Raw genomic sequence first — 144,179 nt, forward strand, 5'->3', positions numbered from 1 at the left:
ATTAGGCCCACGTTCCAATTCAACCCAAAGGTGTTCGATGGGGTTGAGGTCAGGGCTCTGTGCAGGCCAGTCAAGTTATTTCACACCGATCTCAACAAACCATTTCTGTATGGACCTTGCTTTGTGCACAGGGGGACTGTCATGCTGAAACAGGAAAAGGCCTTCCCAAACTGTTGCCACAAAGTTTGTCTAGAATGTAGAATCGTGTAGCTGCGGGGCTTACACAAGTCTGAATTTCTTATAGCCTAATTTTCTAGACATCAATGTACAGCAACATTTTTAGACAACACTGCAGAACACCCGCCACCTGCCATATACTCAGCTGTGGGGCTAACAAGTCCCGAATTTCATATCATTTTCAAGACATCAATGTAGCAGTAAAACAAATATCACAATATCGGAATATACTTCAAATAAAATACATCAATGTAGGCTACAGCAGAACACACATGGAATATATAGGCGTCCTATATAATATGAAGCACATATTCAGATTACCTTCACAGTACTGAATAAGTTTGTAAAGGAAAAACATTTCCTACTTTAGTTTTCAAAACCTCCCACAATGACACTGCCCATGTCAAGTCCATTTAACTCCTGAAAGTCAACTTCTTGCTCAAAGCCATATACAGGTGTCCTGTGGCTGTGACGTTTAACATCCTTCTAAGGCTGTTCTGAAGACTCTGGCTGTAGTGTCTATTTTTTCAATTTGAGTGTTAATTAACTATAACCTGGGTGTCCGCTTTAGCCTTCCTGCCACCAAATGTAACTTGTTTCGGGCATGTTCAAAAACCTTTTTTCTGAGAGCTCGTTGTTATTGTTTTTTTTTCTGAGGCATAGGATGTTAATTTACTGTACAACCCACCCACTCTTTTACTAGCGTAATCCCTCCAGTCGTTTCTAGACCCAAGCTCCCTACCTTTTTGCATGTTGTACAGCCCAACTTCAAATTCTGCATGACAAGCCAGGGGTTACACGTTTGCTTGTTCTTGAACAGGCTACGTACTGTAACAAGATTACGTAGGGACGTCTTCACTAACAAAGCACCACTACCTAGACCTGTGTCAAGATCAGTTACTTACCCCACCGGCCCTCCCCATAACCTCTATATAGAAATAAGAGAGCAGGTCTGGAATCAGTGTGGCAGGATAGGATGATTACACAAAAAGATCACCGTGCTTTTACATTATTGTCTTTCTGGGGGGCAGGAGAAATAACATGGAGGCAACTTGATTTAATGCTGATCAATTTTATTAAAATGTCTACAGTGCGAACAGTGAAACAATTAATAAATCATGCCGCAAGAGGTACTGGATCCGGGAAAATAGGTGCCGGAACAAACAAAGTCAAATCTGAGAAGTGCTGGATCCTGCTCAAATTAAGCACTGACCATAACAGCACTTACAGTTGACCAGGGACTGGTCCACCCTGGTCTTCCCCTTGGAACAAATTTGACAAACTGATAACTAGAAATAAAGTGACAGATAGTAAACAGTAGCAGTAGCATGCAGTATGTGATGAGTCAAAAAAGGTTAGTGCAAAAACGGTCAATGCAGATGGTCTGGGTAGCTATTTGGTAAAATTATTTAATTAACTATTTAGCAGTCTTATGGCTTGGGAATAGAAGCTGTTCAGTGTCCTGTTGGATCCAAACTTGCCGTGCGGTAGCAAAGAGGACAGTCTATGACTAAGGTTGCTGGAGTCTTTGACCATTTTTAGGGCCTTCCTCTGACACCGCCTGGTAGAGAGGTCCTGGGTGGCAGGAATCTTGGCCGAACGCACTACCCTCTTTAGTGCCTTGCGGTCGGAAGCCAAGCAGTTGCCATACCAGGCTGTGATGCAACCAGTCAGGATGCTCTCGATGGTGCAGCTGTAGAACCTTTTGAGAATCTGAGGACCCGTGCCAAATCTTTTCAGTCTCCTGAGGGGGAATAAGCTTTGTCGTGCCCACTTCACTACTGTGTGTTTGGACCATGATAGTTTTTTGGTGATGTGAACACCAAGGAACTTCAAGCTCTCAACCTGATCCACTACAGCCCAGTCGCCCCCGTGACAGTTTTTAGGGTCTTCCTCTGACACCATTCAGGATGATGTACAGATAAATGTGACATACAATGAGTATGGCTTGGCTGGCAACAATCCAATAGAATGAACAACCAGCCGGCTTCGGTGGCAACAATGCCAATTGACATTACGACCAGACGGCTTGGGTAGCAACCCTAGATTTGTGTTACGACTATATAAACTCAGCAAAAAAAGAAATGTCCTCTCACTGTCAACTGCGTTTATTTTCAGCAAACTTAACATGTGTAAATATTTGTATGAACAGAACAAGATTCAACAACTGAGACATAAACTGAACAAGTTCCACAGACATGTGACTAACAGAAATGTAATAATGTCTCCCTGACCAAAGGGGGGTGGGGGGACAAAATCAAAAGTAACAGTCAGTATCTGGTGTGGCCTCCAGCTGCATTAAGTACTGCAGTGCATCTCCTCCTCATGGACTGCACCAGATTTGCCAGTTCTTGCTGTGAGATGTTACCCCACTCTTCCACCAAGGCACCTGCAAGTTCCCGGACATTTCTGGGGAAGAATGGCCCTGGCCCTCACCCTCTGATCCAACAGGTCTCAGACGTGCTCAATGGGATTGAGATCCGGGCTCTTTGCTGGCCATGGCAGAACACTGACATTCCTGTCTTGCAGGAAATCACGCACAGAACGAGCAGTTTTGCTGGTGGCATTGTCATGCTGGAGGGTCATGTCAGGATGAGCCTAAAGGAAGGGTTCCACATGAAGGAGGAGGATGTCTTCCCTGTAACACACAGCGTTGAGATTGCCTGCAATGACAACAAGCTCAGTCCGACGATGCTGTGACACACCGCCCCAGACCATGACGGACCCTCCACCTCCAAATCGATCCTGCTCCAGAGTACAGGCCTCGGTGTAACGCTCATTCCTTCGACGATAAACGCAAATCCGACCATCACCCCTGGTGAAACAAAACCATGACTCGTCAGTAAAGAGCACTTTTTGCCAGTCCTGTCTGGTCCAGCGACAGTGGGTTTGTGCCCATAGGCGACATTGTTGCCGGTGATGTCTGGTGAGGACCTGCCTTACAACAGGCCTACAAGCCCTCAGTCCAGCCTCTCTCAGCCTATTGTGGACAGTCTGAGCACTGATGGAGGGATTGTGCATTCCTGCTGTAACTCGGGCAGTTGTTGTTGCCATCCTGTACCTGTCCCGCAGGTGCGATGTTCGGTTGTACCGATCCTGTGCAGGTGTTGTTACACGTAGTCTGCCACTGCGAGGACAATCAGCTGTCCGTCCTGTCTCCCTGTAGCGCTGTCTTAGGTGTCTCACAGTACTGACATTGCAATTTATTGCCCTGGCCATATCTGCAGTCCTCATGCCACCTTGCAGCATGCCTAAGGCACATTCACTTAGATGAGCAGGGACCCTGGGCATCTTTCATTTGGTGTTTTCAGAGTCAGTAGAAAGGCCTCTTTAGTGTCTTAAGTTTTCATAACTGTGACCTTAATTGCCTACCGTCTGTAAGCTGTTAGTGTCTTAACAACCGTTCCAAAGGTGCATGTTCATAAATTGTTTATGGTTCATTGAACATGCATGGGAAACAGTGTTTAAACCCTTTAAAATGAAGATCTGTGAAGTTATTTGAATTTGAAAGACAGGGTCCTGAAAAGGGGACGTTTCTTTTTTTTCCTGAGTTTATCTTGGAAGGATGAAATGGTATGAATAATTTCGTAAAAATAATCATTATTTCAATATGTTGGGAGCCATGGTTTGGAGGATTTGTTAATCAGTTTGGCTCATTGGACAGGTCAAAGTCTTTGTTTTAAGTTAAGTGGTGTGGTGTGGAGGTGTTTTGCAATACACTGTAGATGTATGTGTTCCAGAGTAGAGAGTAGAGAGTGTTCCAGAGTAGAGAGACCCACAGTAGCTACTGTAAATGAGCACTGCCAGTGTCTGCTCTGGCAGTTAGGAAGATGCAAGTTACCTGAAAATGTGTATCTTACAGTGCACCACATTCATGCATTTAGCTGTTGAAATAAAAATAATTGCCAGGGGATGATGTCCCCAGACCCCCCTACTGATTTTGAGCTAAGCCCCCAACATCTTAAAATCGCTCCTGAACAGGAGATGGTGAACACAAAAACAGGTTTGAATAGTGATGGGAAACCGAGGCTTTTTGAAGCCTTTGAGGCTTTCACCAAATTGTGCCGAACGATGGTTTATTACTCTGAGCTTTTAACACAATGCATTTTAGTGACATCTGCTGGTAAGCAATAAAAAGCAGTGTTTAAATTCATATATTCATTTTTTCCACAATATTCATCAAATCTCTGTGGCACAGTGGTTAGTCGTTGGTGTTAATAGCCTACAATCAACTCCCATTATAAGTTTGCACCTTACATAATGCTTCCCTTTTTCGCTGTGAATCTCATTTTTTAGGGGGTAAAAAAATGTATCTACAGTATGGCATTATTTAGGATGCTTAAAGAGATTCTCCGGTACTTTTGTATAGTTTTAGCCAGTAGTTCTGAAAGTATTGCTCACAAGCCAAAAGCGGTCCCCTAAAATTGCTTACTACGTCACATATGTGCAGATATGTGCACCACGCCATTGCTCTCACTCTCGCTTTGCTGTGTTTGCATCTTGCTAGCTGTCACTCAAATGGCGAGGAGCTGAAGCTCATTGGCTAGAACTCAAATTTCTAGCGGGCTGGTCAACATGGGGTGAAGATTTAGGGAAAATGGTGTAGTACAGCTTTCAGAAAAACAGTCACTTTCAAACTAGGGATTTTGTGGCTATTTGAGGTAAGACAGAAATTCTGCTCATAGATTATGCATGCAGAAAACTATTTTCAAAATAATATGCCTTGCCCCATTCCCTGTCTTCTGTGAGTGTCCTATTGTCCCGACTCTACCAGCTGAGCTACCATTCAGGTGACACTCCATTGTAGGCCTAAATATGGTGTCCAGTAGAGGTCAGTGTTTGAAAGCAACTTAGAATCTGAGAAAGCACCAGAACAAAGTTAAAATCAGTAGGATCTCATATTTTGCAATACATGGGCTGCATTCCAAACACTTAACAGACACACCCTCTCCCCTCAGCCCTCAAATTAAGTGGAAACTTCTGATGTCGTATCATGACGTCTGACGAGTTTACACTTGCAGGGAAAGGGGCGAGGGAGGAAGGAATTAATTTTAAATGGACCGCCCTTGCCCGGAAATGTGTCACTCATTCATCCCGCGACGATTGTGTTTTCAGTCACCGGTAGCTTGTGGGTGCTTTATATGCGCTACAGTCAATTATGATTGCATGTCTACTTATATTAACTATATAATTATTAATATACGCCTACTGTGTGATAGCTAGCAAATTAATTAGCTAACTAACGTTAGCCTGCCTAGCTGGAACTTCTGAAGAATAAAATGTTTTATTTCTACAATTTCCAAAAGCTAACCAAACAAAAACGTTTACGAGAAGTGTTTGTGTATTAGTAACACAATTTCTAACTTATTTGCATTCGTTTTTACATACACTTGTATGTTGACTCCATATTGATGTTGAGGTTTTACGTTTTGGCAGACTTTTCTTAGCGGATGTACAATCATCGCGAATTGAATTATTGGGCGTTTCAGGCCACGAAGTGAACATAATTGTACACTCGCAAAGTCGGCGGGGCTTACGTTGCAAACTTCCCTTGCTTGACTAATCTTTTGGACCACGACAATGCCCTCGGGGATTCCCCCAAGGGCATAAGGTGAGGGTAAGTGGACAAGGGTGTGTCTTTTATGAGTTTGAAACGCAGCCATGAAAGACCATGCAATCAAACGAATCTTCAGACTTCCTTGATCAGGTGATAATGTTACTTTTAAACTAGCATCCATTCTGTGTTAGATCTGTAGTGCATTTGTGTTTTGGAGCGGTGGAGAAAGAGTGGGCAAGCTCGATTCGACTTGAGGATGGTGCAGCACAGTTCACATAGCCACAGTTGTTGTAGTGTAGGATATCTACAAATGTGTAGCCTACCACAACATTAGGAGAGGGGAAAACATAAAAACAGGGGAGTTTGAGTAGCCTCTAACCCCTCCCCGAAATCATGCAATCTACTTTCACTGGTGGTTGGTAGGTTATAAACTATTTAAATCCTTTAAAAGTTTAAATTAATGAAGTAGGTATTTAATTACATAAATTACCTCCATGCTTAAAGGGACAATCTGCAGTTGCTACATACATTTACTTAGAAATGAATGGTATGTACCCATTGATTAGTGAAGAATATAACTTATTTAAATCCATCATGAACTTAGTTCCAGTGTCATACCCCATCAAAACCTCAAATATGAGCTTGTTTTACTCAAATGTTTGTAAACAAAGTAAATATAAACAAACACTATATAGACTCAAAACATGTTTTAAACTATACTTTTGATAGCATGTATTTCTCCAGCCCTGTCCCTCAGCTTTTTACCGAAACGGGCAGGGACTCCGCTTTGCTACTGTTATTGTAACCGCTGATTACCGCTTTAATAGGAACTGAGAGAAAAGAGACGTGAAAATATAATAGTCTATAGTATTACACATTCACACTACCCGCCAAGCTCCCGGGCACTATTTCGAAAGTGCGTGTGTGTGCCAAGCGTATGAGCGTGCTTCTACGAGAACGCGGAAAATAGTTTAATTCAATGGGATTAAATTCAATGGGCATAGACTTTGTTCTGATGATAATTAAGTAGAGAACGATTAAGATAACCTATAACGTGCACTTGGTAGCCTAATGCATTGCACACGCAACCGCTGAAACGCTCCACCTCTTCTTGCTTCTCTCTCCCACTCACTTCGGCTCGTGTGACATATCCTATTTCTATGTAGACTACAATTTACATGCATTGATGTTTATGTCCTTTACTCAATCGTCGGAAATGGTTTCCAAAGGAGATGGACTGAGTCATTTTTATACATTGCTGTTGTATTTTGTCAGTTAACGGTACCTAGGCTTTGTGCGATTATTATGTAGCTGTCTAATTAATGGAATTTCTTCACTGACGAGATTGAAAGTGCTGAGAGCTTGCTCTCGGTGACTCCGATGTCTTTGGACCATGTCCTATGTCTCTTCGCAAGGTAAGATACCCAGATATTTAACAGCTCTTACAATCACGCGCACTCTCGTTGCCTCATCACCCACAGAGAATGAGTAAGTGGTACAGTGCAGGTTGCGAGATTGTTTCGCGCTGTATCATTTCGTAAGGTATAAACTCATCGTGTTGCTTTGTCAACTGGACTATTTGATTTGCTGTTGATAGTGGTGGCCAAATGTTGTGCGTTTATGCACTGTAGCTGAATTGATACAGTATTTCTTTTTTTTAAATGATATGTCTTCTTAACTATTTCAGTTGATGGAAACACTGAATGTGTGACTAGTTGGTCCTGAAATACTCTGAGATTATTATACAGCATTAAATGTACTTGATGTTCTAATAGTGTGTATAAGTCGGTCATTATTCAATTATTGATTCGAAATGTGTTTTTTTGTCAATGCACAACCTGACCCTTTCGATAGTGCACTTCTCATTTGTATGGGGGAGCTGTTGGCCTCAGAGTATTTTACTAAAGCCTACGCCAGCCACTGCACTGCACACATAGTGTATTTTTAGATTTCAAAATAGCCCAACGGTGAAAAGTCGTGGAATTGAGGTGAGAATATTTGGAGCACGGGGTCATAGTATTACACCGATAAGCTGAGGGTCATTTAAGTTCGTGTTTTGCATAGCCCAAACAAATGAAATAATTTCATATTTCTTAAATATGGATATACATAGGATCAAGCTGATACAGGTTTGTGTTATAGCTTTGGAATTTAGTAGTCACAATGTTGGACTGTTAATCGGAACTGTGTATCTGCTTTGTATTAATTTCCTGTTGTAAATATATTGAGATCTTATTGTCACTGGACTAATTGCTTAATCACCCTAGGCATAATTAACAGACCTTGTATGAATCATTTTAAGGCTCTTCCTAATACTGTGATGTAGTCAGGGGTTAACCATACTCACAAGGACCATGAATATATGTTTGAGACAACTTAATTAAAGAAAAAAAAATCTCACTAATTGGTCTCTTGACCAATCAGATCAGGTCTTTTGCCAAAATTGGGCAACATATCAGAATTTGGCTGCCTGTGTAAATGCAGTCTTAAGGCTTATGTTAAAAAACTTTAATTCATAGCACAATAAGGAAATCAAAAGGCCTTGATCAGTAAGAACTAATTTGTTTAGTTCATAAAATATACCATTAATCATCTTAAAGTCCATATCAATCTTAGTCTGAGTACTCCCCTCCACAAAAAGAACCCCAGAATAAACATTTACCAATTTAACTTGATTGCGAATGGAGAACATTTGTTATTTGTAAACTGACAAATAATAGCTTGGTTCCTTAACACTTGAAAGAGCAAACATGCAACTTCACTCAGCTTTTCTTTCATGTTTTGTCATTCTGGAGACATTCATTTGAATATATAATGATCTCAGCTCATCAACCAAATTGTCAAACATGTTTGCCCCAAAATATTTTGACATTATATGGATTTTATAGATGACTGGAGACATCAACATTACTGTATGTGCTGTAACCCAATCATTGAGTTTGTTGCTGTAATGCACAGGTACTTCCTTGCAAGTTTGCTTAGCTTTGAGAAGTTCACTTTGACCCTTAAAGTGTCTCATTAGTGTATCAGAAAAGATGTTAGGAATCCTGATACAATTGTTTTTAGGACTAAAACCACTCCTAGTTTAGATTAGGGTGTTGAATTATGTTATGAAACTGTTAGGACAGTTCATTAGGTGTGATATTTAGATTTTGGTTAACACTTTATTTGAAGGGTACTTATTATAAGGACGTCCTAAAGCAGTGGTATACAAACTTTTTCAACTGGGACCCCTTTTTTTTTTGCCTGAATTTTTCTGGACCCCATTTTTTCACAAGAATTTCTCGTGACCCCACCCCAAATCTAATGACACAACCTTAAAATCATTAAATGTATATTTTTACATCAACAAATAACCTTCAATTCATGGCATTTTAATTTCTTATCAACATAAATACATTTACTCAATAAAATTGTATTTTTATTTGCAATTTTTGGTTCGGGGTGGGGTTGGCAAGCCTACTGCAGTTCCCCGAAACCCCAGTAGGGGTCGGTACCATGACTTTGAATACCACTGTCCAAGAGGGATACTTCACTCAAATGACAAAACTACTTACAGAATTTGTTTCCTTATACTTAAAAAAGAATGGTCAGAGATGGTTTTTTCTAAGACACATTTGCAATAAAACAATAATTCCTAAATTTGTTGTACAACATAATGAGTAAGGTTGTAGCATTGTTTTTTAACTTGACTGGGCCTTTACAAATTTATTTGTAATCGTCCATTTACCAAAATCCATTAGGCCTACTTGTAAAACCCTATCAGAGTACAAAATGTGTATGCTTAAGCACAGCAGAGTTCTACAATATTGGACCGTTAGCTTTCGTACTTTTCGAATTCTCGTCGCTGCTCAAGCAATTTCTCCACACATTCAAATGAATAGAGGCGTAAATGGGGCCGCGTTGGTTGGTAATATTGGGGAGGTGCGCAGTCGGGCTGTGTGGTCTCAAACGTCCCTGCGTCTGTGGACTCTGAATTACTCTTAATGAGTTACTCACCCTGTGAAACAAACCCAGTGTGTTCCATTTTAGCTAGAGAGAAAAGGGAATGTAGTTTTGGTCCTGTGAGATGCAGAAAATAGTAACCTGTCCTCGATTCATAGATTGACTGAAAGGAATGTAATAGCCCTTAGGAAATGCATCATCATTTCCCTGGCACACACCCCAACACACCCACCCCTTTACTGATACAGCATCATGCACACACAAAGAAACAGTTTCATGCATACACTAGACTGGAGTAAATATAAGATTGTCAGTTGAAACCCAGGGCTGACTGAGGGAATCTGAGGTGTGAGGCGGAAGGTTACTGGTTTTAGACACGGGTCCCCATGTAGGGTGACTACATTTAAAATACCCATCTCATTATAGAATATGTATAAAATGCATCTTCCAATTGCAACCTCTGCCTATGCCCACACATATTGTTTCAATAACATTGTCTATTTTTAATACCCTCAAACATCAAGTTAGGCAGAACTAATTTCAAAATAGGCCATCATCCCTGTCAATCGTGAACAATAATTATTATCACATTTTACCGGTGAAACGTCCAAACTAACTTCATCTGCATGCCAGTCATTTGATCTCAATCAGTTTCATGGGAATATGCATTTACATCGTCTTGACTTAATGTTTCATAAACAAATTAGAGCAGATGGTGTTAAACTATAGCTTAGCCTACAGCCTTCCTGTATTTTGTTCAAATACAAGCACATAATGCCTAGTGTGGCGCTCGGTTGTTTTGGCCGCATGCGAAAAAAAGTGACTATTCAGTTAACCATCCTAAAATCTCATGAGAAATTAGGTGTTGTTTTTGATGTAACAGTAACGTTATACTATTGTATTATATTTGTTTATGTTATGTAGAATACTGATGTGATATTCCAAGACATTGATTCCGCTTTGATCTAACTTTACTAAACGAGCACCATTGTTAGAAGTGGCGGAGAGACACTCCGGTGCTCTCCAGCAGCACAACAGTGGAAGTCAGTGTCGTTTAATTTGAGGGAGGACGATTTTCTTTCTCATGAGCATGGCCTTATTTCTATTACAACATATTGGATGACTGTCATTCACATTCCATTCACCTTGTTCAATGTAACATCAATAGGTTTAGGCTACTACATGATACTCTAATTTCCCCTATAACCATCATGAGGTTGCTACAAATGAATTAAAGTTTACAACATAGATGCACACAGGTTGAGAGAAAAATGTACTTTGAAATGGAAGAGTTCCAGTGTTGTGTTGGATAGGTAGCCAGCTAGCTAACATAATATCCCTCTGTTTGAGCTGGGTGTTTGAGTAGACTAAACTAGCTCGCTAGCCGCATTTGCTAGCTAAGTAAGTGAAAGCGAGAGTGAAAAAAATCATGAAATATAGCTATCTCTCTGGCTTCTCTTTCATTTTTGAATAAAATCATTTGTTCAAAACTGTTCAACTATTGTCATTCTCTCTCTTTGAGTCAACTTCTCACCACATTTTATGCACTGCAGTGCTGACTAGCCGTAGCTTATGGGTTCAGTACTAGATTCATTCTCTGATCCTTTGATTTGGTGGACAACATGTCAGTTCATGCTGCAAGAGCACTGATAGGTTGGAGGACGTCCTACGGAAGTTGTCATAATTACTGTGTAAGTCTTTGGAAGTGTGTGAGATCTTGAGCCTCCTAGGTTTTGTATTGAAGTCAATGTACACAGAGGAAGAAGGAAGCTTGCTGTCCTCTGGCTACACCATGGTGCTACCCTACAGAGTGCTGTTGAGGCTACTGTAGACATTCATTGCAAAACAGTCTGTTGTTGATCAATTATTCGGTGACGTGAATATATTTAGTATAGTTTTTTCTAAAAATGATATATTTTTTTGAAATTGTAAAACATTTAAAAAGTTAATTACTGAGGAGGATGGTCCTCCCCTTCCTCTGAGGAGCCTCCAATGCACTACACCCCTGCTCCCACTGCACCAAACGAGCTAATTGAAGCGCACCTAGCTTACTCTTTTGTCTTGCATACAATTTGGTGATGCAGCAATGAGAGACCACATGTGTCTGTTTAATGAAAATCTGGGAATACACTACATGACCAAAAGTATATGGACACCTGCTCGTCGAACATCTCATTCCAAAATCATGGACATTAATATGGAGTTGGTCCCCCCTTTGCTGCTATAACACCCTCCACTCTTCTGGAAAGGCTTTTCACTAGATGTTGGAACATTGCTGCGTGCCTTGCTACCATTCAGCCGCAATAGCATTAGTGAGATCTGGCACTGATGTTTGGCGATTAGGCCTGGCTCGCAGTCGGCTTTCCAATTCATCCAAAGTAGTTTGATGGGGTTGATGTCGGGGCTCTGTGCAGGCCAGTCAAGGTCTTCCACACCAATCTTAAAAAAATATTTCTGTATGGGCCTCGCTTTGTGCACAGAGGCATTGTCATGCTGAAACAGCCTTCCCCAAACTGTTGCCACAAAGTTGGAAGCACAGAATCATCTAGAACGTTTTATTTTATTTAACCTTTATTTAACTATGGAAGTCAGTTAAGAACAAATGCTTATTTACAATGACAGCTAGGAACAGCCTTGTTCAGGTGCAGAACAACAGATTTTTACATTGTCAGCTCAGGGATTTGAACTAGCAACCTTTCAGGTATTGGCCAAGCACTCTAACCACTAGGCTACCTGAATTTCATTATATGCTGTAGCATTATATAGACTTTTTCTACTGTATTATTAACTGTATGTTTGTTTAGTCCATGTGTAACTCTGTGTTGTTGTGTGTCGAACTGCTTTGCTTTATCTTGGCCAGGTCACTGTTGTAAATGAGAACTTGTTCTCAACTAGCCTACCTGGTTAAATAAAGGTGAAATAAAATAAAATAAAAAATTAAGATTTCCCTTCACTGGAACTCAGGGGCCGAGCACAAACCACGAAAAACAGCGCCAGACCATTATTCCTCTTCCACCAAACTTTTCAGTTGGCACTATGCATTGGGGCAAGTAGCGTTTTCCTGGAATCTGCCAAACCCAGATTCATCACTCCGAGTTGTCCTTATGTTAGGTCCTGATCTGGCTATGCCAACTGGTTGTGGGCTACACTAGTTCATTTAGCAGACAAGATTTGCTTTGGAATTCCGTGGCATTTTTTTATATTATTTTATTGTATGAAGAATACAATTGAACAAAGCTGAATAAAATATTAATATTTATGCGCACATGCAGCTATTCTGTGTTCAGCGGCCAATAAAGAAATAGGTACTCCTATATGCTTAATTTAGAGTTATTAATGTAACTTAGTTGATCTACAAATGTTGGGCTATGTCTTTTGATTTTTAATACATTGATGCGATTCTAATGATGATTGGAAAAAATCGCTTGAATGGCATGAGCTCTGCTTAGTTTTTTTGCGCAGGCTGTACACACTTCATTAGTTTCCCATTCACAATTTGACAAGCACTTGATAATTCCTCAAATTTCATGGCGGCATCCCCTTTGTGGCCATAATGCACCCTAAAAAAATCCATGCCTCTTGCGGCCGGTGGCTGCTGTGCCCTTGCCCCGGAGTGCTGCATTGTGCAATTCTCCCTGAGTGCCGCGCGCTCCTAACTCTCCATCGTGTGATCGGGTCATTCTCACAGGCTACAAGTGAAGACAGACACATCAGGACGCAACTGCGCGCGTCCTTATCAATTTACGAGGTGCATATTGAAGATATTGGAAGAACTGTCCACATTTACTTTTCGTCAAGTCTAACAAACAGCAAAACCACTAGCCTATATCAATCTACTATCCCCTATAGTAGTTGACTTATTCTATTCTGTGTGAGAAATGAAAATTCCAAACATTGTCTGGGACAGTTGTGGGATGCAATAGATCCCAAATTAATACAACCACTAGCATCAAAAACATGTTTTACTCAATTTACTCAGTACAACAGATCAGAACATTTAGCTTAAAATGTTGATCAACTATTACTTAACATTATAAGCTCATCAATGAGCACATGGCAGTAGGCTATAAGTGCAAGTGTTCCATTAACAGAAAACACCATTATCATAATCACAAATGCAATTATGCATGTAATGCTTTTCTTATGAAGGCGCATTTTTATGGTGAAAATTATCTTCCCCAAACATGAAACTCACGCGCTGCTTATATATGCCAGTTGTAAAGCGGATTAATGTGCTTCATTTTAAGAAGTTATTTGGCAACTTTAGTTGTGATACAAACCTTCAAAACATACAGTGCTTTCAGAAATTACTCAGATCCCTTGACTTTTTCCACATTTTGTTACATTACAGCCTTATTCTAAAATGGATTATATATATATTTTTAAATCTCATCAATCTACATACAATAATACCCCATAATAACAATGAGAGAGAAAAAAATAACATTTTGCAAATGTATTAAAAATAAAAAACAGAAATACCTTATTTACATAAATATCCAGACCCTTCGCTGTGACTCAAAATTGAGCTCAGGTGCATCCTGTTTCCATTGATAATCCTTGAGTTGTTTCTACAACTTGATTGGAGTCCACCTGTGGTAAATTCATTTCATTGGACATGATTTGGAAAGACACACACCTGTCTATTTAAGGTCCTACAATTGACAGTGCATGTAATAGTAAAAACCAAGCCGTGAGATTGAAGGAATTGTCCGTAGAACCCAGAGACATGATTGTGTCAAGGCACAGATCTGGGGCAGTGTACCAAAACATTTCTGCAGCATTGAAGAGCCCCAAGAACACAGTGGCCTCCATCATTCTTAAATGGAAGAAGTTTGGAAACACCAAGACTCTTCCTAGAGCTGTCCGTCCGGCTAAACTGAGCAATCGGGGAGAAGGGCCTGGGTCAGGGAGGTGACCAAGAACCCAATGGTCACTCGCACAGAGCTACAGAGTTCCTCTGTGGAGATGGGAGATCACTCCAGAAGGACAACCATCTCTGCAGCACTCCGCCGATCAGGCCTTTATGGTAGAGTGGCCAGGTGGAAGCCACTTTTCAGGAAAAGACACATGACAGCCTGCTTGGAGTTTGCCAAAAGGCCCATAAAGACTCTCAGACCATGAGAAACAAGATTCTCTGGTCTGATGAAACCAAGATTGAACTCTTTGGCCTGAATGCCAAGCATCACATCTGGAGGAAACCTGGCACCATCCCTACCGTGAAGCATGGTGTTGGCAGCATCAAGATGTGGGGATATTTTTTAGCGGCAAGGAGTGGGAGACTCGTCAGGATCAAGGGATAGATTAACGGAGCAAAGTACAGAGAGATCATTGATGAAAACTTATTCCAGAGTGCTCAGGACCTCAGACTGGGGCGAAGGTTCACCTTCCAACAGGGCAACAACCCTAAGCACACATCCAAGACAACGCAGGACTGGGTATGGGACAAGTCTCTGAATGTCCTTGAGTGGCCCAGCTAGAGCCCAGACTTGAACCCGATCAAACATCTCTGGAGAGACCTGAAAATAGCTGTGCAGCGGCACTCTTCATCCAAACTGACAGAGCTTTAGACGATCTGCAGAGAAGAATGGGAGAAACTCCCCAAATACAGGTGTGCCAAGCTTGTAGCTTCATATCCAATAAGACTCAAGTCTGTAATCGCTGCCAAAGGTGCTTCAACAAAGTACTGAGAAAAGGGTCTGAATACTTATGATAATGTGAAATTTCCATGTTTTATTTTTAATACGTTTGCTAAATTTTCTAGAAACCTGTTTTTGCTTGGTCATCATGGTGTATTGTGTGTAGATTTGATGAGGGAAAAAAACAATTTCATAAATTTTAGATGAGGCTGTAACGAAAGAAAATGTGGAAAACTTCCGAATGCACTGTATAGGCCTATGGGCTAGGCTACATGAGGTGTACAACTATAATTTTAAAAAAGGCGCAAAAAAAAGGCATCATTTACAAGTCATAATACATAATTCACAAGTGATAGGCTAATATTGTCACTCATCAGACTATTCTTGATTTAATCTTGTTTTTACATATACTAAATAATATATGTGTGAAATTTGTTTTGATTTAGAATGGACCATTATCATGCAACTGTATCGAAACAGGGGCAGCGGGGAAAAAAATACATGTCATCTATGCACTTAAATAGCGAATGGAGGATGGTTTTCCGGTGGTTCATTTTCATGCCAGCCAGGTAGGCTATACTCCTGTTGTAAATATAAACAATGTGCTTAATATTAGAAAAGTTGAGAAATACATATAGTATGCCATGCCTATAGAACGCTGATGGGATCCTCCTCTTTTTAATAGAGGCCATCACTGTTTTCTTGCGCAATTGCATAGCCTATAGAAATGTTGCACAACATGAGCTCATGGGCTCTCATGAAGTGTTTGATTCGATTTTCGAACACATTTGCATTGATGTCAGAGTGATTACAGGGACAATAGAATGCTGAGTACCAGGCAGTTAGCAAGTTTGGTAGTCTACTAACAACCAGCAGCAGCATCAGAGCTTGGAGAAGCCTAATTACCATGACTAAACGGTCACGTGGAATTTGACTGCCTTCATGACTCGTGACTGCCGGTGTGGCGGTAATACGGTCATCGCAACAGCCCTAGTTCAGAGTAGCTAGTGAGACAGTTGTATCGTGAGTACTGTGTGTCAGAGTAGTTTAGGTCTTGTGATGAAATGTCATCTGGCTAACTAGCAAAGCTAGCCTTCTGTTTCCCACCCCTGCACTGAATATGGACCGCTATCGCATGCATGTGTTACTCCCACTCCCAGAACTCACACACACCCACACACAGACACAGAGAAGAGCAAGGACCACTCTTGTTCTTGTTCATCTAGTCCCATTGAGGAACGAAGCCCAGGCCTGCAACGTAGTAAGATACTTTTTACATTTCAGAGCTCTCAATAGTAATAAGGGGTACCCCAGGTTTTTCAAGGTTGCAACCGGTTTTACTTAATTGAATGATTGTTTTTTCTGATGGTGAATTACTGAGTTTACTATGACTTCATAAATTCTAGTTCTTCTGCATGATACCATACCGATTGGTTCTGTTAATGATTGAAGCCTTTTCTCTTGCATGATCCCATACTGATTGCTTTTGTTTCTAAATTGTAGTGTTTTACAATATACCATTTGGGTTTATTAAGAGTTATATGCCTTGCATTTGATTCCATTCTAAATAGTTTTATTTCTGTATATACAGTGAGGGGGAAAAAGTTTTTCATCCCCTGCTGATTTTGTACGTTTGCCCACTGACAAAGAAATGATCAGTCTATCATTTTAATGGTAGGTTTATTTGAACAGTGAGACAGAATAACAACAACAAAAATCCAGAAAAGCGCATGTCAAAAATGTTATAAATTGATTTGCATTTTAATGAGGGAAGTAAGTATTTGACCCCCTCTCAATCAGAAAGATTTCTGGCTCCCAGGTGTCTTTTATACAAGTAAAGAGCTGAGATTAGGAGCACACTCTTAAAGGGAGTGCTCCTAATCTCAGTTTGTTACCTGTATAAAAGACACCTGTCCACAGAAGCAATCAATCAATCAGATTCCAAACTCTCCACCATGGCCAAGACCAAAGAGCTCTCCAAGGATGTCAGGGACAAGATTGTAGACCTACACAAGGCTGGAATGGGCTACAAGACCATCGCCAAACAGCTTGGTGAGAAGGTGACAACAGTTGGTGCGATTATTCGCAAATGGAAGAAACACAAAAGAACTGTCAATCTCCCTCGTCCTGGAGCTCTATGCAAGATCTCACCTCGTGGAGTTGCAATGATCATGAGAACGGTGAGGAATCAGCCCAGAACTACACGGGAGGATCTTGTCAATGATTTCAAGGCAGCTGGGACCATAGTCACCAAGAAAACAATTGGTAACACACTACGCTGTGAAGGACTGAAATCCTGCAGCGCCCGCAAGGTCCCCCTGCTCAAGAAAGCACATATACATGCCCGTCTGAAGTTTGCCAATGAACATCTGAATGATTCAGAGGACAACTGGGTGATAGTGTTGTGGTCAGATGAGACCAAAATGGAGCTCTTTGGCATCAACTCAACTCGCCATGTTTGGAGGAGGAGGAATGCTGCCTATGACCCCAAGAACACCATCCCCACCATCAAACATGGAGGTGGAAACATTATGCTTTGGGGGTGTTTTTCTGCTAAGGGGACAGGACAACTTCACCACATCAAAGGGACGATGGACGGGGCCATGTACCGTCAATTCTTGGGTGAGAACCTCCTTCCCTCAGCCAGGGCATTGAAAATGGGTCGTGGATGGGTATTCCAGCATGACAATGACGCAAAACACACCGACAAGGCAACAAAGGAGTGGCTCAAGAAGAAGCACATTAAGGTCCTGGAGTGGCCTTGCCAGTCTCCAGACCTTAATCCCATAGAAAATCTGTGGAGGGAGCTGAAGGTTCGAGTTGCCAAACGTCAGCCTCGAAACCTTAATGACTTGGAGAAGATCTGCAAAGAGGAGTGGGACAAAATCCCTCCTGAGATGTGTGCAAACCTGTTGGCCAACTACAAGAAATGTCTGACCTCTGTGATTGCCAACAAGGGTTTTGCCACCAAGTACTAAGTCATGTTTTGCAGAGGGATCAAATACATATTTCCCTCATTAAAATGCAAATTAATTTATAACATTTTTGATATGCGCTTTTCTGGATTTTTTTGTTGTTATTCTGTCTCTCACTGTTCAAATAAACCTACCATTAAAATGATAGACTGATCATTTCTTTGTCAGTGGGCAAACGTACAAAATCAGCAAGGGATTAAATACTTTTTTCCCTCACTGTACTGAATTAAACCCAAAGGTTATTTGTACTGTCCAAATAAGATCATGTATGCCAATTTCCTTCATTTGGTTATTTTTGAGTATACAGTTGAAGTCGGAAGTTTACATACACCTTAGCCAAATACATTTAAACTCAGTTTTTCAAAATTCCTGACATTTAATCCTAGTAAAAATTACCTGTTTTAGGTCAGTTAGGATCACCACTTTTTTTAAGAATGTGAAATGTCAGAATAATAGTAGAGGGAATACTTTATTTAAACTTTTATTTATTTCATCATATTCCCAGTGGGTCATAAGTTTACATACACTCAATTAATATTTGGTAGCATTGCCTTTAGATTGTTTAACTTGGGTCAAACGTTTCTGGTAGCCTTCCACAAGCTTCCCACAGTAGGTTGGGGGAATTCTGGCCCATTCCTCCTGACAGGGCTGGTGTAACTGAGTCAGGTTTGTAGGCCTCCTTGTTCGCACATGCTTTTTCAGTTCTGCCCAAAAATGTTCTATAGGATTGAGGTCAGGGCTTTGTGATGGCCACTCTAATACCTTGACTTTATTGTCCTTAAGCCATTTTGCCACAACTTTGGAAGAATGCTGTGTCTCATTGTGCTTTTGGAAGACCCATTTGCGACCAAGCTTTAACTTCCTGACTGATGTCTTGAGCTGTTGCTTCAATATATCCACATAATTTCCCTCCGTCATGATGCCATCTATTTTGTGAAGTGCACCAGTCCCTCCTGCAGCAAAGCACCCCCACAACATGATGCTGCCATCCCCGTGCTTCACAGTTGGGATAGTGTTCTTCGGCTTGCAAGCCTCCCCCTTTTCCTCCAAACATAACGATGGTCATTATGGCAAAACAGTTCTATTTTTGTTTCATCAGACCAGAGGACATTTCTCCAAAAAGTATGATCGTTGTCCCCATGTGCAGTTGCAAACCGTAATCTGGCTTTTTTTATGGTGGTTTTGGAGCAGTGGCTTCTTCCTTGCTGAGCGGCCTTTCAGATTATGTTGATATAGGACTCGTTTTACTGTGGATATAGATACTTTAATACCTGTTTCATCCAGCATCTTCACAAGGTCCTTGCTAGTGTTCTGGGATTGATTTGCACTTTTCACACCAAAGTACGATCATCTCTAGGAGACAGAACGTGTCACTTTCCTGAGCGGTATGACAGCTCAGTGGTCCCATGGTGTTTATACTTGCGTACTATTGTTTGTACAGATGAACGTAGAACCTTCAGGTGTTTGGAAATTGCTCCCAAGGATGAACCAAACTTGTGGAGGTCTACAATTTTTTTTCTAAGGTCTTGGCTGATTTCTTTAGATTTTCCCATGTTGGCAAGCAAAGAGGCACTGAGTTTGAAGGTAGGCCTTGAAATACATCCACAGCTACACCTCCAATTGACTGAAATGATGTCAATTAGCCTATCAGAAGCTCCTAAAGCCATGACATCATTTTCTGGAATTTTCCAAGCTGTTTAAAGGCACAGTCAATTTAGTGTATGTAAACTTCTGACCCACTGGAATTGTGATACAGTGAAATGTTCTGTCTGTAAACAATTATTGGAAAATGTATTTGTGTCATGAACAAAGTAGATGTCCTAACCGACTTGCCAAAGCTATAGTTTGTTAACAATAAATGTGTGGAGTGGTTGAAAAACAAGTTTTAATGACTCCAACCTAAGTGTATGTAAACTTCCGACTTCAACTGTATGTGGTCACCTCTGTTTTACATCCTACAATGCTCAGTTACAGTAGAGGCACAGTAGTGGGGTTACATTAGCTAAATGGTTAGCATGATTTGCTAGCTAGCTGTTGTGCTAGCTAGGTAAAGTAAAGACACTGCATTGACACTCGGCAGCCAGCTACTGGCATCTGCTTCATGGAAACCAGTCCATTTTGATATAATTATAATGTTAGTTCCTACAGTGGCCAGGTAGCTAGCTTGGTAAAGCATTTAGTGTTGTGTGCATTGTGCTGCACTTACTACCCCATTCGTTTCATCTGGCGTGTGTGTGACTGCCTTGCTCAGTTAACAGGCTAACGTTAGCCAACTAGCCAGCTAGCTAACTAAGAAGCTAGGGCACATAATCAAACCTATTCAAAAAAATCCTTCAAGCACAAAACTCCTTAGCTAGATGTAAAATATGTAAAGACTTACTCTAGAAAAAAAGACGTAGGGCCCTATTATGCAGCATTATTGTTTTAGTTAGAACAATTCTGATGAAAAGGGGGTGGATTAGACCAGAAAAAATGGCCCTATTTCTTTCTTCTTCTCACACCTGTTGGCTCCCCCACGTGGAGGTTCGTGCTCTCTGATTGGCTCAATGTCAAGTTGTGGGCCACTGTCGAGCATTGCGATGTAGAAACAGCAGGTTCGTCTGTACCACGTCAGTACACAGCAGGTACATATTTTGTTCTAGCAAGAGAAGGAATGGCCTCCTACTGTGATAAGAATTATCGGCAGTCTGATTCTCGGTGTTACTGCTTAAGGAGCCGTCAAGACCTGCATTCAAATAGTTACTGTTTTCTTTCAAATACTTGAAAGATTTAAATTACTCTTTGAATCCAGGTCTGGTGCCAGCCATCCAGTACTGCCATTGTGCAGTACTGATACTCTGAATGATTGGCTACGAAAATCCAACTGACATTTACTCCTGAGGTGCTGACCTGTTGCACCCTCGACAACCACTGTGATTATTATTATTTGACCCTGCTGGTCATCTATGACCATTTGAACATCTTGGTCATGTTCTGTTATAATCTCCACCCGGCACAGCCAGATGAGGACTGGCCACCCCTCATAGCCTGGTTCCTCTCTAGGTTTCTTCCTAGGTTCTGGCCTTTCTAGGGAGTTTTTCCTAGCCATCATGCTTCTACACCTGCATTGCTTGCTGTTTGGGGTTTTAGGTTGGGTTTCTGTACAGCACTTTGTGACATCAGCTGATGTAAGAAGGACTTTATAAATACATTTGATTGATTTTGGCCTTGAGAAAAGCATTTAACCCCTAACTACAACACGGGTAGTGCTCTGAGACCCCAGCCTGTGGGGTCTGTGTTTTTTTTTTAGAAAATATTCCCTAAGACTTTTATTTTATAAACTGCTCTCCACTGATAAATATGTTATGAGGGGCCTCCCGGGAGCGCAGTGGTCTAAGGTACTGCATCGCATTGCTAGTTGTGTCACCAGAGATTCTGGGTTCGAGCCCAGGCTCTGCCGCAGCTGGCCGCGACCGGGAGGCTCATGGGCAACGCACAATTGGCCCAGCGTCGTCCGGGTTAGGGAGGGTTTGGCTGGCAGGGATACCCTTGTCTCATCGTGCACTAGCGACTCCTGTGTCGGGCCGGGCGCAGTGCATGCTGACCAGGTCGCTAGGTGTAGTGTTTCCTCCGACACATTGGATGTGCGGCTGGATGTGCGTTGTGTCAAGAAGCAGTGCGGCTTGGTTGGGTTGTGTTTCGGAGGCCGCGTGGCTCTCAACCTTCGCCTCTCCTGAGTCCGTCCGGGAGTTGCAGCGATGAGACAAGACATTAACTACTACCAATTGGATACCACGAAATTGGGGGTAAAATAATAAAAAATACAAATAAATAAATAAATGTGTTATGAATGATACTGCAACACTCAAAGGTGTCATGCCTGGTCATGAAGGTGTTGTGAATTCCTTATGTATACAACATTCAAATAGTGTTACCACCAAAGCTCACACAGTCATTCATCCTGCGTACAAACAGTATGCAGTAGAGGTCTTCACTGGTCCCTCAGAACCTGAATACTGACCCGAACCGGGATCCAAATGGGTAAAATAAAATGCGTCCCTCCAGGTGGGGTCCTGTTTGACTGTCACATGTCTCTGGTCTATGTAACTACAGCTGATATACCCAAGTTGATCCGACCATGGCTCTGCATAGCCTATATCTTATTTTTAAGGCAATGTTTTTGACTTACAGTAGGCCTGGCCAACAACAACAGAAAAGACTAGTATCTGCCACATTGATTTTGGTGATATAATCTACATGCATGCATCAGTTGACACAGCACCTTTTGAACACCTTGTATTATGGAGTGTTGAGATTTGTCACTGGATGCTCCTCACACATAATTTCTTATTGTATTTTATAAGGCTATAACTAGTAAACGTACCACTGTACCTCTGTTCCTTGACCCAGGCCAGCCCTGGTTCTTATAACCTCAGATCATCCCACTACACAGTAAATCATGGATATTTGAAATCACAGTGTTAAAGAAATGTGGGTTAAATTGACACTTCTGGGAGTTATCTTAACCCTCGAGACCCTTGAGTTAGTGTTCATAACTCGAGTTGATTGGGACAGAGTATTTTTAACTCCATTAAGAGTAACCTATGGCGTTATCCACAGATATGGCAGGGGCCTCATTGACATAGTTCCCAGCATGCTCTGTTGCAAGTTGATTTTTTGAAATTGTTTGTTATTGATTTTATGCTACACAAAAATAAGAAACATACATTTTTCTAAACTAATCCAATCTGTAAGTGGTTGGATTTATAGCACCGTTAGTGACATAGTTGTTACAGTTTACACTTTGTAGGTGGTCTCCAAATACTGTATTTTCATCCCTACTATGACAGGTATTTTAAATGCTATATGTGGGTAATGTAGAAGTGCTGGATATCTTCCTGCAATTTGGATTCCAATAGAGATTCGATATCACATTGCAAACCACTATGTGACATATTAAGAAATATTAAAATAAGGCTAAAGACACAGTTTTTCAGGTCAGGATGACAAGGCCTACATGTATTTACTATGGTGGTGGGTATTTATTTATATTTATGTTTTTAAGCACTAAAGTTGTTTTGAATGGATCAAATATGCCTCCCTTCGGAAAGAGGTATTCTAACATCAGTGAAACATTCTGGTTTAATAAAGCTGAAATGAAATAAAACAAATTCCATAGTGTGGAGTTGCTTTTGTCATGGCCTTCAATTGATTCACACAAGCTCTTTCCTGTTGCAAATCTGGCCACTTTCTTATAACCTTTGGTGAGAATGTCAGATCACTCCTTTTAAACAGTACCCTATGTCAGTCTGTTCCACCCTAATTTCACCTCTGCAAAGCAATCATGTAAACTCAGCAAAAAAAGAAATGTCCTCTCACTGTCAACTGCGTTTAGTTTCAGCAAACTTAACATGTGTAAATATTTGTATGAACATAACAAGATTCAACAACTGAGACATAAACTGAACATGTTCCACAGACATGTGACTAACAGAAATGTAATAATGTGTCCCTGAACAAAGGGGGGGTCAAAATCAAAAGTAACAGTCGGTATCTGGTGTGGCCACCAGCTGCATTAAGTACTACAGTGCATCTCTTCCGCGTGGACTGCACCAGATTTGCCAGTTCTTGCTGTGAGATGTTACCCCACTCTTCCACCAAGGCACCTGCAAGTTCCCGGACATTTCCGGGGGGAATGGTCCTAGCCCTCACTCTCCGATCCAACAGGTCCCAGACGTGCTCAATGGGATTGAGATCTGGGCTCTTCACTGGCCATGGCAGAACACTGACATTCCTCTCTTGCAGGAAATCACGCACAGAATGAGCAGTATGGCTGGTGGCATTGTCATGCTGGAGGGTCATATCAGGAAGAGCCTGTAGGAAGGGTACAACATGAGGGAGGAGGATGTCTTCCCTGTAATGCACAGCGTTGAGATTGCCTGCAATGACAACAAGCTCAGTCCGATGATGCTGTGACCCCCCCCAGCCCATGACGGACCCTCCACCTCCAAATCGATCCCGCTCCAGAGTACAGGCCTCTGTGTAACGCTCATTCCTTTGACGATAAACGCGAATCCGACCATCACCCCTGGTGAGACAAAACCGCGACTTGTCAGTAAGGAGCACTTTTTGCAGCCCACTTTTTGCCAATCCTGTCTGGTCCAGCGCCGGTGGGTTTGTGCCCATAGGCAACGTTGTTGCCGGTGATGTCTGGTGAGGACCTGCCTTACAACAGGCCTACAAGCCCTCAGTCCAGCCTCTCTTAGCCTATTGCGGACAGTCTGAGCACTGATGGAGGGATTGTGCGTTCTTGGTGTAACTCAGGCAGTTGTTGTTGCCATCCTGTACCTGACACGCAGGTGTGATGTTCGGATGTACCGATCCTGTGCATGTGTTGTTACACGTGATCTACCACTGCGAGGACGATCAGCTGTCCGGCCTGTCTCCCTGTAGCGCTGTCTTAGGCGTCTCACAGTACAGATATTGCAATTTATTGCCCTGGCCACATCTGCAGTCCTCATGCCTCCTTGCAGCATGTCTAAGGCACGTTCACGCAGATGAGCAGGGACCCTGGGCATCTTTCTTTTGGTGTTTTTCAGAGTCAGTAGAAAGGCCTCTTCAGTGTTCTAAGTTTTCATAACTGTGACCTTAATTGCTACCGTCTGTAAGCTGTTAGTGTCTTAACGACCGTTCCACAGGTGCATATTCATAAATTATTTATGGTTCATTGAACAAGCATGGTAAACGCTGTTTAAACCCTTTACAATGAAGATCTGTGAAGTTATTTTGATTTTTATGAATTATCTTTGAAAGACAGGGTCCTGAAAAAGGGATGTTTCTTTTTTTGCTGAGTTTAGTAGAGCAATGGATGCAATCAGATGTACTGTACATATATCTTTTTAGGCGAATGTGTTACAGATTTTATGTATTTTTTTTTTTTTTTTTTACCTTTATTTAACTAGGCAAGTCAGTTAAGAACAAATTCTTATTTACAATGACGGCCTAGGAAGAGTGGGTTAACTGCCTTGTTCAGGGCAGAATGACAGATTTTTACCTTGTTGATTCGACCTTTCGGTTACTGGCCCAACGCTCTAACCACTAGGCTACCTGCCACCCTCAAAGATAACAGATAACCTTCTGATTTATACTCCCTCAATTCATTAACATCTAAGTGGTCACAATTAAGTGGTCTGTGGTTCGGCTGCCCAATAAAACCTGATTCAAGTGGCCTGGCCATTGGTCTTGGGCAGTGGAGTGTATTCATCGATGCCAAGGGAAGCTAGGCTTCCCCACAAAATTTACCCCCAAAAATTATTTATCTTTCATCTCTCTGTGTTTTCATTATTTTACTTTAATTTCTTAAGAAGCTGAGTGTATCTCACTGAAGAAAGCATCTGAGCGAGCAAAACAGCGGCCCTCTGTCTCTCTATCTGATGCTTTCTGATCATAAACAGTATGACGTTGTTGCCGCCTGTAGCATTGAATGCATGGGAAGCCAGCGAGCATTTGACCTCCCTTGATTAAAAAAAGTATAAAATAATAGCAAATCAGCGTTGCGCTAAACTGAGTGAGCTCAACTGTGGATGGTCCTGGTGCACCAAAAAAAGTGTCAAGGGAAGCCAGTTTGGGTTTGGTTTCACTCCTATCGTGGACAAAATACATCAGCGATAGAAACAATTTGAATTGTTGCATCTTGTTGTGTTGTTGTCCTCCGGTGGCTAGCTAGCTAAAACATGCTCTTGAGCTGACTGGGAAAAGACAAGGATGTCATCAAGATAGACAAACACAAACCAGTTCAACATGTCACAGAGCACGTCATGGAGCTTGAAAACTATTACGGACTCGAAAGGGAAAGCCAGATGTGAGCTGCCCAGTGACGCGAGCCTACCAGATGAGCTAAATGTCTTTTATGCTCGCGTCGAGGCAAGCAACACTGAAGCATGCACGAGAACACCAGCTGTTCTGGATGACTGTGTGAAAACGCTCTTGGTAGCCGATGTGAGCAAGACCTTTAAACAGGTCAACATCCACAAAGCCGCGGTGCCAGATGGATTACCAGGACGTGTACTCAAAGCATGCATGGACCAACTGGCAACTGACATTTTCAACCTCTCCCTGACTGAGTCTGTAATACCTACATGTTTCAAGCAGACCACCATTGTCCCTGTGCCCAAGGAAGCGAAGGTAACCTGTCTAAATGATTACCGCCCCGTAGCACTCATGACGGTAGCCATGAAGTGCTTTGAAAGGCTGGTCATGGCTCACATCAACAGCATCCTCCCAGATACCCTAGACCCACTCCAATTCACATACCGCCCCAACAGATCCACAGATGATGCAATCTCAATCGCACTCCACACTGCCCTTTCCCACCTGGACAAAAGGAACACCTATGAGAGAATGCTGTTAATTGACTACAGCTCAGCGTTCAACACCATAGTGCCCACGAAGCTCATCACTAAGCCAAGGACCCTGGGACTAAACACCTCCCTCTGCAACTGGGGTGTGTACTTATTCCCCTCCTGTACTCACTGTTCACCCATGACTGCGTGGCCAAACACGACTCCAACACTATTATTACGTTTTCTGACGACACAACAGTGGTAGGCCTGATCACCGACAACGATGAGACACGCTATAGGGAGGAGGTCAGAGAACCTGCAGTGTGGTGCCAGGACAACAACCTCTCCCTCAATGTGAGCAAGACAAAGGAACTGATCGTGGACTACCAGAAAAGGTGGGCCAAACAGGTCCCCATTAACATCAACAGGGCTGTAGTTGAGCGGGTCGAGAGTTTCAAGTTCCTTGGTGTCCACATGATCAACGAACTGTCATGGTCCAAACACACCAAGACAGTCGTGAAGAGAGCACAACAAAACATTTTCCCCCTCAGGAGACTGAAAAGATTTGGCATGGGTCCCCAGATCCTCAAAAAGTTATACTCCTGCACCATTGAGAGCATCCTGACCGGTTGCATCACCGCCTGGCATCTGACCATAAGGCGCTACAGAGGGTAGTGCGTATGGCCCAGCACATCACTGAGGCCAAGCTTCCTGGACCAGGACCTATATAATAGGCGATGTAAGAGGAAAGCCCATAAAATTGTCTAGAGACTCCAGTCACCGAAATCATAGACTGTTTTCTCTGCTCCCGCACAGCAAGCGGTACCGGAGCGCCAAGTCTAGGACCAAAAGGCTCCTTAATAGCATCTACCCCCAAGCCATAAGACTGCTGAACAATTAATCAAATGGCCACCGAACTATTACATTGACCCCCCCCCCATTTGTTTTGTACACTGCTGCTACTCGCTGTTTATTATCTATGCATTGTCACTTCACCCCTACCTACATGTACAAATTACCTCAACTAACCTGTACCCCCGCACATTAACTCGGTACCGGTACCCCCTGTATATAGCCTAGTTTTTGTTATGTTATTGTGTTACTTTTTATTTATTTTATTTTTTTACATTAGTTTATTTGGTAAATAGTTTCTTAACTCTTCTTGAACTGCACTGTTGGTTTAGGGCTTGTAAGTAAGCATTTCACCATAAGGTCTACACTTGTTGTATTCGGCGCATGTGACAAAGAAAGTTTGATTTGATTTGACAAGGGCCTGGAACACTGCGAGAGCGTTGGTCATACCAAATGGCATAACCATGTACTCGTAGTGTCCGCTAGCCGTGTTGAAGGCTGGCTGTCTTCCACTCGTCTCCTTTCCGTATCCGAACCAGGTGGTAGGCGTTCCGAAGGTCCAACTTCGAAAAGATGGTCACCCCCCCTGGAGAGGCTCGAAATCCGAGGAGAGGTAGCGGGTAACGATTATTAACAGTGATGTCATTGAGGCCCCGGTAGTCGATACATGGGCGCAGGATGCATGAGGCTGAAGGCCGCATGATCCCGGCAGCTAGAGAGTCCTCAATGTATACCTCCATGGTCCTGGCCAGACAGGGGATAAAGCCACCCTCGAGGTGGTGTGGTGCCCGGGAGGAGGTCAATAGAGCAATGGATGGGATGTGGTGCGAGCCTTGTTGAAAACCTCCCGGAGGTCCTTGTGCTTCGCAGGTACGGAGGAGAGATCTTAGGCTTTACTCAAGCCCGCAGGAGGACGTCCCAGGGCAGGCTGAGCCGCCTTAAGGCAATGTGCGTGGCAAAATGGGCTCCAACCCAGTATAGGACCAGTAGCCCAGTCGATCAGGGGGTTGTGCCTCTGGAGCCATGAAAATCCCAAAACCACAGGTGCATGAGGAGATTCAATTGGTAGAAACTGTACAGACTCATTGTGGTTACCCGACACTCGCAGGTTAATGGGCACCGTACTGTGAGTGGCCCTGCCAATGGAGCGTCCAACCAAAGCTTTGGCGTCCATGGGAATGGAGAGGGGCTGAGTAAAGATACCCAGCTGAGATATCAGGCTTGTGTCCATGAAGCTCTGTCCATGAAGCTCTCGTCAGCCCCAGAGTCAATGAGCACCCGGAAAGATTTAGACCAGTCACCTCACAGCAGGATAGTGTAGAGAGGAGTACGAGAATAGGAGTTTGGAGACTCCCTGTATGACCCACAAGTGTACCCATACTTACTGATGAGCCTGATCTTTTTACTGGACAGGTGGAAATGTAATGTCTTGTAGTACCACAATACAAGCAACTGTTGGAGCTTAGCCTGCGTAAACGTTCACTAGGAGACAATCTAGCCCTGCCCAGTTGCATGGGCTCAGGAGAAGATGTGCCGGCAGTCACAGATGATCCTCGAAGGGGCTCGGGTGATTTCGAATTCTCTCAGGAATGCAGGCGTCGGGGACTTCCGAGGTTCTTCGGAGGTGAGGGTGAAACCGTGGACGAGCGAGTGTGGCTGAGAACAGACCTCCTCTCCCTCCTGCGTTCCCACAGGCGCCCACCGATCCTTATTGTCAAGGCTATGAGGGAGTCATGGTCCCTGGGTAACTCCCGGGCTGCGAGTTCATCTTTGATTTCCTCCGATAATCCATGAAGGAAGGTGTCGAACAGAGACTCCAGGTTCCAGGCACTCTCGGCAGGCCAGCGTGCGAAAGTCTACCACGTAGTCTGCCACACTGTGGGAGTCTTGACGGATACGAAGTAGCTTCCAAGCCGCCTCCCTCCCAGACACAGGGGAATTGTACACCTTCATTACCTCCACCACAAAATCCTCCAGACTAAGGCAAACGGTGGGTTGTTGATCCCACACCGCTGTAGCCCAAGCGAGCGCCCTTCCAGACATCAGCGTAATAAAATATGATATCTTTGACCGATCCGAAGAGAATGATGAGGGCTTTAGCTCAAAGATGAGGGCGCACTGGGAGAGAAACGCCTGGCAGGTTCCAGGATCTCCACCATAGCGTTCTGGAGGAGGTAAGCAGAGTTCTCGGGGAGCCAGGATAGGCTGGGGAGAAGCATCGCTAGTAGCAAGGTTACTGAGCGCCCAGGAGGTTTCCGTTGTGGCTTGCTCCAGTAATGAGTTGAACATATGGTCATGGCATTCCTCCAAGGTATGGAGTCCCTCCATAAGGTTCTGAAGTAGCTCCTCATGTCTCCCAATGGTTGCTCCTTGCAGGGAGACAGCATTGTGGAGCTGGTCTGAGTCTGCTGGATCAGTCATGGTTCGTACTTTCACGACTCAGGATATGACCCAGATGCAGACACAGGTGGCGGATAGTACAGTTCTCAGATAATTTATTATAACACAGGGTCAGGTAAAGGGCAGGTCGAGGACAGGCAAAGGTTCGTGATCAGATCAGAGTCAGGCAGGTACAGACGCCAGGCAGGCTCAGGGTCAGGGCCGGCAGAATGGTCAGAACCGGGAAAACTAGGAAACAAAAACTTGAAAAACAGGAAAACGCTCTGGTAAGACCTGACAAGACAAACAGGCAACAGACAAAGAGAAAACGCAGGTATAAATACACAAGGGATAATGGGGAAAAATAGGAGACACCAGGTGGGGGGGTGGAGACAAGCACAAGACAGGTGATACAGATCAGGGCGTGGCAAACATGAAAGAGAGGAGGAAGGCATTGGTATTTCTCTACAAGTAGGGTGAGTCAACATGTTTTTCTACTTTGCATAAACGAACACACACACACACACAAATCAGAACCATGGACAGCCACATCATATTTAGCCTAAATTGTTTTTGGTATCTTTAAGTTTTCACTGTTTTAGACTTAGCAGAGGTAATTTTATGATGTTGAAGTTGAAATGGTGTTGGAATAGTGGATGCAGCTCCTGTTTTCTTTGTGACTTGCAGTAAGTCTCCGTAGTTCTAAATTGTTTAGTTGTCCAAAAATGTCACAAACATTAAATCATTCTGTAGGTCATGTGACAGTTTGTTACATGCAATATGCTTTGTGGACTTCACTAGACAGAGGTCGCTCTCCGTTTTTGTGATGAAACAAAGGTGTGGTTGAATTTCTTATTGTCTCGGCCTTAGGCCTTTATATCAAGGTCTCAAGGCATATGAACTAACAGGTTATAAAGCAAACAACACAATTATCACAACACATGTTGTAATATGGCTTTTATTTCAGTCGTGAAGAGAGCACGACAAAACCTATTCCCCCTCAGGAGACTGAAAAGATTTGGCATGGGTCCTCAGATCCTCAAAAGGTTCTACAGCTGCACCATCGAGAGCAACCTGATGGGTTACATCACTGCCTGGTATGGCAACTGCTTGGCTTCCGACCGTAAGGCACTACAGAGGGTAGTGCGTACGGCCCAGTACATCACTGGGGCCAAGCTTCCTGCCATCCAGGACCTCTGTGTTAGAGGAAGGCCCAAAAAATTGGCAAAGACCCCAGCCACCTTAGTCATAGACTGATCTCTCTGCTACTGCACGGTAAGCGGTACCGGAGCGCCAAGTCTAGGTCCAAGAGGCTTCTTAACAGCTTCTACCCTCAAGCCATAAGACTCCTGAACATCTAATTAAATGGCTACCCAGACTATTTGCATTGCCCCCCCCCCCACGCTGCTGCTACTCTCTGTTATTATCTATGCATAGTCACTTTAATAACTCTACCTACGTGTACATATTACCTCAATTACCTCGACTAACCGGTGCCCCCACACATTGACTCTGTACCGGTACCCCCTGTATATTGCCTCGCTATTGTTATTTTACTGCTGCTCTTTAATTATTTGTTACTTTTATTTATTTATTATTTTTTTAGGTATCTTTAACTGCATTGTTGGTTAAGGGCTTGTAAGTAAGCATTTCACTGTAAGGTCTACTACACCTGTTGTATTCGGCGTATTTGACAAATACAATTGGATTTGATTTGAATTCCAGCCTTAGTCGGTTGATCTGTTTAAGATTGAACATGAGGACTTTTTTGGCACAAATTTCCATTGATGACTGTAAAGGAGGACTTCTACATCATACCCCATTAGCGTTAGTAGTGGATTTGACCATGGTCGTGATTTGAAGTAGATCAATTGTTCTCAGGTGTGGGTGTGAGTCTGTGAGAGCAGTGTGGACAGTGCTGTGGTGCTGAAACGGTTCAAACTCCCTAGACACTGGGCAGCACTTAAGGACATCACTGTGGTGCTGAAATGGTTTGAACTCCGTAGACCCTGGGCAGCACTTAAGGACAGCGGAATGGTGCTGAAATGACAGCCTCGACATACAGATAGATACACGCTTTCAAAAGTGTGAATTGGAATCTGACTTCTTGATAACACTTTATATTAAGTTACCCTAAATACAATGCTGAAGCTACTACAGTAACAACATTGTACAACATAATTGTTCCTTAACTGGATAGTAATGGAGTTGAGCAGTTTTGGTTGTGCAATTACTCAATATATTGCTATGCAATTTAACTAAGTATTAAGTAACAAAATGTTAATATGTTGTTACTAGTGTAATTACAGTGTTACTACACATGTATAAAAGCAACTTCATTTGGTGTTACCGTATTCCCTGAGAATTGTGTGTGTGCCCAAAGGTAGTATCCCCTATTGGCCTATGAATACAGTGCAACCCATTCTGCTACTTTACAAATGCATCTTTCTTAATTTCTCCTTGAAGTAATCGATATGTTATGACTGAATAGATGAGAGTTTAGCAATGGGACCCTTGCTTACACGTATACAACTGTATTAGATCAGTGATTACTTAAAGCAGTGTTTCTCACTTAAAAAATGTTGTCTATGGCCTGGTTTTAATGCTTTTGACAGAGCATAATTTCCTCTCTTTGCTTTCTCAATCCATTCCTGTGGGAACCTCACGGTGTGTACATTTTTATTTGACCTTTAGTTGAATCAGGTATGTTAAGTGCTGCGGTATAATGAAATTGTGCACGCCCCTGTATTGAATGTATTGAGAAACACAGACTTAAAGGAAAGGTAGAGAGAAGGATGCACTGTAGACTTGTTCAATTCAGGTCATACTGGCTCAGGCAGCATTCTCATTGCATGACAGAGAAAATAGAGAGTGTGGGAGACAGTGAAATACAGGGAGCGAAGGGGAGGAAAGGGAAGGAAATAGGGACAGATGGGTAAAGAGAGAGGGGGAGGGGTGAGCCATAAGGAGAAAATATGATTGTGACTATGAAGCAGACCAATGTTTCCTGTGTGTAGTGGTCAAGATAATCAAAAGCCCACACAAAACTACAGTGGTGGAATATATACTTCCTACTTTTTGGATCTGCAAGGCCTCCTACATAGTGCATGTGAAATTGTATATTGAAAGACTATAGAGGACAAGAATGGGAGGGGACTAGTCACTATTTCTCATGTGTCAGGGTTACCATGGAGAAAAAGTGTGGGCTTCTCTTAAAAAATAGTGCCCTCCTTTCCTTCAGTTCCTACCCCTACTATATCTCTCTTCCACCTTTTCCACTGCGTTGTCAATGATTCACAAACCTCCATTTCCCCTTTAGGTAGCTAGTTCTATCAGATGTTCTCTTCTCTTCTTCTCATGTGGAACGCTAGTCCTATCCTCCTCACCCATTTTCCTCTTTCCATTTTTCTTTTCATTCTGCTTGGAATCTCTCGCTCTATCCTTTGCAGATCATCTGTCCCTCCAGCAGTCCCTTACGGTCTATTCTTTACTCAGTTGCCATGGCGATGAGCTGGGGGCGTGTGTGTGTGAGAGTGAGGGAGTGGGTGTTGCGGAAGTGACATCGATAGAGCTGAATTTTTGCTTCCTGTGCACTCTCTCTATTTCTGGAGGTGTAACTTTAACAGTGCACAAAATATAACACAGTCAAATTGTATACAGTATTGCAGTCTCGTTGAACTGGGATTGTAAATCACCTTCCTCCAAGTAGGAGGCTAATAATTGTGTTGCTTGGCTGTCCTCCCAGCACAATGAATGCATGGGCAAATTATAGAAATGGTTCTCTATTCTATTTTTATCATTGTCATTCGACCAACGGAGAATTAAACCTAAAATGAAATGTCACATACCTTTCCATAAAAAATCATTAGGTTTGCTATATTGCCAAATACAATATGCAAGAGTATGTCTGTTTTATTAATGTTAATGTTAGTTTCGTTGTGCATCCCTGTCTCCTAGATTTGGGCATAAGCCCATGTGATATGTCGCGAGCATCACACTGGTCAGGTACATACAGGCCTATTGGTTAACGTTAAAGGTGCACTATTTAGCCTTTTTACAAATTGGTATGTGAAGAATACTGCTTATACAACTTATTATATGCACTGAACAAAAATATAAACGCATCATGCAACAATGGCTGTGCAAAGCTGCTGGTTATTGGCGGGAACTGTAACATGCTGTTGTACACATTGATCCAGAGCATCCCAAACATGCTCAATGGGTGACATGTCTAGTGAGTATGCAGGCCATGGAAGAACTGGGACATTTTCAGCTTCCAGGAATTGCGACATGGAGCAATGCATTAATATGCTGAAACATGAGGTGATGGTGGCAGATGAATGGCATAACAATGGGCCTCAGGATCTCGTTACGGTATCTCTGTGCATTCAAATTGCCATTGATAAAATGCAATTATGTTCGTTGTCCGTAGCTTATGCCTGCCCATACCATAACCCCACTGCCACCATGGGGCACTCTGTTCACAATGTTGACATCAGCAAACCGCTTTCCCACACAGCGCCATACACACTGTCTGCCATCTGCCGGGCACTGTTGAAACCGGGATTCATCCATGAAGAGCACACTTCTCCAGCGTGCCAGTGGCCATCGAAAGTGATTATTTTCCCCCTGAAGTCAGTTACGACGCCAAACTGCAGTCAGGTCAAGACCCTGGTGAGGACGTCGAGCAAGCAGATCCTGAGACGTCGAGCAAGCAACATCCCTGAGACGGTTTCTGACAGTTTGTGCAGAAATTATTTCGTTGTGCAAGCCCAGAGTTTCATCAGATGTCTGGGTGGCTGGTCTCCGACAAGCTCGTCGGTGAAGAAGCTGGATGTTGAGGTCCTGGGCTGGCAGGGTTTCACGTGGTCTGCGGTTGTGAGGCCGGTTAGATGTAGTGTCAAATTCTTTAAAATGACATTGGAGGGGGCTTTTGGTAAAGAAATTAACATTCATTCAAATCTATGGTAAAAGCTCTGGTGGACATTCCTGCAGTCAGTATGCCAATTGCACGCTCCCTCAAAACACAATTTGTGGTAATTTTGTTGTGTGACAAAGCTGCGCATTTTAGAGTGGCCTTTTATTGTCCCCAGCACAAGGTGCACCTGTGTAATGATCATGCTGTTTAATCAGCTTATTGATATGCCACACCTGTCAGGTGGAGGGTTTATCTTGGCTAGGGAGAAGTGCTCACTAACAGGGATGTAAACAAATCTGTGCACAAAATGTGATAGAAATGTTTATTTTATTAGGCAAGTCAGTTAAAAAAAAATCTTATTTTCAATGATGGCCTAACTGCCTTGCTCAGGAGCAGAATGACAGATTTGTACCTTGTCAGCTCAGGGATTTGAACTTGCAACCTTTCGGTTACTAGTCCAATGCTCTAACCACTAGGCTACGCTGCACTTTTTGTGTGTATAGAACATTTCTGGGACCTTTTATTTCAGCTCATGAAACATGGGACCAACACTTTTCATGTTGCGTTTATATTTTTATTTCTGAATATTTAAGCAATAAGGAATGAAGGGGTGTGGGTATGGCCAAGATACCAGGGCTAAGGGCTGTTCTTATGCACGACTTAACGCCGAGTGCTGGATACAGTTCTTGTGGCAATACACCACAAACACATGAGGTGCCTTATTGCTATTATAAACTGGTTATCGATGTAATTACAGCAGTAAAAACAATTGTCATATCAGTGGTATATGGTCTGTCGTGTCTTTGGCTATGCCGGATTAAGTGATATGACATGCTAACTTATAAAATGATTTCTCTGTAATTAATATTACCTGATTAAGCTAATCATGTAAATGTAATTAACTAGAAAGTCGGGGCACCACGGAAGAACGTTTATAGAGCCGTTATCTTCCGAATAAACTCTTAAAATACTTTGTAATATTTTATATCGATAGCAGTCAATGTTAACCCTTGTCTTATTTTCAGTCTCATAATGAAAGTTGTAAATTCTTGGTTATCTTCACGAACCCTGGCTAACAAGTTGAATCAGCAATACAAAATTGGGTTTAATTATTTATTTACTAAATACCTAAACTAATCACACAGAATTACAAATACACAGAATACAATGATGTCATACAGAAAACGTCCCGGTAGACGGAACAGATATGACGGCTGGTTACACAAAGGAAAGGGGGTTGGGCTTGAATGAAAGAGCGGGAAGATTTAGGAACAAAGAAACAGCAGCTATGCTATCGTAAATACATTATCTTATGCATTCTAAATTACCGCCCATTTGGAAAAGGAAAATGCAATAAATATTTACTCTGAGCTGCGCTTCAGTAGATTGGTCGTAGATGCTGGCCGGGTTGGCCAACAGATCTCCCTGTTTTCGGAAGAATGTCAATGGTGGTCAATTGGATACGTGGTGGTATCTTCGTCTGGTTGTTAGACTGGATCCGTCGTCCGTCCTTTCCTAGCCCACGTAAGCAGCGGCCGCTGCTAACTCAACGGCTAGGAAGTAGCACTTCTGTAGTGAATAAATTCAAAGTTCATACCATTCGCCACCAAAGCTCACGCCGAGGTTGGCTTAGTTCTGTCCTTGACATGTGTGTCCTTCTAACGTAGAGGCTGCAGACCTCCCGTACTGGAACCACCTGGTTATCTTTTCGTCAAAGGCTTATATAGTGGAGAGGGGGAGGGAGGTGTTTCATCGTTTATAACCCCTGTCTCTTCACAGGGTTGGGCCACTGATCAAGCAGGGCACTTTCCTTATGAAAACCCAAATCTCTCATTTGCAAGCTAAAATTACATTTCATCTCCTAACAAACAATTTCAATATCAAACATTTCAATTGCATAACAATTCCATGTGACTCTGATAACTAGAGGGCGTATACTTTCTCAGGTACAGTTTATGTCGTCCTGTCATCAATCATAATGTCTCAGATGACAACTGAAATGAAATCCATACTCATTACGTTATCAAGCATATTTCCAACTGGTTTTATTAACAAAATATGGTTCCTTTCCCCATTTGTTTGATGTTGCCAGACTCTCTATATTTAACACAGGCTATTCAAGTCCTTCAGTAGATTCAGAGAGGGGAAGGGAGAAAGGTATTTATGGGGGGGGGGTCATAAACCTTACCCACAGGCCAACGTCATGACAGTCTGATACGGCGCATTCGGAAAGTATTCAGACCCCTTGACTTTTCCCACATTCTGTTACGTTAAAGCCTTACTCAAAAATGGATTAAACTAAAATAGTTTTTTCCCCTCATACATCTACACACACTACCCCATAATGACAAAGCAAAAAGAGGTTTTAAGATTTTTTTGCAAATTTATAAAAAATATACATATCATATTTACATAAGTATTCAGACCCTTTTCTCAGTACTTTGTTGAAGCACCTTTGGCAGTGATTACAGCCTCAAGTCTTCTAGGGCATGACACTACAAGCTTGGCACAACTGTATTTGGGGAGTTTCTCCCATTCATTCAAAGATGTTTGATCAGGTTCAAGTCCGGACTCTGGCTGGCCCACTCAAGGACATTCAGAGACTTGTCCTGAAGCCACTCCTGCGTTGTCTTGGCTGTGTGCTTACCGTGGTTCCTCAATTAAAAGTTACGGGCTTATACTGCGACTGTTTGTGGTAGATGGTGGCATTCTGTCATTGCACCACACTATCACAAGGGGGAGTTAGAACGCTGATCTATCAGTAGTCTGAACTTAAATGTCCTGCATCAGGCAACAACAACAAAAACTGTCGGTGGTCCTGGAGATAAGAGAAAACTTGGGTAAATACAATGGGGTAACTTGACTTGACATGTGGACTGATGATTTTCCCAATAATAGGCACAGTGGGCTTTTGGTTTCTCTCTCTCTAAAAACAGAAATGAATCATTCTAAATAACAAACTGGCTTTATTTTCAAATGAGTAAGAATGTCTCAACTCATTTTCAAGAATGGGCATTTTTCCTTTATTCAGATTACAATCGTTCACTTTTGGTTATTTGAAACGAAATCATCTCCAAAATATCATTATTTTTTAAAACAAAGCTATTATTATTATTAACCCTGCGTATTAATTATATAACTAGGCTACCTGGCGCCCCTTAGATATTCTCACAGATCAGATTTGCTCTAACGAAAAATGCCCCTTAGATAGTCATTTAGAATCCTCCAATCATCTAAATGTAATTATTGGTGGCGAGTCATGTCATTCGTGGAAAGTCATGCGGCATTGGCGGAGACGAAGAGGACGAGAAACGAGATGGAGTCACAATCCATGCCAGGCAAACATGCAGATGATTATTTTAGAAAACTAAAGGTATTTTGGTTTCAGTGCATTTTCTTTTAAAAACATGTTTATAGCCTATCAGTGTGTAGGCATACTGTGTAATAAAATCAATAATTGTGTACTAAAAACGTGAATGGGTTTTTGCAGAGCATACAACCATGCCGACAACCATCCTTGGAGATCAGTGGACAAAGGGCTGGACAACAGGCCGCACCAAAAGAATGCATGGTTCCACAGAATACCAACTGGGATGAATCCCGAGGCAAATGAGGCTTCTTCATCAAGATCTTCATGATTTCGTTAATAAAATAATGATTAAAACACTCTCAGCAGCTTTGATCCATGCCTGCGCCAGCAGGGCCCAAAGGTCTGTGTTTGTCAGAGAAATCATTGGGTCGAAACTACAGAACAGTAATAAACAAGAGAATTAACACATGGTTAATGTTCTGAAGAAAAAAAAATATATATATATATATATATATATATATATATATATTGGTCATGGCTCCCGAGTGGTGCAGCGGCCTAAGGTACTGCATCTCAGTGCAAGGCATCACTACAGTCCCTGGTTTGAATCCAGGCTGTATCACATTTGGCCGTGATTGGGATCCTCGCAACAAGCAATAGCCTACCCACGTGTGGTCAACTATTTCAGCACCGTTTCGCGCTGCTCTGAGACAAGCAAGACTTCTTAATTAATAAACATATACATTTTTTTACATTTTTTAAAATTAAAACTGCATTATAATTGTGTAAAAGACCCGTAGATATTCATTTAGAATCCTCTACATTTAATTAGATCTACTACTGTATAAGGACATTTTATGTATCTGCCAGTATTTTCATTTAGAGATTCTGGTAAAGAAATGTGTATGTAGAGGGGTAACTTTCTTCACCAGTTCTCTTACCATTTTGTTCAATTGTGTGCTTAGACTACCAGTTGCTGTAACTGTAATGTTAACTGTAATGTTATTTCTCACAATATTAAAACGTTCAAATGCATTCATGAATTAAATCGCTTTAGCCGCCATGTTGCGGTTCATCTGATGAAGGATTGACTCGATCTATAAGCCCAGGACAATATTAAAATGGGCAACAAGATACACTACAAGAAAGGGAACACATATATAACCGTAGAAAATGGTTGTAGGTAGGAGGGCCATCTAACAAGTGCAGATCGGAGGGCCATCAAGCGAAACAAACCAATGAAGCATGGGTTAACAGTAAACTCTCTGAGGACTGGGTAGGGTAGGAGGCCCACGCCTTCTACTTCTCCCTTCCCTTGGCGCGAGGTTCTGGGCCGGGAGGGTCGAGAAGGTGACTTCGGCTCTCACCCGAGCTCGGATCCCCGCATCTCCATGTCGCCTGTGGTGCGCCCCGTTTCCCCATTAGGCGTGGCCGCATGGTGCACCCCCTTTCCCCATTAGGCACGGCCGCATGGCGCACCCCCAATATCAAGGTGCACATGGGCCTATTTATAAAATGATTATGAATTCAGAGGGCAGAAATTATTTAATATTAAAGCATGAGACCTCTCACTAAAGGCATCATACAAAGGTTATGCGCATGGAATATAGCAATAAGAATGTCCGTTTAATATGCAGTGCAGATCACCTCCTATAACCCTTCTCAGATTTTTAAGAATTGTGAGCGTTCCATTATTTGTGACATTGTGGCATTTAAAGCATATTGAAGATAGAAGCAATAGGATTTGAAGCAATAGCCTACCCACGTGTGGTCAACTATTTCAACACCGTATCGGGCTGCTCTTAGACAAGCATGTGGACTGGTCTTGATAAATCAATGAGATTTTTATTTTCACTGAATCTCCGTTTGGGTATTGGTTAGACTACAATTAGGGTGTGGAAATGTTTGGATTATTTTGCTCTTAGTACTGTAGCCTACTCCCGACCGGTCATGTTGTGCATCGTCATATTTTCCTAATGGAAACCCTGAGGGTTTCGTTTTTCATTTTTTTTGGAATAGAAACACCATAATATTAATCAAATTAATTACTCTAAATTTCTTAAAATCAATCTCATATACTATGTTCTTACAAAAAAAGGTTTTAAATTCTCTAGTACAGCCAATATTAAAGACTGTCAAATGCTTCTCAAAGATGCCCTTTGGCGGTCAAACTAGCACCAGCTAGCATTAATGGCAACAATGGCTGACACTTAAATAATGTGCCATAGAATTCTGCGGCAGTGTGCTGCTGTATGACGCAACGTTTACAGGAATAACCACTGTAGGGTCATTGTCCTGTTTGAAGGTGAACCTTTGCCCCAGTCTGAGGTACTGAGCGCTCTGGAGCAGGTTTTCATCAAGGATCTCTCAGTACTTTGCTCTGTTCATCCATCCCTCGATCCTGACTAGTCTCCCAGTCCCTGCCGCTGAAAAAATCCCCACAGCATGATGCTGCCACCACCACGCTTCACCATAGGGATGGTGCCAGGTCTCCTCCAGACGTGAGACTTGGCATTCTGGCCAAAAAGTTCGATCTTGGTTTCATCAGACCAGATAATCTTGTTTCTCATGGTCTGAGTCCTTTGGCTGCCTTTTCACAAACTCCAAGCGGGCTGTCATGTGCCTTTTACTGAGGAGTGACTTCCGTCTGGCCCCTCTGCCATAAAGGCCTGATTGGTGGAGTGCTGCAGAGATGGTTGTCCTTATGGAAAGTTCTCACATCTGCTGTACACAGAGGAACTCTGGATCTCTGTCAGAGTGACCATCGGGTTCTTGGTCACCTCCCTGACCAAGGGCCTTCTCCGCCGATTGCTCAGTTTGACTGGGCGGCCAGCTCTAGGAAGAGTCTTGGTGGTTGCAAACTTCTTCCATTTAAGAATGACGGTGGCCACTGTATTCTTGGGGACCTTCAATGCTGCATAAATGTTTTGGTACCCTTGCCCAGATCTGTGCCTCAACACAATCCTGTCTCGGAGCTCTACGGGCAATTCCTTCGACCTCATGACTTGGTTTTTGCTCTGACATGCATTGTGAACTGTGGGATCTTATATAGACAGGTGTGTCCCTTTCCAAATCATGTCCAATCAATTTACTTTACCACAGGTGGACTCCAATCAAGTTGTAGAAACATCTCAGGGATGATAAATGGAAACAGGATGCACCTGAGCTCAATTTCGAGTCTTTTAGCAAAGGGTCTGAATACTTATGTAAATAATATATATATATATATATATATGTCACGTTAGTCGTAAGGATGGGACCAAAACGCAGCGGGAATGTGTATGCTCATCTTCTTATTTATTAACGAAACAAAACACTTAAACAAAAACAACAACGAAAAACAGTCCTGTGAGGTACACAGCTACACATGGAACAACTACCCACAAACACAGTGACAAAAACCCCTTACTTAAATATGGCCTCCAATTAAAAGCAATGAAGAACAGCTGCTTCTAATTGAAGGCCAAACCAAAACCCTGAACATAGACGTAGACTAAATAGACACCGACGTAGAAATATACTAACATAGAACATTGACCATAAAAACCCGAAACACACTAAACAAACACCCCCTGCCATGCCCTGACCAAACTACAATACCAAACAACCCCTTTTACTGGTCAGGATGTGACAATATATATATATATATATATATATTATTTTATTGGCAAAAAAAAGAAAACGTTTTTGCTTTCTTTTTATGTGGTATTGTGTGTGTAGATTGACGAGTAAAAAAAGTATTTAATCAATTTTAGAATTAGGCTGTAAGGTAACAAAATGTGGAAAAGGGAAGGGGTCTGAATACTTTCCGAATGCACTGTATACCACAGCCTTCAGCCAATCAGCATTCAGGGCTCGAACCACCCAGTTTATAATCAATTAAATATTTTTGGTGAGCCTTGTCCAATCTAGAACAGCCCATTGGGTCAGGAGCCAGTTTCTGTATCGTGAGGCAGCACATAGATATAGCATAGAGGTCTCTCTCTTTCTTTGTCAAAAGACACCACTGTCTTTCTATCTCATGAAAGCTTATGAATTGAGGATAGGTCTATTGTATTTTTAGGACAATCCGTAACCCTGATTGCCAACTCTATTTACGGCAAACTCTGCTGCTACCTCCTGGAGAAAATATATATTTTTTTTCTGCCACTGCCACTGCCACTCTACCACTGTTAATTGTGCTATTGATCCCAGTTTTTGTTAAAATGTTTCAATTAACAAATTCCTCTTATCTCATTCTTAGATGGAATTTGTGCCTCCCCCTTGTCCTCGCGGCCCCAGACCCCTTCCAATGGCCTGGCTTATGATCCCCCGGGTTGGAACCCATGTCGCTCGATGAGAACTGGGAGTCAGCGCTACATGTTTGACCAGGAGGAGGTAGGATGAATACCTCCATCTTGTTCACAAGAGACAAGCGCATGCAGGACATGGAACACAACCACAGTCCTGCTGATTTTCATTTCTCTCTAGCTCTTAATTGGTCAGTGAATCTATTTGATTGACTAGACTAGAGAGTCCACATTGATCTCTGAAGTATTTACCTATATGGGTATGGTGCACCTAACCCCTGTTTGGATCGGAGTGTTGTCCCTAACCAATAAAGGTACAGTTTGTTTTATATAGATCATTTGAGTATCCAGACTAGGTCCTACTTTATTCTGTTACCTATTAAAGGTGATGTGTTTAAATGTTATAACGCTACTAGAGAGTCCATACACCCGACTACCTAGGTCTTTATCAGTCTAGGATTGAGAGACAGGGGTGAGAAACAAGGTACCGCAGTGGCAGTTAGGACAGGTTGTATTGAATGTGGTGTCGTATGGGCAGCCCAATTCTGATCTTTTTCCAACACTAATAGTTTTTTGTCTTTTGACCTTTCAAATCAGATCTTTTCACATCAGAGCTCATTTTGAGCAGATCTGATTGATCAAAAGACCAATTAGTGAAAAAGATATCAGAATTGGGCTGCCTGAGTAAACGCAGCCATAGAGATCCACATATGATCCCTAGCACTGTTTAATTATTCAATTATGTTTCTATTAAATTCTATACGTTTCCATTAGGTCCAAGTGGGGGTTATTGAATTATTTAGTTAATAAGAGGTGTCTCATCAAGTGGTTATGAACATATTTAAGGAATTGCTGTTGTAAAGAACAGCAAGCATGTTATTGTATCATACAATTTTTTTACATTTGTTTTTGTATTATCTTTCCCCCCATTTGAAAGTCCTGTTTTACAGCTCATACATATACAGACTGATGAAATTAGTACAAGCTAAAGCATTGATGATGCAATGCAATATATCAGTGTTTTATCAGTTTCGATTAGGACAGTGGAAGTGGACAAATTTGTGGATTGAAGTAATTAATCAAAAACAGTTGCTAATTGAAAAATAAATACATTTCTGCTCTGGGTAGACACAGCTTAATACAACACGGGGCAGTCCACATGTGAGAGCTGATGTCCCAAAACTAGCCACTGGAGGGAGACATTATTCAACAATACAATGAGGTATTGTACTATTTAAAGTACAGTAGACTTGCAAAGACCCCCCCCCAGTCCTCCAAAAAGTGTCCGGGAGACACTTTTTTGTTGTTGTAAATTTAACCTTATATGATCGTAATCATTGTTTTAGGGTTAGGGTTTACTATGAAAATGAGCGGAATCCCTCTTACCTTTTCCTTTAGCGTGGATGGGATGGGGGATGAAATGAATCTATTGATCTGAGTACATAGCACAAACATTGATTATAGTTCATTATTAATTATAGTTATACAAAACATCCCCAATATGTTTTAGTCACTGCACGTACTGGGGTAGTGCATTTGAAAAATCTGTGCAATACTATAACAGTGAATAAAGGAAAAAAGCTATTTAACTTAGATTCAACTTAATAGATCTTAAGTAAATTGGGATGACAATTTGTTATTGCTAACGTTACCATTGCTACACTTTTTTATGTGTTTTCTGCTACTTACTATGACACAGTATAACAATGCCAATGTCACTGGTGGCTCACGTCACCTGTCTGGGGAAATACCTGTGGGAGAAGGTATTTCGGACCACTCGCTTGTCCTTTCACTGTCCCTTAGCCAAGGTCTCTTTGCCCCAGCTAACAGCAGAACCCACTAAACATAATGTTCAGTAGCTCTTCAAGTTCAATGAGGTTGTGCTGAGCCATCTACTTTTCTCTCTGTGGTATTTCATGATGTCAAACAACTATGTATAGTAAAATGATCTCCGTGTTTAAGTCTTTAAGTGTGGGTGGAAAATGCCCTTGGTCCTTGAGACAGTCAACTCTCAAAGGTTTAGATTTCAGGAGGGGAGGTTTTCAGTTTTGAGCTTTATTATGTTAAATGCTGTACATATATTAAGTCATATGAAGGTAACTGAACATTTTACACCATGAAATGGACATAAATAAAATAATAAAAACATGTAGCAGTGTTACACAACTAACTTTTTCTTATACAGCATATGCTCTGGTTTGATATGATCATTTAGCATAAATTAAATTATCCATTTAGCATAAATTAAATTATTTAATATCCTGTGCAATCACTTTTTTATTGCAGGACAACAGCTAAAGAAAGTGAGGCTTTAGTGCCCAACACCAGTGATTTCTACAGTATGTAGGGGAGGTGCTAGTAGGAGGGATGAACGGGCGTGGAGTGACCAAGGAACAATCTGACGAATTGACTTTGACCTCTCTGACCCTCTGTTCCTGCCATAGGTTCACCCTTTACTAATGCGCGAGCGTCGCTCAGGCTCTCAGCGCAGTGAGCGCACCAAGCTGCTCCGAAGGACAGTCAGTGTGCCGGTGGAGGGGAGACATCAACACCCTGAGATAGGTATGTAGAACATATATCCCGAAAAGATTTCTACTGGATTACAAAGTGGAAAGTATGTAAATGCCTTCCAGTTCAGTAGCACCAATTCAAATACATCGTTTTTTGTTTTTCTGGGTATCTGCAGGCTCTTGTTTAGTACATGCATGCTTGCAGTTCCCAGGCCATTGTATTTGTTAGGAGTCGATTTAAATACACCACTATGAAAGCATACTGTTGGTTACTATTCGGCTTTGCATTCCTTCTCTGTGCCTTTTTATGTGTCAATCAAATCAAATGATATATTATAAACCATCAGTAGCTCACAGTCATGTTTATACCTCAAATAAATAAGAAGTGCCCACTTGCAGTTTGTAGTCTTTTGTTGTTGAAGTGATGCATTGACATGATGCACTACAGTATGTCAAACAACAATTTGACCGTATTGGTATTGGTCAGGTTCAAAATATTATAAAATGTTTCATTATACTATTGTTCTGGAAGCATAGAATAGTTTAATTATTTAAATAGATTTGTAATCAAACTGCACCATGAAACAAGCTAAGCGTTCCCTGATTGCTGGTTTAGAGAAAATCTTTTTTCCAATGGTCAGTGTTGGCATGTACCTGTATGCCGCAATCAAATACAGAGATGAAGAAATGCGTATGGAAAACAATAATTTTATGAATTTCGGAATGAAATGCCTATAATTGTGCCTCTAAGAATACATCTATTGGCTTTGTTGATACAATTGTTAATACTCTGTAGCCTGTACATTAGTTGGTGGGTCGTTCCACCAATTCGGTGCCTTTTGATCAATCTAATTAGCATAACAAAATAATCCCTATAAAATGTGTCAGTTTAAATCCAATCAAATCAAATTGTATTTGTCAAACGCGTCGAATACAACAGGTGTAGACCTTACAGTGAAATGCTTACTTACAAGCCCATAACTTACAATTCAGATTTTAAAAAAATAAGTGTTGAGTAAAAAATTGAAAATACAAGTAACAAATAATTAAACAGCAGCAGTAAAATAACAATAGCGAGGCTATATACAGGGGTTACTGGTACAGAGTCAATGTGCGGGGACACCGGTTAGTCGAGGTAATTGAGGTAAAATGTACATGTACAGTAGTTAGAGTTAAAGTAATTATGTATAGACAATAAACAGAGCGTAGCAGCAGCGTAAAAGAGGGGGTGGAGGGTAATGCAAATAGTCTGGGTAGCCCTTTGATTAGCTATTCAGAAGTCTTATGGCTTGGGGGTAGAATCTGTTAAGAAGCCTTTTGGACCTAGACTTGGCGCTCTGGTACCACTTGCCGTGCGGTAGCAGAGAGAACAGTCTATTACTAGGGTGGCTGGAGTCTTCCTCTGACACCGCCTGGTATAGAGGTCCTGGGTGGCAGGAAGCTTGGCCGTACGCACTACCCTCTGTAGTGCCTTTCGGACAGAAGCCGAGCAGTTGCCATACCAGGCTGTGATGCAACCAGACAGAATGCTCTCGATGGTGCAGCTGTAGAACCTTTTGAGGATCTGAGGACCCATGCCAAATCTTTTCAGTCTCCTGAGGGGGAATAGGCTTTGTCGTGTCCTCTTCACTACTGTCTTAGTGTGTTTGGACCATGATAGTTAATTGGTGATGTGAACACCAAGGAACTTCAAGCTCTCAACCTGATCCACTACAGCCCCGTCGATGAGAATGGGGGCGTGCTTGGTCCTCCTTTTCCTGTAGTCCACAATCATATCCTTTGTCTTGATCACGTTGAGGGAGAGGTTGTTGTCCTGGCCCCATACAGCCAGGTCTCTGACCTCCTCCCTATAGACTGTCTCATCGTTGTCGGTGATCAGGCCTAAGCTAGAGATATCTGTTTGTTTTTTTGCATTGGATACAACTCAATCCACCACATCCACCGATGTTGCACTTCCGCATCTGCTGTGAAATGTGACAGAGCTAGTGGTGTTGTTCAGATCATGAGACATCCCAATACTCGGTCTTCTAGAAAAATAATCTGTAGCGTCCAAACAAACTATTATTCCTCTGATGAGACTTCTCATGATCACGGTGTTCCCAGTTTTGCTGTACGACCCCCACAAGCGTCTTTGGACTCGCCTGAAGTCGATACAGCCAATCTGCTTACTTCTGTCTGTAGCGTCTGAACAGTTTGGGCTACAAACTAATATCACTCTGTGGAAAGGTGAGGCTCTTATGAACACGTACATGTCTGAATGTCCCCCAGGATCCGTTGAAAACATTTATGGAAGTACAGTATATACAGTGCTTTCGGAAAGTATTCAGACCCCTTCACTTTTTCCACATTACAGTCTTATTCAAAAATGTATTAAATGTGTTTTTCCCCTCAACAATCTACATACAAATACCCCATAATGACAAACCAAAAACGTTTTTAGACATTTTTGCTTATGTATTTGGTTGAAGTGCCTTTGGCAGAGATTGCAGCCTCAAGTCTTCTTGGGTATGACGCTACAAGCTTGGCACACCTGTATATGGGAAGTTTCTCCCATTAACCTCTGCATATCCTATCAAGCTCTGTCTAGTTAGATGGGGAGCGTCACTGCACAGCTATTTTCTCTCCAGAGATGTTCGATCGGGTTCAAGTCTGGGCTCTGGCTGGGCCACTCAAGGACATTCAGAGAATTGTCCTGAAGCCACTCCTGCGTTGTCTTGGCTGTGTGCTTAGGGTTGTTGTTCTGTTGGAAGGTGAACCTTCGGCCCAGTGCTCTGGAGCAGGTCTTCATTAAGGATCTCTCTGTACTCTGCTTCGTTCATCTTTCCCTCGATCCTGACTAGTCTCCAAGTCCCTGTCGCTGAAAAACATCCTCACAGCATGATGCTGCCACCACCATGCTGCACTGTAGGGATGGTGCCAGGTTTCCTCCAGAAGTGACTCTTGGCATTCAGGCAAAAGAGTTCAATCTTGGTTTCATCAGACCAGAGAATCTTGTTTCACATGGTCTGAGAGTCTTTAGGTGCCTTTTGACAAACTCCAAGTGGGCTGTCATGTGCCTTTTACTGAGGAGTGGCTTCCGTCTGGCCTCTCTACCTTAAAGGCCTAATTGGTGGAGTGCTGCAGAGATGGTTGTCCTTCTGGAAGATTCTCCCATCTCCACAGAGGAACTGAAGAACTCTATCAGAGTGACCATCGGGTTCTTGGTCACCTCTCTGACAAAGGCCCCTTTCCCCTGACTGCTCAGTTTGGCCGCGAGGCCAGCTCTATGAAGAGTTTTGGTGGTTCCAAACTTCTTCCATTTAAGAATGATGCAGGCCGCTGTGTTCTTGGACACCTTCAATGCTGCAGAAATGTGTTGGTACCCTTCTCCAGATCTGTGCCCTGACACAATCCTTTCTCTGAGCTCTACAGATAATTCCTTCAATCTCATGGCTTGGTTTTTGCTCTGAAATGCACTGTCAACTGTGTATATAGACAGGTGTGTGCCTTTCCAAATTATGTCCAATCAATTCCATTTACTACAGGTGGACTCCAATCAAGTTGTAAAAAGGATGATCAGTGGAAACAGGATGCACCTGATCTCAATTTCGAGTCTCATAGCAAAGGGTCTGAATAGTTATGTAAATAAGTTATTTCTGTTTTTTTACTTGAATAAATTTGCAAACATTTCTAAAAACCTGTTTTCACTTTGTCATCATGGGGTATTGTGTGTAAATTCAAATATTAAAAAATATATATTTTTGAATAGGGCTGTAATATAAGAAAATGTAGAAAAAGTCAAGGGGTCTGAATACTTTCTGAATGCAATGTAAACCGATGTGAAATATATTTTCCATTAACAAAAAGATTGTATTTTCAGCTGTTTGAAGCTGGTATACAAAACCGAGAGTAAAAGACAAAAACAAAACTTAAAAACGAGAAGCATAGAAATAGTGTACATAGAACAGACCTACCGCTTCTTAGACTTGCTTTCTATGAGAATGACAGATGTATAACTTGAATTTTGTAACTTCAAAAGTTACATATTGTCACGTCCTGACAATAGAAAGATGTTATTTTCTATGGTAGAGTAGGTCAGGGCGTGACAGGTTTTTTTTCTCTCTCTATGTTTTCTATTTCTATGTTCATGTTCTAGTTTTGTATTTCTATGTTGGTTTTGTTTGGGATGATCTCCAATTAGAGGCAGCTGGTCCTCATTATCTCTAATTGGAGATCATACTTAAGTAGGGGTTTTTCCACCTGGGTTTGTGGGAGATTGTATCTTTGAATCAGTGTATGTTTCACCTCTGCGTCACGGTTTGTTGTTGGAACGACACACACGCTGCACTTTAGTCCGCTCATTCCTACGACGAACGTGACACATATTGCAGCTCTAAGTACCAAATAAAGTAACAATATTAATGATTTCATCTTAAATCAGCCATGAATCCCCTGACAGGGGAAATAGAAGCTTGTTGTATTCAACAGGGAGGGGCAGTTTAAGCAAGATTAAAAAAGACTAGAAATGTTTCATGTTGTCTATCTATGGGTAACAGGGTTGATGAGTCATGCTTGACTCACTCAGTTTTCCACCACAAAATACTAGAAAATGGCCAAAAATAGTAGAACCAGATCACCTGCTTTTACGCTATGATTTGACTATTAGATGTTCAATGTTTCTTTTAAAAAATATGAAAATAAATAAGGAATAGTTTCACTATATTAAAATGAGAGTTCAGTTCACATGAAAGAGTTGACCTTAAAATTAGGAAAACATATATAAATATATTTTACCTTGTCCATGTGGTCAATATTCATTGACTATAACAGACTTTTAAAATTCAATGTTGGTGCACAATTTAAGATATCTTAAGATATCAAATGGACCTAAAAGGCACGCATTTTATTGAACGAACGACCCTGGTACATTTGTACATACTGAATTAGAGATACACTGTATTTGTAGAAAGCAAAGTTTTCAGATTTATCTAGTGCCCCATGGAATTGGCTGGTGGTGGTAATGTGCAATTATGAGCATTAACACTTTTTCTAATTCACCAGTATTTGTGAGTGGGTTTCACAGTGGGACTGCAATATGTAATCATGTAATTAATGATGGAGTGAAGAACTTATTTTCCCACATCAACAATTAATGCTGGCTATTTTATTAGTGGTTCACAAATTGGTTCACAAATTCTTCACCTTTAATTGTCCTGTTATTCTATGTAGATGAAATGCTTTTGGCTGTCAGCTAAATGGGTTTTGTTAAAAACACAGCTTCTGAAATTACATAACATGATCTGAATCCAGAGTCCCAATACTCAGGGAAAAAGTTTAAAAAAACGAAGATGTGACATGGGAACCACTTCCATGCATGTTATTGCAACTTGACTACAGTCTGTCTCATTTTTACCCAACTTTAAACCAAAACGCATTTACATGGTTCAAAGTTTTGCTGATTTCACATTGAATTGATGTCCGCCAACAACAAACTAAACGTTGGACTGAGGTCTGTGCCCAGTGGGAGAGCATTCAGTTCTGCCTTAAAAAGCATCAAGAATAGCTGCTCTTGCCATGACATAGTGACCAGGTGAATACAGGTGAAAGCTATGATCCCTTACTGATGTCTCTTGTTAAATACGCTTCAATCAGTTTAGATGAAGGGGAGGAGACAGGTTAAAGAATGATATTTAAGCCTTGAGACAATTGAGACATGGACTGTGTATGTGTGCCAGTCAGAGGGTGAATGGGCAAGACAAAAGATTTAAGTGTCTTTGAACGAGGTATAGTAGAAGGTGCCAGGCGCACCGCTTTGTGTCAAGAACTGCAACGCTGCTGGGTTATACATGCTCAACAGTTTCCCGTGTGTATCAACACTTGTTAAGCAATTGTTAAGCATTTACAATTGATTAAATGTAGATTGTTTGTCACTGGCCTACACATTGTCCAATGTTTTACAAATTAATTACAAATCAAAAGCTGAAATGTCTTGAGTTAACCCTTTATGTTATGGCAAGCCTTAATACGTTCTGGAGTATAAATGTGCTTAACAAGTCACATAATAAGTTGCATGGACTCACTCTGTGTGCAATAATAGTGCTTAACATGACTTTTGAATGACTACCTCATCTCTATACCCCACACATGCAATTATCTGTAAGGTCCCTCAGTCGAGCAGTGAATTTCAAACACAGATTCAACCACATAGACCAGGGAGGTTTTGCAATGTCTCGCATTGGCTGTGATAGGAGAAAACTGAGGATGGAGCAACAACATTGTAGTTACTCCACAATACTAACCTAATTGACAGAGTGAAAAGAAGGTAGCCTGTACAGAATAAAAATATTCCAAATACTCCATATTTCAAGTATTGTGGTGGCTGCATCATGTTATGGGAATGCTTGCAATCATTTTTCTGACTTGGGAGTTTTTCAGGATAAAACAAATGTACGAAATGGAGCTAAGCACAGGCAAAATCCCTAGAGGGAAACCTGGTTCAGTCTGCTCTTCACCAGACACTGGGAGTTGAATTCACCTTTCAGCAGGACTATAATCTAAAACACAATGCCAAATCTACACTGGAGTTGCTTACCAAGAAGACAGTGAATGTTGGCCAAGTTACACTTTTGACCTAAATCTACTTGAAAATCTATTGGAAGACCTGAAAATGGTTGTCTAGCAGTGATCAACAACCAATTTGACAGAGCTTGAAGAGTTTTGAAAATAACAATGGGCAAATGTTGCACAATCCAGTTGTGGAAAGCTCTTAAGAGACTTACCCAGAAAGACATTCTGCTGTATTTACTGCCAAAGGTGCTTCTACAAAGTATTGACTCAGGGGTGTGAACATTTTCTAAAAACATGTTTTCACTTTGTCATTATGGGGTATTTGTTTTATTTATTTTTTATTTAACCTTTATTTAACTAGGCAAGTCAGTTAAGAACAAATTCTTATTTACAATGACGGCCTACCTCGGCCAAACCCTATCCTGGACGATGCTGGGCCAATTGTGCGCCGTCCTATGGGACTCCCAATCACGGCCGGTTGTGATACAGCCTGGAATTGTGTGTAGATGGGTGACAGAAAATATACATTTTACCCATTTTGAATCTAGGCTGTAACAACAAAATATGTAATAAGTGAAGGGGTATGAATACTTCCTGAAAACACACACACACACACACACACCCACACACACACACACACACACACACACACACACACACACACACACACACACACACACACACACACACACACACACACACACACACACACACACACACACACACACACAAGCAGCAATCATTATTGGATTTGATGTCCAGGACTCTTGCAGTTGCAGCGCAAGAGAGAAGAACACCATCACAAGTTTTACACATCAACAGTGTACCGCGATCGGTTTAAATCTGTACTTTAACAATATCATACAATGAATTGGACCCCGTTTGTGAAAAAAAAGCAGCTCTTGTGCCAAACGAAGTACTACACTGCCCGTTTGAAACTAGATTGTATGAAACGCATACAAATCAAAACGTAACTGTACATCAGTTCAAACATGCTCTCTCTCTCGTAATGCATGAATGCTTTTATATTTTTACACCAAATACAAGTTTTGATGAAATAGGGTAATGCCCAAATCGAATGTGAGTTTTTTGTCTTGATTGACTTTTGTCTTAGCTGACAAGTGTCCTTGTGTCCCACTGAGCTTACAAACTACCCAGTGCAGCCCTTGTTTTAGTAGCAATTCCGTAATCAGGCACTTTGAATAGTCCAGATCAGGAGATGAGCACCGATAAGCCTTGATATGATAATAGGCAATGTGTGTGTGTGTGTGTGCGTGCGTGCGTGCGTGCGAGACACATTTAAAATAATGAATTATAATATAGTGGGGAAAAAAGTTCAGTCGAAGAAAATAAAATGATACTGCAACATCACCGAGGTGAGATCTCATCTCTCTCCTGATGGTAACCATGGTAATAACCAGGCTGAGGTTTGTTAAATAGTAAGAGATTTTTCTATGACTCTTATGTGGATGCTGTTAAAAATATGTGTTGGTCTGATGTGATTAATGAGGAGCATCCAGACACTGCACTTGATGAATTTATGAAATTGCTTCTTCCAATTATTTATAAACATGCACCTGTTAAGAAACTGACTGTTAGGACTGTTAAGGCTCCATGGATTGATGAGTAATTGAAAAACGGTATGGTTGAAAGAGATGGGGCAAAAGGAGTGGCTAATAAGTCTGGCTGCACATCTGACTGGCTGATTTACTGCAAATTGAGAAATGATGTGACTAAACTTAACAAAAAGAAGAAACTGTATTATGAAGTCAAGATCAATGATATAAAGAATGATGGGAAAAAAACTTTGTTGTACTTTTAAATGAAATTATGGGCAGAAATACAAATTCAACTTCATCTTTCATCGAATCAGATGGCTTATTCATTACGAAACTATTTGATGTTGGCAATTATTTGAATGATTATTTCATTGGAAAAGTGGGCAAACTAAATGCAGAAAATGCCAACATCGAACAGTGAGCAATTGTATTCATGCATAAAAAAAATAATAATGAAAGAAAAGCATTGCAAGTTTGAATTTTGTAAAGTTAGTGTGGGAGAGGTGGAAAAATTATTGTTATCGATCAATAATGACAAACCCCCTGGCATTGACAACTTAGATGGAAAGCTACTGAGGATGGTAGCTGACTCTATAGCCACTCCTATCGGTCATATCTTTAATCTGAGCCTAGAGGAAAGTCTTTGTCCTCAGGCCTGGAAGGAAGCCAAAGTAATTCCACTTCCCAAGAGTGGTAAAGCGGCCTTTACTGGTTCTAACAGTAGACCTATAAGCTTGCTGCCAACTCTTAGCAAACTGCTGTAAAAAATGGTGTTTGACCAAATACAATGCTATTTCTCTGTAAACAAATGAACAACAGACTTTCAGCATGCTTATAGAGAGGGGCACTCAACATGTACTGCACTGACACAAATGACTGATGATTGGTTGAAAGAAATTGATAATAAGAAGATTGTGGGAACTGTACTGTTAGATTTCAGTGCAGCCTTTGATATTATTGACCATAACCTGTTGTTGAAAAATCATATGTGTTATGGCTTTTCAACCTCAGCTCTGAATTCACAATATGGCAATCTATCTAATAGAACTCAAAGGAAGCTTCTTTAATGTCAAACATGTAAAGTGTGGTCTACAGCAGGGCAGCTCTCTAGGCCCTCTATTCTTTTCTATTTTTACCATTGACCTGCCACTGGCATTAAACAAAGCATGTGTGTCCATGTATGCTGATGATTCAACCATATACACATCAGCAACCACAGCTAATGAAGTTACTGAAACTCTTAACAAAGAATTGTAGTCTGTTTTGGAATGGGTGGCCAGTAATAAACTGGTCCTGAGCATCTCTAAAACTAAGAGCATTGTATTTGGTACAAATCATTCCTTAAGTTCTAGACCTCAGCTGAATCTGGTAATGAATGGTGTGGCTGTTGAACAAGTTGAGGAGACTAAATTACTTGCCGTTACTTTAGACTGTAAACTGTCATGGTCAAAACCTATAGATTCAATGGTTGTAACGATGGGGAGAGGTCTGGCCGTAATAAAGAATGCTCTGCTTTTTTGACACCACACTCCAAAAAGCAAGTTCTGAGGCTAGTTTTCTCTAATCTTGATTATTGTCCAGTCGTGTGGTCCAGTGCTGCAAGGAAAGACCTAGTTAAGCTGCAGCTGGCCCAAAACAGAGCGGCATGTTTTGCTCTTAATTGTAATCAGAGGGCTGTTATAAATATTATGCATGCCAGTCTCTCTTGGCTAAGGGTTGAGGAGAGACTGACAGCATCACTTCTTCTTTTTATAAGAAACATTAATGTGTTGAAAATCCCAAATTGTTTACATAGTCAACATACACACAGCTGACACACACACTTATCCCTCCAGACATGCCACCACGGGTCTTTTCACAGTCCCCAAATCCAGAACAAGTTCAAGAAAGCGTACAGTATTATATAGAGCGCTAATTGCATGGAACTTCCTTCCATCTCATATTGCTAAAATAAACAGCAAACCTGGTTTAAAAAAACTGATAAAGTAACACCTCACGGCAGAATGCCTCTCCCCTATTTTACCTAGATAGTTTGTGTGTATGTATTGATATGTAGGCTACGTGTGCCTTTTTTTTTAAAGTATGTAGTTCTGTCTTTGAGCTGTTCTTGTCTATTGATGTTCTGTATTATGTCATTCTGTATTATGTTTCATGTTTTGTGTGGACCCCAGGAAGAGTAGCTGCTGCTTTTGCAACAGCTAATGGGGATCCTAATAAAATACCAAGTACCAAACCGTTCAGATTTATTTTTTTACACCAAGATGGCTCACGCGCTCCATTTTCCTCTATATTTTCCTCCTCTTCAAGTAAAAAATCTCCTTTTGTGCTGCCTGCAGATAAAAGGGAAATAATCAATGGCATACAGTATGGTTGTCATGGAAACTGGGAATACTGATTTATCCCCCCGTGGCTGGCTTGGTTGGATCCAGGAACCATGATTGGCTAGTACAGTCTCATCTTTAATAAACTGCTGTAGAACACGGAACAGGTGGTCAGAATACAAATTGTGTAGTTATGTGTTCATTCAAAGATGCATGGAATAAGAATCCTTCAGTTTAGTGAGTATTTTCTTTAACAAAATGCCATCTGCATCAGTGGTTGAATGAAGAGCTGTACATTTAGACTTACTCTACCCATTGTTGATAGAAATGTAGGGCATGGAGTTTGCTTTCAATTCATTCACCATTCCAACTCCAAACTTCATAGTATCAGCCTTTAGGAAAATTCTATCTCTGAAAATGCTTGGCATTTTTATTTTCATGGTGTGGCACCATGTGGGGTGAAGTGCTGATGCTACAGAGCTACTAGGTTCAGAGAGGCAACATTTGTGTGGCAGTGGTCTTCAAACCTGGTCCTCGAGACCCCGGATGTGTAGGTGTTCTAGCAACTGATCAAGCCTTTGATTGGTTAAATCAGGTTTGTTATTATTGGTCTTCAACAAACGGCTGCAAATCCAGTTGATCTCCAGGCCTAGGGTTGATCAACACACATCTGTGGGTAATAAATAAAGTACACATTCTGCAGCTGGAGGAGCGTCTTTTGAACAGATATAGATTTCCTATGTAGTCAGATATGATTTATCAACACTGTTGGTTGGTGTCCTAAGCCAATGCCTCAATGCAAATGTCTAATTGTCAGTCTTCTTTAGAGGACGTAATACATATAAATGACTGAGGAGTAAAAATAATATAAAGGTCAACTGACAGTATGCCATAGCTGCCAAAATATCACCATATAGGCATATGTGGGTTCCCAGGGTCCCAGAAAGCTCCCAATGTTCCCAAATGTTGGGCACATGCACATCATTTGAAACACAATTGAATGCTTTAGTCTTGGGAGAGCTGTTTTACTTTGCTAAAAATGAATGTGTAGTTGGTAGGCTGTTGTCTGGTTCGTTTGTGACCATTTAGGCTACCACGGTTTACCGTGCATCCTGTAAGCCTATAGCGCAATTGCGCCCATGCTTCCCACACACTTCCCCCTCTCTCGTAACCTCTTCTTGTTATGCTTCGTGTGTGTGCGCGCGCCCCCCGGTCGTCGTTGCAAGCGATAGAGGGAGAGAGAGCGCGCGCGCCAAAGAGAGAATATAATCGAGAAGGAACGATTTCACCAATCACCTCCGCCTCTTTCTGACAATTTGCATCTCAATCCTCTCGTTGCAAGTGACAGAGCTAGATGAAGCGCGACAAAACAGATTGGCGACAATGTATACAACATAACCTATGCGGACACCATCGATCAATCCAGCTCTCCAAGCTACAAATAAAGTCTGACGCAGCACCATAGAGAAATAGATTTGACGGTAGAACGGAGGGAGCATCAAAGCTGAAACTCCTTTGAATTATCCAGTTAATTTGGAATGTGATGCATTTACATGTCGGTTTATTGGACTTCAGTGAGGGGATGACAGACTACGGACGTGTCCTCAAGTCTTCCCCGCTGCTATCAGCAAACAAAGTGTAGCCTACGAATTGGAAAATATTCCATGTTTTACGCATTTTCTGGATTTGGGGCATATACGCGCATTGGAAAGGTATAATACGTCTATAGGCTATCTTTTCTTTATTGCTGGACAGACGTGGTGTGTAAACGCGCATAGCCTGAGCACGATGATGCATTCGTAGTCTAGTTGTTGGCATACACCCTACATTTCTACACACGTTTCTGCCTGTATGATAACTCTGGCCTTGTCATATCGATTAAAGTAGGGGTGATGTATGATACGCATTTAATATTGACACATCGTTCTGTGAATTTCAATCACATGTGTGATGGCATTCAATAATCTTCCGTTTCTTTCACAGAAATACTGAATGCATTTGACAAACAATTGACAGATGAACCTACCTGATCATTGATCATTAGATTGATAATTAGGCTATCAGAGAGTACAAGTAGGCCTATGTTTAAATAGAACGCCAGTTATGGTATTAAAGAGTAATAGGCTGCAAAAATAATCACAACAAAAAGATGAAAAAAATCAGCCTCAGAAGAGATTCTGTAGGTTACCGAGGAAACTGCAAAGGGATCGCATTTCAGCTTTGTGGTTGTAAGACAGTCGGAAGAGAAGGAGCCGGGGGAAAAGACCAAGGAGAGGCCGCGGCCAAGGAGCGTTCTGTGGGACTGCACGACAAGGAGCTACCGCTGCCAGCACTGGAAAGCGTGGCTTGGGGTTGGTGGAAGAAAGAATCGAATAATCGTGAGACGTCATAACAATCATTATAACAAAACACATCACGATATCTTTTGAATAATACCATATTTTTGATTGTGTTAAGAGGTGTGGCAAGCAGCCATTTCTAAATTAACATATTTTAACAAAGGCTATTTATAATATGTATGTTGTATAACTAATATTTATCATTTAAAGACTGTGTGCAGTTATATTTGAATAATCCAGTCTCTGTGATAACCTTGTATTCTTAGTTGCACTGACGATATAGCATTGTAATAATGGGATGTTTAGAAATACATTACCACAGACACAAGCTAAGTCCATGTCACAAGCAGCACAAACTCACTTAAAACAGTATCCTGTTAATGTTATTCTCTAAAATCTGCACACTGATAAGAACCACCAGAAAGATGATCAGCCTTATGACTCCTTGTCCTCAACAACATGTTGGCAAAAGACATATGCTTACTTCACAGAGAGCTATCTTAATTTATTCAAAGTATATTATCATAAATGCAATTGCACACACATCTACAGAAAAGGTGAACATTTTCAAATGCATACTAATTTGGCTTAAAACGATGAGATGCACACACTCCTATTCCTGTCCAATGTGATGTGAAGAGTACCACTTTGTTAGTGATAAAGGAGTATGGATATCAGGCACCTTTAAGTGTCTCAAATGTGGTCACATAGATTGCTGTTAAGCACAAGCTAACTTAAAAAGGAGAGGACCCTATACCCTATTACTGGACACATCTCAGCCCACACCCTCAACCTGTGTTGTGGACCAACTAAACCTGGAACCTCTTTAATATAGTCAACCTTAGCCGGAAGCGACCTGGAAAACTAACCCCCCTGCCTAAGCAACTTGGAAATCAACCTTAACTCTGCTGACTCCAACTCACCCAGTTATCGAGCTGCAGTACTTGGAAATCAACGACTCGCAACCTGACGTTTGGGTAAGGCCTGTAAATCTATCAGCGTCTTTGATTATTTGTCTTTGTAATCCTCTCCAATGTTGAACGTCAGAAGTGTCATGTCCATTCTAAATGAGACTGACTTGTAACTTTAAACCGTAATAACACTGAAGTTCCAATTGCTCAACAAGTGCCCTGTCCAGAAACAACACCTAGCTCCTACCCCTATGGCCATGTTGATCTGAATTAAGTTAATAGGTATACGTTATATGGTAGTAGCTCCTTCGCCCTCTGGTATGCTAGATGGAGCTGCTACCAAATGGTTTTACCTGTCCAATTCCTTCAGATCTACATGAAGTGCCAAGGGATTGTTTCTGGACCGGGCCGTGAGCTGTTGTGAAATGGTGAGGATACAGAACATAAATCTGGATTAATACAAGCTAATAAGGGGCCAGGGATGGGGCTGGTCCCCTTGGAAATTTGGACGTGGAATGTATGTTACTGATTGCTCTAAAGATTTATTGTAACAATAGTTTTGGCATTGGCCATGCATGCCATGTTGTACCGTTCAGAGGCTACCTGAACAGTCACATCACATCTTGATTTGTTGTTGGAGGACCTGAGGCCCACAATATTGTTATTACCAGTATCTCTTCCCGGTTAATGTATTGTAGCCAATGATGTAGTGGAGTCTTTTTTTATTTGGTGAATAGCTTTATGCACTTATTATGCTAAATTAGCATTGTTAGTGTTCGCCTTTGTTTCTCTGCCACCTTTATATACCCACCTTTTTACCTCTACATCCCTGCTTGTAACGCTACATACATACAGTATACTTAGGTCCTTCGTTTGTTCCTGTTAAAACGCTAGCCTTACCGTTTACACATTTTGGCCAGAATTAAATAATTACAGATGGTGGACTTTCCACAACTCGTTTTCAGAAGTGTTTGACTTGCACAACAGTGTGTCCTGGATTGGAGGGAGTTGACACTTGATTTAGCAATAAACAGTCCCATTCCGTGAGCCGGATGACTTTCCAGCCAAGTTTGCCATCCGCACTGAATAGGTCACAACATGGGACAGACAATTTCTAAACTCACTAGGTCCGGGATGTGCTGCTGTGCAAATCAAGGGCACTCCTGATAGCATAGTTGTGGAAAGTCCTCCACACTCAATGATAGCGTTTGGCAAATACATGAGTTCCACATCTTATTGGCTGCTAGTCAAAGAATTGCTTTGAACTTTTGGCATCAAGATGTCTATTGATGTCGTGTTTCCAAATGTAAAGCTCCTCTTATCTGACTCAGTTTACTCCCTCATATAGCATAAGCTTTGTACTGTACCTAACAGATTGGAAACCGAAGTTAGTGTGTGCAGTGAAAACTTCAAATGGACAGTTGTCATGGTAACAATAGGAAAAGGGGCGCATAGGGAACAGCATTGAGGCAGATAGAAGCCTACAGTAGATGCTGTGGCAAACTCCTGCAGTATCATTTTTGTTTTTCACACATCAAATTGTTCATTAAACACTAATCAAGAATGTTTGAGTGTAGTTAGCTACAGATGATGTTAATTAACCCCAGAGTCTAAGCCTCTGGCAATATCTACTAAGCTACTAACATTTAGACTTTTTTAAGATGCTTATAAGATGGATCATTCAGCTATTTGATTTGGAATTGTAGGACTCCTGTAGATATCCAAAAGAAATATAAAACAATTATTTGATGAAACATTGCATTTGGTAGTACTGCTGTTAGCCCATATTAGCATTGAATAACACATTCATACAGGGCAAAAAATGTAGTCCAAAAATGAATCAAAATGAAGTACGATTTGAAGTGTCTGAAATGCATCTGAGAGATATAGGAAAGCATCAGAGACGGGGAAAAAGGTTACATGTGCAACCCTGGTTCCAAAAAAAAGCATATTCAGCACAATTCATTTTTACCTCACAAGTCACAGATGAGCTGTGAATTGTATAGCAAAACGGACGACATGTTCGTTGCAAATCCTGGGCTCATACCATTCAGACTTTACAGACGTTTTGTGAGAAGACTTGTGCAGAGTTGGCACGTCCACGGGACCGACTTTAGACAAGTCCTTTGAAGCTTGTGGGCGTCGTAGAGCAGAATGGACTACATGTTTTATTTGTAATAGTCTCGGCTTTTCAGAACAGGTTATAGTTATATAATAGTTTCATGCTCAAATCCCTCTGACTTTACAGACATTTTGATGAGAAGACCTGTTTTGGGGATGTCTCCTGGTCTTACAAACACCGATGTAGCTTCCTTCATCCATTGTTTCTTGCGCAACAGCCAGAAAATTAGCCATAGTAGTACGGCGCCTCTGGAGCAAATTAGGGTTAAGTACCTTGCTGAAGGGCACATTGACAGATTTTCACCTTGTCGACGTGGGTATTCGAACCAGAGACTTTTCAGATACTGGCCCAAAGCTGGTCAGAAAAAGCCGGAAATATTTATGAAAAGGCCTTGTATTCCGATGACTTCTTAAAAATAAAGATTTAGTCTCGGTAACACTTTACTTGACACCCAGTGTCATAACAGCAGGTTCCATAACCTGTCATAATATGGTCATAACACTGTCATGACCATATATAATTACACCCATTGTGACATATATTGCGTTAATATATGGCTGGTTATGACACCTACATAGGAGTGTCAAAACCCACATTTATTCAAATGAGTTATTTAGATCCTTTGTTGTTGTTGGGTCTGTCAGTCAGTCATCAGTCAAAAAGAGAATGTCTTGTCCTGCTCCTCAAATATGCTCCTGCATTCAGCCCAGTCTTCAACAACAGAGCATTGGGGTAGGTGCATGTGTGACATCAATGTGTGCGCAATTACAATGCTCATTTAAGATGGTCAATTTCATAAAATATTATGTAATATAAACATACTGTTGAAACTTAGGCTATGGTGTAATGGAATGTTTGGCCTTGTGAGGTAGGTTTTGAGGGTTTATGACATATTATGACATGGTTATGACTGTGTCATAAGGTGTTATGATGCTGGGTGTCAGGTAAAGTGTTACCAATATTTCAAACTCATGCACAGAGAAACACATGCGAAAGGGCTATTGTGTACTTCCCAAACACCCACTCTCAATCTTCCTTGCTCTTCCCCGATCTCTCTTTTTATCTACGTCCCTTTCTCGCTCTCTCTCCCTCTCTCTTTCTCTGTGTATCAGTTGGCTGGAAGCTGTTACCACCCACACACACTCCGGCCTGACATAAAATGTACATTCAGAATATAAGCACGCACACACACGCGTGCACACACATACACACACACACACGCATACACACACAGATGTTCACAACGATGCAATCACACACAGACAAAGTTATTTCAGTGTTTAAATATTTTGTTGTGTGATATGTAATAATGCCACAGCAAGTGTCATAAGGCATGTTTTCACTAGGATACCAGTTGCGTGTTTTATTACTGTTCCATGCCTCTAGTACAAGGCCCTGTGCAAAGCTATTTGATTTGTTCCTCACACATGAGTGTGAGAAATGCACTCTCATTTGCACATTTTGTGTCTGTGTGTGTGTGTGTGGTATGTTGGTGCGTATTTACTGTTGTTTTGTCCTGGAAAATTAACATGTTTGTAACTCTCAAGTCTCTTGCTCCAAATGTATTAGTTGTGCCAATGTCTTATGGTTCAAGTGGAATTTCTTGGAGTTGTTACCATGGATACCAAACAATGAGCTGGGATCTGGAATAGAACATAGAGAGAGAGTGAGAGTTGAATATTGCAAAATGTTGAACCAAATGGACAAGTGCCAAATATAGAGTATACAACCTATATTTTCTCTTTCTTTGATGTACATGTCAGGCCACGTTATAAACCCGTTGCCGAGAGAACCGGGGCCTCCCGACCTGTCCCGAGAGTCGCCGGAATCGGCTGAGTCACTGCTTCCCGAGCCTATGCAAATAGGTAAAGCTGGGCTATCGCCAGAGGAACGGCAATACAGGATCAACACGAAGAGTTGTCTGTATAGCGGGACTCTTAGTCATTTTTAGTCCTCTTGTCCTTTATAAGAGATCAGGCTCACTGGTAGGAGCCCTGTTCGTGCCATTCTGCTGTGTGGTAGCCAGTCTAAATCTCTCCGGGTCCTCATTGAGTCTGGGGCCTATGAGAGTTTTTTGGACGCTACCCTGGCTTCCGAGCTGAACAGCCCCTCTTTACTCCCATGGAGGTTAGAGCGCTGGACGGGTGCCCTATAGGCCAGGTCACTCACATTACCACTCCCATCAACCTACGGGTGTCAGGGAATCACAGCGAGACTATTCAATTCCTGCTCATCAAGTCTCCTCAGATTTCCGTGATATTGGGATTCTACTGGCTCCAGTGACACAATCCCCTCATCGACTGGGCTGCTGGTGCCATCGTGGGCTGGAGCAGGTCCTGCCACACTCATTGCCTGAAGTCAGTTCTGCCTTCCCCGGGACGTCTTCCTGGGGGCTTGGAAATTTCCCTGAACCTCTCTGCCATTCCCGCAGAGCACCAGGACCCATGGAGGGGTTCAGTAAGGCCCGGGCCCGGTGTCCAAGAAGGTCAAGTCTGAGGTGCTGGCACGCCGCTATAGTGCCACGGCTACACCCCCGAAAGCCGAGATCTTTCCCCCCCGCTCCCAGATCAGGTGTCGCCCATTTTCCCCATTATCCCCTGTGTACTTATACCTGTGTTTTCTGTTTGTCTGTTGCCAGTTCGTCTTGTTTGTCAAGCTTACCAGCATTCATCCTGTCAGCTCCTGTCTTTTTCCCTGCCTCTCTTTTTCTCGTCCTCCTGGTTTTTGACCCTTGCCTGTCCTGACCTTGTACCCGCCCGCCTGACACTCTGTACCTTTGCTCCACCTCTGGATTATTGAACTGGGTTACTGAACTCTGCCTGTCCCTGAGCCTGCCTGCCTTGACCTGTCGTTTGCCTGCCCCTGGTGTTACAATAAACATTGTTACTTCGACACAGTCTGCATCTGGGTCTTACCTTATCCTGATAGAGCCTGCTAACTGAGGAGTGTTAATTCACCTGTTTCCATACATGTTTCATTTTAAAACATTTATCTTACAAAGGAGTAATTTAATCTAAGTGCTTAACAATTTATCTGTACATGGAATTGTATTTGTTTTTTTTTACTCATTTCTTTCTAATCTTTACAGGAAAATGCCAATTGCACTCTCTGATGTGTGGAGACATTTCACTGCAGCTAATGTAGAAGGAAAAACTGTGTACATTTGCAAATACTGTACCAAATCATATGTGAAGAATGCAACAAAGATACAGAATCATCTGGCCAAGTGCATAAAGTTCCCTCAGCGCTCACAACAAGCAACCTCTGACAAAAGTCCCTCTACTTGTATTTGAGGTGAGAATTATGAATCAGACGCCTTATCGATAGCAACAGCTCATGGTCCTCCTGGAATCAGAAGTTTTTTGACTCAATGGAGGAACGTAGTCAGAGAAATGTTGATGAATGTCTTGCTCGAGCTGTGTATGCAACTGGTTCACCTCTGATGCTCACAGGAAATGTGTATTGGAAGAGATTTCTGAATGTTCTTCACCCAGCATACATCCCTCCAATCAGACATGCTTTATCTACACATTTTCTGGATGCAGAGTTCAACAGAGTTCAAGTGAAGGTCAAGCAAATCATAGAGAAAGCAGACAGTATTGCAATCATCTCTGATGGGTGGTCGAATGTTCGTGGGCAAGGAATAATTAACTACATCATCTCCACCCCTCAACCAGTATTCTAAAAGAGCACAGACACAAGGGACAACAGACACACCGGTCTCTACATTGCAGATGAGCTGAAGGCAGTCATCAATGACCTTGGACCACAGAAGGTATTTGCGCTGGTGACAGACAATGCCGCTAACATGAAGGCTGCTTCGTCTAAAGTGGAGGAGTCCTACCCTCAAATCACACCCATTGGCTGTGCTGCTCATGCATTGAATCTGCTCCTCAAGGACATCACTGCACTGAAAACAATTGGTACACTCTACAATAGAGCCAAGGAAATGGTTAGGTATGTGAAGGGTCATCAAGTCATAGCAGCAATCTACCTCACCAAGCAAAGTGAGAAGAATAAGAGCGCCACATTGAACCTGCCCAGCAACACCTGTTTGGGTGGTTTTGTCATCATGTTTGACAATCTCCTGGAAGGGAAGGAGTCTCTCCAAGAAATGGCCATATCACAGTCTTCCGATATGGACAGCCTCATCGAGATGATCCTCCTGGCTAATGTATTTTGGGAGAGAGTTGTAAGAAGCCTGAAACTCCTAAAACCTATAGCAGTAGCCATTGCACGGATTGAGAGAGACAATGCCATCCTATCTGATGTTCAGACTCCGCTTGCAGATGTAAGATAATCAATCCGTACTGCCCTGCCCACTTCACTGTTGCTCCAAGCAGAGGAAACTGCAGTTCTGAAATACATCAAAAAGCATAAAGACATCTGCCTGAAGCCCATACACGCCACAGCGTACATGTTGGATCCCAAGTATGCTGGCAAAAGGATCCTGTCTGGTGCAGAGATCAACAAGGCCTATGGTGTCATCACTACCATGTCTCGCCACCTTGGCCTGAATGAGGGCAAGGTTCTTGGCAGTCTGGCGAAGTACACTTCCAAGCAAGGGCTTTGGGATGGAGATGCAATATGGCAGTCGTGCCAACATATCTCATCAGCCACCTGGTGGAAGGGACTTTGTGGATCTGAGGCTCATTCCCCTTTTGCCTCCATCATCCTCCAAATCCCACCAACATCAACCGCCTCAGAGCGCAACTGGTCCTTGTTTGGGAACACACACACCAAAGCACGCAACAGGCTGACCAATACAAGGGTTGAAAAATTGGTGGCCATCCGGGTAAATTTGAGTCTTTTTGAGCCTGACCATTTTTTCATTCTCGACAAGGTTGTAAAGTGACGGTGAAGATGAGGCCTCAGAGTCTGATGTTCAAGAGGTGGACATTGAGGAGGTCCAGGGAAAAGACATGGAAGCCTGAGAGGAAGACAACCAAAGCTTTAGTTTCTAGACTATTATTTTACAGATGTATGTTGAAAACGTTTTTGGGAGATGCGATGGATCATTGGGGATCATTCAATATTCCTTTTCTTTTGTTGTTCAGTGAATTTATCCCATGTGAAGAGTCAACTCATTTAATTAAAGTTGAATTCATAACTAAATCGTTTTTTTTAACAGTTCTACATAATTCATGGGTTGCACCTCGGTCACTCGGTCGCGTAGTTGCCATTGTTAACAACATTCTACAAATGCCGCAACATATTGATGTCCGACTGATGGTTAATGCTCAGTCTTTCTGAACAGGGGCTAATGACTGTTCAGACAAAATTACACAATAGAGGCCTGGAAATACGATGACATTGCTAAAGTAGACAAATAATTAGTAGAAAACAACATTGGCATCATTATGATGTCAACATGTTTACTTTAGAGAGATGCAATGTTGCCATGAGCTAGCAAAGTTTGTCAGAAATAGCTAGCAAAAATGTTGGCGCTCTCCCCTCAGTCTTAGCTAGCTAGCAAATATTATAATGCATCTAAAGTCAATCTGGCGACATCACAATGATGACAAAAGCTTCTACTACTAATTATTTGCTCCCTTCTGCCACAGTCATGCACTTTTGATCAAATCTTCATCAGCTATTGAGACCGCATTGAGTAGATCCCGTGGGGGATAGATCCTGAATCTTCTCATTGCCCGCCAGCAAAATTAACCTACATTTAGGCTAGTGTTTATATATGTATTTCACACTAACCCCAATATGTGTTCATGTCAACTGCATTACAGTTCAAAACTACTTTGACTACCACCACCGATTTCTCTATGATAATTATGCTACCAGCTTATACAAACAGGAGTTAATATTTAGCAGTCACTTCTAAACCTGAAAACAAGTTCTAAATGTTATGCAGTGAAAACAGCCAAATATATCCAAATCAGACTTTAGCAACCACATTGTGGGCCTGTTACAATACATAAATCATGACGGATTTGATGAATATCCACTTTGTTAGATCAGATTTGTTGAATGTGTGGCAATCCGGCGTCCTTCTTCTATGGTCTACATTCCATTGACCTCTTTGTAGAGTTGTAATGACATGAGCTGCACATTTGAACACAAACATTTCAATTCATAACGTTACCGTAACGTTGTTATAAATGTGTATAAGGCCTCAGAAACACAGGCCTGTATTTATCAAAGTAATCTCTGGTTAACAAACAGAATGTCATTATTGAAGTGTAAGAGATCTATTTCAAGTAATGCAGTTTTATTTTTGGCTTTGTTTCACTCCACAAACATTATTTAGGTGGGCACAGATACGTCTAAAATAATATCCTCAGTTAGATTCGTCTAGCAGGCAGTACAATCCATTTTAGAAAGGTGTTTAGATAATTACTAGTAGTGTTGCTCATTAAACAATGCATTAAAAGGGAGAGCTTACTCTCAATGGAAAATACATTGAAATTCCGTAGCCTGCAGGCAAACAAACTCTAATGAAAAGTCTAATGAAAACTGAGTGACGGGCTGACAGCACATAATGTTCCTAATCAGTGGCGATTTTATCATCTAAATCTTGGTGGGACAAATTATTATTTTATTTTTTTGATGCATGCCAGCAAAGCCACTACACAACACAACACTAAAAAATACATTAGTTGCACTTTAACGGTGATAAAGGGTGCCCACAAACTGTTAGGGACTAGATAAAGCTGTCCCAACAGCAGAGCTTTCTTTTCAGCACCATGGAGTGAATCCTTACCACTGCTACACCTGGCTATGAGTGGAGCCTTGTCTGTAGCGAAATAGTTCATTCAGCCTCATTTACTGCCTTTTAAAAACGCATAGCTGATATGGCTGACTTGCTTAACCAAATGTGGTTTCTACTGACAATTGAGATGTACAAACAATGGCATAAGGGGACGACGAGCAGATAAGAGGCAATCCGTAATTTCGATTAAGACATTAATGAGCGAGCTAGGACGGACATAGTCATTATAACTATTTGTTCAGCACTTTTGATATGTACAGCGACAGAATTCAGAAAATGGGCCGTTCTTGCAGTATTCTCCCTGTACACCAAGTTAGAACCGTAGGATAAATAAAGGGGGCATATAAGCAGACAAGGAAAGTTCTTACAATATTCAATGATTACATTTCTGTAAAACAGCCTATAGACTACATGTGCACCACCAAGTCAGAACAGTAGGCTAGGTTATGAAGGGGAAAGGGACCAAATTATTAGGGTGAGGCACATGGGCTACTAACAGCTTACTACACAACTGTTACGTTCATTGGAATGATCGGACCAAGGCGCAGCGTGAGTAGCGTTCCACATAATTTATTCGAAAGTGAAACTTAGAAAAAATACAAAACAAAAAAGAATAAACGAACCGTGACGACAATGCAACTACACATAAACAATATCCCATAACCCACAAGTGGAAAACAAGCTACTTAAGTATGATCCCCAATTAGAGACAACGATTACCAGCTGCCTCTAATTGGGAATCATACACAATCACCAACATAGAAAAACAAACCTAGAACCCCACATAGAAATAATAAACTAGACTAACCCCCCAGTCACGCCCTGACTTACTCTACCATAGAAAATAAAAGCTTTCTATGGTCAGGACGTGACAACAACATACACTTAGTATTACTTTCTTAGCTATGGCATACATATCTCCCTGGCATATTACATCATCTATGTAGAAGCATACAATACATTTTTGGACTGACCTTGTTGTGCTGTGCTCACTTGAACCGGAAGGTGGCGCGGTGGTCCTTGTGGGAAAACTTTGTCATCAAACTTTGTAATCAAAGTCTGGCATTCTCTGGATTTATAGTGCTTTCAAGACAACTGGGAACTCTGAAAAAATCAAGGTTGAATCATGATGTCAGTGATCTTCGTGGACTACAGGAGAAGGCGGGCCAAACAGGCCCTCGTTAACATCGACGGGGCTGTAGTGGAGCGGGTCGAGAGTTTCAAGTTCCTTGGTGTCCACATCACCAACAAACTAACATAGTCCAAACACACCAAGACAGTTGTGAAGAGGGCACGACAAAAACTTTTTCCCCTCAGGAGACTGAAAAGATTTGGCATGGTTCCCCAGATCCTCAAAAAGTTATACAGCTGCACCATCGAGAGCATCCTGACTGGTTGCATCAGCCCCTGGTATGCTCGGCATCTGACCGTAAGGCGCTACAGAGGGTAGTGCATACGACCCAGTACATCACTGGGGCCAAGCTTCCTGCCATCCAGGACCTATATAATAGGCGGTGTCAGAGGAAAGCCCATAAAATTGGCAGAGACTCCAGAGTCCAGTTTTCTCTGCTACCGCACAGCAACTGGTACCGGAGCTCCAAGTCTAGGACCAAAGGTTCCTTAACAGCATCTACCCCCAAGCCATAAGACTGTTGAACAATTAATCAAATGGCCACTGGACTATTTACATTGACACCCCCCCTCCATTTGTTTTGTACATTGCTGCTAGTCGCTGTTTATTATCTATGCATAGTCACTTCACCCCTACCTACATCTACAAATTACCTCAACTAACCTGTACCCCCGCACATTAACTCGGTACCGGTACCCCCTGTATATAGACTCGTTATTGTTATTTTATTGTGTTATTTTTTACTTTAGTTTATTTAGTAAATATTTTCTTAACTCTTTTTGAACTGCACTGTTGGTTAAGGGCTTGTAAGTAAGCATTTCACGGTAAGGTCTACATTTGTTGTATTCGGCGCATGTGACAAATACAGTTTGATTTGATTTAATTTCAGGTCGGAGCTCTAGAAAGAGGCCGGAGTTCCCGACTTCCAAGTTGGTTGACCGTTCAAAACGTATTTTCCCAGTCGGAACTCGTTTTGTCCCTGAGTTCCCAGTTGTCTTGATCTCACTGAAGTCTGAGATTTCCCAGTTCCGAGTTTCCAGTTGAATTGAACGTGGCAGAAGTCATGCTGGATTGACAGCATTGCTAATGTATTCAAATGTTTCTGGCCCTTTAGTGTTTATCCTTTTAAGATTGGAAAATAATCCCTTAAACCCAGACTTGGACCACACCCCTACCGCACTGAATAGCAAGCTAGTGATTGATTTGCAATGCTTTCAGTTAGCCACTAATTCCTTCCAAACCATTCATTGCTGAATTTGCGATTTCCAACTTGTTGTGCGATGTCCAATGGCCGATGTCCACCGATTCGCTTTATGTATAATTTCTCTTCATATGACAAGGATTGCAAAGGATTTGCCAGTAGATTGTCGACGTGATTCATGACGATGACTGCTTGTCTAGCTTGCTAACTAAGATTTTGTCTAACTTGCTAGCTAAGATCAGTCCATTCAAAGCTACGGTAAATATAACGTGATTTTTCATCATTTTATCTGTGGCCAATGACCTTCAACCTTCTTGGATGGGCACTTCTAATATAACTCTATGGCAGCACCCAAGGGGCTTGAATCTTCTAGATCTCCCCGTAGATTTTTTTGCGGTGACTTAGTGTCCCCATGAGTAACAGAACACTGAGCCAATAACGGCGCAACTAGAGAACATTACCCAACCCTACTTTTTTCCGCTGGCATCCCCACCATTACAGAAAGCACTGAGCTAGGCTGAAACACTTGCATTTTGGAGCTGCCTTACTCAACTAAGCGAAAAAGAGACCATGTTTGTATGCACCTTTATTATTATTGTTATTATTTTTTACATTGGTTGGAAACTGATATGTGACACGTATTAATGCCAAAATAATATGCCAAACATGCACACAAAAAAATATAGAGAGAGATTTCTTTTTGCTAAACATGTGGAGCTCAAAACAGGTTTGGCTCTGCCCCACCTGCCCTGAATGAGGGGTTGCCACTGTTCCATATGTACTAAAACAGACAGGACAGAACATGGTCACTTTCTGAGAATGAGTGTATGACGTACAGTATTTTGTGCATTGATTCACAGATTTTTGGTATGCAGTTTTCATGTTTTTTGGGCCTGGGTTTCAAGTGGTCTTAAACTGTACAGTAAAACAGAGCCTCCTACTCAATCAATTGTGTTTATTTTTGGCCAAATTCTAAAATCTCTAGTTCTCCATCCCCTACAATATTAGCAGGTACGTTTGGGTAGTTAAGGCTGTTCAGTGAGCTCACTTGGGCATGCATAACTTGTTCCTGTGAGCAGGTCTTCTACCATCAACTTTTAAGATCTTGGTACTAAAAGTAAGCACTTAAAGCCTGAAATAACTGTCTGGCTGGTTGCACTGAATAGCACTTTTGTCCTTGTTTTGGAAATGTGTTTATTTTTGTCAAGAAATGCTACTCAGGGCAATGAGCTGTTATGTAGCTTTTACGGGAGCCAGGTGACACTAAGTTCTAAAATAATTGCTCTGAAATGACTCATGTTCTCCCAATATAAATCCTTATGTGAATTGGCTGTATGTGACTCAGTCTCTACATTCCTGCAATATTTTGGCCTGTTTGAGTCATTAGGACACATATAGACGTAAATAATATGTTATGAAATCGAGGGTATTCTTTCCAGGCCATTTCTGACACTAGGTAGTGGAGTTTACAATCGTCACTGTAGAAATATGTTCACCTAAAGCCGGGTGTACACTAGACGACTTTCAAAATCCTAACATCGCTGAGCCTCTCACATTAAACGACCATCTTCCAGGTAGTTTTGTCTTGCTAACGTAGTGTTGCTCACAATAAATGAAGTAGCACAGACTGGGGTCACACACTGCAAGGTTCTTGACTTGGTCGTTAGGATTCTCGATACCATCCTGCCTCACAAGAACTATGTGATGATGTGATTAGATTTAACGTAGCTACAATGAGCAGTGGCTCAATGCAGCCCCATAAACGTTTTCAGTCAGACCTTCACGCATGCCATTCAAAGTTTAAATATCTGGCCATCATTTTGAATTTAATAAAATGTATTGTGAACTACAGAGCTGTAATGATTTGACACTTTGGCTTTGTTTAAAGGAAATTACAAATGCATACCATGTAGTCATCACTCCTGCTCGAAAGTCTACAAATTCTGGGTGATGCGAATCAACATCATCATCTCACTGACATTCTTCTCTGGCGAGCTCTTATTGGCTATTCCTGATCACAGTTCTCAAAACTTGTCGTTGCACATCTCACACTACAAGAGCATTGCAGATCAAAATCAAACATGTTTGAAAATATCGGGACCTCTGGGACTGCTCAAAGACGAAATCGGTAACCCTCTGACCAGAGTCTCTGACCAGCTCACATTAAACGGGTGTCGGTGACGGCCGCTGCCCTGAGTAGACAACGACATGGGGATTTTGTCTCCGATCTCAGAAATGTGTCTGTAACAGCTAACCGTTTAGTGTACACCCAGTTTCACCAGGGTGAAATCCTTCGCTGTTAGAAAATATATTTTCCTCCGTTCCAGCTGTGTGAGATTGAGATTGAGGAGAATGCTTAACATTTTTAGATAGAAATGTATGGAAAACAAGGTGGATCTTTGGTGATGCTGATTTTATCTTATGTTGTCCAAATATAATATGAAAATAATGGTCTATGGCTCGATGGTACTTAGGATTTTGTCTGCTTTGAGTCACACTGTGGCAGGGACGTTCAAGGCAGTTCTAAACGGGGCCTGTGTAGTTTAATACATTCACTTTGGCGCACGACCTTGGATTGCATTAAAGTATACCTCTCGTCTTTTTTCATACATAGTTTTGCAACGCAGCCACAAAAACCTGCAAGCCAATGAGAATGTTTTAGTGCTGACAATTGCAGTGACACTTTTCCTCTTTCCATGTTTAATCATGTTCTAGGATGATGTGGTGATTTTTTCTTCTCCCTCATAGAATGTGCTCATGAATGCCTTTTATATTACCAACTCATATTGAAGGACACATAAATCCATATAATACTTTATAATCTTAGGCACTTGTTTCACAGTTCACAACACCTGATTGCCCTCGGCAAGATTAATTATGTATGTTGAATGTGTATGAACTTTAGTGGTCTAATAATTGGTGACTTAATTAATTAATTAATTAGCCTACTATTTCAAATTAATGATGTTGTATAAGGGCATCAGAAATAGTTTTTATTCAAAGAGAACAATTAACTTCAAACTCTGTTTAGTAGTTTAGCATCCGTTCATCAAGTCTGACACTACATCAACAAAAGTATGTGGACACCTGCAAGTCGAACATCTCATAACAAAATCATGGGCATTAATATGGAGTTGGTCCATTCTTTGCTGCTATAACAGCCTCCACTAATCTGGGAAGGCTTTCCACGAGCTGTTGGAACCTTGCTGTGGGGACTTGCTTCCATTCAGCCACAAGAGCATTAGTAAAGTCGGGCACTGATGTTGGACGATTAGGTCTGGCTCCCAGTCGGTATTCCAATTATTCCCAAAGGTATTCAATTGGGTTGAAGTCAGGGCTCTGTGCAGGCCAGTCAAGTTCTTCCACAAAGATCTCGACAAACCATTTCTGTATGGATCTTGCTTTGTACATGAGGGAATTGTCATGCCAGAACAGGAAAGGGCCTTCCCAAACCGCTGCCGCAAAGTTGGAAGCACAGAATCGTCTAGAATGTCATTGTATGCTGTAGCTTTAAAATTTCCCTTCACTGGAACTAAGGGCCTAGCCCGAACTATGAAAAACAGCCTCAGACCATTATTCCTCCTCCACCAAACTTTACAGTTCTCCAGGAATCCGCCAAACTTAGATTCGTCCATCGGACTGCCAGATGGTGAAGCGTGATTCATCACTCCTGAGAACACGTTTCCACTGCTCCAGAGTCCAATGGTGGTGAGCTTTACATCACTCCAGCCCAAGCTTGGCATTGCAGATGGTGATATTAGGCTTGTTGTGTGGCTGCTCGGCCATGGAAACCCATTTCATGAAGCTCCCGACGAAAAGTTATTGCGCTGACGTTGCTTCCAGAGGCAACTCATTAGTGAGTGTTGCAACCGAGGGCAGATGATTTTTACATGCTATGCGCTTCAGCGCTCGGCTGTCCCACTCTGTGAGCTTCTGTGGCCTACCACTTCGCGGCTGAGCCGTTGTTGCTCCTAGACATTCCCCCTTCACAATAACAGCACTTACAGTTGACCGGGGCAGCTCTAGCAGGGCAGAAATTTGATGAACTGACTTGTTGGAAAGGTTGCATCCTATGACGGTGACTCGTTGAAAGTGGCTGAGCTCCTAAGTAAGACCATTCTTCTGCCAATGCTTTTCTATGGAGATTGCAGGGCTGTGTGCTCAAATGTATACACCTGTCAGCAACGGGTGTGGCAGCAGAATCCACAGACTTTTGCGTATATATTGTATTATACTTATTTTTTTAGTTTTTTGGGGGGGTTGATAGCAGAATCCACTAATTTGAAGGAGTGTCCACATACTTTTGCGTATATATTGTATTATACTTATTTGTTTAGTTTTTTGGTGGGGTTGATCAGCTTTACTATTGCATATATATTGTGGCTTCCATCAATGTAATTGTCTGCATCATTTCCAATCCCCCATATATTTTTGGGGTAAAAATATATAAAATATATATACAGTGCATTCGGAAAATATTCAGACCCCTTCCCTTTTTCCAAATGTTGTTACATTACAGCCTTATTCTAAAATGTATTATTTTGTTTTTTTCCTCATCAATCTACACAAAACACCAAATTATGAAAAAGCGAAAACAGTTTTTTATACATTTTTGCAAATTTATTACAAATAAAAACAATAATAACTTATTTACATAAGTATTCAGACTCTTTGCTATTAGACTCCAAATTTAACTCAGTTGCATCCTGTTTCCATTGATCATCCTTGAGTTGTTTCTACAACTTGATTGGAGTCCACCTGTGGTATATTCAATTAATTGGTCATGATTTGGAAAGGCACACACCTGTCTATATTAGTTCCCACAGATGACAGTGCATGTCAGAGCAAAAATCAAGCCATGAGGTCGAAGGAATTGTCCGTAGAGCTCCGAGACAGGATTGTGTCGAGGCACAGATCTGGGGAAAATGTCTGCAGCATTGAAGTTCCCCAAGAACACAGTGGCCTTCATCATTCTTAAATGGAAGAAGTTTGGAACCACCAAGACTCTTCCTATTTCTGTCTGCCCGGCCAAACTGAGCCATCGAGGGAGAAGGGCTCCAGAGTCAGAGTGACCAAGAACCCGATGGTCACTCTGACAGAGCTCCAAAGTTCCTTTTTGGAGATGGAAAAACAACCGTCTCTGCAGCACTCCACCAGTTAGGCCTTTATGGTAGATTGTCCAGACGGAAGCCATTCCACATTAAAATGCACATGACAGCCCGCTTGGTGTTTGCCATTGGTGTTTGCCAAAAGGCACCTAAAGGACTCAGACCATGAGAAGTGTCACATCTGGAGGAAACCTGGCACCATCCCTACAGTGAAGCATGGTGGTGGCAGCATCATGCTGTGTGGATGTTTTTCAGTCGCAGGGACTAGTGGACTACTCAGAATCAAGGCAAAGATGAACAGAGCAAAGTACAGAGAGATCCTTGATGAAAACCTGCTCCAGAGCACTCAGGACCTCAGACTGGGGTGAAGGTTCAACTTCCAACAGGACAACTACCCTAAGCACACAGCCAAGACAATGCAGGAGTGGCTTCAGGACAAGTCTCTGAATGTCCTTGAGTGGCCCAACCAGAGCCCGGACTTGAACCCGATCAAACATCTCTGGAGAGACCTGAAAATAGCTGTGCAGTGACGCTCCCCATCCTACCTGACAGAGCTTGAGAGGATCTGCAGAGAAGAATTGGAGATACTCCCCAAATACAGGTGTGCCAAGTTTGTAGCGTCATACCCAATAACACTTGCAAAAGGTGCTTCAACAAAGTGTTGAGTAAAGGGTCTGAATACTAAATGTGATATTTAAGTTTTTTTTAAATTAGACATTAGCAAAAATGTCTTAAAAAAAAACGTTTTGCTTTGTCATTATGGGGTATTGTGTGTAGATCGATGAGGGAACAAACTATGTAATACAATTTAGAATAAGGCTGTAACGTAACAAAATATGAAAAAAGTTGAAGGGTCTGAAAACTTTCCCAATGCACTGTACATTGAGTTCTATCTGTCAAGTAATATTTAAACCAGTTGCATGCAGCCTGGTCTAGGCCAATTGAGGAATGCCTCGGAATTAGCAGTGAGTGATCAACAGTATGGAAAGCCTTTGACAGGTCAATGAAGAAGGCAGCACAATCTTGCCTTTTATCCATACAGTTAACCACCTCATTTATAACTAGGGATGCAGCAGAGATGATGCTATGACCTGGTCTAAAACCTGACTAATGGACATTTAGAAAACATTTCAAAGATCTTAAGTGAGAATTAATCAAGGATTCTAATATTTTAGCTAGGCAGGAGAGTTAGGCTGATAATTATTTAGGTCACAAGGGTCACCAACTTTGTGAAGGGGGAGTACATGGGCTGCTTTCCAAACCTTGGGGATAGTACCAGATATAATTGTCAGGTAAAAAATATGGGTTAATGATTCAGCAACCAGGGGGACAAAGAGCTGCATCAATATTGATCAAGCATATCAGCTCTAGTGGATTTTTTTTTACCTCAGTCTAAAGCATGGCATGTAGCACATCACAAATAGTTAATTGTTGGAATGAAAACAAAGATTAACTAGAAGTTGACAGGTTAAGCGTCGAGTCAGCTAGAGGCTGGCAGAGGGAAGAGCAGTTGATTGACTGACCAGGGTCAACTACACCACCGTTTCTCTCAAATAAAAAGCCTACCGAGATAAAATGATGATTAAAAGCATCACTTATCCCATTCTTCTCAGTTATGATGCCAAAGGCAGACAGAACTTGCTTAGGTAGGGAAGAAGAGGAATTTGTATGCTTCAGTGCATTTGCTGTTTTCCAACATTTTGAAGGATCACCAGCAGAGTCAGAAAAAGTAGCTTGATTTAGCTTTCTTAATCGAGATATTACATATGTTTCTTAAATGTCTGAAAGATTGCCAGTCTACTACACAGTCAGATTTCCATGCTTTGGCCCAAACCTGATATCTCATCTGAATGAGCTCTGATCACTCAGAAGAAATCTTTGATTCTGAATTGTTTAAAAGGTGCGTGTTTATCTGCCAGAGGAATAAATATCGAGGAGACATTTTCTAGAACCAACTTAGGGTCAGCTATACAGGAGACAGTGGCTAAATCAGAGTAGAACATGTCATCTTGAGCAGAAAACAGGATTTTTCTAATTCGTATCTCTAATACATACTATGGGACAATAATCGCTGAGATCGTATGAGAATACTCCACTAGACAAGTATTTATGGGGGTTATTAGTAAGAATGAAATCAAATAATGTTTTTCACATTTAACTATGTGGGTTTTGAGATCAATTAAGTCAGATTAAAATCAATGCATCTATCTTAAATTGATCTGAGGCCGGGGATAGCCTATCCAGATTCAAATTCGAGCAGAGACAGTTATATTTTTGTGATAATCTACCTCTACCTCATATTGCACAATGTTTCCAATACAGCATAGGATTTTTTTAGATGTAAATTACAGTTGCGTATTAGTGTGTGTGTGTGTGTGTGTGTTCGTGCATGTATCTATGTATGTATACAACCTAAATAAGGGATTGCTTTTAGGGTCTGTTATTATTACTTAATTGATTGATATGTATCAACTCACATTAAAATGCGTAGCCCTTCTTAGAGAAATGACTAGCAGGGGAAATGTGTTAGACAGCAGGATGAAAAGAAAAAGAAGAGAAAAGAGAAGGTACAGAGGAGAGGGGAGGATGACAGAGAGAAACAGTCGAGAGGAGGGGGAGTACACCACTGGAATTATGTAAAAGAGTGTGTGGGAGAGAAGAACAGATGAGAAGGAGAGTGAGTATTTATAGTGCCTTAAGTATTCAGAAGGTTACCATTGCTCTACTGGAAAACTGAGGAAAATGTCAGATATTGACTGTCCGCTATTAAGGGTGAAATAAAGGGGGTGTGGGTGTAACCATAGGAATTGAATTGGTAGAAAATAGCTTTTTTGTTTACAGTCTGGCAACCATCTTGTTGGGGTGGTTTGAGATATTTAATTTACCATTGCTTTAACCAACAAAGTCGATGACTTTATGTTATAGGTTGTATAGTAGTAGAGTAGAGGGAGTGCTATTCATATATAATTGATCATATGATTATATAGGTATCCCCCCAGTTGGCTAGCCAACTGAAGCTCCCTCAGTCGCTTGGCTCGATGGAGAGGGGGGCACAAAAGCGTTGACGCAGAGGATAATTCTCATCTGCCCATACGCCAAGGAGTACTTTCATATAATCTGCCCTCCAGTTGGTGGTTATTTTCCATGTTCACGTAATTTTTCTGGTGGCCTACTTTCGTATCTGCTTCTGAATGTAGACATTTATGATGTGGACATATGGCTAGCATTTCTTCATTGTGTAGCTGACTGTACTTGTAATTTCTTCATCGTTTATCTTGACCGCACCCCTTCAAACCTTTGGCACGACTAGGGAATGGAGGACAGGGCCAGGTCATAGGCGTGATGTGTGCGAAATAAGCACAGTAAAATGTTCAGATAGAACAAACATGCCTCTCTGACATTTAGAATTAGTAGTCACATCAGCTCTATTCTTGACTGTTAAATCAGCAACATTCTACAACATTTGCCTGCTGAACATGGCCCAGACAAAATATGCACCCAACTGATGAGCAAAACAAACAGGCACTACCATGCACTGGCTCACCTGGAGATATTTTTTGTTTAGACTATTCTTGCACTTTTTCCCATGGTCAGAGTAGATATTAAGTTACAGTTTCAGACTGGACTTAAGGTACTTGGGTTCCTTATCTCTCTCTCTCTCAGAGCACACTCGCGCTCGCAGGAAGAGCATTGCCACTGCGAGACAGCCAAGCATGGAAACCCCTCCCACTGCCCCCCCACAACCCTTCAGACAACAAGTAAGTACTGGAACATGCTACATTACCTGTCATTTCCACTTAATCCAGGCCTTACAGTAAAGTTCTACCCACCCATATTAGCTGCACTTCCTGCTCTCTAGCATTATTCTCCCTCATCTCCCTGTTCTCTTTTGTACAGAGTAGATTCAATAATAGTAATAGGTAGTAGGCTAACAGTAAGTGGTGGAACAAGTACCCAAATGTTATACTTGAGTTAAGGTAAAGATACCTTAATTTAATGTAAAATGACTCAAGTAAAAGTAAAAGTCACCCAGTAAAATACTACTTGAGTCTAAAAGTATTTGGTTTTAAGTATTCTTAAGTATCAAAAGTAAATGTAATTGCTAAAATATACTTAAGTATCAAAAGTAAAAGTAGAAATCAAATCAAATTCCTTATATTAAGCAATCCAGACGGTAGCATTTTCTTGTTTTTTAAACATTTACTGAGAACCAGGGGCACATTCCAACACTCAGACATTCTGTAACGACTGCCATGAGAGAGAGTGGACCAAAACGCAGCGGAGTTAGTGTTCATCATATTTAATTCTTAACCGGAACACTATACAAATACAAAACAAGAAACTGACAGCCAAACAGTCCTGTCAGGTGAAACACAATGACAGAAACAATTACCCACAAAACCCCAACGGAAAAACATGCACTTATGTGTGACTCCCAATCAACAACAACGAACTTCAGCTGTGCCTGATTGGGAGCCACACACGGCCCAAAACAAAGAAATACAAAAACAAAGAAAAAGAACATAGAACGCCCACCCAATGTAACACCCTGGCCTAACCAAAATAAAGAACAAAAAACCCCTCTCTATGGCCAGGGCGTTACACATAATTTACAAACAAATAACAATTTTCCAGTCCTGCTGAGCATTCAAAATGTAAGAAGTATTTTTGGGTGTCAGAGAAAATGTATGGAGTAAAAAGTACATTATTTTCTTTAGGAATGTAGTGAAGTAAAAGTAAAAGTAGTCAAAAATATAAGTAGTAAAGTAAAGTACATATACCTAAAAAAACTACTTAAGTAGTACTTGAAAGTATTTTTACTTAAGTACTTTACACCTTTGCTAACAGTAATGGTACTAATTTACAGATTCCAAATTAAAAGTACACCAGTTAAAAGTACTCCTCCAATTGAGTTTTCGAGTTTTCAAATAGGCTTACACCATCCATCTTAGTGACTGAATCGGCATAGCCCACTGAAACAACATTATTGAATGGACATTGATGCTTTACCTGTAGCCCAATAGCCTCCTCCAGTGGCCATCAGTACCATAACCATCACCACCACCAACAATAACATGGACACGTGCTTGCACTGATTTTGCAGATAGCACCTATTTTGAAGGAAGGGTTTAATGATTCCATTATTTATGGAATGGACGTCCCCACCTGTGTAATAGTCTCCTCTGCTGTCCCTAACAGAGCTTCCTCAGTCGAAAGTTGAAGGGCTCCATCAAGAGGGCAAAGAGCCAGCCCAAACTGGATCGAACCAGCAGCTTCCGCCACATGATTCTACCCCGTTTCCGTAGTGCTGATCAGGAGAGGTAGCTAACACTTTCCCAAAAGTTTGCATGTGTGACGTACACTTGTCGTCCCTATTCTATACTCTGTAATGCTTTATTTTACACTTCTTTTCTTTTCTGTTTTTTTTGCCTGGTGTTTTCCAATATGTACAATATATTGTAACAGTGGTTACTTTTGTGCCAAATTATATTTAGAAGTTCTTGTTTCAAAGCACTGTTACCGTAAACACACCCTCTCTCTCTATCTCTCTTTAGGACCCGTCTAATGCAGAGCTTCAAGGAGTCCCACTCTCACGAGTCCCTGCTCTCCCCTAGCAGTGCAGCGGAGGCTCTGGACCTCACGCTGGATGAAGATGCTGTCATCAAACCTGTCCACTCCAGCATATTGGGCCAGGAGTACTGCTTTGAGGTGTGTGCACTGCTGCCAGAAGAATAGAGGATAGTATCTCTCCTAATATTACATCTGAAACAGTTATTACAGCTGTGTCTTCCCAGTTGATGGGTAAAGGTGATAACAATTGATCAACTGTTACACACTAACACGCAACAAACAATATAATTGATGAATTGACTTCTATGGGTCTGTTTGACTGCAGGTGACCACCATTTCAGGGACGAAATGCTTTGCCTGCCGCTCGGCCGCTGAGAGAGACAAATGGATTGAGAATCTACAAAGAGCTATCAAGCCCAACAAGGTGAACAAATAGAGAGGACCCTGCTTGCAGTCCACACTCAAAATGCCTTTTTTGGCATAAAAATTGTAAGATCATCTCCATTAGTTTCAGCAGTCTTCATCTCTCTCTCACTCTGTCTCTAATGCTGCCATTTTAGGACAACAGTCGAAGGGTGGACAATGTGCTTAAGCTGTGGATCATTGAGGCCAGGGACCTTCCGCCTAAGAAGCGGTACTATTGTGAGCTGTGTCTGGATGACATGCTGTATGCACGCACCACTAGCAAGCCGCGTACAGACACAGTCTTCTGGGGCGAGCACTTTGAGTTCAACAACTTGCCTGCCATTCGCAGCCTACGCCTGCACCTTTACAAGGAGACAGACAAAAAGAGACGCAAGGTCTGTGTTTTTCTCTCTATGGTGGTTGTATTTCTCTTTGTCTATCTTTGTGTTTGCAGTGTGACTCAAATATTCCTTTCTATTCTATTCGCCATTCTGTTCTCTAACCTAGGAGAAGAGCACGTACCTCGGCCTGGTCACTATCCCCATATCGAGCATCACAGGCAGGCAGTTTGTGGAGCAGTGGTACCCGGTGATCCAGCCCAGTGCTTTGGCTAAGGGTGGCGGTGTAGGCGGTGGCAAGGTCATCAATGCCTCAATCCGCCTCAAGTCCCGTTACCAGACCATGAGCATCCTGCCCATGGAGCTGTACAAGGAGTTCGCTGAGTACATCACCAATAACTACCGTACGCTGTGTGCCGTGCTGGAGCCTCTGCTCAGTGTCAAAAGCAAAGAGGAGGTGGCGTTCGCGCTGGTGCACATTCTCCAGAGCACAGGCAAGGCCAAGGTAGGAAGGAAGGCACTACAGCAGGGGTGGCCAAGCACTCCTGTTGGAGAGTAACCCCTTTCTAAATGTTTTGCAAATGTGTCTGCTGTACAATGTGTTTGTGTTGTTTGTTTGAGGAGCATGTTCTTTTTTCAGGACTTCCTTTCAGACATGGCGATGTGCGAGGTGGATAGATTCATGGACAGAGAGCATCTGATCTTTCGAGAGAACACCCTTGCTACTAAAGCCATAGAGGAGTACCTCAAATTGATAGGGCACCGGTACCTCAAGGATGCCATAGGTAAAACTCTAGATTATTTCATTGTATACCAATACCTGTGGAAAATTACCTGAAATGATCAAATCCAGACATGGTTTCAAAGATTATTTGAAATCGATCAAATACTTTGAGTGTTTGCTTGACCTTGACTGGAGTGCCAGGTGAGTGGAGTTAGCACTTTTAAGACTTTTTTATTGAACAGGCAAGCTGAATCAAGCACAGCTGAAGTATTTGAAATGATGAGTGACAATGATGTTGATCAGAAGACTATGATGAAGAAGAAGATACTGATGGGGATTAATGAACCGTTGTCTCGTTGACAGGGGAGTTCATTCGAGCATTATACGAGTCAGAGGAGAATTGTGAAGTGGATCCCATGCGCACTCCACCGTCTGTCCTCGCTGACCACCAAGCCAATCTCCGCATGTGCTGCGAGCTGGCACTCTGCAAGATTGTCAACTCTCATTGGTCAGAACTTCTTCCACATGACTATGCCATTGTACAAATTTGTCAGTAACATAGCATCCTTTCAAGTATGGTGGGGTGTTTGTCCCCCCCCCAAAAAAACAACAACATTTGCAATGGAAAATAAAGTAATATTCTGTCCTTCTGTCCTACCCTTTCATTCTAGTGTGTTTCCGCGGGAGCTGAAGGATGTCTTTGCCTCTTGGAGGGTCAGGTGTGCCGAGCGGGGAAGGGAGGACATCGCAGACCGCCTCATCAGCTCCTCCCTCTTTCTACGCTTTCTGTGTCCCGCCATCATGTCGCCCTCTCTCTTCAACCTCACCCAGGAGTACCCCGGAGAGCGGACATCCCGCACTCTTACCCTCATCGCCAAGGTGGTGCAGAACCTGGCCAGCTTCTCCAAGTCAGTCACTACTTTCCCTCCCATGCAGCCTTCCCTATATTTTATCATTGTGTTTCTTTTAGCTTTCCCTCCCATGCAGCCTTCCCTATATTTTATCATTGTGTTTCTTTTAGCCTTCCCTCCCATGCAGCCTTCCCTATATTTTATCATTGTGTTTCTTTTAGCCTTCCCTCCCATGCAGCCTTCCCTATATTTTATCATTGTGTTTCTTTTAGCTTTCCCTCCCATGCAGCCTTCCCTATATTTTATCATTGTGTTTCTTTTAGCCTTCCCTCCCATGCAGCCTTCCCTATATTTTATCATTGTGTTTCTTTTAGCCTTCCCTCCCATGCAGCCTTCCCTATATTTTATCATTGTGTTTCTTTTAGCCTTCCCTCCCATGCAGCCTTCCCTTTATTTTATCATTGTGTTTATTTTAGCCTTCCCTCCCATTCAGCCGTCACTTTCATTTACCATTAACTTTATTTTTAGCCTTTCCTCCTATGTACAATTTACTAACACGTAGCCTTTCCTTGCTTTTAGCATTCTCTTACATTTAGCCTTTCTTTTAACATAACCTTTATTTTAGCCTTCCCTCACATTTAGCCACCCCTCACCTGTCCTGTACAAAATAACTGAATACATTTCCCCAATTTATTCAGTATGTCCACTACCAATCAAGCCTCGATAAGTCATTATCTATGTCCTCGACCAGTTACTCTTCCAGGAACCAATCCATTCACTATTTCCACAACATTACAATAGGGTCATAAATGCTTATGCCTTGCTTAAATCTTACTATGCATTATAACTGCATCATAATACATTATATCAGTCAGCATGAAGTAAAGTATTACCAATTGTTTTTGTTCCTTTGGGAATGGTGAATGAAGAATTCATCCAACATGATTGCCCACAAACAAGATGATTGTGCACAAAAGTGACAGTAACAGCTTTTAATCTCACAAATGTTCAGAGGGTGGAGAAGTCTGTCTACACAGAAATTATTTGTTTTAGCCATGTTCTTGTCACATTGTAGACAAGGATAAAGTATGAATAAATCAATTCTCCCCCTCACCATCACCTGTTTTTTGTACTGTATCCTTCCATCTCCTCACCTGCTCTTTCATTCTTTGCATTTTCACACTGTCTCTCTCCCCTCTCTTGTTATCTCTCCATACTCCGTTATCTCTATTTCTCTGTACTCTATACTATACACAGTGCCTTCGGAAAGTATTCAGACCCCTTGACTTTTTCCACATTTTGTTACGTTACAGCCATATTCTAAAATTGATTTTAAAAAAGCAGCAGATCTCCACACAATACCCCATAATGACAAAGCGAAAACTGTTTTTTAGAGTTTTTTTGCAAATGTATTAAAAGTAAAAAACAGAAATACCTTATTTACATAAGTATTCAGACTCTTTGCTACGAGACACAAAATTGAGGTCAGGTGCATCCTGTTTCCATTGATCATCCTTCAGATGTTTCTACAACCTGTGGTAAATTAAATTGATTGGACATGATTTGGAAAGGCACATACCTGTCTATATAAGGTCCCACAGTTGACAGTGCATCTCCAAGCAAAAATCAAGCCATGAGGTCGAAGAAATTGTCCATAGAGCTCCGAGACAGGATTGTGTCGAGGCACAGGCCTGGGGAAGAAACCAAAACATTTCTGCAGCATTGAAGGTCCCCAAGAACACAGACTCTTCCTAGAGCTGGCCACCTGGCTAAACTGAGCAATTCGGGGAAGAAGGGCTTTGTCAGGGAGGTGACCAAGAACCCGATGGTCACTCTGATAGAGCTCTTCAGTTCCTCTGTGGAGATGGGAGAACCTTCCAGAAGGACAACCATCTCTGCAGCACTCCACCTCTCAGGCCTTTATGGTAGAGTGTCTAGACAGAAGCCACTTCTCAGTAAAAGGCACCTTACAACCCACATGGAGTTTGCCAAAAGCACCCTAAAGACTCTCAGACCATGAGAAACAAGATTCTCTGGTCTTATGAAACCAAGATTGATCTCTTTGGCCTGAATGCCAAGTGCCACGTCTGGAGGAAACCTAGCACCATCCTTACGGTGAAGCATGGTGGTAGCAGCATCATGCTGTGGGGATGTTTTTCAGCGGCAGGGACTAGTGGACTACTCAGAATCGAGGCAAAGATGAATGGAGCAAAGTACAGAGAGATCCTTGATGAAAACCTGCTCCAGAACACTCAGGACCTCAGACTGGGCATTCCAACAGGACAGCAACCCTAAACACACAGCCAAGACAACACAGGAGTGGCTTTGGGACGAGTCTGAATGTCCTTGAGTTGCCCAGCCAGAGCCCGGACTTGAACCCGATCTAACATCTCTGGAGACCTGAAAATACCTGTGCAGCAACGCTCCCCATCAGACCTGACAGAGCCTGAGAGGATCTGCAGAGAAGAATGGGAGAAACTCCCCAAATACAGGTGTGCCAAGCTTATAGCGTCATACACAATAAGACTCGAGGTTGTAATCGATGCCGAAGGTGCTCCAACAAAGTACTGTGTAAGGGTCTGAATACTTATGTAAATATGATCTTTCCAGGGGGGTTTTCTTCATAAATTAGCAAACATTTCTAAAAACCCATTTTTGCTTTGTCATTATAAGTTATTGTGTGTAGATTGATGAATAAAAAAAACGATTTAATACATTTTAGAATAAGGCTGTAACCTAAGAAATTGTGGAAAAGGTAAAGGGGTCTGAATACTTTCCGAAGGCACTGTATCTTGTCCCTTTCTCCCTCAATCTTTCACTGTCTGTGGGAACTTCTTTCTCTCTGTCCCCCAGTGTCTCTCTTCTTTCCCCTACTCTCTCTATATGCTCCCTCCACACTGCTGTCTTTTCTCCCCTCAGGTTTAGTGGCAAAGAGGATCACATGTGTTTCATGAATGAGTTTTTGGAGATGGAGTGGGGTTCCATGCAGCAATTCCTGTACGAGATCTCCAACATGGACACGGGGAGCAACGCCGGGGGCTTCGAGGGCTACATCGACCTGGGCAGGGAGCTGTCGGTGCTCCACAGCCTGCTGTGGGAAGTCATGGCCCAACTGAGCAAGGTAATGTGGAATGTAACCTCGTCCCAAGGCTATTGTGCACAGTACATATAAGCCTGGGACATCAACGATTCAAAGTTGGCCTTAGTGGGAGTGACAATAGAATTCTATGAGATTGACCTTAATGAGTCAAGTATTTGCCTTCATTTAATTTAAGTGAATCACACGACTGTGAAGCGTGGTTCAAAATGGAACTTGCGGTGCGCACAAGACATGTAGGGTTAGGGAGAAGGTGTTGTGGTAGATGATTGGTTGGTCGATTAAGCCGATGCCTACATTTCTCCCGTTCTTTCTGTATAATTGGATAACGAAGGCCAAATTTAACACGTTGGTCCACCAGACTCTTCGTGCATTTGGGTGGAAGTGTCTGAGAACGAGATTATTTGGAATGTGACCGTCTAGGTTCGAACCCTGGTCTTTTGTACACCACACACATGCTAAGCCAGCTAATCTGAAGCCTGGTCATAGTTTTCAGGTCTCAGGCAAGGTTAGTCATCACTAGGGATGCAACGGTAGTGGGCCCACTGTTCGATATGAATCGCGGTTTGTTGGCCACGGTAACGGTATCATTTAAGGTATCTTTATATTTAAGAAAAAAATGTAAACACATCACCCTTTAAACAATGAACTCTTTATTTGCCTATAGACAAATAAAACTTTCCATTCAGGCCTGGTTTCTGTCTCTACTGTATGAAATCAAGGGGAGAAAAACATTCAAATGAAAAGTGCTTCTTAGCTTTGACAACCTGTAGCTCTTCATCTCCCAATCCAGTACATAATGAACCGTCACAGTGAGGTACTGAGTTGCTCTGGAGGTCCAACTATCAGTGGAGAGATCTAGATAGGGTGTCTGTGTCAATTCGTTTCAATTTCTCTCCGTGATGTTTCATAGAGTTTGGGAATTATTTTGCTGCTGAAATGTGTGCCGGAGGGAACATTGTAAGGCGGTTCAATTTTTTTCATCAGGTGACGAAATCCCGAGTCAGTAACCACCGAATAGGGCTCAAATCTTTGGCTATGAATACTCCCACTGCTTTTGTTATTTCTTTGTTTTTCTGAATTTATCGCAAATTGTTGTTGGAAGGCAGCAGCGAGAGATTGTTGTGTTTTCGCTAACGAGTGGACTCTTGCTCCAGCTCCACCTGCAAGTGATACGGCCGGGTGATGGCGACATAAATGACACATCATGTTAGATGTGTTTCCACTCGAGTAGCCGACAGTGGCAAAGCAATGCTTGCAGACTGTACTTTGTTTATGGTCTTCTTACCCTCTTCATCATATTGAACGCTGAATCCAAAATGTTCACACACAGCGGATTTGAAAGACGTCGGTGCCTCTTCAAATTCAAATCCAAATTCAAACAACAGAAATGTCATAATTAAAATTCCTCAAACATACAAGTATTATACACCATTTTAAAGATAAACTTCTTGTTAATCCAACCACAGTGTCCGATTTCAAAAAGGCTTTACGGCGAAAGCATACCATGCGATTATGTTAGGTCAGCGCCTAGTCACAAAAAAACATACAGCCATTTTCCAGCCAAAGAGAGGAGTCACAAAAAGCAGAAATAGAGATAAAATTAATCACTAACCTTTGATGATCTTAGGACTTCATGTTACACAATACATGTATGTTTTGTTCGATAAAGTTCATATTTATATCCAAAAATCTCAGTTTACATTGGCGCGTTATGTTCAGTAATGTTTTGCCTCAAACATCCGGGGAATTTGCAGAGAGCCACATCAATTTACAGAAATACTCATCATAAACTTTGATGAAAGATACAAGTGTTATACATAGGATTAAAAATAAACTTCTCCTTAATGCAACCGCTGTGTCAGATTTCAAAAAAGCTTTATGGCGAAAGCACACCATGCGATAATCTGAGTACAGCGCTCAGCCACCAAAACAAGCCATAGATACTCGCCATGTTGTGGAGTCAACAAAAGTCAGAAATAGCGTTATAAATATTCACTTACCTTTGATGATCTTCATCGGAATGCACTCCCAGGAATCCCAGTTCCACAATAAATGTTTCTTTTGTTCGATAAAGTTCATCTTTATGTCCAAATACCTCCTTTTTGTTTGTGCGTTTAGTTCACAAATCCAAATGCACAAAGCGCGGGCACTAAGTCCAGATGAAAAGTCAAAAAAGTTCCATTAAAGTTTGTAGAAACATGTCAAACGATGTATATAATCAATCTTTAGGATGTTTTTATCATAAATCTTCAATAATATTCCAACCGGACAATTCCGTTGTCATTAGAAAGGAAAGGGAACGGAGCTCACGCTCACGGCCGTGCGCGATAAACAACTCATGGCTTTCAGCTGAGCCACTTACTGTGAGTGGTCTTATTCTCTCCCCTTTCACAATAGAAGCCTGAAACAACTTTCTAAAGACTGTTGACATCTAGTGGAAGCCTTAGGAAGTGCAATCTGACCCCATTTACACTGGATATTGGATAGGCAATCACTTGAAAAACTACAAACCTCAGATTTCCCATTTCCAGGTTGGATTTTTCTCAGGTTTTCGCCTGCCATGTGAGTTCTGTTATACTCACAGACATCATTCAAACAGTTTTAGAAACGTCAGAGTGTTTTCTATCCAAGTCTACTAATAATATGCATATCCTTGCTTCTGGGCCTGAGTGGCAGGCAGTTTACTCTGGGCACGCTTTTCATCCGGATGTGAAAATATTGCCCCCTAGCCCAAAGAGGTTAAGGGGGAAGGGGTTGCAGTCACTACATTTTGAGGCATTGCTGTGGAGTAAAGTTTGTCAGCCCTCAGGAGCCCCCTAACAGCCACAACCTGCGCATCTGGTTCTGTGTATCTGAATGTACAACGTCCGTGTAGTCTGCAGTGCAATAAGAACGTTTTGGAAATTATAGGAAAATGACAGGCATACCATAATTCCGCGGGGCGTACCGAATGGTTCGATAACATACTGTGTACCGTTGCATCTCTAGTCATCATCCATGCCATTACATAAAGAAAATACTGTCGCTCCATCACTTTTCAAAAAACGCACATGAACCAAAGAGCAAAAGGAAAATTAGGACACAGGAAGTTGACTTAAAAATACTTATTTATTTTTAAAAACAACATGTTTTGGTATATACTGTACCCTTCCTTGGGATATTGCATCCTAAATGCATTGGTTTTGAAAATAACAAAACATTTTTTAGGACAAATTCCATTGTCCTCCAAGAGTTGCTGAATATTTTCCCATCTCCAGCTGATCAAGGTAACAGCAATGCTACACCTGGCCCCAAAAATGTCACGGCTTGAGCCACGACTAATTACACTCCTGCTGTTGTCAATGCTGCCCACTACACTGGCAGCATGAGGAGGAGCATGGCAGCAGCAAGGCATAAGGCATGCCTTTTATCATTAAAAAAACATGTTTTTAGCTATTTTCTGCTATTTTTGCATCTTTGAAGTATAAAAATAAATATCAAGTGGCTGTACTACAGATATAATACGCTTTTCTTCTGCTGATATACCTCCTGCTACTGGTTTCCCTCCGCCACCCCTTTACGCCTCTTCTCTCACCACCTCTTGGCTGAAATCCATTTGTATTTTCACTCTGTCCACTACTGCTGTTCACTTGGCTGAATTCCATTTATATTTTGGCTCCCTCCTCTCTGTTCACTTTAAAATGGTAGAATCCATTTTAGAGAGAGAATGCAAATGATGTGGAGCACTGGTAAGTATAATATAAGTGAAACTGAAAGGGGTGTGAACGAGGGGAAGGGGAAATCACTTTTAATTGTCTGAGAACACAAAACAGGTGATAGCAATATGGTTGACATCTGCTTTTGCCTGCTCAGTTCCTTCACCTCAGTGTAGATGAATGAGAGGAAAAGAAGCCGCTCTAGACTATTGAAATGTAGCCAGTCTCTCCATGACCCCTGTATCCCAATTCTCTGTTCTTTCTCCAGAGATTTGCATTTATGCACTCCTCCCCAATCATTTATAAGCATTGAAATTGGTGGAGGCATGGGCTAGATCAGGGTTCTGGAGGGCTGGTAGTTAATTGCACCTACCTGGTGTCCCAAGTCTGAATCAGTCCCCAATTAGAAGGAAAGGATGAAAAGTAGGTGTTTTGGCCCTCCAAGACCGGAAATGAATAGCCCTGCGCTAGATAGAGGTTCCACCACATTTCTTATAACACTATTTTCCTTGTAAATACACGAATGGAAGTGAATGAGTGCACACTTCACGAGAAAGGACACAATTGGGGATAAACTGTCCAATCTTTTCATTGTACTTTGTCTCCCAGGATGCTATTCTGAAGCTTGGCCCCTTGCCACGTCTGCTGAATGACATCAGTGTAGCCTTGAGGAACCCCCAGCTCCACCGGCAGGCCAGCCACCAGCCAGACAGACAGCAGGACAGGCTCATCACACGGCCTTCCTTCAATCGCATGGTATCATCCGATTTCCAGAGCCTCATGATGCGGGATCTCAACAGGTAACTGCTCCAAGCTTAAAGGCACAATCTGTGTAAGATTGGCCATTTCAATTGATACGTATTGATTATTGAAGAATGTAAATTATGAATGCTTCATTCATTTAGTACTGTTTCACCCTTATCATAATCCAACAGCTATTATTGTACAATTTCATTGTTGTCATTTGAGTCTTTATAAACAAACAATGTTGACGCAAAGAGGAGTGAGGTGTGAGCCTAAAATATACACTATAGCTTTCAAATACAGCCCCTGACAATGGTAATAATGATAGATAATGGTGATGATCCTCCCCCAGCTCAATAGACATCTCCCGTCTCCCCTCCCCAACCTCGGGATTATCTGGGGGTGGGGTCCTCTCGTCTCACGTCAGCATGGGAAGCTTTGCGGAACGAGACCCCCGCGGTTCAAAGGACGTTTTCTACGTGACCCGTCCCCCTTTGGCTCGGTCCAGCCCTGCATACTGCACCAGCAGTTCTGACATCACTGAGCCAGACCCAAAGGTAAACTCCAATGCAATGATTTATTGCCACTAGCAGCCATCAATGAATTGACTACCAACAACATTGAGTTGGACACATACAGTATATTACAACTCCTAATATACCTCACAATTTAGTTATGAATTATCCCAATCACTAAATAGTGAACATTTTTGGGTCATAAGGGATAATAGGTTATTCCAGTTGACAGGTTATGTTTTCTCTCTTAGGTCCTCAGTGTGAACAAAAGCGTGTCCATGATGGACCTGCAGGACTCACGCATGAACAGCATCTCCAACCTCCATTCGGTGGGTGATATGCTCAACTCCTCCCAGGCCTCCATTGCAGGCCTGGGCCACAGTTTCGGGAACCTGGGAGGCCCGCTTCGCATGGGAGGCCACATGTCTGCCGGTGGCTCGGGGGGCTCTGGTTTGAGGCTGAGCCAGATGGGGGGACCCCTCCACCAAATGGGGGGTCCCACCGACTCTCTCTCCCAGCAACAGCAGCATGCGGCGGCTGCCATGCACTTCCCCCTCTCCTTCCAGAACCCCCTCTTCCATCTGGCTGCCGACGGCCCTCGGGGTCAGCCTCACAGTCGTCCTCAAGCCCAGCCGCCTCCCCCTCCGCTCCTGCTGGCCCCAGAGCTTGACAATGCCCACCACCAACAGGGCTACGTGCGGGCTTTCGGCCACGGCGGCTTCTCGCGCAGCGAGGATCTGTCGGCCCTGCGGCCACAGAGCAGTCTGGTGCAGCCCAGTATTGTCCACTCGCACAGCTACAGTGACGACTACACGCGGCAGAACCAGAACGCTGAATACGCCCGGCGCCAGCTTTCGCTGCAAGTGCAGGTCTGTATTCCAGGAAAATCATTTAATTTAAATATAACTTCATTCGTTTCCGGTAGCAGCATTTCAGATGACACTGTCAGTGCACGATAACAAGAATACATCTCTTCATACTAAACATACGCCACACAATGCATGTAACACCTTATGTAGACATTACATTTGGCAATCAGTCTGTTGCATTGATAAACCCAATCATGGATTTACATTGATATTTCATAGAATTTCTAAATAAATGTATAAGAATGAAGTCACCCAGCAGTCACTTTTTAGAGGCATTGATAGTGAAATGTATCTGCCTATTGTTTGTAGTGATGCACCAATATGACATTTCTTGGCCGATACTGATATCCGATATTTTCCTTGCCAAAAACCCTGATGCTGATAACCGATATTTAACATTTTAGCGGCCTTTTAAGCATTCTAGTACAGGTAAATAGTTAACACACACATGGAAGCAGTGGTCTAAGGCACTGCATCTCAGTGCAAGAGGCATCACTACAGTCCCTGGTTCGAATCCAGGCTGTATCACATCCGGCCGTGATTGGGAGTCCCATAGGGCGGTGCACAATTGGCCCAGCGTTGTCCGGGCCAGCATTGTAAATAAGAATTTGTTCTTAACTGGATTGCCTAGTTAAATAAAGGTAAAATAAAAACGAAATTACTGAAACAGATGTCGTTTTGCTATGTTTTTGGGGAAGTCCATTATTTGCATCCATGAGCTAGCTAGCTTTTTTTATGACCAGCACTGTAGGTGCGCAAGACAACTTTACCAGCATCATAGCATACGTATCGATGAATCGTTGTGACATATGAAATACAAGTGATAGTGTAATCAATGTCTAATAATTACGTAAAAAATGTATGAACGTGCATTCATATTCAGGTCCTGATTGGTCAACAAGCTTATTTGACACATCAAATAGTGTTATTTGACATGCAAAGACCCAAACGGCATTCCATAGAAATCCTGGTTGAGAATGAAACGACTGAACAAATGAACAATGAAACAACACAGCAAGTAAGTGAAAGAAATAGGTTTTAATTATGTTTTACTGGTAATGGATGTAAATGCCAACAAAATAACTTTTTGGTCAGTGTGGTGTGTGTGTGTGTGTGTGTGTGTGTAACCTTTATTTAACTAGGCAAGTCAGTTAAGAACAAATTCTTATTTACAATGACAGCCTACCAAAAGGCAAAAGACCTCCTGCGGGGACGGGGGCTGGGTTTAAAAATAAAAAATAAATAACATATAAATATAGGACAAAACACACATCACGACAAGATAGACAGCACAACACTACATAAAGAGAGACCTAAGACAACAACATAGCAAGGCAACAACACATGACAACACAGTATGGTAGCAACACAACATGACAACAACACAATAGCAAAACAACATGGTAGCAGCACAAAACATGGTACAAACATTATTGGGCACAGAGAACAGCACAAAGGGAAAGAAGGTAGAGACAACAATACATCACGCAAAGCAGCCACAACTGTCAGTAAGAGTGTCCATGATTGAGTCTTTGAATGAAGAGATTGAGATAAAACTGTCCAGTTTGAGTGTTTGTTGCAGCTCGTTCCAGTTGCTAGCTGCAGCTAACTGAAAAGACGAGCGACCCAGGGATGTGTGTGCTTTGGGGACCTTTAACAGAATATGACTGGGAGAACGAGTGTTGTATGTGGAGGATGAAGGTTGCAGTAGATATCTCAAATAGGGGGGAGTGAGGCCTAAGAGGGTTTTATAAATAAGCATCAACCAGTGGAATTGCAATGGGTATACAGAGATGACCAGTTTACAGAGGATTATAGAGTGCAGTGATGTGTCCTATAAGGAGCATTGGTGGCAAATCTGATGGCCGAATGGTAAAGAACATCTAGCCGCTTAAGAGCACCCTTACCTGCTGATCTATACATTTTGTCTCCGTAATCTAGCATGGGTAGAATGCTCATCTGAATCAGGGTTAGTTTGGCAGCTGGGGTGAAAGAGGAGCAATTACGATAGAGGAAACCAAGTCTAGATTTAACTTTAGCCTGCAGCTTTGATATGTGCTGAGAGAAGGACAGTGTACTGTCTAGCCATACTCCCAAGTACTTGTATGAGGTGACTACCTCGAGCTCTAAACCCTGAGGTAGTATTCACACCTGTGGGGAGAGGGGCATTCTTCTTAACAAACCACATTACCTTTGTTTTGGAGGTGTTCAGAACAAGGTTAAGGATAGAGAAAGCTTGTTGGGCACTAAGAAAGCTTTGTTGTGGAGCATTTAACACTAAATCCGGGGAGGGGCCAGCTGAAAATAAGACTGTATCATATGCATATAAATGGATGAGAGAGCTTCCTACTGCCTGAGCTATGATGTTGATGTAAATTGAGAAGAGTGTGGGGCCTAGGGGTACTCCCTTGGTGACAGGCAGTGGCTGAGACAGCAGATTTTCTGACTTTATGCACTGCATTATTTGAGAGAGATAGTTAGCAAACCAGGCCAAAGACACCCTCAGAGACACCAATACTCCTTAGCCGGCCCACAAGAAAGGAATGGTCTACTGTATCAAAAGCTTTGGCCAAGTCAGTAAAAATAGCAGCACAACATTGCTTAGAATCAAGGGCAATGGTGACATCATTGAGGACCTTTAATGTTTCAGTGACACATCCATAACCTGAGTGGTTTTCCAGAACTTCTTGGGGTTAGACCCACAGAGAGAGAACTGCTCCTTAAAGTAACTAACTTTGGCCTTCCGGATAGCCTGAGTGCACTTTTTTTTCATTTGCCTGAACGAGAGCCAGTCAGCCTGAGTATGGATGTGTCGAGCATTTTGCCAAATGCAATTCTTGAGGTGGAGTAACTCTGCTCGATCACGGTCGAACCAGGGGCTGAACCTGTTTTTAATTCTCATTTTCTTTATGGGGGCGTGTTTGTTAACAATACCACTGAAAATATCAAAAAAGAAGGTCCAAGTGTCTTCGACAGAAGGGATCAAGCTGATTCTATACCATTTTACAGAGGCCAGTTCATGAAGGAAGGTTTGCTCATCAATGTTTTTTAGCAATCGTCTATGACAAATCAGGACAGGTCATTTCACTGAGCAGCCATTACAAACACAGGCTGTAAAACAGTGATCACTAAGGTCATTACAGAAAACACCAGACTGATACCTATCAGGAATATTTGTGAGGATAACATCAAGAAGAGTAGCCTTTCCTATGTGTTTGGAGTTATACCTTGTGGGATTGGTAATAATCTGAGGAAGATTTAGGGATGACATAGCTAGGTGACATCATCTAAAATAACCCACATTTATAAGACAGTTCTTATTTGATTAATGGTGGTCGGACCCATCTATGTGAAGCTAGCCACAATAAGAATTAACCACAATAGTGGACTTTGCGGTTAGCCTTCAAAATAAATGTATGGCATTATTCTACTATTTGTATTAATTTACTTCACTGTCAATTACATTTTATTTTGAAGGCAAACCTCAAAATCCACTATTGTGCCTAATCCTTATTGTGGCTAGCTTCACAACACATAACCCGGTCCATTTGAGCCTCACTAGCCAGATGAAGCTAGCTGGCTGCTTATAACGTTGGCTTTGGGCAACAGGGTTAAGTAGCTGGCTAGCTATTTATTTTCATGAACTGAAGTTCAATTTCAATAGGCAAACAACAAGTGGCAACCTAGCTAATACTTACTCACAAGGATTCCTAAATCATTGCTAAGAATAATGAAAATTACTGCAGTTTCTACTGGTCATTGTTTTCAGGCTGGTTGTATTGGTGTTAGCTAGGTACCAAGCTAAAGCTAGCTACCCCAGAAGTCGCGGTCGAACAACTTATGCGTTATTATCAACGCGGTTTTGGAAACACATCGTTTGTGGCCGGTGTTTGCTTGTTTGAATACTTTTTTGTACAGTTTTGACAGTGCTACTGTATCTTTTCTGACACGCCAAGACCCAAGCAGCGTTCCATAGTGTGTATGTCGTGAAGCTAATAGCAATGATGCTATTACTGTGTAACTCTGGTAGGCCAACATCTGAAAAATAGAGCAATTGATTGTGTGTACCGGTGAGTGACCATTCGGCGAAAGCCAACATCACCCACGACAGAGAACGGGTGATTGTCAAGGGCAATGAATTCCATTATCTTTGTGTTAATGGATTTTACCTTTGAGTTGTCTCGCTGAAATGTTCTTACTCTTTCAAATGACTGCTCGATCCACACAGCAGACATTGTGGGCTAGGTTAGGAATGCTGTGTTGCACGTGTAGCGCAACATTTTACGTGGCATTACGTCATGTACCTACGTTATATAGGTATGCACGGTAGCTTTGACATCGGTTTTTAAAATCGGCGTTAAACTAGACATCGGGCCGATACCAATGTTGGCATTTTTAGGTAATATCGGCCGATTCCGTTATGTTCACCGATATATCGTGCATCGCTAATTGTTTGTATGAGAAGATGCTTGAAAAACAAGTTAGACAGGCATGAACAAAAGAGGGATTGTCCAATTAAATTGACTTCACAACCATTCCTCATCTCCTTCCTCGTTTCTCCTCTTACACTCTCCCTCACTCTCCCTCTCCTATAGTATTTGATCTCAAATACCGTATCTTCTTTTTATAAATATTTCCTGCCCTCCCTCCCTCTGTCTCCCTCTCTTCCTTTTTCCGCCCACCCTCTCTCTCTCAGGAGAATCTCCAGCAGCAAATTCTTATGGGCATGACCCCTCAGACGGCGACAGGCATGGGCACTCCCACCTCCATGGCCACTCCCCCTTCCACTGTGCACCCTGTCCGTCATGGCTCCGTAGCACCGCCTCCCCCGCAGCGCCTCAAATCCCAGCTGTCCATCAGCCCCGGAGCCACCTCCACCCCTCCCAAGGCCCGCCCCCAGAGCAGGAACCTCCTTCTCCAGTCTCCCGATTCCAGCTTTGGCGGCAGGCAGCCCTCGCCACAGCAACAACAGCAGCAGCAGTTGTCCGTAAAACAGTCTGACAGCCCAGCCCCTGGTCTCCCGCGTCAGTCGAGCTCTGCCAGGGACGGCCAGGGGGCGCCACAAGAGGGCAACGGAGAGACCACAGACACCCCGACTAAGAGCTCCAAGCAGCCTCAGACCACAGACACCCCGACTAAGAGCACCAAGCAACCTCAGCAGCAGTCCCAGCAGCAGCAGCAACAGCAACAGCAGCCTCCGCAGCAGCACCTGCTCAAGCCCACAGTCAATAAACAGGTATATTGCTGGAACACCATGGGCTCTGTGTTGGGACACCTAGGACTTGAGACCGTGTTAGTCCACAGAGCTAAAGCCTTGGCATTAGCTCTGGGAGCTAAAATGAGTCTAGAGGTCTCAGCCAAGGTTCCACGTCACAAACCACCTTGGCTACATTTATTAATCAGGAGGGAGGGGTCACTGAGGAAGCTTAGCCTTTGTCACATCTTCAGTGTCATGAACATGTAATTTGTGTTAGATTTTAACCAAATCTATATTTGGTCCCAGTTCTCTACACGATGCACATTATGTAAAATGATGTAACGTAATGTAAATGTAACATCAAATACAATCTGATTATGTAATGAAGGCTATTGTTTGAACATTATTGTATATTGTCAAAATCTAAGGACTTGTCCAAAGGCAAGTCCAAAGAGATACATCTTGAAGATGGATAGCCACCTAAAAAGCACAGAAAAGTGTTGCTGTTTTATCTAGTAATTTAATCCATCCGCCGTCAACTCTTAACAGGTTAGAACACATCACAAGCTTTCCTAAATACTTTCTGAGATAGGAGAACCTTTTAGTCTTATTAATGTTGATAGCATAATAATGTGATTACTGAGCCTCTTCCTGTATCATCTTGCCTCTTTGCTTTCAGGTTTCTCAGTCCCCCTCCACCCTGACACCCAACGAGCGCACTGTGGCCTGGGTGTCCAACATGCCACACCTCTCTGCCGACATCGAAATATTGCGTAGCTCATCAAACCTTGAGGACCTCAAGCTGAAGGAGTACTCCAAGAGCATGGACGAGTCTCGCATGGATAGGGTGAGCCCATTTTTGGGGGGGGATGAGAGCCTCTCTGGTAAATAAAATAAGGTTCCTAGATTATAAGGGAATGTCTTTATCTGATTTTCATTTGGTTGTAGGGTAACATTTGACCGCCAGCATGATGTTCCAAGAATTTAATGACAAGATCAAAGGAAAACTTTCACTCTATGTCATAATTTGATGTTCCAGGATTGGGACCTGAAAATATTGCTAGACTGTTCCTTGAATTAAATGTTCCTTGAAGAAAGGAATGCAGGTAGCCTAGCGGTTAAGAGTGATGGGCCAGTAACCGAAAGGTCACTGGTTTGAATCTGCAAGGTGGAAAGAGCTGCTGTTCTGCCCTTGAGCAAGGCAGTTAACCCCCACCAACTGCATGGGGCTGTCTTAATCAACGCTATTGGCACAGTTGTTGGGGTTTAACTGCCTTGCTCTCTGATTCAGAGGGGTTGGGTTAAATGTGGAAGACACATTTCAGTTGAATGCATTCAGTTGTGCAACTGACTAGGCATCCCCTTTAATTAATGTAATTCCTCACCTAACAGATGGTTCATACTTTTCACACCGTGTAAAAGTGGGGACTACGGTGCTACAGTTGGGGAATAAAGTGTATTGTAGGAGCTCTGAATCATTGGCGTCAGTCCTAATACTGTACCCGGCTCCACAAGGGGGCTAATGGGGGCTTAGCCCCCTCAGTTCAAACGTGTGCCCCCTCAGCGTTAGTTTTATGTCCCTATATAAAAATAGCAAAAAAGTTCAAACGATTGAGTGACAGGTTGGCAAAAAAAAAAGTTTTCTACGCTGCGCTTTCAGCACAATGGACAGAGTGCACCACGGTGTGTGTAAGGGGGCTATGGAAAGCAACTGGGGCGGTTAGGTGTGACTCCTTTGGGTTTCCATAAAAAGCAGGGGGAAAAAATTCTCATCTCTGTGGTAGGCTCAGTGAATAACATAATACGCCTCTGCCTGTAATATTTTATTTTATTAGAAGTGCGGGGTCAAGTTCACCAGTTAGGCCATGGTGAGGATGCCGTGTTGGAGGCCAAACTGTCTCCTTCTTGCTCTTCTGCTGTTCCTATGGAGGGCGCTCTGCACGAGTGTCTGCCTTATGATGGGGTGTGTGAGGTTTTCATCCCGACACTGACTGACACTGAATTGATTATGACCAAGCTCTCTCAGGAGCCTGGAGAGGAGAGGGTGACCCTTTCCCCGGGCTTGGAGAGAAAATGACTGCACCACAAAATGTTCCTCGGTGTGTCACTGAAGTTATTTCACTGCTGGGGTGTCTGGAGAGAATGCATCGTTCAGGGGAGAATGCTCCCTTACCTACTTCAACAAAGGCCAATGCGGGTAAGTTTGTGCCCCCGCATCGCCAAAAGGTTAGAGGACAGTATTTAGGGCCTGGGCAAAGTGTTCATCTGCCTCCGAGCAACTGCTATGATGTTCCTTTATTTGCTCCGCCAATCTACATTCACCAAATGGACATACCATGTTTGTAAATATGGAAAAGAAAAGTGACCACTGCTACATCCTGACAATGTTTATGAGGTTACTGACTTTTTGCACATGATGTTACAGCCTTATTCTAAAATGTTTTTATTATTTTTATTCCCTCATCAATCTACACACTATCCCATAATGATGAAGCAAAAAAACGTTTTTTTTTTTATTTTTACATTTTTGCTAATTTATACAAATTTAAAAAATGAAGTCACAAATTGCATAAGTATTCAGACCCTTTACTCTGTACTTTGTTGAAGCACCTTTGGCAGCGATTACAGCCTCGAGTCTTCTTGGGAATGACGCTACAAGCTTGGCACAGCTGTATTTGGGGAGTTTCTCCCATTCTTCTCTGCAGATCCTCTCAAGCGCTGTCAGGTTGGATGGGGAGCGTTGCTGCACAGCTATTTTCAGGTCTCTCCAGAGATGTTCGATCTGGTTCAAGTCTGGGCTCTGGCTAGCCCACTCAAGGACATTCAGAGACTTGTCCCATAGCCACTCCTGCATTGTCTTGACTGTGTGCTTAGGGTCATTGTCCTGTTGGAAGGTGAACCTTCGCTCCAGTCTGAGGTCCTAAGTGCTCTGGAGCAGGTTTTCATCAAGGATCTGTCTGTACTTTGATGCGTTCATTAGTCCCTCGATGCTGACTAGTCTCCCAGTCCCTGCCACTGAAAAACATCCCCACAGCATGATGCTACCACCATGTTTCACCGTAGGGATGGTGCCAGGTTTCCTCCAAACGTGACGCTTGGCATTCAGGCCAAAGAGTTCACTCTTGATTTCATCAGACCAGAGAATCTTGTTTCTCATGGTCTGAGAGTCCTTTAGGTGCCTTTTGGCAAACTCCAAGCGGGCTGTCATGTGCCTTTTACGGAGGAGTGACTTCCATCTGGCTACTCTACCATAAAGGCCTGATTGGTGGTGTGCTGCAGAGATGGTTGTCCTTCTGGAAGGTTTTCCCATCTCCACAGAGGAACTCTAGAGCTCTGTCATAGTGACCATCAGGTTCTTGGTCACCTCCCTGACCAAGGCCTTTCTCCCATGATTACTCAGTTTGGCCAGGCGGCCAGCTTTAGGAAGAGTCTTTGTGTTTCCAAACATCTTCCATTTAAGAATTATGGAGGCCACTGTGTTCTTGGGGACCTTCAATGCTGCAGAAATGTTTTGGTACCCTTCCCCAGATCTGTGCCTCAACACAATCCTGTCTCTGAGCACTACGGACAATTCCTTCAACCTCATTGCTTGGTTTTTGCTTTGACAGCTGTGGGACCTTATACAGACAGGTGTGTTTTTCCAAATCGTGTCCAATATAATGAATTTACCACAGGTGGACTCTAATCAAGTTGTAGAAACATCTCAAGGATGATCAATGGAAACAGGATGCACCTGAGTTCAATTTTGAATCTCATAGCAAACGTCTGACTACTTATGTAAATAAGGATTTATATATATATATATATATATATATATATACATTTGCAAAAATGTCAAAAAACCTGTTCACTTTGTCATTATGGGGTATTGTGTGTAGATTGCTCATTTAAAAAATATATACACTGCTCAAAAAAATAAAGGGAACACTTACACAACACAATGTAACTCCAAGTCAATCACACTTCGGTGAAATCAAACTGTCCACTTAGGAAGCAACACTGATTGACAATAAATTTCACATGCTGTTGTGCAAATGGAATAGACAACAGGTGGAAATTATAGGCAATTAGCAAGACACCCCCAATAAAGGAGTGGTTCTGCAGGTGGGGACCACAGACCACTTCTCAGTTCCAATGCTTCCTGGCTGATGTTTTAGTCACTTTTGAATGCTGGCGGTGCTTTCACTCTAGTGGTAGCATGAGACGGAGTCTACAACCCACACAAGTGGCTCAGGAAGTGCAGCTCATCCAGGATGGCACATCAATGCGAGCTGTGGCAAGAAGGTTTGCTGTGTCTGTCAGCGTAGTGTCCAGAGCATGGAGGCGCTACCAGGAGACAGGCCAGTACATCAGGAGACGTGGAGGAGGCCATAGGAGGGCAACATCCCAGCAGCAGGACCGCTACCTCCGCCTTTGTGCAAGGAGGAGCACTGCCAGAGCCCTGCAAAATGACCTCCAGCAGGCCACAAATGTGCATGTGTCTGCTCAAACGGTCAGAAACAGACTCCATGAGGGTGGTATGAGGGCCCGACGTCCACAGGTGGGGGTTGTGCTTACAGCCCAACACCGTGCAGGACGTTTGGCATTTGCCAGAGAACACCAAGATTGGCAAATTCGCCACTGGCGCCCTGTGCTCTTCACAGATGAAAGCAGGTTCACACTGAGCACATGTGACAGATGTGACAGAGTCTGGAGATGCCGTGGAGAACGTTCTGCTGCCTGCAACATCCTCCAGCATGACCGGTTTGGCGGTGGGTCAGTCATGGTGTGGGGTGGCATTTCTTTGGGGGGGCCGCACAGCCCTCCATGTGCTCGCCAGAGGTAGCCTGACTGCCATTAGGTACCGAGATGAGATCCTCAGACCCCTTGTGAGACCATATGCTGGTGCGGTTGGCCCTGGGTTCCTCTTAATGCAAGACAATGCTAGACCTCATGTGGCTGGAGTGTGTCAGCAGTTCCTGCAAGAGGAAGGCATTGATGCTATGGACTGGCCCGCCCGTTCCCCAGACCTGAATCCAATTGAGCACATCTGGGACATCATGTCTCGCTCCATCCACCAACGCCACGTTGCACCACAGACTGTCCAGGAGTTGGCGGATGCTTTAGTCCAGGTCTGGGAGGAGATCCCTCAGGAGACCATCCGCCACCTCATCAGGAGCATGCCCAGGTGTTGTAGGGAGGTCATACAGGCACGTGGAGGCCACACACACTACTGAGCCTCATTTTGACTTGTTTTAAGGACATTACATCAAAGTTGGATCAGCCTGTAGTGTGGATTTCCACTTTAATTTTGAGTGTGACTCCAAATCCAGACCTCCATGGGTTGATAAATTGGATTTCCAGTGATTATTTTTGTGTGATTTTGTTGTCAGCACATTCAACTATGTAAAGAAAAAAGTATTTAATAAGATTATTTCTTTCATTCAGATCTAGGATGTGTTGTTTAAGTGTTCCCTTTATTTTTTTGAGCAGTATATTTTAGAATATGGCTGTAACGTAACAAAATGTGGAAAATGTCAAGGGGTCTGAATACTTTCCGAAGGCACTGTATGTGTGGGGAAGGTGTCTCGAGCATAATTTTAAATGTTGAGACCAGAATAAAGGCAAGAGGTGTGTGGCAAAGATGCGCTAGAGGCTCTTCTCTCTCCACTATTGCTAACTGACTCCCACCAACTATTGGTCATCCTTTGTTTCAGTGCGTGAATTGTTTATCAATGTTTATCAATGGCCCACAGGCATGGTGCCAGGACTTTTTCTCTCCTGGTGCTAAGGGAGGACTTGACCAATACATTGGGGTGGTAAGGGAGGACTTGACCAATACATTGGGGTGCTAAGAAAATAGACGATTTTCATGACTATTTATAAGTGCATTTATTCCATATGCATAATCAGACAACTGTGCATTGGTAATATTGTTTCGGATGAAATGGCTATCACTACTTCATAATATCCAAAGTGCAGCCACAACGAGAATTGCAATGCATTCAGCCTATGCCTGTTAACTGTGCACACACTTGTAAAATGAACTGGCTATCATCACAATCTTAGCGATTATATTTCTATTGCAAAAATACTTGTAGGCTGACTGGCCGACAATATGCATGCGTCTTCTTGTTCCATCCAGATCCAGATCAGCGCGATTGATTCATGTTCCCACCACTGGACAGGCGCTCTCTGTCAATAAATAAAAGGCCTTTCAGTTACTCACCAAGTGTTGTTTTACAAAAGGACGATGTTGTGGTTCAGTGCAAATGAGTCTATAATCTTCTGGGCATCCAGGGCCTTGGTTCTTTCTGTGTGTATGGACAGGAAGGCAAGGTTGCTGGGTCGAGGGTTTGCCAAGTATTTCATTCTGTATATCATGATGCCTGTATTTAGCATTTCTGGGATTATCTGAGATTTTCTGTGCAACTATTTTGTTGAATTTGCCTATGACCTGTAAAAGTTCAAGGAAGTTTCCCTGGTTGACAGCCATGTCGTTTTCTATGTCTCCTCTCTGTGAAAGTCCCTGATATGCAGAGTAACACAATGACTCCACAACTGCTCTCATATACTCTCTGTTCTCTCAGACTATTTTCGAATGTCCATCACTTAGAGCATTGCATATTGTTAAGCCAGACTCTTCCTGAATAGTCCACTCATTCCATGCTGTCATTGCATATTTATGCTCCACACTAGCATTGTGTGTCTTGAATGAACTTGTCGCCTTCTTCCAGTTCTGGTAGCCATCGTGGGTAAATGCCGCCTTCTCGCCACCTTGGTTTCCTGGAGGTTGAAAGGGGCGTCATGCAAAGCAGAAAGCACGGTCCTTTGAAATAGAATATTCCATCCATTTGTAATCCTCATACCATCTACGATTGAAGTAGCGATCCTGCTGTCCAACTTTTGTGGCTGGATAACGCCGAAGAAGAGGGAGTCTTGGTTCTTCAACAGGTGACTGGCTTAAAACAGAGGCAGCGGTGGCTGTGCTGAAAGTGCAGCTAACGGTGGCTGTGGAGCAGCTAGCAGCGACTAACTGCTCTGGTGCTCCCTCGCGTCCTGTCTCACGACTCATCTTACTTATCTCCCTCTTCTTCTTTTGCCCCCTCGGAGACAGGGTCTGGGTCTGGATTTTCATTTTCTACCCGCACTCTTCTCTTATTCAGAAAATGGTCCATTGCAACGGGGCGAGATGTGCGACTAGCTAGCTAGAAGTTAGCTCACATAACGTAGCCTAACGTGCGCGAGCACACACACCAGACCCTATGGGGGAAAGGCCTCAATGAAACTGATATTAGGTTAAATGTGAAGAATACATTTGCCTCTGTTAGACATCAAGTATCTTATTATTGTATATGCCATTGTAAGCTACCATTTGATACAATAAATATGTTCAAATGACGATATCACTGGAGTCATTGCAAATCAATGTATGCCACTTGTGTAGCCTACCTGGAGCTGGCAAACCAATTGAATAAATATCCTATAACTTCAGTTTATTGTTGTTGTAGCCTCGCGTTATTATGCAAATATTAATGGACATGTTTAGTTAATTAATTGGAAATTATCAAAGCTCTATCGCAATTGCCGATCAGTTGTTAGAACGCATTAGCTTGACGGTTACAGTAGTCAGATTAGGCTACAGGTATGTTAGGTTCGTTCCTTTCCACCTTGTCAATCATCATAGGCTCATTGGTGAAATTAGCATTATGACAATATCTTCAAAAACCTTTATTAATGCAATTGCAGACAGAAGTTGACAAACATGAACATAGCACGCATGTTGCTGAGTAAGTTCTGCATCCAACAAAAGGTCTCCAGTTGTTTTATTAAACCTTAAGTCGCACCCTGGTGATGTCACTGCTTACGTCATCATCCTCTACTCCTGGGACTAGAACCAGCCTACAAAGCTGTAGAAACAGGGCCTTTATTGTTAGCTAAACACTTAGCAGTAAATGTCCCCTCCCCCCAAAGTTGATTTATTGTGGAATGTTTGCATAGTCTTATCTCCTTCAGTCCCCTGCAGAGTTCTGTCTCAGTCACACATTTCTAAGAGGGGCCTCTTTATAATGAGGCAGAAAGAGAGAGAGAGAGAACTAAAATACAACTGTAGAACAATACTAAACTTCTACAATGAATATATATATATATATATATATATATATTGTTAATCCATAATCTAACACCCTATAAATGTAAGGAGGGAGCGGTCTTATAACCCCTCCCCTTCTATTAATAAAACATAAGCATAATCAATTATTCTAATACATCAAACATTTGTACAGCCCCAAATCATGACCACTAGGTGAATCCTGACAGGTCAAACAAATTATAAAAAATAAACACTGGTTGTTGTTGACAAGCATATTCAGTTCATATAAATTACATATTGTTAATATTTAGTTCTGGGATTGAAATGATGACCCCATCCTCAGTAGCCTATTCCAGCAGGCTATTGGGAAACACAAGCACTTCTTACCTCTTAATCACCTGCTATTCATGTCAAATGAATTAGTCAGTTAATTTGTACTAAGCAAACTGCTAAATTGTTCAGTTTACAGCTTGCCTACATCTTGTCTAGGCTACTGTAGACTATCTGAAATTAGATGTAAGCCTATCAGGGGCTATAGGCTACCTGCCTTTATCTAAGCAAACCATGGCAAAATTGAATTACAATCATGAACCCAGATTCTAGTTTGTAGCCTATGCCTATTGAAATGACAAGTCAATATCGCAAATGGGCCATTTGAAGTCTTAACATTTGGCACATAATAACAGCACAAATGCCAGAAAATAGTCTAATATACATTTTTATGTTCATCCAAGTTTTTCTTGTTCACAGATTTCGAGATCCTCTGTCCAACTTTCATCACTCAAACTTTCCTGTCGGATTTATCTATAGTTATGCACATGTGCAAAAGGGATTTATTTACAACTATAAACCTGGTTCGAGCACTGAATGCTGATTGGCTAGAAGACTATGTAAATCAGACCATATAACATGGGTATGACAAAACAGTACTTTGTATGGTTCTAATTATGTTGGTAACCAGTTTATAATAGCAATAAGGCATCCCGGGGTTTGTGGTATATGGCCAATATACCAGGGCTAACGGCTATATCCAGGCACTCTGTGTTGTGTCATGCTTAAGAACAGCCCTTAGCCGTGGTATATTGGCCATATACCATAGCCCTTTTGCAAATGATTTGGTGAGGTTAATAAGGGCAAATTATCTTTTCTCTTCCCATGTTTTCAAATTGCTTTATTACGTCATAGCTTGCAATAATTATTATTTTGAGGAACCCCGAATTTTGCTTCTAACGTTGTTACAAGTTAAATATTCCTTCTTAATTGGCTCGATAACGTTATGGAAAAAGGGCTATTGTATAAATATGGCAACTCCTCTCATGCTGTGAATAAAATAATTTGGGCTCGTTTTCAGGCCTTTTGGGCAGGTTTTGAGCAGTCATTGGGCTATAATTGTTTGCTTGACCTGACAACCCTGTAGTTAGTTCACTTTTGGGTAACTCAAGGGGAGGCTGTATCTGAGCCTGATAGACCCTACCTGTGCTTTATTGGTTAAGACTGGTTTTGCCTAAAGAGAGCCTTTTTCTTTTGAAAACGGACATTTTGAAGTCAGAACATTATGTACAAAACATTAAGAACACCTCTTTACATGACATAGACTGAAAAGGTGAATCCAGGTGAAAGCTATGATTCTTTACTGATGGCACTTGTTAAATCCACTTCAATTAGTGTAGATGAAGGGGAGGAGACAGGTTAAATAAGGATTTTTAACTCAGTATTAGGAAGGTGTTCTTCATGTTTTGTTCACTCATTGTATTTGTATATAACACTGTCATCTTTGAAACACCAGCGCTGTGTAAATAAATCCAACACTCATTTGCACCTTTACACGCCTGCCTCCTGCTGAATCTTTGTCCTTACGACTGTTAGAAGTCCCATATTTTACGCTGATGCAGTGGAAATGGGTGACAGATTTCGCGCCAGCCTGTCACTTAAAAAGCACTGAATGATCTCGGAATCTCTGCATTTGAACTTAGTGTTTATTGTGATGTAGCGTGATATAAGCAGAATTCAATAGAATTCCAATGCAAGAACCCCAAAAAGGTTTGCCCCCTTGTCGATTACAACTTCCCCCTTAGTCACGTTATACTTGCACCAGGGTCTGCCTAATACATGCTAGAATTCCAGAGCATTGATCTCCCTCCCCTGCCGTCTGTCTGCCAGGTAAAGGAATACGAGGAGGAGATCCATTCTCTGAAGGAGCGCCTGATAATGTCCCATCGGAAGCTGGAGGAGTATGAGCGCAGGATGCTTTCACAGGAGCAGCAGACCAGCAAGATCTTATCGCAGTACCAGAACCGGCTGGACGACAGCGAGCGCATGCTGAGGCAGCAGCAGCTGGAGAAGGACAGCCAAATCAAAGGCATTATCAACAGGTGAGCTCGACCAAAACAAGACAAGACAGAAGGTTAATGTCTGCTTGCTCACTTACCTAGATAGAATTGACTTTGAATGCATTTACTTTTGTGGGAATTTCAATTCCCCGAACATCATATCTGTTTCCATAAACAGAAAGGCTAATGTTTGGAGGCCAAATGGCAGAAAGAAACTGAATCGTGGTTCTGTAGCTTTTTCTAAAATAAAAAATGTCTCCTTCTTTTCCAGGCTGATGGCTGTGGAGGATGAGTTGAGAGTGAGTGCCATTCCTGAAATTAAGACCAGAATGTTCAGAGAGCAGATCTGTCAGGTCTGTCCGTTTGTCTGTATGGCTGAGAGTGTATTCTAGTCTCTATGAGTCTATGGTGTGTACGTTGACATGGTTTAATATGGATTCACTAGTCTGTCATATGTGCCATTTTTACATTATTAGTGGTAGCATGTGGCATTTGGAAACCTGCTACTCTGCAACGTGTTTACCCAGATATGACAGGCTTACCCATATATGACATACCTGTGGCAAAGAAACGGTGACATAGTTAACCTCATAAAGGGCCTTGATAACTCATGGACCCAACCAAGTTTCTCAACACCAGCTTCCCCTTTGAGAAACCATGCCGAAACAAATAAAACGCTGTTCACTTTACATTGATGAATTTGTTTACTTGACAACATACTATATTTATATTGCACCATGTCTATTCCGTCCTACAGTATGTAAGCTGTTGAATGTCTGTCTGGGCACAATGTCTCTCTACATTATCAAATTTTTACCACCACTGACAAAAGACAGTTTCAACCACTGCATATTGAGGCATTTCTTACTCAGAGTTGGTGTAAATGGCATCTATGATGGAGTGGACTGGCAGTATAAGGTTGAATGGTGTGGTAAGTATAGGGGTGTTGCTATGCATTGCAGCATATTCGAGTCCTAGAACATGGAGTTTTATCAACTGGACAACCTTTGATTGGTTGAAGGTGATCCAATCCCTGACCAGTTTGTTTTGCAAAATGCCCCTTATTTGTAGACACAACCAGTTTCAATGAAAGCATGGCTAGACTGAACCAGTGTAGTGAAATAATATTGAAACCGAGAGATATTCAGTTTGGATCCCAGGCTAGCTTTCCCTTGATCCAGCTACATGGTATTTTTTGCACACTGTATAGTGTGTATGGCCAGGGAAAGTAGAGCCCTGGCATCTATATGTTTATTTGTAAAAGTATGCAACACTCCATTAATGAAATATACCCTCTACATTTCTGAAAACGAAATGCCTTAAGTAGCTTACCCTGGTACAACTGTATTAACTTGTATTTAGTCATATGAAATGTTTTCATCTTTCAAAAGCGAGAGGCTCAATGTGTGAATCAGAAAGAAGCTGAGGTTTGCACTGATATTGTCAGATCAACACTGACAGTGAACAGGGTTGGGGGAGAAAGTAGGGTTGGGTTCTTTGCTGTCTGAATGGTTGCAAAGAGGGTTTTCTTCTTGTTAGATGGTTGTGGGTTATGTTTCCATGTAGCATGATTTCCCATACCGTTGTACCTGTGATTTAGTTTGTTGTTTTATTCTGTGTTTCCATATTGTGTTTATGTTCATCAGTTCTTTTGAGGTGAACACATGAACAACCCTATTTGGTACTAACTAGCATCTTTTTTTCTGAGAATGTATTGATACATCTTTGCAGGAAATAATTAATTGAACATATGTCTTTTTTAAGTCTTACAGAGTGCATGACTAATGGTAGTTTTCTGTGCATCCCTGTGTTGAGGATGAGTTTGGGGCATCTGCCAGATGCCTGAAACAGTGGTTTTAATTGATCATGAGCATGAGTTTTTGCTGATCCCAAACAGAAGTTAATCATGACACTTTTATTGTATTATTTGAGAAAGGAGCAGAAGCAGGGAGAGTAAAGGGAGTACAAATGTGAAGGGCTCATGATTGAACCGGGATCCCCGCCGTGGGGGAACGTATATGGATTCAAAGGCGAGAGTGTTACCCACTCAACCAGACTCCGGGACCACGTGACACTTTTCGTAACTTGGCCATTTCTAGCTTTACTTGTTCAGTGTGTATGAGGCCACAGTCTGCAGTGAATTAAGGCAGCCAACACTGTTAGGGTGTCACTGATATGAAGCCCATTGACAACTACATTTTCTCAAATTGAAATGACAAACACTGACTTATCAATCCCATTACATGAAGGGAAAGGTCACTACTGCCACCTTAGGCTATAGTCCCTCTGTATTGCTTCAGACAAATGGTTGGACTACACCTGGGTTGTGGTCATTAGGGCATACATCATAAAATGTTTTGCAACGGAAAATGAAAAATAGCTTTTCTTATAGGATAAGTCCAGGTATATCAGTCCGTCTTCTTCCATTGGGTACCTAATGAACAGGACCCTGTTTCTCAACCCTAAACCCCCAACCCCCCGGTCTCTGTCCTGTGCTTTCTTGTGGGGTCTTTCTTTTATTTCATCTCTGTTGGAACTTCACATTCCTCTACTTTATAACCCATTTTTCTTCTCTCCCTTTCTGCAAAACTCCCCCCCTAACCCCCTCCTCTATCCCCTCCTGTGTGACGTTCTCTCCCCACGCGTTCTCTTCTGACTCCCTCCCACCCACCATTCCGCCTTTTCTCCTCCCTCCCTCTATCTTGCTATCGATAGGAAGAGGACTCTTCCTCTCTGGGTTCAGCAGACCCCCATGGTCTCCCCGGAGGGGGGGGAGGGACGGCCACTGCCAGGCCCGGGGTCTCCTTTTCGGGCGTCTCCTGTGCCAGCGCCCCTTGGAACGGAGCCCTCCCTCCCGTCCCACCTCCCCGCCTACACGTCAGCCACAACGGGGAGCTCCGTGGCAACCGAGCCTACCCCTCGACTACTACCATGGCTACGCCAGCCAGGAGCACGGCATCTTGGACCTCGGCAACAGCAACATCAGATCCAAGCTTAACCGGCAGGAGAGCAGTCTAATAACGAAATGTGATTACTAAAACGAGTCAAGTTGAGAGAAGAGTTTTCACACCCAGAACATCCTCTTGGCTATGTTCCTCCTTTTGGCCTTTTTTCTAAATAATCATTAATTTACTTGATAGGGAAAGATTCAGTGACAACATTGACACATCGATTTGGCAGATGCATTGCACCGTCTTGCTTTAGCTTGCGCTAATTTCCAGCATCAGTCACTAGATGGGCTTTGAAATAATATGAATTGGTTCTCAATTAAGAAACCTTGTTGAATAAAGGTATAATAATAAAGTGACATATTCGTTTTAAAGACTAAAGGAGCCATACTCCGATGTTTAACAGGTGATCCAATAATGGCGGTTATGTCGTTTTTAATCAAATGGGCTTATATCAGTTCTTAAGGTTTACTAATTTACTAATTGTAAATCATAGTTAATGACATGTGGATTGGAAAAGCTTATTTGTACCTCTTTATTTGCCTCTTTTTTTGTAATGAAACTAGGGCTTCCATGCTCTCTCTGTGTGTGTGTGTGTGTGTGGTTGCTAAATGTTCAACTCTGTATTTTGAAATGTATTTTGACCAACAAATTGTGGCCTATAATAACTCAAAGATTCTTATTATTATTTCATCCATTCCCCTTTCACCATTTTCATCTTTCCCTCCCTTCCTGCAGCCAATCCAACCGTTTTACGGAGGACACCCTGGAACCTGACTGGCACATCAAATGTGGGCGGAGCTGAAATGGGTCCAGGCTTAATCCTATTGGCTGAAACATAGAAGCGGTCTGCAGTACACGGCTACTCCAGATCTTGATTCCCCCTCAACAAGCTGAGCTTTTGGAAAATTCAAAGGGGGGAGGGTTCTTTACATGCTAACACACCTTCTCCACTCCCTCATGCATTTTCTCTTTCTCTTTCTCTCTGCAATACCACTCTAAGTCTTGACCCTGGTGACAATCAGTTCAGTATGAGCGGTGCTGTTTACAGTGTCTACGTGTTGCAGTGACCCATTCACGAGTGATGAAACATTGCAATATCGAACCTGTTGTTTCAATTTTAATAGGTATGACATAGCACAATACTGAGAAAGAGAAAGAGAGACTTTGGGGGATCCAAAGACCCCCCACCTCAAATATTCACTTCACTTAATTAATTCCCCTGTGACACACCTGCTACACTGAACGCGTAACCCAGCAGGTATAATTTTTGATAACAGAGCTAGTGACTGCGTGCCTGTCGTGGAAACATGCTGCTTACGCCCAGGTTTTATTGAAAACAATGGGAGCATCTCATACCCGGTAAAAGTAATGCGTCCAGTGTAGCAGGCCTGTTATCCTGTCAACCACCATGGCTCCAATGTTTTATATGTTCTTAGTATTAAACTGATACCCTCTCATTCCAGATGGTGAATGAAATTAAAGCATAATGCACAATACTGACCCTGTTCTCAGACTATATACAGTATCAGTCAAAAGTTTGGACACACCTACGCATTCCAGGGTTTTTCTTTATTTGTACTATTTTCTACATTGTAGAATAATAGTGAAGACATCACATCTATGAAATAACACATATGGAATCATGTAGTAAACATAAAAGTGTCAAACAAATCAAAATATATTTTATATTTGAGATTCTTCAAAGTAGCCAGCCTTTGCCTTGGTGATAGCTTTGCACACTCTTGGCGCTCTCTTAACCAGCTTCATGAAGAATGCTTTTCCAACGGTCTTGATGGAGTTCCCACATATGTTGAGCACTTGTTGGCTGCTTTTCCTTCACTCTGCGGTCCAACTCATCCCAAACCATCTCAATTGGGTTGAGGTCGGGTGATTGTGGAAGCCAGGTCATCTGATGCAGCACTAAATCATTCTCCTTCTTGGTCAAATAGCCCTTACACAGCCTGGAGGTGTGTTGCGTCATTGTCCTCTTGAAAAACAAATGATAGTCCCACTTAAGTGCAAACCAGATGGGATGGCGTATTGCTGCAGAATGCTGTGGTAGCCATGCTGGTTAAGTGTGCCTTGAATTCTAAATAAATCACTGACAGTGTCACCAGCAAAGCACCATCATACCACCTCCTTCATGCTTCACGGTGGGAACCACACGTGCGGTGATCATCCGTTCACCTACTCTGCGTCTCACAAAGACACGGCGGTTGGAACCAGAAATCTCTAATTTGGACTTATTAGACCAAAGCACAGATTTCCACTGGTCTAATGTCCATTGCTCGTGTTTCTTGGCCCAAGCAAGACTCTTATCCTAATTAGTAGTGGTTTCTATGCAGCAATTACACCATGAAGGCCTGATTCACGTAGTCTCCTCTGAACAGTTGATGTTGAGATGTGTCTGTTACTTGAACTCAGTGAAGCATTTATTTGGGCTGAAATTTCTGAGGCTGGTAATTCTAATGAACTTATCCTCTGTAGCAGTGGTGATTCTAGGTCTTAATTTCCTGTGGCGGTCCTCATGAGAGCCAGTTTCATCATAGCGCTTGATGGTTTTTGAGACTGCACTTGAAGAAACGTTCAAAGTTCTTGAAATGTCCCGCATTGACTTTATGTCTTAAAGTAATGATGGACTGTCGTTTCTCTTTGCTTATTTGAGCTGTTCTTGCCATAATATGGACTTGGTCTTTTACCAAATAGGTCTATCTTCTGTATACCACCTCTACCTTGTCACAACACGACTGGTTGGCTCAAACGCATTAAGAAGGAAAGAAATTCCACAAATTAACTTTTAACAAGGCACACCTGTTAATTGAAATGCATTCCAGGTGACTACCTCATGAAGCTGGTTAAGAGAATGCCAAGAGTGTGCAAAGCTGTCATCAAGGCAAAGGCTGACTACTTTAAAGAATCTCAAATATAAAATATATTTTGATTTGTTTAACACTTTTTTGTTTACTACATGATTCCATGTGTTATTTCATAGTTTTGATGTCTTCACTATTATTCTGTAATGTAGAAAATAGTAAAAATAAAGAAAAACCCTTGAATGAGTAGGTGTCTAAACTTTTGACTGGTACTGTATATCTCTGTAATGCCATGAACATATTTCTCTACAGCCTAATTGTTTCCTCCTTTTTCCTTATTCTATTCTTCTCTATCTCTACACGAGAGGAAATAGTAAATATGCACAGCCCTATGTTTCACAACAGAAGGACAACAGGTCTCGATTTCTATTTAATCTGGATACAATTACAACCTATGGAGCTGGGACATGTGGACATTGTTTTACTTTTCCTACGTAAGTGTTTTAATGATATGAATTACTCACCTGGACATGTGTGGTGTTTGTTTCTTTGAAATTATATCCCAGTTAGATTTCTTTACATTGTGTACAATTCCTCTGGACCACTTTGCTTTTGTACGTATGGGTCCTCCTCTTCGAGATGGAAAGAGGAGGTTTTTACCTGCTTTGCCTCCATCAAAGTCTGGGACACACTGCCCTCTTGTGGCCATAGTATCAATCTGCACTAGGTAGGGGAGGAAGGATGTTTCCTCAAATGGTGCTCAGCTTCAGAGCTGATGTCTGGCTGGGGATCAGGAATGATACAATTGTCATGAGTGACCTGTCCCAGTTGAATTGACTCCACTCTCTCACCTTGGACTCGTGCAGATGCCTGGACTCTAACCTTCAGGTCGTACTCACCTCCCCTTGTCATCACAGAGGGGTGTGGCAGAACAATCGTCAGATGGTATTACTTAATGTCTCAATTATTGAATGGGTGTATCTGTTCTTTGTGTATATATATATATACACACACTACCGTTCAAAAGTTTGGGGTCACTCAGAAATGTCCTTGTTTTTTAAAGAAAAGCACATTTTTGCCCATTAAAATAACATCAAATTGATCAGAAATACAGTGTAGAGATTGAAGAGTGACGAAGGCGACTGGGATGCTGGCCTTCTAGGTAGAGTTCCTCTGTCCAGTGTCTGTGTTCTTTTGCCCATCTTAATATTTTATTTTTATTGGCCAGTCTGAGTTATGGCTTTTTCTTTGCAACTCTGCCTAGAAGGACAGCATCCCGGTGTTGCCTCTTCACTGTTGACATTGAGACTGGTGTTTTGCAGGTACTATTTAATGAAGCTGCCAGTTGAGGACTTGTGAGATGTCTGTTTCTCAAACTAGACACTCTAATGTACTTGTCCTCTTGCTCAGTTGTGCACCGGGGCCTCCCACTCTTTCTATTCTGGTTAGAGCCAGTGTGCGCTGTTCTGTGAAGGGAGTAGTACACGGCGTTGCACGAGATCTTCAGTTTCTTGGCAATTTCTCACATAAAATAGCCTTAATTTCTCAGAACAAGAATAGACTGACTAGTTTCAGAAGAAAGTTCTTTGTTTCTGGCCATTTTGAGCCTGTAATCGAACCCACAAATGCTGATGTTCCAGATACTCAACTAGTCTAAAGAAGGCCAATTTTATTGCTTCTTTAATCAGACCAACAGTTTTCAGTTGTGCTAAGATAATTGCAAAAGGGTTTTCTGATGATCAATTAGCCTTTTAAATGATTAACTTGGATTGTTAACACAACGTGCCAATGGAACACAGGAGTGATTGTTGCTGATAATGGGCCTCTGTACGCCCATGTAGATATTCCATTAAAAATCAGCAGTTTCCAGCTACAATAGTCATTTACAACATGAACAATGTCTACACTGTATTTCTGATCAATTTGATGTTATTTTAATGGACAAAAAAATGTGTTTTTCTTTCAAAAACAAGGACATTTCTAAGTGCCCCCAAACTTTTTAACGGTAAAGTATATACTGAGTTGAATGTGTATATACAAGAAAAGGGTTCTGTGTGTGTGTGTGTGTGTGTGTGTGTGTGTGTGTGTGTGTGTGTGTGTGTGTGTGTGTGTGTGTGTGTGTGTGTGTGTGTGTGTGTGTGTGTGTGTGTGTGTGTGTGTGTGTGTGTGTGTGTGTGTGTGTGTGAAGAATTGTTCCTGAAGACAGAAAAGGGATAAAAATACACCTCAGAACAGCAAATGACGAGAGGGGTACACAAGCATGGGTACACACAGGAGCAGATCCCATGTCCGTGTCTTCTCATTTGTGCTGTGTATTGTCCTCTCTTGGTTCCCCCCACTTGAGGAAAAACAAATCTACATTTTTTCTTCCCCCATGCATGTATACACCACCCTGTTCTGCGCAAAAAAATAACAATTTCAAACCTCACACACGAAAGAACACCCTTTCACACAGACACACATGCCGAAACTAACTAAATTAATCCCACAGAGATTTCTGTAAATGTTTTATCTTTCCCTTCTAGTCAAACTGTATGGCACTTTGAAATACTTTTATGTGTTGGTAATTTCTGTATATAAATTGGGGCAGTAGATATTACAGAATCTTGCTTGAAACGGTTTTTTTCTCCATTTTTCTTTTCTCATGCTGTAGTTATATTAAGGTGAATATTTACATTCAGAATTTTGTTGGTTTTATGAGTAGACCTTATGGTAAGTTGATTTTGTAGTACATTTTTGAGATAGTTAGGGATTTAGGTAGAATGCATTTAAGATTATGCTTTTCATAGATACAGGTGCAATATATTGAGATGTGGTACTGTGCCTCTGTTCGGATATCAGATTTTTTTTTTAAACAACGCCACAACCCCTTTGGGGTCATTTCTCTTTTCACCTACAAAATCCTCAGATCAACATCTCACGTCTATAACCAAGTGGCCAACATACAAGTGAATAGCATGGAAATGTTTGCTGTAGTCACGAGGAAGGAATGCCATATATTGATTTAGCCAATATAGAAATGTTTTCAAGTTTCAAATGTAAATCATTCCCAGCTGCTGTGCTACAACATCTCATGTGTAAGACTCCTAGACACGAGTAGATTGTCACACCAATCAACTGAACCCTTAACCTATCATATTGAAACTACCTATCTATTAATTACAATGAGTGACATATGATATAATGCCTTTTCTCTTAGCCATTCCTGTAATCGATTCCTGTGTTTTGCCTTCCCTTTGATGCTATCCTTATGATGGAGACTTTCCCCTTTTTACTTCCCTTAAAGTTAGCCATGCCCCTTGACAAGCCATAACCCCTCGACACCCCCTCCTATTGTCAAACTTTTAATGGACATTAGGGAACGTCACAGGCATTTGTATACAGACATTAATATGTGTGCATACTGTAGATCAGGGGTGTTAAACTCATTCCATGGAGGGCCTAGTGTCTGATGGTTTTGGGTTTTTCCTTTCAATTAAGACCTAGGTAACCAGGTGAGGGGAGTTCCTTACTAATCATTGACCTTAATTCATTAATCAAGTACAAGGGAGGAGCGAAAACCCTGCAGACACTCGACGCTCCGTGGAATGAGTTTGACACGTGCTGTAGATCAATGAAAAACATATTTATCAACATTTTATGAAGATATGATTGTTAATAGTCCCATGATAGTAATGATTATTGTAATTATTATGATGATTCTTGTAATTATTATTACTATTACAATGATTTTATTGATATTTACTTAATTATTCAACAACAGTTGATTTTATGTGAATAAGGGTGAAGTTTATATTTCTGGAGATTTAAATAAGCGAACAAATTAATAAATAGATATATCCATATCCTCCCACATGCTTTGTGTGTTCTGTCAATTACAGTGCAGTATCTAACCTTACTACAGAGTGTTGTGGTTCTGTTTAATGGAAGCCCACCCTCCCCAAAGGGACTACTTTAGATGGGACGAATTGATCAAAGTTAACAATGGGGAATACTATGTTCGCTGAAGAAGGATTAGGGGGGTCCACAGGCATGCTCATATTAACATTTAGAACAGTGGGTATAACCAAAGCATGGATTGCAGTTTCTCCCTGTCCGTAGACTGCTTTCAAGGTAAGGAAACACCATAAAAATTAAATAGAGGACTAGATGGATATTTAAGCAACAAGGCCTGAGGGGGTGTGGTATATGGCCAATATACCACGGCTAAGAGCTGTTCTTAGGCACGAAGCAACGCGCCTGGACACAGGCCTTTGCCGTGGTATATTGGCCACATACCACAAACCCCAGAGGTGCCTTATTGCTATTATAAACTGGTTACCAACGTAATTAGAGCAGTAAAATACATGTTTTGTCATGGTAAATGGTCTGATATACCACAGCTGTCAGCCAGTCAGCATTCAGGGCTCGCATCACCCAGTTTATAAACCCGTTTTAGCATGGACATTGCCACAAAGGGATTCCACCATTTTAACTTACTCAACTGGGTGGGGATTCCTATTGATCAGCCAATTATCAGAGCATTGTCTTCAAATTGGGTTGCCTATGGTTTCTAAAGGGCTTTAAGCTATATTACCGCCATCTGGTGGCCACAAAATATGAATGATAAAATTTGGTTCAGGACTCCAGCACTGAAGGTGGCCGTAAATCACCAATATTAGCTTATATGGTTTTTTCAAACACAAAATAAGAAAATTACTTTCAAATGGAGATAGCCTCAAAGGCGCTGCCCCTGCTGTCAGAGATGCCATAGTGGCACAAATACAAAGATGAGTCCTCTTCTATCTCTATGCGAAACACACATATACATATGTAGCGTGGTTCGTTCTGCGTTGTGTATTTTTATTTAGGACACTGCCACAACTGGAATTCTGTTGGTAGAATCATTTTTATTCGACCTGCACACGAAGAGACAACACACAATATGTTAGCCCTCGGTGCAGTCACAGCTCTCGGGCACCTTGCTAGCTGAAGGTCCGGCAAAAGAGAACGATAAAAGGGTACGTAAATACGGATAACCCGCGATGGACCAAACCAAAATATACAAACTTTTACAATTAGGTGTATTTACAATATAGATATCACAAAATGTTTGTACACTGAAAAATAACATTAACTATCCTGCTGTAATTAAATAAAGAAAACACATTGAATTATTATTATTGTTATTAACTTATTAACATCCCCTCTTGACCTGGCCTACTTGAACTGTCCTTGTGCGCAATTTACTGCATAATCTAGGGGAACAACATCACTCTACTACATTCACCCCCACTGTTTTACACTAGATTATAGGCACAAAACAAAACACATTACCTCGAAGGTAACAAAGCAAAGAAAAAAAAAAATCACACCCACAGAGCGACGGAGTAACCCAATGTAGTCCCTTAAGTCTAGACCCACAAATGGTCGATCAGCTGGAAAGCTATCCCGCGTAGGATTAGGAAAAATAAGAGGTATCTAATCCCGTATTCAACCGTATACAAAAAATGCCAAATACATTTTATGCTGATGAACTACACACAAAGTTACATGAATTGTCAAAAATATTAGACCAACCCACAAATCACTCTAAGACCCAGTTAGATTACCATATACACCCAAAAAAATGAAAAGGTAGGCAATATCCTACCGTCACTGAGAAACCAAGAACGGTTTCATTTCCTGTGTAGACATAGTTTGGATTAACCTATTCACTGGCTTAATAAATCTACCTAGTCTAGTCCGAACACCCTCACCCAAAAACCTAGCAGGAATGTCACGGACAGCACTAACCGTGCTCAGAGGTCTAACCTCAGGTTGGGAGAATACTACAACTCGGCCTATCCGGAGCCAGCACACTTTCAGTTACAGACTCAACACTAGTAGTGTCAGACGACTGATCAGAATCCTGGTAGATTGCCACAGACCACACTGACAAAGCATCTTCAACCAAGTTAACAACATCTGTTACAGCACCATCCCCACTGAATGTTTCGCCATCAGAACTCTTGTAGGCTTTGGGGATCTCTCTCTGGTCCACTTCTACTGAGCACACCTCACTCAAGGGGACGTCATATGGCCGTTCCACTTCACTTCCATCAACTGGGACTACACCATCCTCTTGGAATATCCTCCCAGAAGACTCAGGAAGGCTTGCTACCCAGTGGACAGTCCTTGCGTCACTCCCATCCATTTTGCTGGACGCTGCAGACATCTCAGAGAACACGTCACCACTCGATAGATATCCGTGACTCTCAGGTTCCTCCCAAGAAGGCAAAGGCAGAAAGTTGACTGGCATAATCAGGTTCCTATGCACCGTCTTGATGCGTCCAGTGGTAGGGTGCTGTATACGATATGTGTTCAATGAGCTGTTCTTCGCAACAACTATGTACACCGCACTGTCCCAGCGATCAGCCAGTTTCTTCTTGCCCCTCTCTCCCTTGTTAGCAAGTAGAACTCTGTCTCCCTTCTCTACCGAATGACCCTTCGACCGTCTGTTGTAGACCTCGGCTTGTCTCTTTTGTTGCTTACTTGCATGCTGCTGAGCCAATGTCATGGCTTCTCTCAGATCCTCACCCAAAGACTGGACATACTTATCCACATCGACCGTGTCCCCATCCAACAGCACACTTTCAAACATAACATCTACTGGCAGCCTAGGGGTGCGTCCAAACATCAAGAAGAAGGGCGGAAACCCAGTAGTCTCGTGAACAGTGCAGTTATAGGAGAATGTCAATGTGTTCAACATCTGAGGCCATTTAGCCTTGGACCTAGCTGGCAGAGCTCTAATCATCCCACCCAGCGTGCGATTTAGACGTTCTGCTTGACCGTTCCCCATGGGATGATAAGGTGTGGTGTGGGACTTTCCAACACCAGATAACTGAAGTAATTCTGCAATAAGTGAACTTTCAAAGTTAGCACCCCTGTCAGAATGGATACAATCAGCGAACCCATAAACGCAGAAGAAATTATTCCAGAGAACACGAGCCACAGTCTTAGCAGACTGGTTTGGACACGGATACGCACATGCCAGCTTAGTAAAGTGATCAGTCACTACTAACACATCAATAGACTTGTTGTTTGAATCTTCTGCAGTCCAGAAATCAATACACACAAGTTCCAAAGGTGCCGTTGTCACAATGGAGACAAGTGGAGCTCTTGCTTCAGGCTCAGGTGCTTTACTCAACACGCATCTCTTACAGTGGGCCACGTATTCCTTGACATCCTTTTCCATAGAGTCCCAGTAAAACCGCTGTCTCGTAAGCCACAATGTGCGCTGCTGACCCTGATGACCAGCATCATCATGAACTCCCTTCAACACAAGGCCTCTCAAAGACACAGGTACAACATACTGGAATATTTTCTTCTTACTCACTGGGTGTTTTGAGACACGGTACAGAATCCCTAACCGCGTGGTGAGTTTTCCCCACTGTCTTAGAGTATAAACTGTTTCATTAGCTTCAAGGACTCGCTCTCTCCTAGATGGGCGCCGGCCTCTATCTACAAAGAACATGACTCTGCTGATGACAGGATCCAGTGACTGGTTATCATACAGCTCCTTGTGTGTAAAGACAGGCAAAGGGCTCTGACCCATGGACATCAACTTCTCAAGGTGCTGCGCATGTGAAATGGCCCTCACCGTGGCACCATCATCCCATCGGCGGTGAGCATGGAGGACAGCAGACACCTCTTCACAGGAAACCAACCCACTGACATCGTCTCCAGCTCTACTTAACTCACTCCCAGGAGCCATAGACGTTCCACAGCCAGCCTCGGCTGTTCACAGGAGAGGCGGAACATGTCTTGAACATCACCCACTCGAAGACCTCTGGCTTCCTCCAGCAGGACATCATATGGGATTCTTGTCAGTCGGTGCAAAACTGTGGAGCGAACAAATGGCTCTCTGCTCAAGGCATCAGCAACGACATTCTTGGGACCTGGTATGTACTGGATATCAAAGTCAAAGGGTGCCAGCTTTGCGACCCATCTCTGCTCGCATGCATCAAGTCTCGGCTTTGTAAGAATATATTTGAGTGGATTGTTGTCGGTCCACACAGTAAACTTATGCCCTCGCAGCCAATGGCTGAATTTATCATGAATGGCCCATTTCATGGCTAGAAATTCCAGCCGGTGAGCAGGATACTTGGATTGTGCATGATTAAGAGATTTACTAGCAAAAGCTATTGGCCTGGCCATTGCCGTTCCATCTTGCACTTGGGATAGTACCGCTCCCAAACCACTAGTAGATGCATCCACAGAAAGTAAAAATGGCTGAGAAAAATCTGGATGAGCAAGCAGTGCCTGGTCAACTAGTGCTGATTTCAAAGCTTCAAAAGCGAGTTGACATTCGGCAGTCCAGTCTGCAGCAGTGAGCCTGCGAGAGGGACCAGGCCTCCTCCTACCCTTGCCTCTCCTAGGCTTCTTCTGACCTGTAGTTAGCTGAAACAACGGCCTAGCAACCATGGAACAATTCTCAATGTAGTGTTGATAGTATACCACCATACCAAGAAAATAACGGATTTTGCTAGGAGACGGAGTGACACCATCAGCTTCCATCATCTCGCTCTCAGTCACGTTCAAAATAGTTTGAACTTTAGCAGGGTCAGTGGCTACACCCTCCTGAGAAATGATGTGACCCAAATACTTAACAGACCTCCTCAAAAACTTGCACTCAGACGGAGACAGTTTAAGATTGTGCTCCTGCAACCGCTGAAAAACCATCTCAAGTCTCTGCAGACTCTCTTCCTCAGTCTTAGCAAAAACCATCAGATCATCCAAATAACAAAGGAGACTTAGAAAGTTTTGGTCACCAAAGATGGTCAGCATCATTCTCATAAACGTAGCCGGGCTGTTGCATAGCCCTGAGGCAACCGATTGTACTCGTACAGACCTAAAGGAGAGGAAAAGGCAGTGTATTTCTTATCCTCTTCATGCAGTGGCATGTTATAATACCCTGACGTCAAGTCCATTGTGCTGAAGAAGGCATTACCTCCCAGCGCGGCCAGTACATCAGCCTGATGAGGCAGGGGATGAGCGTCCTTTACAGTGCGTGCATTTAACCACCTAAAGTCAGTACATAGGCGCAAGTCCCCATTCTTTTTCCATACCAGCACCAAGGGTGAGGCATACTCACTGCTGGATTTTCTGACGATTTCCTTTTCCTCCATATCATCCAGTGTTTCCCTGAGTTTTTGGTAATGAGCTGGAGAAAGCCTACGATAAGGTAATCGAAATGGGCGGTCATCAGTCAGCCGTATGCGATGGCAGAACCCCTTTGCCTCACCACAATCTAGGCTATGTCTAGAGAACACTGTGTCATACTTCCCAATTAAATTGACAAGTTTATCCTTCCAGAACTGTGAAACTGGACACTCCTCAACAGACAGGCCTTGAAGTCCAAGATTGCTCAGTGTACTGTTGCCATGAACTACACTGCCACCAACTGAACTCTTAGCTGTCAGACTGCCGTGTGAGCTGTCACATTGAACTTTAGCCACGTTCTGGTAAGCTGCTTGCTGCTTGACATCATCAAAATCCTCTAATGCAATGCAAGGATACACATCCGCCACTTTAGCATTTCGTCTCAGTGTAACTGGTGATGTTGTTGGATTCACTATCTTCACAAGTAGCCATCCATCCCCCCACAGAGGCGTAACTACTCTCCCCACTAGTATGTGTCGATTCACACACCGAGACGTGCTGGGCTCGACAACAACAGTACTGCCCACAGAGAGTTTTGTCTTTGGGGGTAGGCGGCCCCACACCAGATGCTCACTCATGGGTTGGAGCGTTACTGCTCTCTTCAACTTAATGGTGCCTACTTTATCTGGGATGGAGTCTCCTCTCCATCTCTCCAGATTTGACAGGAGACGCAGGAAGTGGCTGTCATCGCACTGGCTAGAGGAACCTGGTGTACCCACCACCCGCCAGTAGCTGTCATTTGATTTGAACTGTCTAATCAAAGACTTCAACACATTAGTGCCCACAATGAGTTCATCAACCTGCCCATCTACAATAAGCACTGGGACTACATAGCTGAAGCCATAAAGCTGAATTTTTAAATCACACATGCCCACTGGGCTAGTTTGCTTCCCACCACAACCCACCAGGATGATATCTGAAGGAGCTAGAAAGTTCCCCTCTACCACTCCTGCCTCCCTCAACCGAGGTACAATATCTGCGCGCAGAGTAGTAGCCATGGACCCACTATCTAACATCCCCTTCAGCTCAACTTTATCCTGTACTAGCACAGAGGTGTAAAACAAACTGTCATTCTGAGTAATTCTCATTGTGTTCTGAAAAATGACTGTGTTGTTCTTGGGTACTGACTCACAAAAGTAAGAATAAACAGATTCGATATCATCATCAGTGGAGGAAAAACAAGACTGCCCCACATTGCCCTCCTCAGAATGGAGGCATTCTAGTTTTCCTGAGACCTGCCAGTCTGTCCACATCCAGGGCTCTGTCGCTGCCCAGCCTCACTACAGTCAAAGCTCATGTGGCCCGGAGAGAAGCACTTGAAGCACAGCTGGTGCATCTGACAGTGAGCTTTGGTCCAGTGATTAGTGCTTCCACAGACGGCGCACTCACGCTGACGTTTGTGGAACTGTTTACGGGGCCCTCTGTTCACAGACTGAGTATTGCTGACCAGAGCCTTCTCTAACAAAGTCAAAACCTTCTCTAATGTCTCACCCTCAGATATAGACGGTGCCTGGTCTGGTTCACGGCCACATTGAGAAAAGGATGACACCTTAGGTCTGTTCACAGGGCCCACTCCCTCCTGGGGGGAGTCAAAGACGGCAGCCACCTGCTGTGAAAGTTGTGTTCTACATGCTTTACGTTCCCTTAACAGTTCATCCAACTGATTCTGTACCTCACTGGCTGTCCAGTCACGAAGGGGTTTGCTCTTGAACACTTGGGCCAACTCTTTATCAGGACAGTTGCGTACAAACATGACTGCCAACTCTGAGCACTCATTGGGTAGGGTCCTGCCCTCACTCACAAGGTACTGTTTGGCTGCCTCTGCAGCTTTGTTAAGCCTAATCCAGAAATCTATTGGACCCTCATTAGCATATGGTTTGATTGAATAGAAATCAGCTAATGGCATACCTGAGCAGACAGTATCCCCAAAGTGTTGCTTGAGAACACTGAACACCGCCTTAACATCTGTGACAACAGGGTTGTTACGCATCCAGACTTTGGTCACATCCCGTGCCCTCCCCATGAGCCTAGACATCACCTCCCCAACATTCTCAGACCCAGTGTAACCCCTCTTCTCTAAGTAGACTCCCATTAACTCCTCCCACTCCAGGACAGAGTACTTATCTGAGCCATCACCCCTAAAGAAAGGTGGAGGACTAACATCGGACTTCACAACCAGATTCAGCTTGGACGCATCAATAAAGGTTGACCCACACTGCTCAGGCAGGGGAAACTGCTGGGGTTGGTGAGGGGGACAGGCAGAAGCAAGACTTGAAACCCCAGACTGCAGTAAACTCGCTCTGATAGACTCACCTATCTCTGAACCAATCTGCTTAATAATGTCACTAAGCTGACTCGGAGGCGTCCCATTATCACTGAGGACTGTGGATGACAGTACATCAAAAGACAGAGGTGGGATACCCTGGTCAGGTGGAACAAACAGCCTACCCCTCCCAGCGCTTGCAAACTCAGGACTAGCAAACGCTCTACTCCCAGGAGCTGACTGTACAAGTGGTGTAAATGCAAGGACACCCCTCCCTCTACCCACACTAAAATCCCCAGCATAACTAAATTTGTGGACTTGAGAGTCTTCCATGGCTCAACAGAGCACTAAAATACAATGTAATTTACTGCATTCAAATACAAAAAAAAATGCAATAAACAAATTCATCAAAAACATACAAATAAGCACGAATACCTGTATCTAATGAGTATGCTACACTCACATTCACTGTTCACAGTATATATTAGCTTACAGCAAACCATCAACAAATGCGCATGCGCAGGTCGTGCGCCTCAGCCACATGCACAGCTCCCGGGGTCGGCTTGAGCTGACCAGTCGGCAGGTCACGGCACCAGTTTGTAGCGTGGTTCGTTCTGCGTTGTGTATTTTTATTTAGGACACTGCCACAACTGGAATTCTGTTGGTAGAATCATTTTTATTCGACCTGCACACGAAGAGACAACACACAATATGTTAGCCCTCGGTGCAGTCACAGCTCTCGGGCACCTTGCTAGCTGAAGGTCCGGCAAAAGAGAACGATAAAAGGGTACGTAAGTACGGATAACCCGCGATGGACCAAACCAAAATATACAAACTTTTACAATTAGGTGTATTTACAATATAGATATCAAAAAATGTTTGTACACTGAAAAATAACATTAACTATGCTGCTGTAATTAAATAAAGAAAACACATTGAATTATTATTATTGTTATTAACTTATTAACATCCCCTCTTGACCTGGCCTACTTGAACTGTCCTTGTGCGCAACTTAGTGCATAATCTAGGGGAACAACATCACTCTACTACACATATATAATTAGTATAAACTATCCCTTTAAAATAGGTCTGGAAGAGAATCCTGGGTAGCTCTCCAGGAGGGTTCATCGCCCCGATCAATGTTTCCCAAATGCTGGGTGTTTGAAAATGTGCATTTTGTGCCTACAAAAATTTATATTGGGAAGAAGTGAAATAATAAATGTATGGGGAATAATTATTGCTTACACAATCACACTAAAATTGTTCCACTGACTTACATCAACTATTGTGAAATACCAAATACATTAAACAGATCAAATCTCCTGAAGACAAAATGGCATAGCCTAAATCTGCCCCTACAGCCTACGCAAATGAAGTGTCTATTTATTGTCTCCAGAGCCAGTTCTAGCTTGGTGGGCTATGTCAGAGTGAACAATTGGAAATGTGAGTTGGTACATATTGGAGGCAAAAAAATGCTGACCGGAGCCTGCATTTGGGCCTATTTTAATGATCATTTATTGAGAGATGTAAAATACATCACAAAAACGTTTTGAAGTCTAATTCCCTGTAATTCTGCATAGTATAACATGACTCATGACATCTTTTGGGTAGGCTATTTCATCATAATATATATAGGGTAAATACATTTGGGAAACAATTTTACCAAATATATAAAATTGCTCATTACAGTATAAGATCCATCATCAATTTACAGAAAGTTTTCAAATGTAAATCATTCCCAGCTGCTGTGCTACAACATCTCATGTGTAAGACTCCTAGACACGAGTAGATTGTCACACCAATCAAATACTGTAGCTCAGTTGACGGCGACAGTCACACATTGTGTTAGATTTGAGTCCTTGACTTTAGAGGGTCGTTGCTCAGCCATTGAATGTCATAGAATTTAACCAAAGATATCTCCATGTACAGTGCCTTCGGAAAGTATTCAGACCTTTAGATTCTTTCCACATTTTGTTAGGTTACTGCCTTATTCTAAAATGGATTAAATGAATAAAAAATCATCAGCAATCTACACACAATAGCCTATAATGACAAAGCGAAAAACAGGTTTATAGAATTTTTTTGCAAATGTATTCATCATAAAAAATAGAAATACCTTATTTACAGACCCTTTGCTATGAGACTCGAAATTGAGCTCAGGTACATCCTCTTCCCATTGATCATCCTTCAGATGTTTCTACAACTTGATTGGAGTTCACCTGTGGTAAATTCAATTGATTGGACATGATTTGGAAAGGCACACACATGTCTATATAAGGTCCCACAGTTGACAGTGCATGTCAGAGCAAAAACCAAGCCATGAGGTCGAAGGAATTGTCCATAGAGCTCCGAGACAGGATTGTGTCGAGGCACAGATCTGGGGAAGGATACCAACACATTTCTGCAGCATTGTAGGTCCCCAAGAACACAGTGGCCTCCATCATTCTTAAATGGAATAAGTTTGGAGCCACCAAGACTCTTCCTAGAGCTGGCCACCCGGCCAAACTGGGCAATCGGGGGAGAAGGGACTTGGTCAGAGAGGTGACAAACAACCTGATAGTCACTCTGACAGAGCTCTAGAGTTCCCCTGTGGAGATGGGAGAACCTTCCAGAAGAACAACCATCTCTGCAGCACTTCACCAGTCAGGCCTTTATGGTAGAGTGGCCAGATGGAAGCCACTCCTCAGTAATTGGCATATGACAGCCCGCTTGGAGTTTGCCAAAAGATAACTAAAGACTCTCAGACCATGAGAAACAAGATTCTCTGGTCTGATGAAACCAAGATTGAACTCTTTGGCCTGAATGCCAAGCGTCACGTTTGGAGAAAACCTGGCGCCATCCCTACAGTGAAGCATGGTGGTGGTAGCATCATACTGTGGTGGTGTTTTTCAGCATCAGGGACTGGGAGACTAGTCAGGGTCGAGGTAAAGATGAACGGAGCAAAGTACAGAGAGATCCTTGATGAAAACCTGCTCCAGAGCGCTCAGGACCTCAGACTGTTGCGAAGGTTCACCTTCCAACAGGACAATGACCCTAAGCACACAGCCAAGACCATGCAGGAGTGGTACGTCTCTGAATGTCCTTGAAGGGCCCTCCCGGATCCCGGATCCCGGACTTGAACCCGATCGAACATCTCTGGAGAGACCTGAAAATAGCTGTGCAGCAACGCTCCCCATCCAACCTGACAGAGCTTGAGAGGATCTGCAGAGAAGAATGGGAAATACAGGTGTGCCAAACTTGTAGCGTCATACCAAAGAAGACTCAAGGCTGTAATTGCTGCCTAAGGTGCTTCAACAAAGTACTGAGTAAAGGGTCTGAATACTTATGTAAATGTGATATTTCTGTTTTTTATTTTTAATAAATTAGCAACATTTTCTAAAAAACAGTTTTTGCTTTGTCATTATTGGGCATTGTGTGTAGATTGATGGGGGGGGACTATTTAATACATTTTAGAATAAGGCTGTATGTAAAAAGGAAAACGTCAAGCTGTCTGAATACTTTCCGAAGGCACTGTACATCAGAGCCGCGTCTTTCACATGCAGATTTTTCCTCTTTCTCCTTTTCCTGTGTCTTTTTATGATATTGTACAACAGCTGATGAAACTAACACTGTAAAAGTGTGAAACAATGTGATCCATGTTATTTTCTGAAATTTGCTGGTTGAAAATTCAATCTACACAGTACCCTCTAATCAGCAGGTTTTGTATGGGTGGAGTTTTGGCTTGCCAGGTGACATCGCCAGATGGTATATGTTGACAGACCAACAACAGAATTCCAAACCTGTCTGCCAATAACAGCTAGTTTCAGGTTATATATCTCTCTCATTAGGCCCCTCCGCTCTGGTGGATTGATCCAAACTTGTTAATGCACTGCTGTGGTGCCCTTCCCTTCCTCACTCAAAGACAATCCTAGCAAAAGTCTTGCCATATAAATAGTTTTTTGCTTTTGTTTCTTTCCGTTTTAATGGAAAACTATTACATTAAGGTACCTAATCATTACTCAGAAATAATTTGATATTGAGATAAGATAAAGCAACCAACTCTAGATTAAACAGTCAGCTAACGCTTCCAGTAAACATCAGCAGAACTTCATCACTTCCTGTTGAACACGGAACGAGGGAGAGCTTGGTTTGTTGTTTTGGAAAGTTTGTTGTTTTCAAAGTGTATTAGAAAGTTTCTTAGTAGCTAGTTTGGATCCCACAACACAGTTGGCATCAGTTGCTGGGACTGCTACTCTCTGTCCAGTGATCCTGCCGACCAAGGCCGGGTCTGGGGAGCTATTTGGTGTAGCAGCTAGCCTAGCTGCTAGCTAGCTGCCTATCAAGCTAGTGTGGTTTCTTGATGGCTTGTACACAGCCTGTGACGCAATTAGCCATTGTGGCTGGATCTCTGCTGTTTGTTTTCAATCTTCCCTGTGATCTGCCCTGTCTGGAACTGCAAGGAGTAACAGTGTAACCGGCGTGACAAAGACCAAAGCTGGCGGGAGAGCCATTGAGGACATTGGTGTCTCTCTATCACAGGTGAAGGATCTTTTGAAATAACAAAAAGAGTTATACAAGCAGTTGTTACAACAAGAAATTATCTTCAAATGTTTTGTCCAAAAACTGGTGGATTCAACTAATAAAATAATGGACGACCTGACCAGAGAGGTCCAGGACCTCAAGAACAGCTTGCAGTTCTCCCAGGGTCAGCTCAATGAGTTGAAACAGGAGAACGGAAAGATAACAGCAATCTGTAAGTCATTGAGAGAGGACATCAGTTTTGTGTGTGAATGATAACATCTCGAGGGACAATCAAGGTGGAATAACATGGATGTGGACGGAATTGCAGAATCTCCACATGAGACCTAGACTGAGTATTAGGACAAAGTGAGGGAAATGATCACTGAGAAATTGAAGATGGACCACAGGAAGATAGAGGTGGAGCGTGCCCACAGGACTGGAACGCAACCACCGGCCTAGGTGACAGGCCCAAGCCGCCAGTGGAGAGGAACGTATATCTTCCTCAACAAGGACTATCCTGAAGCTGTGCGCCAGAAGAGGAAATAACTTGTCCCAGCCATGAAAGCTGTCAGAGAGTGTGGGGACATTGCTTACATCCACTATGACAGGCTCATTGTCCATGAGAGAGCCAAGCTTATGGGTTCATAGCTTCAACCCTGTAGCACACACACACACACACCAATTGATGAGTGGACTGCTGAATGTGTCTTTTTTCTCTTGTTTTGTTTACTTTTTTCCATATTATGTCTATCTCTGATAAGCTACTCAGGAAAGGGCTGAATATAGTCCATATTAATATACTGTATGTAACCTTAGAAATAAGGATAATGAAATCAATAACTTGCTAATATCAGATAACATTAATATATTAGCCATTTCTGAGACTCACTTAGAAAATTAATTTGATGATACAGCAGTAGCAATACAAGGATATAACATCTATAGAGACTGGAATGCTTATGGGGGAGGTGTTGCTGTATATATTCAGAGCCATATCCTTGTAACGCTTAGAGAAGATCTTATGTCAAGTGTTAATGAAGTGTTGTGGTTGCAGGTTCACTTTTCTTTTGGGGTAATGCTATAGGCCACCAAGTGCTAACAGTCAGTATCTAAATAATATGTGTGAAATGCTTGAAAGTGTTTGTGATGTAAACAGAGAGGTCTACTTTCTTGGGGACCTGATTTTTAACTGGTTTTCATCAAGCTGTCTGCTCAAGAGGAAGCTTCTCACTGTAACCAGTGCCTGTAATCTGGTCCAGGCTTGTTAATCAGCCTACCAGGGTGTATACAAACACACACATTTTTAATAATACTGTAGAACTGTGTTTTAAAGCTGTATCCATACCCATTGGATGCAGTGATCACAATATAGTGGCTATATCCGGAAAGCCAAAGTTCCAAAAGCTGGGTCTAAAATTGTTTATAAGAGGTCATACAAACGATTTTGCTGTGACTCTTATGTGGATGTTTGTTGGTCTGATGTGATTAATGAGGAGCATCCAGACACTGCACTTGATGAATTTATGAAATTGCATCTTCCAATTATTTATAAACATGCACCTGTTAAGAAACTGACTGTTAGAACTGTTAAGGCTCCATGGATTGATGAGTAATTGAAAAACGGTATGGTTGAAAGAGATGGGGCAAAAGTAGTGGCTAATAAGTCTGGCTGCACATCTGACTGGCTGACTTACTGCAAATTAAGAAATTATGTGACTAAACTTAACAAAAAGAAGAAACTGTATTATGAAGCTAGATCAATGATATAAAGAATGGTGGGAAAAAACTTTGAAGTACTTTAAATTAAATTATGGGCAGAAAGACAAATTCAACTCCATCTTTCATCAAATCTGATGGCATATTCATCACAAAACCATTTGATGTTGCCAATTATTTTAATGATTACTTCATTGGCAAAGTGGGCAAGACATGTAGGCAAGACATGCCAACAACGAACAGTGAACCATAGTATTCATGCATAAAAAAAGAAATAATGAAAGAAAAGCATTGCAAGTTAGAATTTTGTAAAGTTAGTGTGGGAGAGGTGGAAAAACTATTGTTATTGATCAATAATGACAAACCTCCTGGCATTGACAACTTAGATGGAAAGCTACTGAGGATGGTAGCTGACTCTGTAGCCACTCCTGTTTGTCATATTTTTAATCTGAGCCTAGAGGAAAGATTTTGTTCTCAGGCCTGGAGGGAAGAGAAAGTAATTCCACTACTCAAGAGTTGTAAAGCAGCCTTTACTGGTTCTAACAGTAGACCTATAAGCTTGCTGCCAACTCTTAGCAAACTGCTGTAAAAAATGGTGTTTGACCAAATACAATGCTATTTCTCTGTAAACAAATGAACAACAGACTTTCAGCATGCTTATAGAGAGGGGCACTCAACATGTACTGCACTGACACAAATGACTGATGATTGGTTGAAAGAAATTGATAATAAGAAGATTGTGGGAACTGTACTGTTAGATTTCAGTGCAGCCTTTGATATTATTGACCATAACCTGTTGTTGAAAAATTGTATGTGTTATGGCTTTTCAACCTCTGCCATATCGTGGATTCAGAGCTATCTATCTAATAGAACTCAAAGGGTTTTCTTTAATGGAAGCTTCTCTAATGTCAAACATGTAAAGCGTAGTCTACAACAGGGCAGCTCTCTCTTTTCTATTTTTACCAATGACCTGCCATTGGCATTATACAAAGCACGTGTGTCCATGTATGCTGATGATTCAACCATATACGCATCAGCAACCACAGCTAATGAAGTCACTGAAACCCTTAACAAGGAGTTGCAGTCTGTTTTGGAATGGGTGGCCAGTACTAAACTGGTCCTGAACATCTCTAAAACTAAGAGCATTGTATTTGATACAAATCCTTGCCTAAGTTCTAGACCTCAGCTGAACCTGGTAATGAATGGTGTGGCTGTTGAACAAGTTTAAGAGACTAAATTACTTGGTGTTACCTTAGATTGTAAACTGTCATGGTCAAAACATATAGATTCAATGGTTGTAAAGATAGGGAGAGGTATGTCCGTAATAAAGAGATGCTCTGCTTTTTTGACACCACACTCCAAAAAGTAAGTTCTGCAGGCTCTAGTTTTGTCTTATCTTGATTATTGTCCAGTCGTGTGGTCCAGTGCTGCAAGGAAAGACCTAGCTAAGCAGCAGCTGGCTCAGAACAGAGCGGCACATCTTGCTCTTCATTGTAATCAAAGGGCTGATAGAAATACTATGCATGCCAGTATGTCTTGGTTAAGAGTTGAGGAGAGACTGACAGCACTTCTTCTTTTTATAAGAAACATTAATGTGTTAAAAATCCCAAATTCTTGGCATAGTCAACTTACACACAGCTCTGACACACACACTTACCCCACCAGACATGCCACCAGCGGTCTTTTCACAGTCCCCAAATACAGAACAAATTCAAGAAATAATACAATCAATTGGTGAGAGCCTTGAGTATCACATTCATTTGTAAACACTGCATACATGAATTGCGGAAAAGTTGGTTCCTGTTTCAGTCACGTCTTTGGTCACGTTCGCGTGGATCAAACAAAAACCACCCTAGTGATTGCTTGACAATAGAGCCTCCCACAATGCAGGAAAAGTCTGCAGGATGAAGTTGGTAAAGAGCACCTGCGTAAACATACAGTCGACTGCAGTCAAGCTGAACAAATACATAAACGCAACATGCAAGAATTTCAAAGATTTTCAACGAGTTATAGTTCATATACAGAAATCAGTCAATTAAAATAAATTAATTAGGCCCTAATCTATGGATTTCACATGACTGGGCAGGGGCTCAGCCATGGGTGGACCTGGGAGGGCATAGGCCCACCCGTTTGGAAGTTATGCCAAGTGAATGTGTTTTCCCACACAGAAGGGCTTTATTGCAAACAGAAATACTACCCAATTTCATCAGCTGTCCGGGTGGCTGGTCTCTGACGATCTCGCAGGTGAAGAAGCCGGATGTGGAGCTCCTGGACTGGCGTGGTAACATGTTGTCTGCGGTTGTGAGGCCGGTTGGATGTACTGCCAAATTCTATAAAACAACGATGCAGGTGGCTTATGGTAGAGAAATTAACCTAAAATTATCTGTCAACAGCTCTGGTGGATATTCCTGCAGTCAGCATGCCAATTGCACGATCCCTAAAATAAATTGACATCTGTGGCATTGTGTAGTGTGACAAAAGTGCACATTTTAGAGTGGTCTTTTATTGTCCCCAGCACAAGGTGCATCTGTGTAAAATCATGCTGTTTAATAATCTTCTTGATATGCCACACCTGTAAGGTGGATGAATTATCTCGGCAAGGAGAAATGCACACTAAAAGGATTGTAAAAAATATTGTGCACAACATTTGAGAGAAATAAGCTTTTTTGTGGAAATGGAACATTTCTGGGATCTTTTATTTCAGCTCATGAAACATGGGAGTAACACTTTACATGTTGTGTTTGTATTTTTGTTCAGACTTGGTTTTTGTAAAGTTCATGCAGTCGACATGTAGGCACAAGTCGGGCAATTTTTTTCTCAAATATGCAACACACTTTGAAAGGCGGTGACGAACGATGATTGCAACTTCTCAAAACTGATCCGCTCGAACACTCCCTGGTATTATAGCCCAACCCACAGTGCAAAACTGGGTGAATCAACATCAACCCAAAAATATAAATGTGATGACCTTAAATCAACATGGAAAAGTCCCTGGCTTCATCAATAAGTGCATCGATGACGTCGTCCGCGCAGGTACTGTACGTACATACCCCAACCAGAAGCCATGGATTACAGGCAACATCCGCACTGAACTAAAGGGTAGGGCTGCCACTTTCAAGGAGCGGCACTCTAACCTGGACCCTTATAAGAAATCCCGCTATGCCCTCCGACGAACCATCAAACAGCTAAAGCGTCAATACAGGACTGAGATTGAATTGTTCTACACCGGCTCCAATGCTCGTCGGATGTGGCAGGGCTTGCAAAAATATTACGGACTAGGTCTGGCAATGGCGAAGCTCTAACAAGACGTGTCTGCGTAGCGTCCTCAAAGTTTTGAAATTTTTTTTGGCATTTTGACACGGTTTACCTGTTCGTTAATAGTGAGTTTGAAGTTAAAACATCTCTTTTATCGCCAAAACAAAAGATGCCCAATATGTCAAAGCCTCAGACGAGGCATGGAAAAATGCCCCCCTCTGACAGCCCTTCTTCGGACTCGACGGATGCTAGCTCGGAAGAAGCACCTGCATGGTTCAGAATGGAGATGAACAAGGGTATAACAAAAATCCAAGAGACACTTCCTGGATGCCCTCAGCAAAATTGATGTGCTGGTCAATAAACTCCACAAAAACCAGAAAGTCACAAAGGGACAAGTGTCAAAGTTAGAGAAAGACCATGCTGACCACCAGGCTGCCATCCTGGACGTCTGCGAGGACGTGGACCAAAAATGCAAGAAGTTGGAAGACGACATTTCTAAACTCGAGGATAAATGTTATTGTTACAAAAATGTCCAAAGGTGTTCAAATTTGAGACTTCAAGGTTTCCCGGAGGCTGTGGAGGGAAGAGACGCCATCTCCTTTCTACAGGAATGGATTCCCAAAATTCTGGATCTACCCCTTTCCGCGCACCCACTGGAAATAGAGAGGGCCCATCGCACCCTACGGAGGCGGATGCCTGGCCAGGATGCCCCCAGGGCATTTGTCATTACATTTCTATGGTACCAGGACACTGTTCGCATCCTCTCTGCTGCCCGAGCAAAGGGAGAGCTCAAGTACGGAGATGCCAGAATCATGATCTTTCCGGATCTCTCTACCATACTACACAAGAGGAGGATTACTTTCTCCCCTCAGAAGATACTTTTGCGTCAGGTTGGCTTGGCATACGGCCTGTGCTACGTGGTGACTTTGTGGATCGAAACCAATAATGGTGAGCACACATTTGACTCTGTGAAGACAGCTGAAACATACGTGAGGAAAGAACTCTCTGACTTGTTCACGTCTTCTACATCATGAGGAACTGTCTTTTGAACTTGGATACAGTTAGTGAACTGTTAGAATATGAGGAAACAACTAAATTACTCATATGATCGACTGGCTAGCGCGATAATGACTGGCGAGGTAAAATTGGATCATAGCTAACGTTGGCTGCGCTATTTAACCAGCTTTCTAAGTTTACAAGGGTGTAGCAATAGCTACTATACATCCACACTATGCCAGGTAGTTACATTTTTGCTGTATACTTTTATTTTACACATAGAGGTTCAGTCAGATTTGGTTAAATAGCTTTTGACTGGGTTTCAAGCCTAACTATGTTGTTTATATTACTTCAGGGAATTTTAGCTACTATTACGTTTGCTGGCTTGTTTATTGTTAGAGATGTATGCTAGCGTTAATGATACCGAGGCAGGGATAAGCTACTCACTGACTGGCTGCCTAATTGCTAGCTAGCTGATAGCTTTACAGTTGTGTACTGTATGTGGGTACATGTGTATATATAATCATTTTGTGGGGAGGGTGAACTTAGGAGGATGGTGATTGTTTAACTTGTTATGGATAGGGGGCAGTATTTTCACGGCCGGATAAAAAACTTACCCGATTTAATCTGATTATTACTCCTGCACAGAAACTAGAATATGCATATAATTATTAGCTTTGGATAGAAAACACTCCAAAGTTTCTAAAACTGTTTGAATGGTGTCTGTGAGTATAACAGAACTCATTTGGCAGGCCAAAACCTGAGAAGATTCCAAACAGGAAGCGCCCTCTCTGACTATTTCTTGGCCTTCTTGATCATCTCTATCCAAAACAGGGGATCTCTGCTGTAACGTGACATTTTCTAACGCTCCCATAGGCTCTCAGAAGGCGCCAGAACATTGAATGATTACTTTGCAGGCCATGGCTGAAAAACAGTAGCGCATTTGGATAGTGGTCGATCTGAGAACAATGAGACTGGGGGCGCGTGCACGAGACGACTCCATGTTTTTATTTTTTCGTCTTTGAACGAAAACAGGGTTTCCCGGTCGGAATATTATCGCTTTTCTACGAGAAAAATCGCATAAAAATGGATTTTAAACAGCGTTTGACATGCTTCGAAGTATGGTAATGGAATATTTCGAAATTTTTTGTCACGAAATGCGCCGGGCGCGTCACCCTTCTTTACCCTTCGGATAGTGTCTTGAACGCACGAACAAAACGCCGCTATTTGGATATAACTATGGATTATTTGGAACCAAACCAACATTTGTTATTGAAGTAGAAGTCCTGGGAGTGCATTCTGACGAAGAACAGCAAAGGTAATCCAATTTTTCTTATAGTAAATCTGAGTTTGGTTAGTACCAAACTTGGTGGGTGTCAAAATAGCTAGCCATGATGGCCGGGCTATCTACTCAGAATATTGCAAAATGTGCTTTCACCGAAAAGCTATTTTAAAATCGGACACCGCGATTGCATAAAGGAGTTCTGTATCTATAATTCTTAAAATAATTGTTATGTTTTTTGTGAACGTTTATCGTGAGTAATTTAGTAAATTCACCGGAAGTGTTCGGTGGGAATGCTAGTTCTGAACGTCACATGCTAATGTAAAAAGCTGGTTTTTGATATAAATATGAACTTGATTGAACAAAACATGCATGTATTGTATAACATAATGTCCTAGGAGTGTCATCTGATGAAGATCATCAAAGGTTAGTGCTGCATTTAGCTGTGGTTTTGTTTTTTGTGACATTATATGCTAGCTTGAAAAATGGGTGTCTGATTATTTCTGGCTGGGTACTCTGCTGACATAATCTAATGTTTTGCTTTCGCTGTAAAGCCTTTTTGAAATCGGACAGTGTGGTTAGATAAAGGAGAGTCTTGTCTTTAAAATGGTGTAAAATAGTCATATGTTTGAAAAATTGAAGTTTTTGGATTTTGGAGGAATTAGTAATTCGCGCCATGCCTATCATTGGATATTGGAGCTAGCGGAACATCTAGATGTAAGAGGTTAATTAAGTACTTGTCCTTATTTTATATTTGAGGGATGATAGTTATCATATGGTAAAGATTTTCATTTATTCATCATAGCTTGATGTCTTTTTCCTGTGCTGCTTGGGTGCGTTTGTGGACATCGCTTTTGTCGCAGCGCGGCACAGGTTTCAGGGAGCATTGGGGAATGCTTTTTGGTTGACATTTGGGTGTGGGGGTAGGCTCTGTTGGTGACAAGGTGGGTAGGAAAACAAGACAAAACAAATGGAAAATGAAAAGCGGATTGAAGATGGCTAGAAGACCGGTGACACCGACCGCCGAACACCGCCCGAACAAGGAGAGGAAACGACTTCAGTGGAAGTCGTGGCAGTACCCCGCCTTGACGCGCGGCTCCAGCAGCGCGCCGACACCGGCCTCGGGGACGACCCGGAGGGCGAGGTGCAGGGCATTCCGGACGGAGACGGTGGAACTCCCGCAGCATTGAAGGGTCCAACACATCCTCCACCGGAACCCAGCATCTCTCCTCCGGACCGTACCCCTCCCAGTCCACGAGGTACTGAAGGACCTTCGCCCGACGTCTCGAATCCAGTATGGATCGAGCAGAGTACGCTGTGGCACCCTCGATGTCCAGAGGGGGCGGGGAACCTCCCGCACCTCAGACTCCTGGAGCGGGCCAGCCCCCATCGGCCTGAGGAGAGACACATGGAACGAGGGGTTAATACGGTAATCGGGGGGAAGTTGTAACCTGTAACTCACCTCGTTCAGTCTCCTAAGGACTTTAAATGGCCCCACAAACCAAGGACCCAGCTTCCGGCAGGGCAGGCGGAGGGGCAGGTTTCGGGTCAAGAGTCAGACCCGGTCCCCCGGTACAAACAACGGGGCCTCACTGTGGTGATGGTCTGCGCCGGCTTTCTGGCGCAGCACGGCACTGCTGCGCTGCCCACTCCCCCGGCCGGTCCTGGCAATAAGACCTCAGAAACCTACCCACATCCTGGTTTACTCTCTCCACCTGCCCGTTACTCTCGGGGTGAAAACCCGAGGTAAGGCTGATTGAGACCCCCAGACGTTTCATGAACGCCCTCCAGACCCTCGAAGTGAACTTGGGACCCTGATCAGCACTATATCCTCAGGCACCCCTTAGTGCCGGAAGACGTGTGTAAACAATGCCTTCGCAGTCTGTAGGGCCGTAGGGAGACCGGGCAGCGCGAGGAGACGGCAGGACATAGAGAAACAATCCACAACAACCAGGATCGTGGTGTTTCCCTGTGATGGGGGAGATTGGTCAGGAAAGTGATCGACAGGTGTGACCATGGCCACTGTGGAACGGGTAAGGGGGGTAGCTTAACTCTGGGCAGGTGCCTAGGAGCCTTACACCGGGCGCACACACAGCAGGAGGAAAGATAAACCCTCATGTCCTTAGCCAAAGTGGGCCACCACTACTTCTCAGTCAGACAGCGCACCGTCCGACCGATGCCTGGATGACCAGAGGAGGGTGATGTGTGGGCCCAATAGATCAGCCAGTCATGGACAGCAGACGGAACGTACAGACGCCCATCACAAGGTAGATGTCCTAACCAATTTGCCAAAACTATAGTTTGTTAACAAGAAATTTGCGGAGTGGTTGGAAAACGAGTTTTAATGACTCCAACCTAAGTGTAGGATCCCTCACCCTGGACCCATCTTCCTCTACTACTCTCTTCACTGCCTCCAGCATACGGCATCTGATTCAGAGGGGTTGGGTTAAATGCAGAAGACACATTTCTTTTGAAAGCATTCAGTTGTACATCTGACTAGATATCCCCCTTTCCCTTTCCTTTCCCTTCTGCACTACTCTGATCCTGGCAACTTCAACCTGCCTTTTCTCACAGGACACCTCTGATCTCCAACACTATGGGTACCCCTACAGTTTACACACGAAACTTCTTCCACCGATACTACACATTAATTTGTTTCATGTCCTCCTGCACACTTCTCACATCTAGGAATCTCCCTCCTACACACTGCTGCCACATCACCATAAGCTTGACACATAAAACCATGTAATGGCTTCGGGACGAAAGCTCCCATGGATAACTGACACGTCCTAACTTTATCTGATAAAGACTCTTCATCAAAACTTAGTAGTACAGACATTGCTTTCGTCCCCAGGTCCGAGTTTGGGAAATGCTGGTATAGAGGCAGAAGGAAGGGGGTAATGTACCGACCTTAACCCAACACCTATTGATCTCGTCAAGAGGCTCGGTTCTCTTGGTGTAACGGTTTGAGTCCTGGTCGGGGCTACCCCCAAATATGCTACAATATACAGTGTGCGAGCATGTTTAATGTACCCGCTAGCAGAAAAAAAGGACATGTGAGCCGATATACTGTAAATCCTCCAAGACACTGTGTGGGTATGTCAAAAGACAGTAACAACAGCGACTTCGAGCCATCTCTCGAGGCTATGAGACTGCACTAGCGGAGAGAAGCATATAGTGCCTCTTCATCACACAGAGATTGTAGGCTATTTGTAGGATAATAAAATAATATGTACATCACAAAACAGAGCTGAGAAATGAGAATATTTATATAAATGTGCCAAAATATCCATATCATCTAACCCCAAGCAGGCAGCCAAAATGATTTTCTTTTTTCCTTTTTTCCTTTTTTCCGTTCTATTTTCTATAGGTTATTTTTTAAATACTTGCTTGTAGGGATATGCAGGCTATGCATTCATTCAGAGGAAGATGGTGACTGTTTCTTCTACGAGGATGAGTAGCAAAGCATCCATGACAGGAATCTGGACTTTGGTCAAGTCTGTAGGGTCAACACACGTAATGTGTTTGTTCATCGGTAGGCCTGATCGACGGGTAAACATGCAGAGAAAATGTTTGTTTTGTTCTGCTACCTAACAACAGGGAGAGCTGGTTTAAAGGTCCACTGAAGCCATTTTTATCTCAATATCAAATCATTTCTGGGTAACATTTAAGTACCTTACTATGATTATTTTCAAATAAAATTGTAAAAAAAAAAGAAACAATAATATCTTCTTAGCAAAAAGTAATTTCTCAAGCAAGGATTTTGCTAGGACTGTCTGGGAGTGGTTTGAGTGTGGAGGGGAAAACTGAAAAATAGCTGTTATTGGCGGAGAGGTTTGGAACTCTCTTTATTAATTAATTTACCGCATGGTGATGTCAACATGGAAGGCCAAAGCTTCCTCCCACTTAAAACAGAAATTATTTCAGGTGGTCTATTCAAACAGCTCTTACACTTTTCATTTTCCCAATTTCACAGTATTATTGAAAATATATATAAAACCCAGGAAATCTAGTTTTTGACTGCACTAGACATTTAATGCAGAGAGGATGGTCTCATCCTTCCACTTTTTGGTCTCATCTTCCGCATTTCCACAGCTATTGTAATCAGCTCATTCATTACTGATGACCTTTCCAATATCAACAGTGCACTCAGCAATTTTATTTATTTATTTATTTCACCTTTATTTAATCAGGTAGGCAAGTTGAGAACAAGTTCTCATTTACAATTACGACCTGGCCAAGATAAAGCAAAGCAGTTTGACACATACAACAACACAGAGTTACACATGGAGTAAAACAAACATACAGTCAATAATATAGTAGAAAAATAAGTCTATATACAAAGTGAGCAAATGAGGGGAGATAAGGGCGGTAAACGGCAAAAAAGGCCATGGTGGCAAAGTAAATACAATATAGCAAGTTAAGCACTGGAATGGTAGATTTGCAGTGGAAGAAAGTGCGAAGTAGAAATAATGGGGTGCAAAGGAGCAAAATAAATAAATAAATAAATAAATACAGTAGGAGAAGAGGTAGTTGTTTGGGCTAAATTATAGATGGGCTATGTACATGTGCAGTAATCTGTGAGCTGCTCTGACAGCTGGTGCTTAAAGCTAGTGAGGGAGATAAGTGTTTCCAGTTTTAGAGATTTTTGTAGTTCGTTCCAGTCATTGGCAGCAGAGAACTGGAAGGAGAGGCGGCTGAAGGAGGAATTGGCTTTGGGGGTGACCAGAGAGATATACCTGCTGGAGCGCGTGCTACAGGTGGGTGCTGCTATGGTGACCAGCGAGCTGAGATAAGGGGGAACTTTACCTAGCAGGGTCTTGTAGATGACCTGGAGCCAGTGGGTTTGGCAACGAGTATGAAGCGAGGGCCAGCCAACGAGAGCGTACAGGTCATAGTGGTGGGTAGTATATGGGGCTTTGGTGACAAAGCGGATGGCACTGTGATAGACTGCATCCAATTTATTGAGTAGAGTATTGGAGGCTATTTTGTAAATGACATCGCCGAAGTCGAGGATCGGTAGGATGGTCAGTTTTACGAGGGTATGTTTGGCAGCATGAGTGAAATATGCTTTGTTGTGAAATAGGAAGCCAATTCTAGATTTAATTTTGGATTGGAAATGTTTGATGTGAGTCTGGAAGGAGAGTTTACTGTCTAACCAGACACCTAGGTATTTGTAGTTGTCCACATATTCTAAGCAGAACCGTCCAGAGTAGTGATGCTGGACGGGCGGGCAGGTGCAGGCAGCGATCGGTTGAAGAGCATGCATTTAGTTTTACTTGTATTTAAGAGCAGTTGGAGGCCACGGAAGGAGAGTTGTATGGCATTGAAGTTCGTCTGGAGGGTAGTGAACACAGTGTCCAAAGAAGGGCCAGAAGTATACAGAATGGTGTAGTCTGCGTAGAGGTGGATCAGAGACTCACCAGCAGCAAGAGCGACATAATTGATATATACAGAGAAAAGAGTCGGCCCAAGAATTGAACCCTGTGGCACCCCCATAGAGGCTGCCAGAGGCCCGGACAACAGGCCCTCTGATTTGACACACTGAACTCTGTCAGAGAAGTAGTTGATTTAAATGTTTTGCTAGCCGTCTTGAGATGATTAAATGTATCACTCAAATGCCGTAATTTAACATTGTGTTAGCTGTTTCAAATGAATTTGTTTTGTTATGTTAAAAATGGCATTTCTTGTTCACTACACTAGAGCGTTAAAAACAAACAGGGTTCAGAGACTTATATTTGGTGTCTGAACAGACGTTACTTTGGGGAGGTGTGTGTGTGTGTGTGTGTGTGTGTGTGTGTGTCCCACCAGGTGAGTCTGTTATTGGTAAGTCGACCCTGATGGACACATTGTTAAACACTAACTTTGAAAACTGTGAGTCGTCCCACTTCAAGCCACATGTGAAGCTGCGAGCCCAGACATACAACCTGCAGGAGAATGTCAGGCTCACAGTGGTCAACAGTGTCTGCTTTGGAGACTAGATGATGTTACCACATCACTCAACTTTTAAGATCAGAACAAACAGGGGAAGTGGAGTGTGTGTATACTAACAGTATGTTTCTCTAACTACCATATATAAGCCCTGCCAAGTCAAATCAAATTGATTTATATAGCCCTTCGTACATCAGCTGATATCTCAAAGGGCTGTACAGAAACCCAGCCTAAAACCCCAAACAGCAAGCAATGCATGTGAAAGAAGCACGGTGGCTAGGAAAAACTCCCTAGGAAAAACTCCCTAGAAAGGCCAAAAACCTAGGAAGAAACCTAGAGAGGAACCAGGCTATGAGGGGTGGCCAGTCCTCTTCTGGCTGTGCCGGGTGGATATTATAACAGAACATGGTCAAGATGTTAAAATGTTCATAAATGACCAGCATGGTCAAATAATAATAATCATAGTAGTTGTCGAGGGTGCAACAAGCACATCCGGTGAACAGGTCAGGGTTCCATAGCCGCAGGTAGAACAGTTGAAACTGGAGCAGCAGCACGGCCAGGTGGACTGGGGACAGCAAGGAATCATCATGCCAGGTAGTCCTGAGGCATGGTCCTTGGGCTCAGGTCCTCCAAGAGAAAGAAAGAGAGAAAGAGAGAATTAGAGAGAGCATATTTAAATTCACACAGGACACCGGATAAGACAAGAGAAATACTCCAGATGTAACAGACTGACCCTAGCCCCCCGACACATAAACTACTGCAGCATAAATACTGGAGGCTGAGACAGGAGGGATCAGAAGACACTGTGGCCCCATCCGATGATACCCCCGGACAGGGCCAAACAATTCCCTTGGCTCCTTTTATTTGGCCTCCACGGCTGGTTGCCACTTTCCTCTAATTACCTCCACTTAGAGCTGTCTGTGTCGGGGTGCCCAGATCCCGTATTCCCAGCAGAGGGAGCCAACGTCGCCTCACGTACCTCCCCTCTATTACCATTCCCGGGGTAGACCTCCTGGGATACCACAATATATATATATGTATATCAGCTGATATATGTATATATAATATATGTATGTATATGTATATATATATATATTGTGGTATCCCAGGAGAATAGAGGGGAGGTACGTGAGGCGACGTTGGCTCCCTCTGCTGGGAATACGGGATCTGGGCACCCCGAAACATATGTATATACATATATATATATATATATATATATATATATATATATATATATATATATATACACACACATATGTATATACATATATACACACGCTCCTGGTCACAGTCACTGACCGAGCTCTCTCATGTCACATTCACAGATAAACACTGAGCCAGCTGTAAGAAAGCAATATTAAGCTCCAGATGTCAGATATTTTTAGCTCCTCGAATCTGAGTGATAACGTGTGTGTGGTTGTACATATCCAAGATGTTTTCAAATGCACAACTGAGGCCAGCAATCAATCTGATCAAACATTTATATTTTTAGTCAATGCTCTTATCCAGAGCGATTTACAATAGTGAGTGCTTACATTTTCATACTTTCCCCGTGGGAATCAAACCCATAACCCTGGCGTTGCAAGCGCCATGCTCTAGCAACTGAGCCATTTGTAGGCGATGTGTCTTTTAAATCCAATGTTACTGCATTTGTGGAGATCATATTCAATGTAATCGCTGCAGATTGGAAGTCAAACACACTATATTGAGGTTTTGGATTGAATCCCGGCCTGTGTGTTGTAGTTTAGTGTTATCTCTCTCTCTCTCTCTCAATTCAATTCGCTTTATTGGCATGATGTAACAATGTACATATTGCCAAAGCTTATTTTGGATATTTACAATATAAAAAATAAAAAATAAATGAGAATCAAAATTGTCAACGGGACAACAGTAACAACAATAACCAAGGGTCAGAATAACCATACATTCAACAATAACAATAGCCATACAGTAGAGTACATGTGCAGGTTTATTGGTCTGTCAGACACTGTCCCTCAACTTATGGCAGGCAGCAATGTAGTGCGCTGCCAACCTACAGCTCTCT

At 42.3% G+C, this 144,179-nt stretch overlaps 1 protein-coding gene across 7 annotated transcripts; it reads left to right on the top strand.

Moving 5' to 3' along the window:
• Positions 1 to 6,881: 6,881 nt before the first annotated feature.
• LOC106570191 (ras/Rap GTPase-activating protein SynGAP) lies at positions 6,882 to 111,798 on the top strand. 7 transcript variants are annotated; one of them, XM_014142238.2, is made up of 22 exons: positions 6,882 to 7,149; positions 42,317 to 42,450; positions 44,807 to 44,924; positions 78,499 to 78,593; positions 80,035 to 80,156; positions 80,391 to 80,544; positions 80,732 to 80,830; positions 80,967 to 81,206; positions 81,319 to 81,654; positions 81,790 to 81,934; positions 82,237 to 82,381; positions 82,545 to 82,781; positions 85,644 to 85,845; positions 90,129 to 90,319; positions 90,616 to 90,820; positions 91,030 to 91,647; positions 96,344 to 96,883; positions 97,524 to 97,691; positions 107,076 to 107,287; positions 107,517 to 107,598; positions 109,961 to 110,272; positions 110,932 to 111,798. In XM_014142238.2, exons 1-21 carry the CDS (start codon positions 7,128 to 7,130, stop codon positions 110,261 to 110,263), a joined length of 4,368 nt encoding a protein of 1,455 aa, XP_013997713.1. In that variant the 5' UTR covers positions 6,882 to 7,127; the 3' UTR covers positions 110,264 to 110,272; positions 110,932 to 111,798. The 7 variants fall into 7 exon arrangements, with proteins under 7 accessions (XP_013997713.1, XP_013997714.1, XP_013997716.1 ...); XM_014142239.2 differs by having other exon boundaries at positions 107,517 to 107,544; XM_014142241.2 differs by lacking the exon at positions 109,961 to 110,272 and having other exon boundaries at positions 6,883 to 7,149; positions 107,517 to 107,544.
• The last annotated feature ends 32,381 nt before the right edge of the window (positions 111,799 to 144,179 follow it).

This window comes from Salmo salar, chromosome ssa14 (genome assembly GCF_905237065.1).
Source record: "Salmo salar chromosome ssa14, Ssal_v3.1, whole genome shotgun sequence".
NCBI lineage: Eukaryota > Metazoa > Chordata > Actinopteri > Salmoniformes > Salmonidae > Salmo > Salmo salar.

Coding starts and splice junctions, on each gene's coding strand:
- LOC106570191 (XM_014142238.2), top strand. CDS start 7,128: ATGTCCTATGTCTCTTCGCAAG. Junction 81,935..82,236: donor GTACCTCAAGGATGCCATAG/GTAAAACTCTAG, acceptor TCTCGTTGACAG/GGGAGTTCATTCGAGCATTA. Junction 97,692..107,075: donor ACGAGTCTCGCATGGATAGG/GTGAGCCCATTT, acceptor TCTGTCTGCCAG/GTAAAGGAATACGAGGAGGA.